At 57.6% G+C, this 140,756-nt stretch overlaps 2 protein-coding genes across 3 annotated transcripts in view; both read right to left on the reverse strand.

The window, feature by feature from the left end:
- Positions 1–7,353: 7,353 nt before the first annotated feature.
- On the reverse strand, positions 7,354–85,448 carry PRR35 (proline rich 35). 2 transcript variants are annotated; one of them, XM_075010871.1, is made up of 4 exons: positions 85,393–85,448; positions 43,955–44,004; positions 13,857–15,546; positions 7,354–11,209 (listed from the first exon to the last, which is right to left on the reverse strand). In XM_075010871.1, the coding sequence occupies exons 3-4, from the start codon at positions 15,473–15,475 to the stop codon at positions 10,288–10,290; spliced, it is 2,541 nt and encodes an 846-aa protein (XP_074866972.1). In that variant the 5' UTR covers positions 15,476–15,546; positions 43,955–44,004; positions 85,393–85,448; the 3' UTR covers positions 7,354–10,287. The 2 variants fall into 2 exon arrangements, with proteins under 2 accessions (XP_074866972.1, XP_074866971.1); XM_075010870.1 differs by lacking the exons at positions 43,955–44,004; positions 85,393–85,448 and adding an exon at positions 31,890–31,947.
- A 14,661-nt stretch (positions 85,449–100,109) lies between these two features.
- Positions 100,110–140,756, reverse strand: part of CAPN15 (calpain 15) — a 66,041-nt gene continuing 25,394 nt past the window's right edge. Inside the window, exons 3-13 of the mRNA XM_075010495.1 lie at positions 113,346–114,828; positions 109,604–109,812; positions 108,571–108,754; positions 106,040–106,263; positions 104,770–104,895; positions 103,830–103,982; positions 102,663–102,824; positions 102,033–102,262; positions 101,285–101,430; positions 100,653–100,831; positions 100,110–100,427 (exon numbers count right to left, since the gene is read on the reverse strand). Of these exons, the coding sequence (XP_074866596.1) occupies positions 100,250–100,427; positions 100,653–100,831; positions 101,285–101,430; positions 102,033–102,262; positions 102,663–102,824; positions 103,830–103,982; positions 104,770–104,895; positions 106,040–106,263; positions 108,571–108,754; positions 109,604–109,812; positions 113,346–114,828 (3,274 nt within the window). The 3' untranslated portion in view covers positions 100,110–100,249. The remainder of the gene's footprint in view (positions 100,428–100,652; positions 100,832–101,284; positions 101,431–102,032; positions 102,263–102,662; positions 102,825–103,829; positions 103,983–104,769; positions 104,896–106,039; positions 106,264–108,570; positions 108,755–109,603; positions 109,813–113,345; positions 114,829–140,756) is intronic.

The following is a 140,756-nucleotide window of genomic DNA, read 5'->3' on the forward strand; positions in this document are numbered from 1 at the left end:
ACCCCATGTGCAGGACTCTGCTCTTGTCCGTGTTGAATTTCATCACATTTCTTTTGGCCCAAGCCCCCAATTTGTCTCGGTCACTCTGGACCCTATCCCTACCCTCCAGTGTATCTACCTTACCCCCTATCTTAGTGTCATCTGCAAATCTGCTGAGGGTGCGATTCAACCCCTCATCCAGGTCATTAACAAAGATGTTGAACAATACTGGCCCCAGAACCGATCCTTGGGGCACTCCAGTTGAAACTGACCACCAACCAAACACTAAGCCATTGACCACTAACCAGTGGGCCTGTCTGTCAAGGCAGTTTTCTATCCATCTTACAGTCCAAGCCATACTTCCTTAATTTATGGGCAAGACGGTTGCGGGAGACTATATCAAAAGCTTTGCTAACGTCAAGGTATATCACATCCATAAACTTCCCACGTCCACAGAGCCAGTTACCTAATCAGATTGTTCAGGCACGACCTGCCCTTGGTGAATCCATGTTGATGTCTCTTGATCACTTTCCCCTCTTCCAAGTGCTCCAGAAGGGATTCCTTGAGACTCCCCTCCATGATTTTTCCAGGGACTGAGGTAGACACGATCTGTCGACAGAAGTTTTGGCAGAACATCTCTTCTAGTCTAGATGTAGCCTATGGGCCTGTGTTATTGGAGTTTAACCAAACACATGGCGTAGGGTTGCCACCTTCTGTAAATCAAACTCACTCATCAGAGTGTAGCTGTGATTGGAGCTACACAAATTTTTCAGCTGAACCTTTTTTTTTTAAAAATATGCCCTTTTGGAAACATTGAGATGTTTACAAACTCATGCCTGTTTCACTGAATTGCTTCAGTTGGGCAGGGTCGGGGGGAGGGAGAAAAGAAAGAAAAAAAACTCTGGAAAAGAATCAAAACCTTGGTTGGAACCAACTTTTTGTTTTAAAATTTCCTTTAATTTTTTTCCATAAGAATCTTTGGAAAATGGCTGAAATCTATGCCAGGTGTTTCCTTTGGCCCCAAACGATTTTGGGTTTGACTTAATAGCTGCTGAAAATTTTGAAAAATTTCATTTTCAGGTTGGCCCAAAATAATTTTTTTCTGTTTTGCATGATTATCAGAGAAATTAAAAAAAAATTGGTTCTTCACACAGCTCTGGTTGTGACATTGTGATATTGTGTTGTCATGTCACACTGCAGCTCACTCATGCGTGTATCACACTGTCATGGCAAGATGCCATCCTGCTGATGGGGGACACCCCAGTGTGAGTGGCTGTGGTCCAGCAAGCAGGGCAGAAGCAGGAACATTCTAACAGCAACCTAGAAAAGCTGAGCTGAATGGTAGGTACAACTCCAGATGGGATTGAGGGGAGGAGCCCACAATGCAGCCCAGGAGATGAAGTCATGGTGAACTGAGACCACAAAGGAAGAGGCCCTGGTCTGTCGTCATAGACTGCGCGATGGTGACTTGAGCCATATGTACCTCTGCTCTTTAGAATAGGGTTTCTCACCCCATGGGATGGGACCCAGGTTCTCTTTACGCTTTTCCATCTACGTGCAGAACACATCTTCATGGGCATAAGGCATGTGTGACTGGCCACCACCAGGGAAACACAAAACCTAGCTCTGCGAATCAGCTGGGTGGCATCTGACTCTCTCCTGAGTGGCTGCACACATGCGGAGCGTACAGGGGACACTGGAGAGAACCCAAAATGTGACCACCAGAATGTTTCAAAGGGTCGCAGGGCAGCTGCTGTCCCCTGGGGCTGGCTGGGCTCATTTCCCTGCTCCCAGCACCCCTCAGATCTGACCCTGCCATCATGGTGACAGCAGTTGGGGCAGGGAAGATCTGACACTATGGGGGTGGGGAGTGCTGGGCAGGACTCACACCCCACCCCGTCCCCCCATCAGGAGCAGGGCCCAACCAAAACCCCTCCAAAGCAGCCAGATTATTCACTAGGTCACAGCAAGCCATCGACATTTACAAATGGATCCTGCGTCTCCAAAGCTTGAGAGCCACTGCTCAGGGACACTGCAGCCTTCTGCATGTCACCAGCCCACCCACAGTCCATGCTCAGAACCCATCACCCCTACCTTGCCTTCTTCAGCAGAGTGTTCTGTTCCAGCCAGCAGGGGCTCGCCCCAGGGAAGAGTCAGAGCCCAGGTTTGAAAGAGCCTTGATTGGCTTTGGGCAGAGACAAGAACATGCAGGACAGCAAATGCATGGGACCGGGCACTGGGGAACACTCACTCCAGGAGCCTGTAAGTTTAGTCATGTCAGTAAGAAGTTCAAGGGAACAGATGCCCCTTGGCAGCTTTCAGATGGGAAGTCCTCTGTTGTGATAATGTGCCAGGCTGAGACATTGCCCTTGGCGGATTGTGTCTTCTCCCCAGTTCCTGACCTGGAGAGGCCATGCTGATGCTTTCGTTCCAAAGCGGAAGGCATTTCCAGGGTCACAAGAGGCTAAGGCACAGGGCTGAGAGGGAGGGGACATGCATTGTCTACCTGGTTCTGCCATAGATTTTTCAGGTTCAGGGCAGATCCTGCCTTCACCTGTTGGGAGGTGCAAGGGCGGGGCACAAGGAGCCTTTCCCTGATGGGCTCAGTCTGTGCTTCTATTCCTTTAACACTCCTGGAAAAGACCCACCCAGGAGCCTCCTTTCCCAACAGATGGTCCCTCCAAATCAGTCCCAAAGCTCCCAGCTGCCAGGTCTCCGGGAAACTGCCCCAGCCTGGCTCTCATCTGCCCGGTGCTGGTCCATCTTTCCCTGATGTGTGCTCTCGCCTGCCTCCATCTGCAACCTCACTCATCCCTTCACCAGTGCCCCCCCCCACTCCACTCCCGAGCCTTGGACAGCAGTTCCTATGTGACCCACCTCACTGCTGGCTCCTCAACTGCGAACAGGTCGTGCGAGGTGGGCAATGCAAGGCATGCAGAGCACCACCAACACCAAGTGCTCTAAAATCACGAGACGGGCTTGAAACGCGTGAGGTCGCTGAAACGATCCGTTCCGTTGGGGCTCCTTCCCTCAGCTGTTGGGCCTCTGAGCTCTTTTGAGCACACTCAGGCCACAGTTTCCAGCTTTTCTCCACACTCATGAGGGTTAGAAATGACTTAGTTGGACATGGAAGAGGAGGTTCTCATTGCTCACCTGCCTCCAGGAATTAGGGCTGTACGGCAAACCTGTATCTCACCAGGCCTATGATAAGATGCTGAGAGCTGGCAATGCTGTGCTGAATACCGTAGGAATGGGAGGTTTTTCCAGCAGAGGGCGGGTGGGGGGGGGGGGCAGGTGGGGCCCGGCATAACTCCACACTCCAGAGTCATCCTGTGTCGCTGGTCACCTCCTTGGCTTATGGCCAGAGTAGCGTCCCCAGCCAAACCAGGTCCTCAGCTCACAAAACAGCCAGTTTCAGCCTCATCCACATGACTGGTGCCAGCAATCAAAGAATGAAATCTCCATTGCTTTTCACCCCTCTGAGGTTTTTACTTTCCAACATTTCTGACTTGGACCACTTAGCATATGTTGACTTTTTCCGGTTTATGACTCTCGTCTATGTAAATGCGGGGGAATGTGTATTATAGGGCCTGCACCCCCTCCCCAGCCTGACCCATGGAAGATATGAGCTGTGTGATGGGGTGGACCAGGCCCCGATGCCCCATGCTAGAGGGTTTTGGCCTTGCATAGAGAAGCCATAGAGAAATCCTCCTAGCAGGCTAGTGTGGCTGCAGAGGAAGGTCCAGGACTGGCTATAAAAAGAGCTGAAGGAGCCGGCAACAGTCAGTGCCTCTGGAAGTCTCACCCTAAGGGGATCAGCTGGCTGGGGGAGTGGCTTCGCCAGGGACAGCTCTGTGTGGTCAGCTTAGTGAGCCTGACGGCCACCATGGGACTGTGAGATAAAGACCAGGCAGCTGTTGCCAGGCGCGGAAGCCCTGGGTGCAGGGGACCGCTCTTTTCCAGAGTGGGGACAGACTCAGAGACGTTATACAGAGGGCACGGAGATGGGTCCCTGGTAAACGTGCCCCCTGGAAGGGGTTCTGTGGGATCGCATACCAGGCGTGGGACTCGGCTGGCGAGCGGCGTTGCTGACGAGGCTTTTGTCTGATGACCAGAGAGTGCAGGCACATGCACTCAGCTGGGTGGGGAGGCTCACGAGAGGTGTGTGCTGCTGCGCTACAAGCTATTACAGCCCCGCATTACGTGGCCGTGGCTCTTCGGCTCAGGATCACACAGCTCCGAAGGTTTCTGGTTCAGTCCCTGGTGCGTCAGCCAGGATGGTGCCCGTCACATATGATAGGGCTGTAAGAACACCTGTTCCCTGCGGGCTGGCATCAGGAGGTCTTGTAACACTGCTACGTCTCTGTGGTTACCAGCCTCCTTAACAGCGCCAGCCCAGTGCTAGGGATGCAGCTTGTTGAAGGCCAGAGTGGTGGAGCGCACATTTTGATTTGTGGCCGGCCCTCAGGAAACAGAGGGGAATATGCTTGGATTTGCCAGCACAAAATATTGGTTCTTGAATTTCCTGCCTGGGTGGCTCATCTGCACGCAGAAGAGGTCTGGCAGCTGGTTTCTAGCTGCTGGATAGGACTGAAGGTGATTTCTTGGCTCAGCCTGATGGTGGCCCTTGAAATCTTGATTTCACAGCTCCCAGAGCAGGACAATTCCTCTCCAGGCAGCCGAGACGGCCACACTCCCCAACTGCCCGATTCAAATCCCAATGCCAGGCCCCTTCGCCAGACTCTGTACTGTTTCCTGGGCAAAAGGTGTCACCTGGTTGCCTGGGTTACAAAGGGCATGGGAACCATTGAATATGCGTGAGCCATCATCACACCCGGCACTCTCATCACCAACCGTGCACTGATGCTGTGCCTAGGGAAACCGAGGCGCGCACACATGGAGTTACTGCAGGAGAGTAGTAGACACATGCAATGTAACGTGGGACATACAATACCCGCAAGCCCTACTTTGTTACATATACCTAGGCTAAAAAAAAAGCATATCTGATCAGCAGGCTTATTAAGTTTGAATGAACCCTTCCAGGGCTTACCAGAAGCCAAGAAACGGAGTGTTAAAAGCAGCATCCTTAGTGAAGGAACAGGGTTTTGCCCTCCTTCAGCTGAAAAGCCATAAAATCTGTGAAGCACTGCCAAAGAGGCTCCCAGCATTGGGCAAAGCATTCGGGGACCTTGTCTCTGCCGTGACCCTGTGTTACCTCCAGCTCTTGGGATGGGTTCTCTAGGAGAGACTCATACACCTCTAGCACTAGAAGGGACCTCGAGAGGTCATCGCGTCCAGTCCCCTGCCCTCACAGCAGGACCCAGCACCGTCTGGATCACCCCTGTTAGATATTTATCCAGCCTGTTCTTAAATATCTCCAGTGATGGAGAGTCTACAACCACCCTCGGCAATTCATGCTGGTGCTTAACACACCCTGACAGTTAGGAACTTTTAGATAATGTCTAACCTAAACCTCCCTTGGACAGCAGGGAACTCTGTGACCGCTGTGGGCTTATGCTGAGGGGGAGGGGAGTGCAACTGGGCCTCCTTTGCTCTGCCCCGCCCTCAAGGATTGGGGATTCTCAGTGGCTCTGCTCGGCAGCCAGCGGTGTGGGAAAATGAAAAGGGAGGACCTGGGGCTTCACCCATCCGTGGCCAACCTAGATGCCTATCAGGCAGGCTGGCCATAAAGGAGGAGTAATGGCCAGCTATCAGATGCCTTTAGGTTGACCAAATAGCCGTGTAATACGGCCTGCAGTGGAGCGAGCCAGGCTTCCTGGGGGAGCGATCACAGTCGGGATAAGCCTTCCCAGCCGCTCAATTCCCATCCAATTATTTAAACACAAAGGTAAACGCTTTCACCTTTTGATCTGGGCCAGTGGCGGCCCTGTGCAGCCCACCTGCTCCTTCCCCTGGGTTTCCATTGCCTTGGAGCGATAGTATTATTCCCCGGTGCTTAGAGCAATGCCTGGGGTAGGCGGTAGGACCTCAAGGGATCTGTTCTGGATACTGCTATTGACTCAGCCCGTGACCTCGGGCTAGTTGCTTATAGTTGCAGGAGCAGAACACAGATCTCTTCCCTTTTCACGGGCTTATTTCCTCTGTGGCTCTGCTTGCACCTGGGAGCCAGCTCCCACTGCAGAGCCGTATGTGCCACTGGACTGACTTGTGCGCCCAGCACTGGGTGTGAGATTCCAAGTCGGGGAGCAGCTGAACACGTGTCCTGCTTTGGGACTGGTTCTCATGGCTATCCCTGATGAGCCCAGGTACAAGAGAGAGGAATTGCCCGGTGTCTCTTCAGATTGTTTGAGAGCTGGCTGGTGGCACTCACTGGATAGGTCTGCAGCAGCGTTCCCGGGAAGCTGAGCGCTGGGGCAGCCACCCAGGAGAGAGTCAGGGGCTGCCCAGCTGATTTGCACTCCACCTGCAGCATGTGTTTCTACGGGTGGTGCACATGGGCACCCATAACATTTATCCTGCTCTGGATGGAAAACATTTAGAGGGAACCCTGGTCTGCCCTGCAACTGGTGCAATTTCCAACTCGAGTAGACACACCTGCGTTAGCTTTGCTAGAGCCAGCACGGGAAAGGTAACAGCGTAGCCAGTAACTGAGAGAGAGCCCTGCTAGTCTATATACCAGCAAAACAAAAAAAGCACTCCAGTAGCACTTGAAAGACTAACAAAATAGTGTAGCCAGCATGGCCTTGAGCACCAGCTCATGCTAGCTACCTAAGTGCAGTCCTGCCCAACCCCCTGGGTGTGTCCTCGGGGAGGTTAACCTGTCCAGCCACCTGTGCCGCCGCAGCGATGCTGCTATGTTTATCCTGCTAGCTCTACGAAAGCTAGTTCGTGTATGTCTAGTCACACTGGAAGTTACGTCCACAGCTGCAGTGGGGACATTGCTGCTGTCTTTATGTTTAAGAAGCCCTCAGATGCCACTCAGAGCAGCTGTGTGTCCCTGGAGTGAGGCTGGGCCTCTCCTGTGAAACCCCCATGTCTGGGGGGCCCTTTCAGAACACTTCTGTTGGGCAAAGAGCAAAAGACCTCATAGGAGTTGGAGGAGGAGAGCTGGGTGGGCCTGGACTGGAGTGAGGGTGATTTCCCAAATCCCGCAGGTGGGCCAGTGCAGGACATCCCCAGGGGACGTTGGTCTCCTTTGGGTGCTTTGGAAAAAGGTTGTGGGGGCATTAAAAGCATCACCCTGGGGTGTTACTGGGGATTACCCACAAACACCGGCTGATGAGCAAGAGGGGAGTGCGAAGCACAGCACTGCTATTATAAAATCAGCCGCAGGAGCGGGATGGGACACGGCTGCATTTGCCGGAGCAGCCGGCTCCAGGGACGCTAAGAAAAGGACTGAGAAATTCCTTCTTTTGGAAGATAATTTTAATACTTTTACATTCTGAAAACCGTGAACAATAAATAACATGTGACTAGTCTCCACCCTCCACACCTGGTACCCGTGCCAGTCACTCCTCCAGCAGCACCTGTCATCGGCAGCAAGAAATACCCTACCCCGTACGGAGCGTTCCCTGCGGCGTGCCTGGCGGAAGCCAAAGCACGCCGTCCAACCCTGCCGAAGGGGAGCCCTGGGGTGGGGAGCTGGGGTACAAGGAGGGACCTATTTTCATACCGTATGTCAGCTACAGGAGAGAGGCCACCAAAGGCAGCGTGGTGTAGTGGTCTGAACACGAGCCGGGGATTCCGGAGTTCCGATCCCAGCTCTGCGGCTGACTTGGGGGGGGCCTGCTCCTGCCTCCCTTGAAATCAACGGGGGCAGATCCTCTGACAAAGAGCCCCATTTTGGAACCTAGAGAAGCTCCCAGCCCATCCCTTTCCTCTGACCGCTCTGTGCCCCACTCCTCACTGGGTCCCAGCCAGGAGCCCTACAAGTCCAGGAGTGCTGAAGTCGCCCAGGAGGCCGGGTCCAGCATGAGCCTGAGGAGGGAGTGATCTGGGGGTAGCCTGGCCCGTGGCGTGTGTCCAGCTGTCTCCCACTGCATCCGCAGGGCAGAAGACTGAGCGGCAAATGTGTCAAGACATTCCAGCATGCAAAAGTTGTGGTGTGGCACGGAAACCACCCAGTCTGTGTCGGAGCCGCGGCCTGACTCCTGTGTTGGCTGTGGGCTTTGCGCTGCTGTCATGAGTGGGGCGTGCTCCGGCATGACGTTAGCTCGAGCTGCGTCGCACGGTGGCCGGTTACCCACAGCCGGCTCAGCACGGTCGAGGACGGCTGGTCTGTAGCATCTGCCTCCGCTGGCCTCCAGCACGAGAGGGCTGCTGTGGGCTGGAGAGGTCGCCCTGTCCGGCTGTGGGTGGCGCCGTTGACTGACACCCACCAGGACAGGGGGCTTCCAACAAGCAGCATCTGACAACTCAGTAGCCCATGGGCGTCCCCGTGGGCTCGAAACATCCTTAGGGCCTGGCGTTCACCGGCATCCCCCCAAACAAGGTCCTGGTTCCCCCCCACACACCAGGTGTCACGGCCACCAGCCAGGCAGGACAGCGCAGTGGATGCTCTGCGTCCGCGTACTCTGTCAGTAGCAGCAACGCTTCCAGCTGACAGCCCACCCGGGTCCTTCTTCCCCCGGGCAGCAGTGCTCTCCCCACGCCCTGCCCCTTCGCCAAGCACCAGGCTCCTTCCTGGGAGGAGGTTCTCCCCTTTGACCTTTGTCCGCCATCTTCTGCCTCCCCTGTCAAAAGATCCAGGCAACAGCTAGACAGAGCAACAAGTTTCTGGTCCAAGCCTCTGTCGTGGGTGGGATGGCTGTACAGATGGGAGAGGTTGTGGACAGCCCCTGCCTTTGGAAATCGCTCCGTGGGCAGCGCTGGCTTCAGCGGGTGGCCACTGCTCTGCAGGAGGCCCCGAGACCTCAGCGAGGGTGTTTTTTTCTCTCCAGAGCCTGGGAGGCAGGGGGCAGATATCCCAGGGCCCCTGACCCAGAATGGATCTCCCTCTGGGGTGGTGAGCTGAGGGCCCATGTTGAGCCCATTCTCCCTTCACTACCACTGAGGAATGGGGAATGTCAGCCGTGGAGCTGGAAGTGGGAGGCTCTGGAAATGAGCGTTGCTGGACTCCTCACACCCAACTTGGAGGAGACCAGGGGTGAAGGTGAAGATCCAAAGCAGAGGGCCTCTTACCCACTACTGACAGTCCCAGGGGTTCTGCTGGCCTATTGGCCAGGCTGCTGGAGGCCCCCCCATCCACAGGAGCCTCTGACTGAAGCTGAGAGCGCCTCCCAGATGATCAGCTCAGGGCAGCAGGGGCCAGCCAGCCAGCTAGCTGGAGTCTCCAGGAGGCCTTGAGAGTCAAAGTCTCTTTCAAAGCATTCTGAGCAAAGGAGCCACCTCAGACAGCCCCCGGCCCTGCTCACATCACCAGAGGTCCCACCCCTCTTCTCATGGGGGTTCGTGTCCGTCACAGAGAGCGGGAACTTTTTTAATGAGCCAAATGAAGCTCGTGGGAGTGGCTGCTTCCCCAGGGAGATGGCATCAGTGTCCTTTGCAAGCCGAGCACTTGGGCAGCCACCCAGGAGACATTCGGGGCCACCCGGCCGACTCGCAGAGCGCCCACAGCCGGCTGCGTGTGTTTGGACGGGCGGTGCACAGCCACACGACTCTCGGTGCATATAATATTTGTTCCATACGTGGACGGCAGAAAGTAGAGGGAATTCTGGATGGCATGCAGGGGATCTGGGGCCTTGCCTGTGAAATTCCTTCATATCGGGGTCCAGAGCAGGGAGGAGTATTTATATGGGACAAGGGAAAGGGACCAAGCTGCTGGACAAGACCATCTCCCCACTGCTCACCAGATGCCTGAGCAGGAGTGTCCCGATAGCCCGGTGGAGCACCTTCCGCAGCGCGGAGGATGCCCCAGCGTGAGGGTCTGTCCTTCAGACCAGTCACAGCTGAACCCACGGCTGCTCTCGTATTTATTCTGTGGAGCAATCCAGCGTGAAGGGAGGTTAATCTGGGGGTCTGTTCCCCACAGCGACCCCCCAGCAGCTGTCTGTCCCTGGCCTGGGCTTTCTCAGAGGTGACGGTCACAGTTCATTGCCCTATCAGGCTCAGCAGAGCTCCTGGAAAGCAGGGAGGGAAGGAGGGAGGGGGCGGCAGGATGTGTGAAGCCCACAAGCCCTGGGAGGGCGATGAAGAGGGGACTGGTTTTTACACCTTATGGAACCTGTCACGGGCAGTTAGCGCAAAGCACTGAGTGGCCTCGCAGTCAGGCAGTGGCGAAGCTTTGTCTGGAGTGAGGGGCTGGGCTGGGGAGAAGAGGTTGTGATAGAGGCCTGGAGCCCAGCAAGATCACGGGTCCGGGCTGTGGAGACACACGGTGTCTGTCTCACTGGGCAGGCCACAGGACCGGGAGCGTTGCATGGCCCGGCAGCTCAGCGGCCTGTCCTCGGTCCCCGGGACCTGAGCGCCTTGGGCGGCGCTGGCTCGCCCATCTGTGCAGAGCAGCACGCTGGAGTCTGCTTCGCACTTGGTGGGGCGGCTGTAGTAGGGCTCTATGACGTGACGGAGCTCCAGGGGCATGCCGAGGGGCAGCAGCTCGGCTTTGATCACGGCGCCCAGGTGGGCCTCAGAGGATGACGCCAGGAGGTTCTCCGACCGGCTCATCTTGATTAGCAGGTCGATGGTTTTGTTCTCAGCCTCCAGAAGGCAGCTGGGGATCCCATCCCCATCCACAGCTTCGCCAGCGGCCCAGCACCTGCTGGTGGCCCCTTGGTCTTTGCACCGGAGTCTCTTGTCTCCTAGGCTGGCCTTGCAGGGTTCTTTCTTGGCCGGCTGGGCCTTCTCCAGGCCTCCTGGGGGCCGTTTCACTGAAAGGTCCAGAGGGCCTTCATGGGGCTTAGTGGCTTTCTCCAGTGCCTGGTGGATGTGGTAGAGCTCCCTTTGGATTTTGATCAGCTGTTCCCTCAGCTGCTTCTGCCCAGGGGTGTCTTCCTTTGCCAAGTCAGAGAGTTTCTTCTCCACCTCCTGGTACTCCTCCAGGGTTTTTGACAGGTCCCCAATCAGCATGGTTGTGGCCTCTGGGTCTGTTGTACTGGCGAAAGTACCACGTACTTTGTTCTGCTTACACAGAGGCTGATCAGAAGCAGTAATCAGAGGGGACAGAACATCAGAGCCACCGGTCTTCTCCGGGTCTTCAGGCCTGCTGGCATGAAATTCCATGTGCCAGTGCTCCAGGGAGTTGGGGGGCTGCGTGGGGGTGGCTCTCAAACCACTGGAGAGAAAGGGAAAGGAGACAAAACCAGAAATAATAATTGGACAAGGAAGCCCATTTAAATCAATTTAAGCCCATTGCTCTACCACTGACTAGCTGCTTGGCCTTGGGCTCATCATTTAGGCCAGCATTTCCAGAAGCGCCCGCTCATTCTGTGGGCCTCCGTCTTCTGGTGCCCAACCTGAGACACCTGGGGACCAATTTTGAGTGGTGCTGAGCACCCACAATTCACAACCCACAAGTGACACCAGTGGGAGTTTCAGGTGACATCGCTTTACTGAGAGCTCAAAATTTCCATTCCTGCTACCGGTGGGGCCTGTGGCCTCTCAGGCATCCAAAGGGGCAGCTCCAGCGATCAATTTCTGCAGCTGGGCGGCCAGACCATGGGATGACCCCTGACTCTGGGGCCAGCTAGAGGAAGGCATGTCCCATGTATACTAGGGTCAATATTAAAATGGCCCATCCTATGATGCAGACTTCTAGCCATTCCATGCCCCAGATGCAGATCGGCACAGGCCCTCTTCACGCTGGTGGACTTAGGAGAAGACTGAGCAGGGAATGGGGAGAAAGACAAGAGGGATGGAGAATAATCTATCCACAAGACAAGGAAAATAACCGACCCTCCACCCCCCCGCCCCCGGTGAATAGCCCGTCTGCAAGGCATGCCCCATGGGACAGGACAGGACAGGGGGCTTCTAACATTGACCGACTGGCAGTTCAGAAAACATTAGTGATTGCAGCCGTCTCGAGCAGGGGTGCCCCTCTGCCTCTCCTGTTCTCTTGGCCTGTGCTTGAGTTTCCTATAGGCTGGAATATTTTGGTCCACATCTGGTTGTTGGGTGTGGTGGTGCTTGTTGGTCTATGATAGGCAGGAGGACAGACTAGACAATCTGTTGTTCCCTTCTGGCCTCAAACTATAGTACTGCTCCCAGATGCCCTGGGAGACCATGACCTTGGCCACCTCACCAGGCCGGGTTGCCTGAATGGGCCCAGGAGATGCTCGCCAGGATTGAGCACTGCTTCTTGCAGGGCAAAGGGACAAAGGAAATGCGGCTCGTGCTCCTCACTTGCTCCTGATGGTTGTTTTCCTCAGAACACTTCCAAACGTGTCTGTCCACAATATATCTCTGGCCCCATTACCATCTACCTCACCGGCGCTCGATAGTTGGTGACTTCTCCTCACAACACCTGGGGAGGCAGTGCTATCATCCCCACAGGAGAGATGGGAAACTGGGGCTCAGACCTCTAAGGTATTTAGGCTCCTAACTTCCACCTAAGTAACTTTAAGGATCTAGGTCTCTGTGAGCTGGTCAAGGTCAAATTGGGCTGTCTTCCCCTCGGGAAGCCATTTGTAATGAAATGGTTACTGCCAGCAGGGTGCCGGAAGTGTGCGTGAGACCTAGCTGACGGATGTGCTTGTTATACAAGGTGAGGAGATTTGGGGTCTAAATCCCCTGAATTTGTGATAAGCTTAAAACACGTCCCTGGATTCATTGTTAGCTTGGCTTCACTGCCTGACCTGTTGTCAGACTCATGTCAGTGACCGGCTTGTGTAGGCCGTGTGCAGAGCTCCTTGTGAAGTGTGGTTGTAGGGAGAAAAATGGGAGGGGGTGTTTGGCTGGAGGGCACACACTGATACTTAGCACTGGTCTGTCGACCCCTTTCCAGGTTGCCAGATCGCATGATTCTATGGCGAGTTTTGAGGTAGTTCTGCTCCCTACCCTTCAGGCACCCAGCTCCTGCAGCCACATGGTTAGAGCAGGATTTCAGCACCCACTGGAAAAAGAAAGTAAGTTTCTGGTTCTCTGATACACAGTGGAAGATGGGACCCTTAAATGCCCCAAAAGCAGGAGGCAGCTGAAAAGAGCAGAGACTGACTCTTACGGATTCGCAGGAGTTTTACAGTCAGTCTTCTGACATCGCTGGGCCTGACTTTTGATTGCTTGGGGTCAGTAATGCTGCAGTGTACACACCCTAATCATTAGCTCCATGTTGCAGGTGGGGAAACCGAGGCACGTGGTGGCAACATGACTTGGTGGCAACATGACTTGGTGACCACACACCGAGGGCCTGGTTTTCTGCAGTGCAGCCACAGCCGCAGGTGGGTGTTCCGAGTGCTTGGCATTCTGGAAGACCAGGCCCTAGACCCATGTCAAACCAGGCAGTCTTAGACGTGTGCTCAGTTCAGCCAGCCCCCCGGTGCCTCTGTCCTGACAAGGCAAGCCCCCGGAGCCAAAGGCCGAAGCCTTCGCTAAGCGTTGACACAGGTACTCAGGCAAAGTCCACAGGAATTTGCCTGCAGTAGGACTGAATGAAGGCTGTGCGAGAGCCTGGCGATTCATCCCCTTAGGCTCTGAGGAGACAGGAAGAACAGCAGGCGTTGCTAATGTCCTAACCACAGCTGCAGGGTCCAGGGTCCAGCAGGGACAAAGGGCCCGTACAAGTCGCAGAAACCCACGGATGCTGCGGAGGGACCCCCCGTGGCAGGTGAGTTGCCTGCGTCCTGATGGAGAGCTGCTTTGTCCCTGTAGGACTGGGCTGGAAGCGGCAAGTGACTGCAAAAGGACAGAGGGGATAAGTGCTACCCTGCCTACACCTTCCTCAGTCGTTTAGGGACATCCGGCTAAGGAAACTGACAGCGTCCTACCTGGTTTGGTAGCTTAATTTCCCAGGCACCGGCGCTTCCGATGCCAGGGCCTCTGGTCCACTTCCGCTGAACTTCCTCTTCAAGGAGCTGACAGAGGAGGCGGCGTTCTCCACGCAGGGGTGCACTGGTAACTCTGCCTTCCTGATGCTGCTGGGGAGAAGGGCCCCGTCCTTTAGCCCCACCAGCTTCCAGTCGACGTCGGACGCTGGCTTTTGGTGGAGGCTGCTTACTCTCAAGGCCGAGTTGCTTTCCTGTTCCTGGGCCAGCCATTTTTCTTCTTCCCCCTGGAGCTGCGCTGCCTTCTGGCTGAGGTCAGGAGATGGCTCCCTCCTGAGCCCTTTCGCCCATGGAAGACTGGCCTTCAGCACCGGTACCTTCAGCAGCCCGGCCTTCGGTGGCTCGCTAGGGGTTTTGGCTTGGGTAGGAGTGGGCGCGGCTGATCCCGCTGGTGCCTGAGCCTCTGCCTTGCCCACCACCGCCTTGCTTTCTGCCGAGCTGAAGGCGTTTTCAAAGAGCAGGGGGTAATAGAAGCGGGGGAGGAAGGCCGACCGCTCTGGGCCCTGCAGGGGCTGGAAGTGGGCAGAGTGGGGGTGCATCAGCTGGGCGGTGGAGGCCAGGAAGGGCAGCTGGGCCAGGTGAGGATGTGGTGTGGTGCTGCTGGCCACGGTGGGGCTGAGGTAGGAGAAGAGGCTGGGGTTCAGTGGGTAGTTGATGCCCAGCAAGGAGAGGTTGAGGCCCTGTGCTTCGTGGTAGTCGCTGTAGGTGGGCGGGGGGTAGCAGGGGATGATGCTGCCCTCGGTACATGGGGAGGAGACTTCAGCGGTGCCCCTTCTTGGCCCATTGGCGACCAGCTTCCACTGCTCCATGAGGATCCCGCCGCTCCCCAGGCATTTTCTTGGCCCCTTGCAAGGCTTTGGCTTGGCGCTGAATTCCGGAGGCGCCATTTCCTGGCCCTTCACCGCGTGGTTCTTCAGGGAGAAAACATCCGTGATGATGAAATCAGGCTCAGCCTCTCTGCAGGGCTTGTCCCTCTTGCTCTTGAGCCCAACGAGCAGAGAGTCTGGCTCAGCCGGGTCACCAGGGCAGCCCATCTCCTTGGCTTTCTCCTTCTTCTCTCCTGCGTCCATCTCCCTCAGCAGCCCGGCCACGTCTTCATCCTCCTCCTGGAACTGGCTGGCTTCGGCGGCCGTCCCTTCCGCAGGCAGGGCTTCAGTAGCCGCCACCGCCGCCTTGTCGCCTTCGCCCTCCCCCTCCGCGGCCTGCTTGGGATTAGCCGTGCCGCCCACCGCGGCCGAGGAATCACAGGCCTCTTGCTCATCTCTTCTCCCGCGGAGCCGGGAAGCCTCGGTGGCATGCAGGAGGCGGAGCTCGGGGTGCAGCAGGTTCCCTTTCTTGTAGGGCCAGTCGGACTCGATGAGCAGAGAGAGTGAGTTCTTGCACAGGCTGTACTTCATGTGGTTATACAGGTGGGACTTCTCCATGCACGTGAAAGGGCACTGGAAGCACTTGTAGTTGTACGGCTTCCCCCATGGCCGCGGGATGTAGTGGGGCTTCTTAGGCTTGCGTTCCTTATGCTTGTAGACTGACGTCAGCTTGCAGCTCGCTTCGTCCTTCGACATGGCCGCGGGGGCAGCACCCTGTAGGGCTGGGCTCAGACACTAGCGGTCACGGCCTGGAACCGTTGCACGGCCTGAAAGAGCACAACACAGCAAAGGTCAGAGCCGCTTTATAGCCACGCTCTGTCCAAATGAGACGCTCTGCGCTGGAGGGCTTGGGGTTGGACTCAGTGCGTGGCAGGCCACGCCCGCGCCCAGCCTCTGAGGTGCACTGCAGCAGGGGGTGCGGTGGCGGACTCCAGTGTGACGCGGGGGGCATACCGCAAAACACACTGGCTCACGCTCACCTGGGGGGCAGCCCCATGCAAGTCAACGGAGACTGGGCTTGGCCGAGTCGCCTTCATGCTGCTTGCTCAGCATCGCAAGTAAACTCAACATGAGAACTATTTGGTTGAGCTTCATAGAGATCAGTAGCACTTTGCTCGTTGCTGTACCACAACACACACTGGTGCAACAACACAAGGGGACTTGGGAAGCTTCAGAGCGACAAAACACAGACACAAGCTCTGAGTGCTGGAAACCCTCGAAAGCTTGGTTCAAAAATGTAAAGCAATCTCAAGCAGCGCCAGCAAACAGCACATGTACCACCGGCCTCTACCGAAGCACAGCTCCACACGCGTTGTACCATAGGATCGGCCCTCTTAGATCAGGCCAATGGTGCATCTAGCCCAGGGTCCTGTCTCTGGCAGCGCCAGATGCGTCAGAGAAAAGGAACAGTCCAGTCCCAGCATCAGGGCACCAGGGGTTTAAGGACCACCAGGGCCTGGCGTTGCATTCCTGATCATTTTGACTAATAGCTATGTCTTCCATGACCTTATCTCGCTCTTTTTTTAAGCTTTTGGCCTCCACGACACCCCCGGGCAATGAGTTTCGCAGCCTGACTGTGCGCTGTGAGAGGTGCTTCCTTTTGTTTGGTTTAAACCTACGGCCTGGGTACCCCCCGCCCCAGCTCTTGGGTTCCACAAAGGGGCCTATAACTCTTCCCGAGTCACTCTCTCCACCCCTCTCTGATTTTGCACTCCTCTGTCAAGTCTGGGATTAGTGACCAGACCACCCGCACAATGCAGCTGGACATGGGCCAAAGCACTATGGACCGGGGGAAGTGTACAGGCCAGTTTGGAAAATGTGCTCCCTAAGGTCCAATTCCCTGCTTGCAATTGCACACTTGACCGACACCCCCGCGGGAAGTCACGGTCCTCTCTCCCCCCGGTCCTCGATTTTCTGCAGCTTTTTGGTGCAAACCCCAGTGGCTTTCCCTCTGGTTGGGCTATTGAGGTCAAGCACGCAGTGAGCCGCTTAGAGCTGCCCTGCCTTCCTCTGCAGCCAGATTCTCGGCCAGTGCCTTTGGCATCTGATCAGCTTGGAAGCTGGCAGAGAACAAGATATAAAAACAAACACACAGTTTTGTGAAAGTCCATCAGAACTTCGTATTCCCCCAGGGCTCTGCAAACTCCAGGGCCAGGGTGGACATTCCGTCCACCACCTCTGGTCTGCCCAGCCTCCCCATTGCTGGGGTTTTGTGCGGTATGCTCGGCCCCCATTCCCACCAGAAAATAGATCCCTTAGAGCAGCTCTGGGAAAAGTCTCTCTTTTCAAACATCAGCAGATCTACTAGTGTGGAGAAAGTGACTAAGGAGAAGTTATTTGCTTGTTCACATAACGTGAGAACTAGGGGTCACCAAATGAAATTAATAGGGACCAGGCTTTAAACTAACAAAGGAAACATTTCTCCATGCAGCGCTCAGGCAACCTGTGGAACTCCTCGCCAGAGGATGTTGCGAAGATCAGGACGTTAACAAGAAAGAGCGAGATAAATTCATGGAGGGTAGGTCCATCAATGGCTATTAGCCAGGGCGGATGATTTCCTGTTCTGTTCACTCCCTCTGGGGCACCTGGCACTGGCCGCTGTCAGCAGACAGGACACTGGGCTGGATGGACCTTTGGACTCACCCAGTCTGGCCGTTCTTATGTTCTTAGATTTACGTATCCTTGATACCTACTGGTCTGCCCAAGTACCTGCCCAGCAGTTAGGTAGCTGTCCGCACACACCCCTTGTGACCACTACACCCACTTCAGAGAGCGGGGACAAAGCCACAGAGAGGCAGAATGTGGTCTGCATTCGCCAAGAGCTGGATTAAAGGCACTACCTCATCTCATGGATACCAAACAGTCCTCAGCCTGGGGGCAGCATCCACGCCCTGCTGGCTCAGCCTGGCTGCCCAGTTGAAACCAGGGCCTAAATTTGCCAGGGTGACTGGAGATGTCGTTCCTTAAAGAGGGCTGCTTTTCAGAGGGCTTAGCTCCTGCAGCCCCCCACTTATGCAACCATAAGCGCCAGGAGGCAGGGTCTCCCTGTGTCTCATTGCCAGCCCGGGAGCCGTCCAGTCCCCTCTGCCTCCCCGCCAGGAGTCGATGCACTGTTTTGTCTTCGGTTAGAAAAAGAAAGGCCTGGCTGCCACCCTGGGGAAGGGCCTTTCTTCTGCAACGGGGAGACACGAAAACAAGGACTCCTCGTGAACGCTCCCGCTTAGCTCCTCGGGGCCCGATCCTGCCCTGGGATGCACACAGGGGAGGCTGCTCCTGACAGGAACGGGAGGTGCCCAGGCAGATCTGAAGGCAGATTTGACCCCCCCGGTTGTGCAGAGGGAGGCAGATCCCTCCCAGCAGGACCAGCTGCCTTCCTACCCGCAGCCACAGCCTGTGGGATCTGGCAGGCACTTGGAGTCTATTTGGCATGAACTCTGGGAGGCCTGTGCAGGCTGCCGCAATCAGCTCTGCCAATGGGAGCAAACTGCCCCTGGAGGAGGAGGAGGAGCCGGGATCTTGGAAGCAGCTTCTCCAGGTTGCCAGGGATGCGAGCAGCCGGAGCCATTAGGAGATGCAAGCTGCTCAGCGCCTGCCGGCTGGACGTTGAGAAGCCCTCCAGGGGGAATAGGAAAGGGTTTGCAGAAGGAAACCAGCCCCCTCCACAGCGGCCTTGTGCCTGCCCTGGCGAAGGGTAACAGAGAGGGAGCTGTGCTAGTCTATATACTAGCAAACCACAAAAGCGGTCCAGTAGCATTTAAAGACTAACAAAATAATTTATCAGGCGCTGAGCTTTTGTGGGACAGCCCCACCTCTTCAGACCACAGCCACACCAGAACAGACTGGACGTGTCTGCTCGGCATCTCCCTGCCCACGCCATAGCACACAGGTCAAGCTGTGGCACACAGGCCCTTCTGTTAAGGAGCTGCAAGCGGTGCGGGGAGCCCTGGCGGCCAGCTCTACAGCCAGTGCCGGGTGCGCGCCTGTGTCAGTGGACAATCAGCCCTTGCAGGGCCCCGGGAGGGGGACTCTGGCTTCGTCACCATGTATTGCTTTCCCCCAGTGCTGAGGACGTGGAAAGTTGGCTCGTTTTGACAAATCAGTAGCATTAACAATTGCTGCTCACCCACATAACACCTTTGCAGGGAAGTTTCAACACTGGTGTGTGCCCCATGCCGGGAAATACTGGGTCTGCTCCCAGCCCCTCCCACCCTGGATTGCCAGGCACTTAACGCCAGGGAGTACCACCGCTCCCATTCAACGTGGGGAAACCGAGCCTGCAGAGCGGCGGTAGCTTGTGCAAGGTGGTGCAGGGCATCAGTAGCAAAGACCGACAGAAGTCACTGAGCTGACAGGTGCCTTATCCCCCGTCACCCCCAGCCACGCTTCACCTGCAGCCTGTCCCTCCTCGTGCCCTGCTGGCTTCACGAGACCACACTGACTCCTTCTGGCACATGACTGTCATTTTCACGGCCACCAGCTGCGATGGCCCAGAGGACTGGGGCTCTGGGGGCGGGGATGAGCAATGGGAATTGATGGAGCCATAGCAGAGAAAGCCCCAGTTTCCACAGGGAAGGCGTACGCAATGACACAGCTGTCTGAAAAGCCAGGGGCTGTTCCTGAGACTCTGGGGTAAGTCAAAGGGGGCTCATGCTGCTGGCTTAGAAGCAGGAATGCTTGTGAAGCCCTTGGGTGCCTGAGACATAACACACCTCTGGGTGTGCTTGGAACCCTGAGGGACACAGCAACATTTGCAGGTGGCGGAAAACATACCAAGCACATTTTGCAGGACAGTTAATAGCATTAATGTGGAATATTAAAAACGTTAAATTATTTGGCTACAGACAAAGTCAAAATCACCCCTAGATTACTGAGAGAGAGGAGAGGTTTGCTTCCAGGAGTTTGCATGTGCAAAGCCCCAAGCATTTTCACAATGGCATTGAAGCAGTCAGCTAATTTTGGCATCAGATTGCACGTGCAAATGTCTGGTCCTTGCATGTCCGAAAAAACACAGAAAAAATTACATACACCCAAGCTGCATTGACGGCTCTAGGACTGTGGCTCTGAGATGATCTCAGGATTCTTGTGACTCCCTGAGTTGTACATAGTCAGCACATTGTCATTTGTTGACTATAAATTGCTACTTTATCAGTCATAGTTAGAAACCAAAGCCTGATGCTGCTCTGTTACAGCAATGTTAAGTACTGAGTCTCGCCTTGCGTATGTGAGAGAGAGAGAGATAGTCTCAGAGGAATGCCCCTGAAGAATGCTAGATTTATCTGCACACGCACTCCATATCGCTGGGATTTTCGAGCATCAGAGATTTTGGGCTCCCAATCCCTAAGGAACTTGAGCACTTAATTCCCGTACATTCCTTTGGAAATCTAGCCCTGCATGGACACAGCATGGGCCTGAGTCCCCTCCCCTTAGCCCAGTATTGTAGCTCCCCTGCTCGAAGACATTATTCCTGATTTACACAGATGTCATGGAGAGCGGACTCAAGCCCACGTGCTAACACAGGCAGGTCAAGTCATGTTTCCCCCACCAAAAAGCTTGAGTTCTGCTTTGTCCTCTTTCAGGGCAAGAAAAGCTGCCCTGAGCGCTGGTGGAGCGGAGAGCGGGGGGTGACAGCCCAGCCGGAACGCACAGAGCGTTCACAGGTCAGTTGCACAAACATTTGCTGTTTACACGCCAGAGGCAGCAGCAGAACTATTTGCTGGGAGACTGGAACGTGTTGTTCCATTTCTGCGCACTTGGTTCCTCCTCCCGTGCTGGCCGGCGAGTGCCCTTCTCCCCTCCATCCTGGGAGGGCCGCCTGCTGATGGGCGCAGCTCGCTGGTTTGACACGGGAGAGAGACAAGGGCTTTCAAGCTGCCCCTTTCCCCTTCTCAGAGCAGCAGGGAGAACAAAAGGCTGGAATACTGAGAAAAGAGACTGAGGGAGGAAGTGAGCAATGGAGCGTGTGAACAAGAGACGGAGGAAAATGCCCAGATGGAGAGATGAAGTCCACGGATCTGGATGTGCTGTGGATCAGGCCCATGGAGAACAGGGACAGGTGTTTGTGCTCCTGGTTTCCAAGCAGTTCTTGCACTAGCAGATCTTCTTGGTCTGCTGAATTTCTCTACCTGCCACAACACATTACTTCCACTGGGCTGCCAGGCAAGGCGTTATGGGGACGTGCCCGGGGGGCAGGAACACAGCAGGGACTATGCACCTGTGCCTGGGAATTGCAGTATCCCTGCACCCTCCACCAGGGGCAGCCTCCAGAAGTACTGGGAGTTGGGAGGAGAGAAGAGGGACATGGGCCAGGTCAGCAGGAGGAGGCACAACAGGAAGGGAGAGAGAGAGAGGGAATAGCACAGAATTCCTTGAGGGGTCACCAAGCACGTGGACAGGGGGATCCAGGGGACAGAGCATGCTTAGACTTCCAGAGAGCCTTTGACAAGGTCCCTCAGCAAAAGCTCGTAAGCAAAATAAGGGTTCCAGCCCGAGTCTACTGGCCAGGCCGGGCTGGGAGTCTCCCACTGCGAGACGTGATTAGAGAAGAGCGACTGGCTGGGGAGCACTCAACATTTTCCACAGGGGAGGGAACGTTGCCTCCTAGTTCGGGTGCAGGATTTCAGTTCAGATCTCCTGGATTTCCAGCCCTGCCAGCAACTCATTTTTTGCAACGGGAATAATTATTCTGTTACCTTATTACTGCAACATCCCAAATTGTTCCTGCCCAGCGCTGTGCTCGCCATATGTAACCCACACGCCTATGGGCGTGGGTTACTGGCCCACGGAGTGGCACCTTACAGAAAGAAAGAATGAGGCTGCTTTACAGTCTTACCCGAGAGCCAGCTGGCTTTTAGCTCAAACGATAGATTCCTTCACTAAGCTCTAGAGGTCCCAGGTCCGAGTCTGCCTGTTGGAGGCTACAAGTGGGCAGCCTCCATGTGTATTCTTCACACAACAGGCACCAGAGACAAATGCACGGACGTCTCCCCAAGCAGCCTGCAGTCTAAATTACTATCTAAATCAAAGGAGCAATAAAGCACGTCCCATGCTACAAGCTGCCGATTCCCCCCTGTGATGGAGGTTCTGCGGGCCAGCAGGGAAGGTGTGCCCTGTAATGACTCTGCCTCAGTTGCCCTCTGTTGCTTTTCCAGGTTACTCACCTTCCTTTGCATCTCAGCTTGACTGAGACAGAAACAGAAGAACAGGAAAAGAGAGCGCGAAGGGGGAGGTTTTTTCCCCAAGCTCTTAAAAATGCTGATCAATATGAACCATTTTCCCTGCGGTGTGTGTTTTCACCGCGGGGCCGATGTCGGCTATTAGCAAATGTTGTGTCCCTGCTGTTTTCGTAGCCGTGGGTGCACAATTCAAGCTTTTAAACGTTAATTGTGGACATGGCAAGGGTCATTTGCCATAAGAAAATGCCAATAGTTGTGAGTAAGAGAGGAAAACGTGGGATGGCGCGGCGGAACGGTTACCTAGTAAGATTTTGTCCCTGGTTCTGCATGCCCCAAAAGCACATTCCTGAGGAAACTGGGGTTTAAAATGGGTTTGTATGTTTAAGTGATCCCTGGAGAACCTCCAGCTGGGAATTCACATCTGTGTGATGCCAGCTGTTCTGGGACCCCAGAAACTTCGAACCAGTTTCCACCCGGCCTTACCCTTCACTCTCAGTTGGAATCTATGGGTTGCTGTGTCCTCTTCCCTCCAGCTGGTTCCCAAAGCTCATTGAAAAGATGCCTAGAATTCCCGCCCTGCCCCCCCAGTCTCCTTCACTGGGTCATCCCCCTTTTCTTTGAGTCACCGAATGGTCACACCATTCCTATTGCAATTTTTGTTCATTAGCTTATCTCTAGTGAGCTCTGTCCATGGATCCCAATGACCAAGGCATATCTCTAAGCCTCTCCACTTCTGTGCTGCCTTACAATTCCAGCTCTCCATGGCTGTGCACCGTGTTTCAAGCAGCCAAATCTGTGCTCAAGACAGTCAGACAATTACAGTCATCAAAAATATCCTCCACCCCGGAAGGTGTCACAGCCGGTGTCTGCCAGATGAAGCCCCATTCACCGTGGTGGACATTCAGTGGCATCTCTTTGCTTCCTCTGTACATCACTGGAAAGTCTTTGTCCTCATGAATCAGAGTCCAGCACTCACAGAATTCGAGCCTCGCCGGATAAAGCTGGAATCGTGCCCCTTTTGCAGACGGAATACATGGTCTTTGCCAGAAGCCGGAAGTGGGCAACAGGGGAGGGATCACTTGATGATTTGCAGTTCTGTTCATTCCCTCGGGGGCACCTGGCCTTGGCCCCTGTCAGAAAACAGGACACTGGGTTGGATGCACCTTTGAGTCTTATGTCTTCTTCAGTCTGCTCTACCTCCCATCTTCATGCAACCAGGTCCCAGCATGCCTTTGCTCAGGGAGCCGCTTGGAAAAACGGCAGTTTTTCCCTGTGGAAATTTTTGAAACACTTGAAACATTTTCAGGCAAAAAAAAAAAAAAAAAAAAATTTGGCCCAAACTCCAAAAATGGTTCATTTTGTGGGGTTTTTCATTTTCTGGCAAAAAATGAAAATGTTTTGAGGGCCACAGACATTTTCTGTGAATATTTGTTTTGTAAAAACCCTGTTTTTCTCTCAGAAGAAAGTTGAGACTGGAAGTTAAGGACCAGCCCTATATTTGCCTGAAGAGCACCCTGCCTAACTGGGACACTTCCCAAACACCTGCCTTGCCATGACTACTTGATCTTCTTCAAGCTCCATTGCCACCAATGGATGGTTCATGCTACCTAGAGGTGCTCCTACCTTCCAAAGCAGTTCATTCTCCTCACTGGGGCTGCTGTCCCACACACATGGTGACGGGGCCTGCGGCATCCAGAGTCATTTCCAAGACACATTTGTTTTTCTCGGCATCATTCATTAAGTCTTCTGTGTTCCACAATGACCCACGTGCTTGTTCCAGCGTCAGTTCAACAGCATGGATCTCTTCTAAATGCCTCAGTTTCCAACATCTGCCACCAACGTGTGAGTCATTTGTAACTGCCTGTGGTTCAGTTGGACTGTACATTCACGAGGGAGGGCTTTGTGTCTTGTTTCGGGAACTACAGCTCCAAGCACATTGTCACACAACAAACTGTAAATCACCCTGTCCAGCTCCCCTCTCACTCCTCCTGGGACCTACGTCAGCCTCTCTCAGCCTGCATGAGACACGAAACCAGTCTGTATTCTCACTGCCACTTAAAACCTCCTCTCCACGGCAGTGGCTAAGCAGGCGTGTTGCTTTGAACACTCACCCGGCCTTTACCCTGTCTGTCTTTCATGCAGCCGTAATGCTCTGGAGCATAAGATCCTACCTTTCTAGGTGGCACATTTAATGAGCTCACCAGGCACCTTATTACCTCCAGCTGTCTGATCCTGTTACTGCATTTGCTACCTCAGCCCTCAGGGGGTGGCACTTCCCATTACAGTGCAGCTACAGCTTCTTCCCAGATTACACTGACCACCCGGACAAGGTCACACTAAGAACACCTGGGTACGGCTGCTTCCTCACAGGGAGTTTGCTTCCCCATGCCCACCCTGCTCTTCAAGGGCGATGCAATTGCATGAGGCTGCAGGTGCCCCGCTGCTTGATTCAGGAGCTCTGTAGTACGCCAGGTTCTCAAGTGGAGGTGACAGGAAGGCGTGCAGCCGTGCGCGTGGCTCCCTGGCGAAGGGGTGCGCTCTCGGTGTGCTGGCAGCAGGCACGAGGAGCGAGGAGGCTGACAGCAGACAGTGCCCAATGCTGGCGCCCGAAGGCAGGTCTGGGAGAACATGGTAAGAATGAGCTCGGGAACCCCAGCAGTCTGAGCAGTAAGACACTGGCCTCTGCCGCACGGGCTGAAATCCGACCCCACATCAGGAGAACTTTAGAGCAGGGGTGAGCGAACAGTTTAGGCTGGGCCCCACTTTTCGCCCCTGCAATTAGCAGGGCCCTCCCCCGGCCCATCTAATGTAACCCAAACCGGTGGAAATTTTGCTTATGTTCATAAGGCAAAAAAAAAACAACAAAACCCAAAAAACCAAAAACCCTTTCAGTGCATGTAAGAAAATAAGTCTATAGAATTTAAAACCTTTGCTGATTGGCACGTGACTGCGAACACACAGACGAAGAAAGAGTCACCTACTTCAGCATTTTTAATGAGCCGGATGAGCCTGACGCCCCCATCATGCTACGCCCCCGTTAGGAAAGTTCACATCCCTCACCCCTGCTCTAGAGCTCTCGAAGGTCACCCTGGCTTCTCTGTTTCTCTCTTTTGCTCCGGTTGGGATGGTCCTGCCGGTCGACTGAGTGGCAGCCACACTAGACTCGAGATGTTGTAGGTGTAACTTCTCTTGAGATTCTCCCAGTTGTCTGGCCCTCTCCAGGTTCTCTCTCCTTGCTGGTTTCTGCCTTCTCAACACGTCCTGCTCACCCTGGTATTGGCTTAGCACCCTAAGTCGGAACCCGTCACGTACCCAGGAGTTGTAACCACCTGCTCAGGGGTAGGATCGCTCATACTGCAGGGTTCTTTAAGCGAAGGGAGAACAGGGCCAACGGCTGGAAGCCAAAGTCAGCAAAATTCAAATGGAAAATAGGGTACCATTTTGCTACGTGGAGGGTAATTAGCCATTGGAAGAGATTTCTGGGGCTGTGGTAAAGCTTCCTTCAGCTCAAGACTGGATGTTCTCCTGAAACTTAGGCTCTAGCTCATTCGGAAGCTATGGGGGCGGGAGATGGGGAGGAAATCACTGAGTGAGATTCTGGGACCTGTGTTATGCATATGGTCGGACTGGACAATCTTCTTCAAAGCGACTCCTGCACTTAGATTATCCTCTCGGGAAGAGTAACACCAGCCTGTGCCACGGGCAAGATGCAGGGTTTTGACGAATGAAGTTTTGGATCCCGCTTCTCAGCGCATGGGTCAGAGGGAGCCTGGAGCTTTCTGAAGGTGGGAGATTTCGGTGGAGGAGGACCCTGTTCAGGCTCACGTGCTTCTTTCGTGCCTCATTGTGTCCCACATTTCGATGGCAACTAACGATGTGAACTAGGGGCAGAAACTGAGGACTGGCTGGCACAGGGGTCGGAAATGAGCATTGAAGCCTTGCACTTCAGTTGCGACGTGACCCACTCCTTCGGTGACCTCACCAGCCTCCCGAGCGGGGCCAGGTGAAATGCCCTGGAGGTCTCAGATTGGCTTCTACGCTGCAGAATTCACTAACCCAGCAGGCAATAATATCCCCCTTTATTGGTCGTTTCAGCAGAGAAGGCAAGCTTGGGGCAGACCACAGAGGCTGAACTACCCTCACTTCATGGTTATTGTCTCTCCAGGCCACAGCAGAAGCATACTGGTGGAGTGATGTAGAAGGGAAGGTTGTCCTGCCGCTGCACAGGCCGGTGCTGTTGTGTGGACAGTGCGCTTGGTCTCCAGGAACGTGTCACCAGCAAGAAATTTCATTCCAATTATAATAAAACAAGTTAATCTGAAAAACAAAATGATCCTCAGGGTTGTTGGATTCACTCCTCACATCATAAGGCTCATGTGGGTGAATGTCCCTGTGCTATGTAGAGCGGGCCAAACCACAGACGCAGCTGGGAATATCCCCAGCAGCCGGAGCTGTTTAGAATCCAAATCTGGACCTAGAGTCCCATTTCAGCTTTGGTTCCTCTCTTTCTATTGAGCCCAATCCTCACGCAAATACCCCTGAAGGTTGAATTTTGTTCAAAACTGAGTTGGAGCCCAGTGGTTTGGGCTGTCTCTAGTACAGAGAACTTTTACAAAGAGTGTCTCTACATCTCCGTAGAGATTCTGGAGCTGGAAGTGAGGCAAGACTTCTACTATCCTAGGAGAATTCCTCTGACTCATATTTTCCCCTATGTTCCACCAGCCTCCTGGATACCACCTTGAGCCATCTCCCAGGCTCACCTCCATCACCAGCCAAGCAGGACTCTGGCAGGTCAGCTAGGGCAGTCAGCTGATGCACGTGAAGTGTCAGGATGCAAATAAAAATGAAGATATTTGTAATGGATCCTCAACCATCCGCACAGGTTTGGTCTGGCATCTTTCTCAGTACGGGCATGTTATTGGGGTGGAAGACCAATAATTTCTGAAGCACATTTCCCAAGTAATGGCGCTAAAGACACCAAACACATGGCCTCCAAAAGCTACAGTGATGCAGCGAGGTTGCCAACGGTGGATACAAACTGAGTCTTCACCCAGACCATCGTAAGGACCGAGCTACAGGCAGACCAGATGGTGCTCGTGCTGCCCACTTCCCTTGGAGATCTGTCATGATGATGATAATGACAGAGCAATCTCTGGGGAGTGACTAGGAGCTATGGAGATTCCCCCAAAATTTCTTCTGCGGGATGCTCCTTAGCTGGTGCTGAATATCTCCCCTGCCATATCAAGTCCATGCAGCTTGCCCTTTGTCCCATATTTCAGCAATGATCACACACAGGGTCATAGACTGCAATACTGTACATGTTTGTCCTTCAGTTCTGCCATGGTGGGATGCTGCCCCTTACAAGTCAACTCTGCCCGGAATTTGTCTTTGCAGTGTAGGTGGACACCTACCCCGGTTCTGAGTGTGCAGCTTCCACACTGGCTCTGACTGATTATTAACAAAATTCAAACTTAAATATATCATTCTGCTTATCAACTGGGCAGCACCCGAATCTCACCTGGGTGGCCTCCCAAGTGCTCAGCTTACAGGGCTCACTGGTGAGCAGCTGCTTTAGCCATGTGCTGCTGTTAGAAAATATGGCTTATTTTAGCTAACACTAGTCTAGATACTGTCAATAGGATGCTATAATAAGAATCTGTAGCACTGGGATTATAGCACTATAGGGATATTATCAGGATAAAAACCTTGCCCTTCTAACAGAGGCGCTTCCTCACCTGTGCTGTTGGTGAGACAGAAGAGTCTTCAAAAATAAACTGAATTCTGCACATCGAGTGGCCAGCTCCGCAGCTGGGGTAAACCCCTTGACTGTGGAGGAGCCGTGCCAGCTGCGAATCTGAGCCTAATGCCCCCCTCACCATTTGCACAGTTTGTTTCTTTGTTTGCATTCCATTCCAAGTGGCCAAATGATCCCTCCGGTCAGTTTCACTTGTGTTGCTGGCTGGTTTCCTTTTCTGGTACCCAGGCCCTGGCTGAAGGCTGTGGTGTTTGGGTGGCAGCCAGTTAAAGGGATCTAAGCAAACAAGGGTTTCCACTGAAACTGTTTTTGAACTAACAATGACACCATTTCTACTAGCGTAGGTTTCGTTATGCTTAAAAACCCCAAGAAACTTAAATTTGGACATGTAAACTGCACAATTACATGCAGTCCTTTGACACAGAAATAATAGCGTTTTGCTCTGCTGCCATTAGTTGTTCACTGGAACGTTGTGCTTTTAAGGGACACAACCAACTTGAGATTTCTTTGCATTCATTTTTTGAACTGAGTAAATTTCATGACCTGCTTCTAGTCCCAAATTCTGTGGCTTTCCAATCACATTTTCCTATTTTTTTTTTAAATTCTTTTCTGTTTCTGTTTAAAAGCCACACAAACAGGAGGGGAAACCAAGTAACAGAAGGAAAGGTTGAAACTGACTAGACACAACCAGCACAAACAGAGAGAAAAATGTTTACTTCTCCTCTCTGGAGGACTGGGATCATGCAAACTAGCTGTGACAACAGTAGGTGAGATATTTTCAGACAGAAGTGTAATTTTTTTCCAGTGGACAGGAGCTTTGCTTCGTATCAGCTAGATTTAGGTTTGGAAGAATTAGATTTTTATCAGTAAATGTCAGTAAACATTGATTTCACTGCACACGCACGCACAAGGCAATGAAAAAGTATTTCCATTGATCCTAATCAAAATTTACAGACAGACAAAGTAAGAAACTGCTTTGAGACCTAATTAGAGTTGGATTAAAGGATATTTATTTTGTATATTTGGTAGGTGACACCGGCAATTTGTGTTTTAACATTTCTAATATATTAGCTTTTTGAATCTCAATGTCTGTTGTCATTGAATAATTACTCTCTGACCCCTGCACCTCATTTCCTGTAAAATTGGGTGAAAAGTATTGAGATATTAATGCTTAAAACCCACAATTTGTGCAACTCTGGAAATTTAAATGTTATAAAATATGAAAAAAGCTTAAAATAAACATTGATATTATTCCTGAAATTGTTTTAAAAAAGTGAATTCTCACAAATCTAGCTACAGTTAGGAAAGGCAAAGCTAAGAGATAGGATGGAATTTGCAGAGTAGCTACCTGCTCTGTGTACTTGACTGCAAAATTCTAGCATTGCTAAAAGCAGTTTCTTCCCAGACAGGCTCCTTGCAAATAGTAATTTGTCTTGTGCAGGAAAATTTTTCCCAGTTCCCAGGCTGCCTGTAGTTCCGTCACCCAGAATCCTGGCTGATGGAACCACCTTTAATTTGTTTTTTAATCACATCACGGCAATTGCTTTAGTTGACCATGGCTATGTATTTTGTTTATTATATTTTGAGTTTCTTCTCATGGCACGGAAAGAGACAACTGTCGGTCAGTTTATGAACAATCACTATAGTTAATGACAATATTATTATTGACTGAGCGCCGTCACCACGTAGGACACAGAGACCAGAGGAAAGGACTTTAGCCAGAGGCTGAGTCTGAATTGCAGAACAGGCAAGGAACATGAGGAGGCATTGCTTAGCCGTTAAATAACCCAGGGAGGGCTGTAATGGTCAAATAATGACCGGGTAGAATAATAAAGGCCCGAGGCAACCCCAATGGGCCTTTACACTCTAGAATGCCATTAGCTAATGCATAAAGACGGATAGAAAGTTCACTAACCCATTAGATGCCTCATGGGCGGACAACCACATTGGAAATGACTGCGATTTCGTTCACGAGGGTCCTGGAGAATGTGCGCACATCCAGTCAATTTCTGGTTCTGAACATGCAAACCATCTGTGGTGCTGGAGGGGTTAATGCCATGGTGAGCTATTTTTAATCATCACCGAGAGGGGAGGGGGACTTCCTTGGGTTTGCCACCCAGGAATATTGCCTTTGAACTGCTCCGTGGAGGAAGGTTCAGCACTGAAGATGCAACAGTTCTTTGCTGTGCCAATTAAAACACCAGATTGCTCCCCAAAAGACTTTTTCCTCAGTCAGGGGAGTTCAGTAAGGACAAATGCAAAGTACTCCACTTAGGGAGGAACAATCAGTTTTACACAAAATGGGAAGTGACTCCCTAGGGAACAGGATCCAGGGGCTATGGTGGACCACCAGGTGAGTAGAAGTCCACAGAGTGATGCTGTTGCAAAAAAAGCAAACATGATTCTGGGATGTATTAATAGGAGTGTTGTGAACAAGACACAAGAAATAATTCTTCACTCTACTCTGCTCTGAGTAGGCCTCAGTTGGAGGATTTTGTCCAGTTCCAGGCACCATATTTTAGGAGAGATGTGAACAAATTGGAGAGGGTCCAGAGAAGAGCAACTAAAATGATTAAAGGTCTAGAAAATGCGACTTATGAGAGAAAATTGAAACATTTGGGTTTGTTTAGTTTGGAAAAGAGAAGGCTGAGAGGGGGCACGATAGCAGCTTTCAAACACCTAAAAGGATGTTACAAGGAAGAGGGAAAATTATTCTCCTTAGCCTCTGAGGACAGGACAAGAAGCAGTGGGCTCATATTGCAACAAGGGAGGTTTAGGTTGGACATTAGGAAAAAGTTCCTGGCTGTCAGTGTGGTGAAACACGGGAATAAATTGCCTGGGGAGGCTGTAGAATCTCCATCGCTGGAGATATTTAAGAACAGGTTGGGTACCTATCGAACCGGGATGATCTAGATGGTGCTCGGTTCTGCCATGAGTGCAGGGGGCTGGTCTCAATGACCTCCCAAGGTTCCTTCCAGTTCTAGTGTTCTAGGAGTCCATGAGATTCCAGGGGCCACAGGAAGTGGTTAGAAATGGCTTGGAGAGGAGGACCACTGCATTGCCCCACCTGGGACTGACCAAATTAAGCCCTGAGAGGTCCTGGAACAGAATCTTTAACCTGGAAACAGCCAAAAGCTGAAATAAGGCTCTGGACAAATTTTCCAGCCAGCGATGGGCGCAAGGGCAGCAGAATACTGCGAGCACCCCCACAGCAAATCATTTTAATGCCGATGGCTACATAGAACCAGTGGGTTTGCTGGGGCGCCAAGACCACTTTACCCGCACCCACAGCCCTAGGCCCTCTCTGAAAGGTTGATCTCTGCCATGTACTTCTTGGAAATCTGCCGGCCTCCCTCTCCTCTTCTTGTTCTCATCTCCAGCGAGTATTTCAAGGACCAGTAACAAGGAGCAGCACTTGTTGGGCGCATCACATTATCCACCCAGGACAGCATCTTCCCTCAAAGCTCTAACACCCCAGTTTGCTTTGTTGCTCGCACGTTTCCCCGCGCGGAAGGACTGAAGAACTCGAGGTTTGATTGTCTCTTCTTTCCAGTCCCCCCGTTTCTCCTCCAGCTTCCCGGGGTCCTTTCCTCTTCCCCCTCACGCAGCGTCCTGTCGCCAGCTGGGCGGGCGCCCCCGACCGTCTCTCCGGGCCCTGCAGCTGAAGCTGGCGCAGGCAGACCTCGGACGGGGGGCGAGGAGGCGGAGGGGGCCTGGCCGTATCCTGGCGGAGACGCACCGACAAGCAGCGACACGAATCCAGGCGCAGCAGCCCCCCGAAAACGAAACGTGGAACAAACTTCCCCGCGACGCCCCGCCGGAGCAGAGCGGCCACTGGGCAGCGGGCCGGGCCGCGGCGGGCGCATCGGAGCGGCGGGCGCGGACCCCTGAGCGCCCAGTGCCCGCGGTCACGGCGGGACGCTCCGGGGGCGCTGCAGATGGGCCGCGCGGGTGCCCGGGGAGAGCGGCTGGGGGCGCAGCTCCGGCCGGGGGAGACCCGCTCTGCGCGGCCGCCCGCAGCTCCTCCCAGCGGGGCGAGGCGCGTCCCTCTGCCCCCCGCGGGTCGGAGCGCGCTCGGCCGGCGCCAGGAGCCCGAGCCCGGCGCCTGCCCTCGGGGGAGCCCCGCACCCCGCGGCCCCCGCGCAAACTCCCCCCCCACCGCCGGCCCCGCGGGGTGACTTACGGGCGGGTTCGCCGCTGCCCGGGAGGAGGCGCAGGGAGCCCAGCCGGGCCGGGCGCGGCTCGCTGCAAACGCACCGAACCGGGACCGGCCCCCCCGCCGCCTCTGTCCCGGGGGCGGCAGAAGCCCGAGCGCAGCGCCCCGGGTCCCCGTGCAGCGGGCGGGCAGACGCCACGCTCCCTCGTGAGCCATTAACTCGGCCCCGGGGCAGGGCCCCGCTGGGCGCCCTGCCCCGGAGCCTCCCCCGCCGGCTACAGGCAGGGAGAGCCCCGGGGTGCGCACGCCCTGGCCCCCCGGTTCACCCTGACTGCTCCAAGACCGGGCCAGCCTGGGCCCTAGTCCCAGAGCCTCCGCCCCAGCCAGGGGCGAGCGGGCCGGGTCGGAAAAGGGGTGAAAGAGCTCACTGAAAACCACACCGGCGAGATGTGCCTGTTCATTTCACACTTCTTACCTTTCCAAAGGGCCCGCTCCGGGGAGCCCTGGAAATTGCACCTGTGAGTGTGAGACTGAGAGTGAGAGAGTGAGAAACTGTGAGAGTGAGACAGAGAGTGAGGCTGTGGGAGTGAGACTGAGTGTGAGTGAGTGAGAGACTGAGAGAGTGAGGCTGAGTGAGAGTGAGAGACTGAGTCTGTGGGAGTGAGACTGAGTGTGAGAGAGTGTGAGACTGTGGGAGTGAGACTGAGTGTGAGACAGAGACTGAGTGTGAGAGAGTGAGAGACTGGGAGTGAGGCTGTGGGAGTGAGACTGAGTGTGAGAGAGTGAGAGACTGTGAGTGTGAGACAGTGTGAGAGAGACTGAGTGTGAGAGAGTGAGAGACTGTGAGTGTGAGACTGAGTGTGAGACTGTGGGAGTGAGACAGAGTGTGAGAGAGTGAGAGACTGTGAGTGTGAGACAGAGAGTGAGGCTGTGCCCCCAGATTTTATCCAATCGGCCCCGACATCACTCAAACCTGCTCTCTGCAAAACGGGGCAAGAGCCTGGCACCCCCTGCCTGTGGCCATTCCTTTGGGGTGCAAGTACTTTCTTTTTTGTCACCTGTGAAATTAGAAATATGAAGTGTGAACCTGCTTATTAATCTAGGTCGTCTACTGAAAGCCATTAGTGGTACTGAAGGAACTTAATAGCAGCCCCCTGCTTAAAACAAGGATCGGTGAGTCGTCTTGCTTTTCCTCTAAGCCTAAGCCACGTTTGGCCCTATGTGACCATGCTACCTGCTGCTGGAATCGACCCTGCAGTTGGTATTTGGCCTGAGAAGAATTTTACCTGAAATAAGGCGTTAGGGTGAGAAATCAGGACTTGTAACAATTTCTCCTAGTGTTAGGCTCAGCTTGGGTGTTTTGCTTTAATCTATCTTAATAGCTCACTTTGATCTGGCTGTCATCGCTTTCAACCACTTAAATCCTACTTTTTATACTGAATAAAATCACTCGTTTATTACCAAACCGAGTGTAAATCATTGTTACCTGGAAGGGAACAGCAGCTGTGCGTGTAGGTCTCTCTCACTGACAAGGAGAGCAAACTTGATGAGCTTTCGCAGCGTAAAATGTCACAGAAAGTGAGATAGATCGATTAGGATTTTGGTCCCATTGGGGCTGTGCGTCTCCATGCTGGCAGGCAGGTCCCTCTCACTTGAGCCCTCCTGGGGATGAGCCCCTAATCTATACTGGGCTGAACCAAAAGCCCAACTTCATATGCTTTCAAACAGTGCATCTGCATTGGGCCCATCTCCGTTTCCCACCATCCCTTCACCCCTCGTAACTCAGTATCCTGCGGCTGGAGGCAAGGTCTCCGCCCAGGGAGCTGTGATAGGAGTGATATTTTCCCCTGGCATTGCAAATTGATTCTCCTAATCTTATATCCTGTTGGTCCGACCCAAGGAAGGGCCATATCTCCCTGATGAATGAGATAATAGAATCATAGAATCCTAGGGCTGGAAGGGACCCCAGGAGGTCATGGAGTCCAGCCCCCTGCTTCAAGCAGGATCAACCCCAACTAAATCATCCCAGCCAGGGGTTTGTCCAGCTGGGACTTTAAAACCTCTAGGGATGGAGAATCCACCACCTCTCTAGGCAATGCATCCCAGTGCTTCACCACCCGCCTGGGGAAAGAGTTTTTCCTAATACCCAACCTACACCTCCCTCACTGCAGCTTGAGGCTGTTGCTCCTTGGGCTGCCAGGATGGCAATAATCACTCAGGGCTACACCTATCTGTGCTACTTATATGGCTCCCAATGCCTAAGGTATCTGAGCACCTTGCAATCTGAGCTCACCCCCCGGCTGGTGGGGGTGGACTGTTATCCCCCATTGAACAGCTGGAGAACTGAGGCATGGTCCATTGATATCAGTGGAAGTCAGGCACCACTGAGGTGCTGGCCATAAGGAAACAAAAGCCTGTAAAGCAGCAGGGAGCTGACTCCAGCTCTCCAAAGTCCCAGGTTAAAGACCTGCCCATCCTCTCACACAGTCCTACTTATTACATTCTCCACTAGACACTATACGAGCGGTACAGCTGAAGGTTTGACTGCACCTGCCTGCGTGCGGCACCTCCAGGATATTTTCATGGTTGCCGGTCTGTTTCCTCCCAGGGTGGTGGGGGCGGGGGGTATTTTTCTCAAAGCTGTGCTGAGGATGTAGGATGAGAACTCAGAGCTCCTTCCAGGACTCAGAAGCCAGCCACGCCCCCCCAGTCGGTTGGCATTTGGAGAGCCACCTGTGCTGGCTTGGCCACTCCAGCTGGGAAAGAGAAGGTCAGAAGAGGTTGGCTTCCCTTGGTGCAGGGGGCAGTTCGGGATGTAGCTAGGTTTGCAGGGGACGGGGCACTTCAGGGGACAGGGAAGGAGAAAGCCTGACAGCACCCGAAGACAAAGCAAGCTGCGGTGTCACAGAAGGGAGGAAGAAAGGCGATGAAGAAGGTCTGGGATGCTAGCAGCACTCGCCTGTGTGGAGTTTACAGCCATTGGCCCCATCACACACCACCGATGACAAGGTGAGGTGGGGCTGGTACCCAGGGCTTTCTACATCAACCCCCCTTTGTCAGCTTTGCCCAGAGATCACTGGGCTTCGCCAGGCCCTGGCGCTGAATCTTTGGGGTTAACTCTTTCGGTGACTCGCCCCCACCTCCTTGAAGCCTCTGGGCTGCTCTCATGGATGTCCAGCTGCTGGTAGGCGCACCAGGCAGTTCCAGCAGGTGGGACTAGTCAGGACACATTGACGCCAAGATTGTCACCTGGGCAGGGGGAGCAGAGGTGCCTGCTGGGCAGATCTCCCCCCTTTGAGTCCTCGAGCCGATAGAGCAGTGCAGAGGGGCTGCCGTGGTCTGAAAAGTCACCCCAATAACTTTGATCTCCTGCTGTCCTCTGCCCCAGGGAAGGCAGCAACTGGAGTTGTTCTGCACTGCTGATCCTTCAGTTCAGGCAGCATGGCCCCCTGCAGAACGGAGCAGCACTCTCAGCTGCCACAAGGCTTTCTCCTTCCCCGGAAGGGGCCCCGGTTCTTCGGCTATCAACACAGCAAAGAAAGGAGCATGCTTTCCCTTGCAATGATGCCGCACGTCCCCAGCCATCCAAGGCTCCCTGGTTGTCACACTTGTGCCCCCGATAGCTCCCCGGAAACACGTGCGCGTCCTGCTCCATACAGCGCCAACTCCTGCCATCTGAGCGACGCAATAGGGACTAGACACAGAAGGGAGCATGGCCGATTCCAGACAACGGGCAGGGGTATAGGTGCCCCATGGTCTGATGATTTACCATATGGTACGGCACACCTGCTCATGGGTAGCCCAGCCCATGGAATGCCCCGGCTGACCAGGGGCTAAAGAACGCAGGTGTCCCAGAAGTAGCCGCATTTTTTAAAGCAGACAGGCCTCACCCCGGTCTTATGTTTGGAAAACAAAGGATGCCTGCCTACGCCTAATGCCAAGCAAAAAGCAGAGCTCCAGGGACAGCGACTAGGACCCGCTCGTGAGCTGGTCTGCTTCCATCCAGCAGAAGGCAGCTCATTGCCCTGGAGGGAGTCACTACCCAGGAGACCTGCATGCACATAGGGGTATGCCACAGAGGAATGGTGACCACATTGTTTTCCTAACACACGTGCTTTGCAAGGCCCTGGATTTGCTTCTTGTGCAAATGTCTTGGGCTTAGGGCCTCTGGAGGAAGCTGTCCCTGGCTTGGCAGAGGTAAATAGTTTGATCAAAGAAGGTTTCTCCCCTCTGTTCCCTGTAAAAGCCCTGCAGCCAGCAAGGAGAGACTTTGCTTGGGCCAGGCGCTGCACCGGGCCTCTGGGGACCTCCCTAGAAAAGAGCTGCCTGAACCGCTCAGGCAGGGTGGCCAGCCTGCATGTGTGAAAAGTCAGGATGGGGAGGTGGGTGACAGGCTCCCAGCTCAGGAGAAGCCGTGAATATCAGGACCGTCCCCACAGAAAGAATGGGGATCTCCAATCACCTTGTACCTCAGGCAGGAGATGCTGGGGCTGCAGTTTAGTAGGAAGTGAGCGTTTTTCAAGCCAAGGTATGAAGGGGTTGCTCCAGCAGGTCAGCCCACAGCCCTGCCTCATCCCCCCAGCTGGGTCCCAGCATTGCAGACCAACTCCTGGTAGGATTGTTGCAATGATGGGCACAAAGGACTGGGCCCAGCAAGGCTGCAGTGAATGAGAATAGCCTCTAGTGCTCAGATTTACGCCAGCAGGGCCAAGCCCCCTCTGTGGTCTGATAGTGGGAGCACTCAGGGGTCCCAGCCATGGGCGGGGCCCCATTGTGCTAGGGGGCTGCATGAACAAGGGTTTAATGGTAAACAACACCCTTGGCGTAGCGATGGTGTTTATTGCATCTGCCTTCTTCCCCCCGGTCCCAGGGCCAGTCTCGGCTCCTTCACCCTACCACGCCAGCGTCAATTACGTTATCCGCCATTTGGCAGCTGCCCGGGCTGCAGGAACTGAGCAAGCCGCAAGCCCGTTTCAAGGGGTGCCAGGTTAATTCTTAACTCATCACCGTTTGCCCAATACATTAGGTGGGTGGCGCAGGGCTGGGGGGAGGGGAATCTTTGCCCTGTGCTCCCAGGGGAAGTTGTCCTTTGATAAGATGATAACAGAACCGGCTGGGCACATTTCCACAGGTAACTGGAAAGTTTTGTCTCCTACTGCCTGGAAGGTCAGGGCGTCCTGCTCTCAGTGCTGTTTCGGTGCGCTGCCCTTTGTGTTTCCATGGGAGAGATGTTCCCTTTGAAGGCCCCTTAAGGAGCATTCCTCCATGTGCCCTCTGAACTTCCCCGGTGCTGTGGCTTAGGGGAGGGGCTGGTGTTGCCAGTGTTTAAGAGGAAGCCGAGTGTGTTTCACAAAGGATTGGCCCCTAGCAAATCACACCATCTCCTCAGCTTGCCCCAGTGTGGCAGACAAGCTCACAGCATTGTCGCAGCGCTCTCTGCGGCATGACACAAAGGAGGGGGCCCAGCTCCTCAAAGGTGTTTAGTCAGAACTGCTCAGCTACACAGGACAAGCCCCAGGACTGGTGATGTGGTCTCCTGCACCAGTGAGTTCCACAGGTAGGTGTCCCTATTGTTACGTACTGCTCTTCTACTTACATCAAGTCCACCACCCACCCTCCAGTACCACGGAGGGACTGATCCTTTCTCACTGCATTGCCCCAAAGTGTAGCACCATCCCACACAAGGGCCAAACTAGGCCAGTGCCTTCTTGTGTCTGCCAGACAGTGGGTCAGATGAATCCAATTTGTCCCCTCTGTGGTAGAGAAGACACCAAAACCCAGTGAACGTGTTGGGAGCAGGATTTGGGCTCCTGCTCTTTGCTAAGCCAGATGGAGATTGTTCAGCTACTCTAACCAGGGGTCAGTCTCAGCAGGACTGAGCCACCAACTTTCCCTTCCTAAAGTGCAGTACTTTTCTTTCCTCACATGAGCAATGGCAAGTCCTGGGGCACCTTATAGGCTACCAGATTTTTTGGAGCATAAGCGTTCGTGGGCAGAGACCTATTTTGTCAAACGACGGGCATCTGATGAAGTGAGTCTGCCCATGAAAGCTTATGCTCCAGAAAAAAATCTATTGGTCTTTATGGTGCCTCTCATTATTTTTGTGGATACAGACTAACAGGGCTATCACTCTGATACTTTTCCTCATATGGTCACCCACCTAAATTGTGAACTGGACTGATGCTGCTTAACTTACAAGATCAGCTGTGTAGCCCAAAGACACAGGCCATGGCACCCCCCCAATGCTACTTTTAAACCACAGAACTAAATCTGATTGGTCCAGCTCTGGGTTTATTCCTCGCTCAAGCTCCACTCCATTGGCTCACACGGAAGATATTTTGCTATAGGGCCTGGTCTGATTTACAAACTATTCTGCAGCTTTAGGCCAATCAGAAAAGGCTTAAGGAAGACTACAAGTTGGCTTACTCTTTCTTCATGTAGCAAAGAAATGCCCAGCTTTGAATCTATAGATTGGCCCTTTAACTAAAACAAGCTCCTGGGACCAGAGAAACAAAGGAGGCTTTGGTTGGGTTTTGTTTTGTTTTTGCAGACAGACAGCCTTTGCCCAGGAGGGCTTGGCATGAAAAATGCATGTGGGGATCCAGGCAATGGTAGGATGCTAGAAAGAGGCGATCGATCAAGTATCTGTGAAAGCCACACAGCTGTGCCTCTTTGCTTGCCGGCTCCAAGCCCGGGCTTCTGCTGTTATTGGTGCGTGTGTTTAGAGGGGAGGTGGGAGAGACTTTTTTTTTGTTGTTCCATGCAGTCCTGCTGCTGCTCAGTTTGATTAAGAAAGTTGCTGGGTAGCAGGAACTTTTCACCCAGGCAAACTCCACGGAGGAGAGCTGCCTGAATGAAAGGCGACCCCAGAGCTTTGCAGTTTTTGCCCCATTACCCTGTGCCATTTGTCTTTGCTAATTCTTCCACATGGGCTTTCGGTTTCATTCGGGAAGCTTCAGCCGTCACTTCCCTGCCACAGGTGTGGTCGTAAATGAGGTCAAGCTTTTCACAAGTGATTTGGGCCAACCTTAATTTTGGGGAGCTCACCTGGAGATGGACGTGAGCTCAGCCCTGCTGGCAGATAGCAGGCCCTGGCGTGTGTCCCGTCAGGTACCCGGAAATCAATAACTGACTGTGAAAACCTTGGCCCCAGATTTTAGAATGATATAATGACAATCAGGTCCAAAGTCCTTGTGGTGGGGTTGAATTCTGTGTAAACCCCACCATTTCTGTGGTAGACCACAGGCAGCCATGAGAGATAAGTGAGGCTTCCGGGACTCTTGGGAGGCAGGGACAGTCAGCTGTGGGGCATTTAAGAACGTAAGAACAGCCACACTGGGTCAGACCAAAGGTCCATCCAGCCCAGTATCCTGTCTGCCGACAGTGGCCAGTACCAGGTGCCCCAGAGGAGGTGAACCGAAGACAATGATCAAGCGATTTGTCTCCTGCCGTCTGTCTCCAGCCTTCGACTAAGGCTAGGGGCACCATACTTTACCCTTGGCTAATACCCATTTATGGACCTAACCTCCAAAAATTTATCAAGCTCTATTTTATTTATTTCTATTTATATCAGAATTCAAGTGTCTTGGTCATGGTACAGTCAGTGGCCAGACTCCCACGAAAATAATACAAAAAACAACAGCAATGCTCATGCTTGGGGTCCCTTCAGAGGCATCTGGTGGTCCAGCTTTGGTTCCCAGTCTCCCTAGTAGCTATTCCATGTGGGAAGCATTTGGTGATAGGTTCTGGAGGCGTCTGCTAAAATCAGCAGCAAACACTTTGGCATCTAAGTGACCATCTTTAAGCAACATCCCACTCCAGCAATCAGTCACTTCCCCGCAGCTTCACTGACTGAGGGGAATGGTGCAGGGGCAGGGAGCCGTGCCCAGCAGGGGGCCAAGGGGAATGGTGGAAGAGCAGGAAAGCCCCGTGGGGGATGCTGAGGGAAATGATATGGGAGCCGGAAGCCCCGCTTGGCGGGAGGACCTGAGGTGCCTGGGTGGAACGGGCATGTCCTAGCTCTCGGGCTGAGTCTCCGCCACCTTGAGCCCTGCGTGGCAGAACAGGTAGTGCCACAAGGCGCCCCAGGGAGGCAGACACTGGCACTGCTGCCAGTCGCCTCCCCCCGCACCCATTTGCAGGGTTGTTAGTGGGGTCGCATCTTCTGCTCTTGCTGTGCAGTGACGGGACCAGCCCTCACCAGCAGTTAGAGCCACCACAGCTTCCAGGGTTAATGGCTAGCGTATAACCCAGGCAGCTGTGGGAGCCAGCAGGGAACTTCGTTTCCATCAGGCAGCTGAAGCCCAAGGCACAGGTCTGTGCCGCTCCTGCCCAAGGGCTCTCCTTGGAGCTAGGTGGGGTGGGTCAGGCCCTGCTCTGAGGTGTCGCTGTTGGTGCACGGCATGCTCCTACTCACACCCGTACGGTCCTGGAGGGCTGACCCACAGGGGTGGGGGAATTCGCTGTGGGGATCCGTAACAGGACCAATATCTCAGGGATGTGAGGCTGTAGCTCATCTGTGTTTGGAGGACGAGCAAGGTCCTCCATCCGACTGCAGCAGAGAGGAAGCTGGACGGGGAAGGAGGAGGCAGAGTTGCAAAGCAGCTCGGGGAAGGGAAAGGTCTTACGAAAGAGAAGGCTGAGTCAAGCCAGTGCTACCCACAGCTGGGGTGAAAGCTCTCCTGGGCTTTGTCACCTCTCCTTGTCTTCACTGAGATCCTGCCAAGCCCCGCTCAGCGCCTGGCTGGGGCTTTCAAATCCCAAAGGCTCCCTGGAGCTGCAAGCTCAGCTGGGGTCCCAAGAGCAGCCTGCGATTCCAGCTTCACAGAGGGAGTGAGCATGGGGCAATGGCGAGAGCCTCCTGCCAGCTCTGCTGAGCCTCAGTGATGGGCTGCAGAAGCAAGCGCAAGCAGGGAAGCAATAACGGGGTGGTGGTCTTAGGCGTAGGCCAGGCTAGGTGGCCTGGGGGAACGCAGCCAGTGCAGTGAGGAGCTTCCTGCACCTGCACCTGCACAGCTCCACAGTTAAACAAGGCAGAATTTGCCTGGTTCCCGCTGACCTGCTTCCAGCTAATGGGCTGTATGGGGGAACTGAACAAAGCAAGCCCTGGCGAGCACTAGCAGACTGCTGAATGGGGAAGTGAGGTGGTGCCTTCTCACTGGAGCCCTTAGAAACTGGGCCAAACAAGCACAGTATGGAATGAGCCAGCCCTGCTCCCTGGGCAGAGCAAGTGATCTGTTAGAAGCTGGAGGTGGAAGAGCCTTGTGATCTGACATGCCCAGGAAGGCCCCACCACTGACACAGCCATGGTGGTGGGAGGGAAGGGGTGGAGGGGTCTGTGATCACATATTGTCTGGACAATTTCAGGGAATCTCTGAAAGGAGTCACTGCTGGGGAAATGGAGAGAACAAGGGTTTGCAGACATGCACGGAGTTTTAACGGCATCACCCCTTTCATTCTACTTAATGGGGAAACACTCAAAGAGCATTTAACTCCATAAAAAACCCTCTCCATGAAAATCCCCCACTCCGCCCCGCCCCACGGTCCAATTTTAAGGTTACCAGGCTGCTCTGAGCGAAAGCCAAGTCTCCAGGTTAATGCAGCATCTTCTCAGTCCCAGTGGGGACAGCCATTTACATGCAGCACAGCTGGCCCTGATGGTGAAAACTTGACCCCTCTGAAGTCAAGTTGCAAAACTTCTCCTGATTTCAAGGGAGCCAGGATTTCACCAGCTATGTTCCACCTATGCTTATTCTTGAGTGACTCAGTGAGGTTCTCTCCTTGTTCCGCCTAATGACCCACAGCCAAAGGTGCTCAGTTTCCAGGTCAAAGGATTTTTTCCCCCTCTACTGCAGTCCTGAAAGCTCTGCCTGGGACCTGTCCACATTTTCTCACCCCTTGCGAATTTCTGCCAAGTGAGCTGCAAGCTGTGGGCACATTCGCAAAATGCTCTGTACCTCCTGGGGTCAGGGCAGGTGGGGGTCGGGGGGAAATCCTTGCCCTGATGGCCTGGGAGGTGGGTAACACCAAGAGAGGAAACTGATCTCATTTCCCCCACCTTTGTGCTAATGATTGATATTGGTAACATTGAGCAATTCAGGGAATTAGACTTCCAGTACAAATATGCATGAAATCCCTTGCCCACAATGGCATTACACCCGGGCTGAGTTTCCTGCAGTGCACAGGAGATTTCATAGCAGGAAGTTTCACGGTAAAAAAGCTCAACTCCTCATAGTGTGCAGCTACAGACAGAGCCCTCCGATTCCAAAGAGCCTGCCATCCAGCCCTGAGACGCTGTCTTTGCAGGCCAGTGTCTTGGGCACAGTATATTTGGGGGCGTTGTGTGGCTCCCCTTCAAATCCCATTCCACACACCCCCCCACCCACACAAAACTAGGATTGCACCATGGGGTCATAACTCTATTATGGCTGTGAAAATACATGGGCAGATCATCTGGAATTCAGTGACACACACAGACGCAGGCATGTGTCAAAATTCTCTGCCCCATCAAGATCACTGTCCTATTCATAACAACATGTATAATTATCATTGCCTATGTAAAGGACAGCTTTGGTACTTTCCCAAAGACTAGCAGCATACCGTGTAGGCGGTTCTACTAGCCCTAACGTGGTACTGAACAGACAGGTTAGTACTCAAAGGGCAGTCAGATAGCAATGACAGCAGAGTTACTGCACCAAATAACCTACTGATCTCCACGCCGTTCCCAGCAATTCCATCTCTGCTGCAGTGGGGTATGATGCCTCCCATTCCCTTGATGTTTTTACAGCTTATTACTTTGTTTCATTAACGATTTAGGGGTAGATCCAGATATCCTTACTCAGAGTAGCAGTTACTGCACCGCTGCTCCCATTGACTTGACGGTAGCTGTCCTGGTAGGAAAGCACTGGTCCTCATGAGAGAGGAAATTAAAATTTGCCCCCATTATAAATACTAACAATACTTCGCATATTAGATTCCAAAGTGCTTTACAAAGCTGCAAAAATAGCATTACCCTCGTTGCATAAGCAGGGGAGCTGAGGCACAGAAAAGCAGTGACTTACCTAAGATCCTGTTTATGAAAATTAATTATTAGCCCTCTAAACACCATCTCCCCCCGCCACACACACAATGGATAGAGTTACATTTACAGTAGGACCTCTCCTGTGACCAGAGAGGTCAGATGTGATTTCCCCCGGGGCTTCTTTTTCTGGTGTAACAGTTCTGTGCCCATAATCGGTTAATTTCATTAGTGACTTTACGGCTCTCTCCAGTTATGGGCGCTTTCTCCATGTTTCCAATAGCATCCGTCCCCCCACACCATCACTGCTGTCCATTTCCCCATAACATCCTCCAGCACAGTCGGATGCAGATTCAAAACACTGCATGCTTTCCACCCAGTAGGTAGGCGACACAACAGACAGCTGTCTTCAATTACCTGGGCAAATGAGCAAACCCTGACAGTGTGGGCGGTCTGCCCTCCGCTTTGAATAGACGTGTTGTAACAGAAAGACCACAGTGAGTTTGGTACACAAGCCCCTACACAAACACGTGCACACGACAGACACTTCAGCACAGAATGTTCTTAGCAGCCAGTGATGAAAATTCCAATATATGCAAAAGACACTCAGCCGGTTCACCAGGTTGGGACCCTTGTGGAACCTTCTGAACAGCACTGGATTCGCTCATGTGCGGGAAACACTTTTGAAGCTGTTGGGTAACTAGCTAAGGCGTACCAAGCCCCAGCCTCCCAGGGCAGGTGTCACTCGGAGCAGTAAAAGGGGTAACGGCGTGTGCAAAACCACTGGTGGTAAAACAAACAGCCCAAGATTGCATGATGTGCTCAGCTACTTAGGGTACGTTTTTAATAGAAAAACTTCCCTTTATCTTGCACTACCCTGCTGCACAGCCACACAACCCACAGGCAGATCACACACCTTATAGATGATGACCAAAACTGCAAATTTCTGCAGAAACCCTGAGCTGCCAGCAATACACATCCCACTAACTGCCCTTCTCCAGAAGTTAGCCTGACTCCAGCTTTCTGCTCCCATCCAGATAGAATTCCTTGTTAAGCAAAAGGGTGAGTGACTTACCTTAACGCAGCAGGACTTTCTCTCTCTGGTTGCTCTGCCTGATGTTCTCTCTGTGAAAGTGGGAAGGGTTTTAGATTGTGCAGTAGGTATATATTGTCTGCAAGTCTGGCCTAAGGGCGTCCATCACCCGGCCTTGCTTTGCTCCTGCCCCTATATGGAAGCTATCGTCACATGCTTTGCAGCTCCCAGCTATCCGTATGGCAAAATGTGAAAGAAGGAGGGGAGAGGGGAAAAAAAAAAAAAGCTGGTGGGGGTGGGGGGGTTGAATCTTCATAATCATGAAAGAGGTCGGGAAAATTTCTCAACAAAAAACCACCAGATAGAAATCCCTGCCTGACCCAAACTTCTGTTTTTCTTTTGCATCTGTGGCTCCTGGCAGCCTCTTTCATGCTCCAGTCAAGGGCCAGAAAGATGTAAAGAGATGTTTGCCTTGATCTGATTTCTCTGGGCTCTGTCTCACTGGGAGCTGAGGTGGGGCACGGCAGGTGGAGGGTTAATGGCCACTCTTTTCAAGTACAAAAAATCAACCCCCTCTTTGGTTTGCACACTCACCATCTTCCCACACAGCTGCTTTTGTGCTTCAGGGACCACACGTTTCATGTCTTTGCAAGCTAATCTACCCTCTCCCCCAAAGCCACGAGCCCTTTACTTCAACTAGGGAAACTGAGGCAGGACACGGGGAGACAACTGGGGCAACCAAGAGAGGTGGACTTAAAGCCCAGGCACCCTACGAACACAGATTGTCTGCTTGTTCCACCAGACTCCGTTACCTTAGGGCTGAGCCAGCCAATCTGGATGAAACAGACCAATCAGAATCTGAGCCCCAAACCTGGGGCGACACTTTTTACTGGTTCCCAGATGGTCGGATCACTCCCTCCCTCCTGTTATTTTTCATTTTCTCCGCTGCTTCATCCCTTCAGGAGCTGCGGGGGGGGGGGGGGTGGCTGAAAAACGTTGCTCCTCTCCTGGAACAGAGCAGGCTAGGGCATGAAGCACTAGCCTGTCATACAGGAGACCTGGCTCCATTACTGTCTTTACCATTGACTGGCTGGGTGACCTCATGTAAGTCACACTCCTACCACATGCCTCGGTTTCCTCCCATGTGAAATGGGGGGTAAGGACACTGCCCTTCTTTGCCAAGCCCTCCCAGATCTATGGGCTTTAAAAAGCCAACTATTATTGCTGTTTTCTAGTCTTTAGCCACAAAATTGCCCTTTGGTAGCTGGCTCTGCAGCAGTCCTGCTGCGGCAGAGGAAATACAGCTTACCTCTTTACAAAGGCAGAGGAGCTCGGTTTAGCTACAGAGCTGCAAGTCAGAAGAGAGATGGTGCTTCTAGGGTAACAACCAGGTCAGACAAGAACTTTCAAAGTCCATGCTCTTAAAGTTTGAGTGTGTTCTGCCAACCAGCCCTCCAAGCTCACCCTGGGACCTGAGAGTCAAGCTGGGCTTTTGCCATCTGACAGATCAGTGCCAATTGTGAAGGACCCAGGGGGACCCAAGCAGGCCCTCACTGACACCTGGGAACCCCATCCCTGCCAGGTGCTGCCAATAGCAACTCTGTGCAGCTGCAGCGAGTTCGCTAAGGTGCTGCTGATTGGAACCAGTCGCCAGCTGCGCTGATGATGCTTGAGCTGCAGCAGACTTCAGCTCCCTGGCGCACAGCTGGGCTGCAGGGAGAAAAAAGCAGTTCTGAGTGTCAGCTGAGCACCCTGAACATTCAAAGCCCACTGAAATAGTGGGGCCTTGGGCTTCCCAGGGCCATGGATCAAGCCCAGATGAAGAGATCTGATGAGTGAGGAGAATTTCTAGGCCACTTCTTGTGTCAAATTGCACGCTGCCGGTGACCCAGGCGGATCTGCTCTCCGTGGGGCGCAGAGATTCTAAGGCAGGGCTTCCCAAACTTTTTGGCCTCCTGCCCCCTTTTGATTTCTGAGAAACCCTCACGCCGCACCCCTCCTTCACCATCATCCAACCCCCCTTGGACAAAAAAATCTCAATCAGTAATTTGAAATAAACACAAACTTGATATAAAAATGTTATTGAAAATTAAACACAAGCACAAATGATTTTTCTTGGCCCCTTGTGGTTGCCTGGTGCAGCCCCACCTGGCCAGCTGCCTGAGCCCCATGCCAGCCTCCAGAGCTGCCCACACCAGCTGCAAACCTGCCTGACATCTGTGCTGCCGGACTCACCCACCCAAGCCCCATGCTGCTGGGGCCAGCCATCCACCTGCCTGCCGGCTGCCCAAGCCCCACGTTGCCAAGCCAGCCACCCACCCGTCATCCCAAGCCGCCTGAGCCGCAAGAGTCTTGCAAGCTAGTCGGCCACTCGAGCCCTGCGAGCTGCCCACCTGAGCCCCTCTGCTGCCCTTTCACAAAGCCAGGCACCCTCAGCCCCCATCTAACCCCATCCTCCTCCTCCCCCACAACCCACACTCACTCTCATTTGCAGAAGGCAGCCGGCTAAACACGGGCCTTTGCCGGCTGCCTGCTTTTTACAGCAGCTACATGGGGTCACCCATGAAAAATGGCGGGGGGGGGCGGGTGAGAGCTGGAAGCAAAGGCTGGATCTTTCTTTGGGTGGGGGGGATGATCGGGGAGGCTGGGTCGCCTCGTGCCCCCCCCTGGAATTTCTTCACGCCCCCCCAGTTTGGGAAACCATGCTCTAAGGTCAGAAGGGACCACCATGCCCATCTGTCCGACTGCCTGCACATCACAGGCCACAAGACTCTCACTCAGCCGACACCCTCGCAGACCGAGACCCTCTGGAACCCACAAATTATCATTTAGAGACCTAAAGTTAGAGAAAATCCCCTATTTATTCTAGATGAAACCTGCCAGTAACCTATGGCCCATGCTGCAGAGGGGTCTCTGCCAATCTTTGCAATCAGAGTATGGCCAATTTCCACAATTCTTGCCCTTTTTTCTTATCAGAAGGGTAACTGTGTTAGTCTGTATCTTCAAAAACAGCACTAAGTCCTGTGGCACCTTCTTGACTCACAGATATTTTGGAGCATAAGCTTACAAGCTTATGCTCTGAAACATCTGCTAGTCTGTTAGGTGCCACAGGACTTCTTGTTGTCTTTTTTCTTGGTGCTCTTGAGGATGTGGGAGCTGGTGGAAATTGCAGCTCTCAACATTTTTTTGAAAATGTTGGCGAAAACTTGGAAACACGATGCAAGCACACCCCAGAGACTCAAAAGCCGGAGGGCAAAGAGGAAGTTCCCAGCCTTTATATTTAAGCCAAACTCCTACTTTTGGAGGGCTTGACTCATGACGGTTGAGGACTGGTAACAACATCATTGGCTAGAGAGGAGGTCAGCCAGGATCCCCTCCCTGGGCTCTCTGACAGATACTCCTGTCTCACAGTTTGGGTCCCAGCTAAAGTTACTTCTGTTTTAATAGTTCAGGTTCAGGCTACATGAAACCTCCATCTACTAATCAGGTTATAAGCAGGGTGCCAGAATGGGGCTGGGGGCCCAAGTTGCTGGCCAATTCCATAGCCTTGCTTGCAAGTGTAGGGATTGATACTCCCAGGGCCACCTCCTGCTGCTGTCAATTTCTGGTCATGGTGGACATGCTCTAGGGCCTGGAATAGGGCAAGATCTTTGAAACACAGAGCCCTTTCAAACGATCTAGGGCTGAGCTGGGCATGGGGCAGGGGGTTGGTAGCTGCCAGAGTCATTGCCTGCCCCAAAAGCTTCCAAATCACAGGCCCTGGCTCTCATGGGAGACTTCAATCATCCGGACATTTGTTGGGAGACCAGTGCAGCAGCACAGAGACAATCCAGGAAGTTTTTGGAGAATGTTGGGGATAACTTCTTGGTACAAGTGCTGAAGGAACCGACCAGGGGCCATGCGCAACTTGACCTGCTGCTCACAAACTGGAACGAACTAGTAGGAGAGATAGGAGTGGGAGGAAACCTGAGCTGCAGCGACCACGAGAGCGTAGATTTCAGGATTCGGACAAAAGGAAGAAGGGTGAGCAGTAACATACAGACTCTTGATTTCAAAAGAGCAGACTTTGACTCCCTGAGAGAACTGATGAGCAGGATGCCTTGGGAAACGAAGATGAAGGGGAAAAGAGTTCTAGAGAACTGGCAGTATTTTAAAGAAGGCTTACTGAAGGCACAGGAACAAAACATCCTGCTGCATAGTGAGAAATACAAACATGGTAGGCAACCAGCTTGGCTCAACAGGGAAATCCTTAGGCAGCTTAAATTCAAAAAGGATGCATACAAGAAATGGAAATGTGGACAGTTGACTAAGGAGGAGTATAAACATACGGCTGGAGAATGCCGGGCAGTAATCAGGAAAGCGAAAGCACAATTGGAAATGCAGCTGGCAAGGGATGTGAAGAGTAACAAGAAGGGTTTCTACAGGCATGTGAACAATAAACGGGTTATCAGAGAAGGAGTGGGGCCATTACTGGATGAGGGAGGTAACCTAGTGACAGATGATGCAGGAAAAGCTGAAGTACTCAATGCTTCTTTTGCCTCAGTCTTCACGGACAAAGTCAACTTCCCCATGACGGTCCTAGACGATGCAGTGTGGGAAGGTGGAGGGCAGCCACCTGTGGGGAAGGAACAAGTTCTGAGCTATCTAGAAAAACTAGATGTGCACAAGTCCGTGGGTCTGGATTTAATGCACCCCAGGGTACTGAGGGAATTGGCAGAGGTCATTGCTGAACCTTTGGCCATTATCTTTGAAGACTCTTGGAGACTGGGGGAGATACTGGATGACTGGCAAAAGGCAAATGTAGTGCCCATCTTTAAAAAAGGAAAGTAGGACAATCCAGGGAACTATAAACCAGTCAGCCTTACCTCAATCCCTGGGGAAAACAAGGGAGCGAATCCTCAAGGAATCCATTTTGGAGCACTTGGAAGTGGGGAAAGTGATCAAAAGTAGCTAACAGGGATTCACCAGGGGCAAGTCCTGCCTCACCAATCTGATTAGCTTCTATGACAAAGTAACAGGCTCTGTGGACGTGGGGAAGTCAGTGGATGTGATATACCTTGACTTCAGCAAAGCTTTTGATACGGTCTCCCACAACATTCTTGTCCATAAGTTAAGGAGATATGGATTGGAGCCTTGGACTATCAAATGGATAGAAAGCTGGCTTGACAGTCAGGCCCAACAGGTAGTGGTCAGTGGTTCAATATCTGGATGGCAGTCAGTGCCACAAGGCTCGGTTCTGGGGCTGGTGTTATTCAACGTCTTTATTAATGACCTGGACGAGGGACTGGATTGCACCCTGATTCTAGTCTTAGCTCTGCCACTGACCTGCTACGTAACCATGAGCAAGTTGCTTGTCTCCCTGTGTGAATCCTTTCTTCCCGCCCTTGCTCTGGGCTACTTACACTGTGAGTTGTTCAGAGCAGGGGCTAGCTCTGACCTCCTTTCTGTAGAATACCAAGCACAATGGGCCCCCGGCCTCCTTTGGAGCATCTGCTGTAATACAAACAAGAATTTCAGGTGGGAACATGACTCCACAGCCCACATTTTGCCTTTTTATCCCTCGTGTGCTCAGAGCCAGAAAGCAGCTGCTTCTGCTTGACCTGACTCCACTGCCGCCTTTGCTCGCACGCATTAGTCACGGCCTCAGAAGGCAGTGGGCAAAGAGATTGGCTGAGGGGCTGGGATCCTTAACGATGCTGTGAGCTGTGGCTGGAGCTAGCAGAAGTGCAGAGGCTCCTGCAAGCCTGGCCGGCAGCAGTGGTTTGAAATAGGACCTAGTTAAAAAAAAATCATCCGGCAAGTGCGTCGTTTCGAGATGGGCTGGGAAACGGATTCTGCGTCCAGCCAAACTGTCAGCATTTGCCTTTCATTTGGTCCCAAATCCAGACAGACGAGATGCCAACATTTTGAATCCTTTCACAGAATTCCAAAAAGCAGTCTGCTGGGGGGAGTGGGGTGGGGGGGGGAGGCCAAACCTTTCGTTCCAATCGGTTCAAAGTGCTTCCTGGGGGTGCCGATCTTTTCCTTTTTTCTAGTAGGCCGCTTGGAAACGTAGCAGCATTTCGAAACAGCACCCTGGGCTCTGACAATATTGCAATGGGATTTCCCCCCCTTTTCACAATGCTCCCCCAATTCTTTGGTCCAAATGGAACACCGCCGAATCGATTCCGCGGCCCATCAAGTTGGCATTTTCCAGCCACAAGGCGTTTTCCGCTGAACTCCGTGGCCAGTTTGTGGATAACCTGAACGACATTAGCCTTTCCCATCCCCGTTCCTGATCGGCAGGGCACCAACTTGGGGCCTGACTTTAACCAGGGCAGTGATCCCATTGAGCCCAGCAGGTTCCCTCATGCTTAGAGTTAAGCTAGTTCTTGAGTCTTACTGAGTCGCAGCCCTAGTTAGTCACTACATGGGCTTAGGCAGGTTCTCTCTCACGTGTCCCGAGCATTGGCTGCCCACATGTAACACACACAGGTGCTGAGAGAGCCTGCCCCAGGTGGTGGAGCCAGGCCTGAGAGAACCTGATGCCTGGCTCGGCAGGACCAGGCTGGTTAGTGTGAGCAGAGGAGAGCTGAGGCAGTCGGGAGAGAGTCTGCAGTTGCCCTGTGGGGACGGAGAGTTCGTGCGGTGGGAGCAGGCACTCAGGAGAGGCCTGGACCAGCCACCAGCTGCACGGCAGGCTCTGGTGGGAAACTCTGTGAGGGGACATTGGACTTGGACATTGGTTTCAATTTATACGTCAGGTTTCGCTGCAGATTCCAGAGGCAAGCCCTGACTCCTGGCCCTGAGGAAAGGGCAGGGCGAGAGAGGCTGAGGGGAAGAAGGCCCAAGACAGCCTGGGGAGGAAGGAGCCAGGCAGGCAGGGGCAAAGAGGGGGACCGAGTAGACATTGGGTGCTGGTGGCAGGGGCTCTGGGCTGGACCCCAGCCTAGATGGAGGGGTCTGGCTTCCACTACCAGCCACTAGAATGGTGGTGTGAGACCAGAGAAGCCCGCACACTCTGATATAAGGGGCAAGGATGGTGGACAGCCCTGAGGCAAAGCTGTGAGGATCGGGGGCCTAGAGCTGGGGCAGAGGAGCAGCTCTGATCTCCCCTGTAGAGAGCTACCGAGGAGCTAGGGGTCATTCTGACGTCAGAGCCAGGAGCTGGCAGCCTCGCTCAGCACGCCCTCAACCCAAGGATGTAATGGCCAGGACTTCCTCCTGGGCATCTACACATAAGTACAGTCAGGTGTCCGTCCTGGGGGCCTGGCCCTGCGGCTGGGCTCATATAAGTAGGGGTTTGTGCTCAGCTGCTGGGTTTGCCCCATGGTGCCATACAGGGGCTGCAGCCCGTGGGCTGGGTCTGTTGGCCACCTTTGATTAGCATCCCAGAACAGCAGCAGAGCTGTGTGTGTGTGTGCGCGCGTGTGTGCGCGTGTGTGTGCGCGTGCATGCGCGCGCTGTGCTGCATTGATAGGTGACTTACAGGGATAAAGTACCACCATCCAGGCTCTGTCCATGCATACGGGATTTGCCCATGGTGCTTTGTGCCCAGGGCTGTCCCACATCTTCTCAGACCTATGATTGCTTTTCGCGTGGTGCGTGATGTCCCGTTCTGCTCAGCTCACCACTGTGGTGCTACACTGAGGTGTCCTGGAGCCGACAGACCTCCTCACTGCAGCACCCAGGCAGATTGGAGGGCTCCAGTATGGCGTGTTTTCCCAGGGTCTCTCATCACCGTCTCGGCCAGATGGGGCAAAGGCAGTCCCGGGAAGGGATATGGGCCTGGAGCTGTTGGAAAGCAGCTCATGCGGAGGCTTCATGGGGGGTTGTCATCAGCTGCGAATCAGCACAGCTGGTTCCTCCCCAAAAGCTGTTACATGTGGCTACGCCTGGACACCTGAGTGGACAGAGCTCTCAGTGTGGACTACTCTGGATCTGCGCCTACAGAGCCTCTCTGCACACTTGTCGTCCAGGACATTTTGCCGCATGTCTGGATGCTGACTGCTCTTAAGAAAGCTTGTTGAGCCCTTACTGTCCAGAAGCTTTCATCTCCAGCCCTGGGAAAGCCCTGTCTCCAACCCTTCCAGAAACGGGTTCCATCAAACCGTGGTCCAAAGAACGCCAGTGTTCTGCTTGTCTGTTCTTTCAACTCCTGCCGCTTTGCATGTCTCATTGCTGAGCTCAGAGGACTCAGTGTGGGATTATTCCCCTCTCCTCTCCCCTGTTGCAGCAACTGCTCAGTGTCACCACATTGGAGACATAAAGCGCCCATTAGGTTGTCATGGCCTGGGACACCTGGAAGGAAAATCAGTGTGTGCTAATTTGCCACAAAATCTGTGCTGCATTCATGCCTGCGGAGGAGGCGCTCGCGACTGCTGAAGGAGGAGGCGCTATACACCTCCACGTGCATTCCCAGGGCCTCGCTTTCAGTGCAGGCTACCTGAAGGACAAGCTCAGCCCAGGAGCCATTACCAAGACTGGAGAACCTCAGGTCTGGCTGGAATAGTGAAGCCCTTATAACCCAACAACCGACTGGCTTTGCTTCTGCTCCATGTCCCCATCTATAACCTTGTGCTCTGGGCAAAGAAGGTCAAGCGGGAGCGGGAATATCTTCCCTTCCAGCAGGGAATACTAAGAAAGATTCATTGCAGCAGCGCCTTGGTAACGGTCCGTGATTCTAACGCCTTTTACTTCGGGAAGACCTGCTTCTTCCGCGGCCTATGCAAATCTCTCTGGGCAACCTGGAGGTTTGGTGTGTCCACTTTTTGAAGGAAGCTTCCTCATCCACGAGGCAGGAGCTAGGTGCTCTGCATGGACCTGGGGGGATTGTGTCCTCCTGGCAGCAGCTAAAGCCAGTCTCTGCTGCTGGTGTCACCCTCAGCAGGGCATTGTCAAAGGCCTTGGGTCTTATCAGCCGAAGGCCCAGGCTGCAGCCTTCCCAGTGGCCTGGTTTCATGCACGTGGCTGGGATCTGGAATGTCTAAAGATCTCCTCAAGGGGAGAAGCCCAGAGTGCTGCCTCCCCAGAGGGACTTGGCGTTCACATCCGAGCTGCAAGAGCGTTGGGCAGATAGACCTCTGTGGCTGGGAGGTGGTCCCTCTTCCTGGGGGCGCGTCTGGGGCTTAGTGACGTGGAGAAAAGCCCGTGTTCCAGAATGGGCGTGAAGGAACTCGGGGGAACGTTTCTGTGGAGATGGTGCCCTCCTTTTGCAGCTCACAGAGCATGTAGGGCGCCGAGAGGGCAAAGGTCTCTGGAGGCTAGCAGCACGGACTCCATGCTCTTTCCGAGAGGGAACTCCAGACGGACAGCACGGAGGCAGCTGGCTGGCATCCGGAGAGAACAGCCTGAGACCCGGAGCCCAAACAGCAGCTCCCCGGTGACCTTTCCCCAGTGTAACTCTCCTCTGCTCCCTCCCTATTCCAGCTGCAGCAGCCAGCAGCCGGGCTGGGACCTGCTACGCCGGTGGCAGTGAGAAGCTACCCCAGGCCCGTGCATGTGTCTGTGTGCGCGCGCACACCCGAGTGCAGCTTTCTTCCAGCCTGCGGGCTGCTTCAGGGGCGGGGAAGCAAACTGGTGTGTTTGCCAGCTCCTCCCGAGGTCCGCAGAGAGGTGTCTGCAGGGCTCGTCTCGAGGAATGTCAGAGTGCATGTGCTGCATGAGACGGCCCTTCAGAACTCATCAGCCCCGCTGTCACGCAGCCCGTCGCAAATCGGGAGTGACAGCTGTCTTCGTGAGCACCATCCATCTGTGGCAAATGTGTCAGCTAGCTGAACACTCCCGAGGAAACCGCTACGAGTCAGGGAAGCGGGGGGGGGGGGGGCGGTGCGGCGGGCGGCAGCAACAGGAGGCGAGGATGGACCACAGCTGACCTGCTGGGACCACACGTCTCCAATCACCTGGCTCTTGGTGGCCAAGCCACCAGAGATGCTCATTAAATAATAATCCTGACAGTCGCTGTCCAAGGCCCCCGCAGCTTGTCAGAAACATGAATCGACCCTTCTGCCTTCCCGTGGGAGCTGGGTGGTGGTATTATTCTCACCACACTCCTTTCACAGCTGAGGAAACACGGTGAAGTGACCTGCCCAGGGTCAGAGAATCAGTAAGTGGCACAGCTGAGAAGAGAGCACAGGGGGCGCCCAGACAGCCCATGTCCCCATGTCACCATATTTCCTCACCTCCTCTCCGTGGCTCGGATGGGCCCAGGAGGGCAGAACGACCTCCTTTGCTCTTCTCTCTCCATGTGTCTATTCTCCTTCATCTCTGACCTCCTTCCCCTGCCCTGACTCCCAGTTCTCACCCATGCAGTGCTGGTGGACAGCGTTATTTTTACCCCCAGAGAAGGGAAATATGAGCTATCCCTTCGGTGCCCCAACCAGAAGGGCCAACCCTTTGGGCTGGGAGGAAGTTTGGTCTCCAGGACCCATTCAGTCTTTGGCTCCTTTGAAGTGCTCACAAGACAACAATTAAGTCTAGCTGCAGTGGGTTTGTGATGTGGATGTTTGAGAGCTCCTTGAGAACTCGCCTAAGACCCACCAACGCAAGTTAACAGTGGTCAAAAGCAATCCTCCACTAGGGCTGTCTCTGGCTGCTATCACCTAAGGACAAACTTGAATCAAAGACTTGGAAGTAGAAGCTCCATTTCCCCTTATCTAAGCAGTCCTCCAAAGCTGGCAAGCGAACTGTGAAGGATCACCAACGTTCTCTCTACTCCCTCCTCCAGAGACACACACCTCCTCACTAGACCAGCCACAGGGAATGCTAAACAATCTTAATTCTTTCTCTGGCCTTCTAGCTCGCCCTTTTCCAAACCTGCACGTCAACAGTGCCACAGATCTATGTACCGGAGATAGCAGAGGACAAGCATCTGCTTCATTTGTGGTGTAGGTGCATGGATGGAACGTGGCAAGCGGTTGCTGAACGGCGAGTGTGAGATACTCTGGGAAATTGATGTAACCTTAGCCCAAGCCACAGACTCCAGAAGAGCCAGTGAGCTGCGATTTCACACTCAGCATGGACTGAACAGCAAACGCACGTGTCGCTTTCAAAAGGAGACACTACAAATGGAGGAACACAGATAACAATCAAAATAGAAATCAAAGTGATTCTGGCCGGGTAAACATTTCTGTGCACAACAGTGGCCAAGAACGCAAACCTTAGGTCACATATGCCATTAAAATAGACAGACATGAGATTTTTCCCCAAAGGTACATCACGCAGTTCAAACCAAAAGCGTCTACATGATGTACGATGACTAGAGAGCAAACTGTTTCAGATTAACAAGGTAAATATTAGTGGCATAGCTGTAGCCTTTAAACTGGATACTGGTGCACAATGCAATGTTGTCCTGGGATAATATTTAATCGCTTAACTACATTTTTGGCATCACTCAATCAGTAACTCCCTGAAAAATAACCGCAGTTGCGCTGGCTATTACAGGAGTAAAAGCATTCCAGACTGTAGCTAGCAGATATATGTTGCCAATGCCATAAAATCACACAGAGACAAAAACACTGTCAGGATATTAGGAGACTTCTGCCATGTCCGCCTGGATGGCCTGGAAGGGGAATGCCACATTAGAGCAGATAAATCCTGAAGTCCCACACTTAATCCACAAAGAAAATTACATTTGTACATGCGTCCTATCAGAGAGAGAGCAAAACCTGAAGCTGAGGATGGGTAGGGGGAAAGGGGTTACTGAAAAGAGCAAAACAATTTGCAAGCAGGGTTCATACCCCGAAGTACAGTTATATACTGAGTCACGTGATTTAAATACGTTGTATCAGAAGCAAAAAATGTTCCCTGTATAAAACAGAAGATACATATTTTAGCAGATAAAGTTATATGAATCTGGCTGTAAGCTAGCAACATTTTATGCACCATTGAAATGCCTGGTCTGATTTTCCTGTTTGTGACTTGCCTACACCCACTTAGAAGAAATTCGAATGGCCTCACAAAGTGTGAGTCCAGGGAGACACACCCTATAAAACCAAGTAAATGCCATTTGGAATTGCCTCTGCTCCGGAGGGATTTCCAAGGCCAATTCTACAAATCTTCAAGGGATTGGCAACACAACCCAATATTTAAAAAGTTCCCAAACTGATCTAGTATAAATTTGTCTGACCAGGACAATGGCTGAGCCAAGGGATCTTTATTGTTGAACCAGGTGAAATAATATTCATACCTGAAATGCCCATTCCGCTGTACAAAGTAGAGCTGTGGGAGGATAAAACATTTGGCAAAATTCACTTCAAATCACCTGCCTGAAAGGGATTGCTGGGACACGCTATGGCCTGGCCTTGAGAAGAGCAACCCACATGGTGACTGGCACGCCTCCGCCTGCTGATGAGCAGTTTAAAATATTGTATGGGGCTGTCATTTCGAATAAGGCCACTTTACACCGTTCCAGTAATGTAAAGGGGCCAGAAAAAGGACTTGCATGCCTCTTTACGCTGTGCGTGAGCATTTGGCCCATGCTGATTTAATTGAGCCCATTGCGTGGTCAGGAGATACATCTGAAATTGGAGCTTGGAGTCTCTGGTCGGCTAGAGTCACACGTGATGCAAAGTGACCTTAAACAGGCCAGAGAAACCTCCTCCATGGGCCAGGGCTGGATGGACACGGCCAGTGAACGGCCCCAGGGCTGTACGTAAAAGAGCAGTTAAGTGTGACCCATTCTCTGGCCAAGAGAATAGCCGCCTGAGGAAGGATTCTGGAGTAATCAGCAGAGGGGCACTGGGCTTCAAGAGACCTGGGTCCTCTTTCCAGTTCTTCCCCTGGCTGGTGCATGACCTTGGGCAAGCCACGCCTCTTTGTGCCTCGGCTTGCCCCGCGGTAGAACGGGGACCGTAGCACTACTCAGTCACATCACGCAGGGTAGCTGCGGCAGTAACGCACAGCCGTCCACGCCATCAGTTGCTTTCTCACTCTCTTCTGTCACACGGCGAGGTCACGAATCCTGCTGCACCTTGGAAGTGAGGTGGGTCTCTTAGCTCAGGCTTCCAAGAACCACCAGGCGCGTGTCCTACCACTGCTCCGGATGGCCCACGGCCCTCCCCGCCGGGAGCGTGGCATTCAAGCTGCTGTGCAAAGGGGCATCACGGCCCCACTGAGGAGAGGCGTGTGACGACCTGGCAGGTGTTTATTTTTGTTCCCTTGCTCTTTTCACAGGCCCGAGGTCTGGCCAGGGAAGATGAGTGGGAAGATATTCCCGGCACCGAGGCAGCCCCAGCCAGCGCATGCCAGACGCACCGAAAAGGAAGCTGGAAGAGGCGGGCAGGCAAAGCCAGCTCACAGGCTGAGGATCATGCTGCAGAGTACCCCTGTGCTTCCTGAGCTAGATGTCCCTGCCAAAGCCCCCCAGGGCCATGAAAACCCTCTTTACCCCAGGCAGCCCCCTGGGACTGGAGCAGAGGGCTGATTTCCCTGCTGCAGTTTGGCCCCGGAGGCAGCAGCTCCAGGGAGAGGAGCCACCTCACCGCTTTGCCCACACAGGGCTCTGCGTGGGGACCCGACCGACGGGCAGGTGGAAAGCCCTGGCTGCTCGATCTTTGAATTCCTGACCTCAGCAGCTGCCTGCCTCCTCCGAGACGCAGCAAGCTCGGCACAGACCCAGCACCAGGCCTTAAGTGGATGGACCCTGCACGTTCAATGGATTGGTGCCTGCTGATTTCAGGGGAACGGTGAGGCAAAGCTTCTCCTCTGGCCAGGTGCTGGAATGGCAGCTGTGTATTTAACCTTCCCCTTACCTGGCGCCAGCCTTAGGCACGGCTGCTAAAGGAGGGACAGACAGGCCAGAGGCAAGGCCAGGCATAGAGGGCGTTTCACAGATAACTGCAAGCCTTGCTACTCGATTCCACCAGTAGCTGTCCCATCCCTCCCCTGCCTGCGCCAACACCCTGTCTGCTAGGGCAAGAGCAGTGGAGAAAACCTGCCCTGACAACCACCGAAAGGAAACCGGCTCCAAGGGGGAAAGCCAGTCGGTGGAGAGCTCAAAGCACTTTACAGGAGCCAGGCAGCAGCTTTCGCCCTCTGTCATGTCACAGACTGGGGAAACAGAGGGACAACGTGATCCCAGCTCTCCAGGCCGCTGCCTGGTCCTGTGGCTCACACCCACCACTGCACAAGGCCAGGGCTGGAACCAGCAAACCTCCAGGGGGGAAAAGCCGATGTCACTATGGCTTGAGTTGGTGAGCCAGGCTGCTCAGTGGGAGCTGGAAAGATTCCTCCTCCGTAGACCGGGTGCAGCGGGAGAGGGGTGACAGCCAGTGGGTGACAGGGCACAGGTAGGGCAGCCTGGAGGAAGGAGGCTTCAGCTGTGCCTGAAGGTGAAGAGCTTTGCCCCTTAGTCTCAGGCTGATTGGCCCTGCCAGCCCCTCCGCTTGCTGCCAGAGCTGCGAACGCTCTGGTGTGTTGCAGCCTTGTCGTCTCCCTGCAGCTGTCCATCTAGAGCAGGTCTCGAGTCGAGGCCATCCGCACCCACCCAGCGCCGCCGGGCCCGTATTTCTGCCAGGACATGCTCTCCATGACAGTGCATTGAATGCTGGCTTCCCTGCATCCGAGCTGGCAAACACCCCAGCAGACTCCCCAGGTGGGTCTTTTGCAGCCTGTTAAAATGAGAATATAAAACCCATGGAGATACACATCTCAGAGCTGGAAGGGACCTGGGGAGGTCATTAAGCCCAGTTCCCTGGGTAGGACCAAGCACCATCTCTTTTCTTTTTAAAATCTATTTGCCCCAGAGACCTAAATGGCCCCCTCCAGGAGTGAGTGCATGACCCTGGGTTTAGCAGGCCAGTGCTCAAACCACTGAGCTATCCCTTGGCCTGGCTGGCTTATTATCCACTGACCTGATCACCCACAGCACCCCAAGCGCTCCTGGGGCTTCTGGGTGCCCCCTCCGGGGCGGTCTTGTCCTTATCCAGAGATCCCCGTGTGGCAAGTGCAGGCCACAAAACACATCCAGGTCTGATCTGAACTGTTTTGCTCCATGTGGCATTTAAAGACCCTGAGTCAATGCGTCTCGCTAGGCTCCATTCCTGGGCAACCCTCCCCCCGAGCCATGGCCCCGTGTGGCTCTGGTGTCAGAGGCCAGCCGAGCTGAGTGATGCCGGGGCACCTGCTCTGAGCCTGGGCATCACCTTGCTGCCCGTCTCACTCACAGGGAACCCTGGGCACCACTGGGTCTTAATGCCCACACACCTGCCTGGTCCTATCCCTGGCCGATGGCCCGGCGCCCAGTCTAGGGCTGTTCCCTTCCAGCCCCTCCAGCCACTGGAGCACTGTGCTTCCGCGCTACTCCGAGGGGTTCTTCCGGCTACTAGGGGACCTGCATGGGCTGGTGCGATCAGCTCGGCCCTGAGGCTGCCTGGCGGAGAAGGAAGGACTTGGGACGGAGCATGGGCGGAGGAGGAGAAGCAGATGGCAGGAGAAGGGTGGGAGGGAAGAGCAGAAGACGGAGGGAGAGAGTGGGGCTAAAGGAGAGTCTCTTCTCCTCCTCTTCCCTGAGGGGCAGCTGGAGGCAGAGCCGAGGCAGGAAACGGAGGCACCGGTTTGGCTGCAGCGGCTGGAAGAGAGCAGGGAGCGAAGCAGCAGGAACGCAGGGGGGCTCTCAGGACACTGTCCTCACCCTCCATGCGGGGAGAGGCCACGGGGGAGGTCAGCGTCAGCTGGGCGTGAGGTGCAGGCCGGCCGTGCACCCGGAGGGCCATGCGGATTTAACTGCTCTGAGGCTGACCTCTTGCTTTCCCTCCAACGCGGACGCAAAGCTGGCTGCGGCGCCCCAGCACAGGCTGCCCGAGGCCTGTCTCATCCGCCCCGGGCCCTGGCACAGCTTGAGGCCGCGCGCCTGGACGCCGTTGCTGGGGGCCTGAGGGGCTGTCCCCTGGGCACGCTGCCGCTCTGCAGATCGCAGGCGGCCAGGACGCGGGGGTGCAAAATGGCCATTTGCGGCTGCCTGTCACTTGGCTGGCAACTGGCTCCTCCCAGAGAGGAGCTGCCACCTCTGCAGCGTGAGCTTCCCCAGGGCCCTGCTCCTGTCACCCGCCTCGAGCTCTCTTGAGCCCACAGGGGCTCACTGGTGCCCCACAGACAGAGGCTGGTCCTGGGGCTGAGCACTGGCTGCGGGGGTCACATGGATGCGTGTGGGACATGGGGGGCACTGAAGAATGTCCTGTGCCTGCCTGGCTCCTACCAGATGGCCCCCCAGCGCTGCAGCTCTCGGCCCCCTTGCTCTGCTTGGCACCACACCATGCCCCATACCCCTAGATCCCATCAGTCCACCTGGCCCTGTCCCAGCCGCTCCCCACCCCGTCTCACTCTCCCCAGCTGCTCTGCGCCCCCAGATCAGTCCTGCCCGTGGATCACTCCATGCCACAGCATTCGTTTCTCATCCACCCCTCTTCCGGCTCCTCCCCGGGGCCGGGAGCTGGAGGTTCTCCTGCCGCTGCTCATCGGACCCCAGGAAGGCACAGATGGGTTTATGGTTGCTGGTTTATGACCAGGTCACTGCTGTAGCTGCTGCTGCTTCTGGTGACTGCAGGACCAGCTGGGAGGAGGTGGCCCATGAAGGTGAGGGAGGCTGACCGGGACCAGTGCAGGGCAGCAGCAGCCCCCGTGGGCTGTTCAGTACAACGCGGAGAGGACCAGCTGGCCTGCTACAGCTGCCCGGGTCTCTGTTCTTGGTGATGAGCACTTGGAGGAGCCACAGGCCTGCCGGCGAAGTCCTGTCCCTTTGCTGGGTAGCAGAGCACGTCCCTACAGCAGGAGAGTGGGCCCAGAAACCGTCTTAATCCGTTCATGGCTCATTCCGGTTTGACGGCCACCTTGTTGGCCAACACACGAGGGCCCTCCAGAACATGTGAACCCGAACAACTGTGACAAAGCGTGCCAGTGCAAGTGTGTGTGCCGGGCGCTCGCTCCGGTCCCAGAACTGTCAGGCCACATCCCCAACCAGCGTACATGGGTCTCAGCCGCCAATGACGTCCCTGAAACTGAGCATCGGGCCAGACGCAGACACCCTCTTTTAGGGACTCTTTCCTAAGGAAGCCAGATCAGTTTGCCTGGCCTGTGGTGCTCCCTTCTGACGTCGATCTCACCTCCGTAGGTGCTGGGCAGTTGGACCTGCCACCGATCCTGCCCCATTGCTGCCTCTGCTCAGAGGCAGCCCAGATCAGCATCAAAACCAGTGCAGGGGGCAGGACTGATCAGTACAGCGTTGGAAGAGCCAGGCCTTGACCAGCCAGGAGGGCACAGCTGTGCGGGGAAGCAGGAACAGAGAAGCGTGGGCTCTGCCTGCGAGAACTGAGGTGGCCCGATGGGTTTGCAGGGAAGAAGAGTGAAAGCTAGGACAGCGGAGAGCTCTGCCAGCCGCCAAGGAGGGGTCGCGGCAGGGAGTTAGCCGAGAAACCACCTGGGTTGTGTGTACAGACCAGGCCAATGTTGTTATTATTTTACAGGTTCCACCTCCCTAGTCTGGACTCTTGTGACCTGAGCAGTGCTGGACCAGGGAAGGTCATTTCCCCTTCTGGCCTCCAGCCCCACACCCAGGCTCCCTTCCCAGCTTCCAGCCCCAGGCACGTGCTGGCAGTGGCCCTTGTTCCTGGCCCTAGCTGCAGGCTGCCAGCTCCCTGCCCCTGCAGCAGGCTGGTGCTCTCCAGCCCCATCTGCAGCTCCTCAGCCCCAGCCCCAGAATGACACTGCTGTCCCCTCGTCACTGGCTTAGGTGCAGCAGCCGGGCTGGGCTCAGATTCCCAGTCCCCACTTTTAACATCACAGCTGTTGCCAGCCCAGAGAGTCACAGCTCCTGGGAGCCTGTAACAGAATGCTAAACTGCACTGTGCTGCTCATTCTCCGGCTGGCATCGGGTGTAAAATGCTGTATTTAAACATCCCTCACCATTACCTGGCAGAGCATTAAAGGAGATGATGCTGAGCACAAGTGGCATGTACAAGCAAGCTCACTAGCCAGGCTGCAGCTGGTCCAGAGGTAAGCGATGCGGTGTCAGGAATAATCTAAAAACTGGAAGGAAACAGCAAAAAGGGTTGCACAGCAATGGTGTGAAGTTCGCAGGGTCTCACCCGCACGCGTCCCTCCAGCGGCCCAGAGAACTCAGCCTTTGACAAAGCTGCGCAGCTCCTTAATGCTCTGACTTAACCGCAGACAGTCACACCGGTATCAATGACAAGTTTCCAGCCAACGTTCCCTCTAATCTTTTCCTTCCTTGTGCCGATTTTTCCATCCTTGTGCCGAGTACATTTTTCTCTGTGTACTGAGGCATGTGCCAATGTGCACCACCAGTAGAAACAAACAACCTAGCTGTGAATCTCTCTTGAGTGGATGCACGAGGACACAGTTTACAGGGAATGCTGATTCCAGCTGTGTTAGATGCTTACTTTATACCACAATGAAATGTGGCTTACAAAGTGCAGGTTTTCACCAGAGAATTCAAGAATGAGGAGAAAATGTTGAATTTTTTATAAGAGCTCTGCATACATTGGCTAAAAATTGCGATTGTGGGAATGCAAACCACGAGAATATCAGCAGTCAGCTGGTTTAGGGGTTAATAAAACCCTTTCACATCAGCTACAACTGAAGAGAGATTTAAACCTAACCGCAGCTGTACTGATACCGAGGCAGTCAGAATTAAACAACAGAACAAAACGGAGGAGCAACTTGAAACACCCATAAGTAAAGCTTAGAAGCTATAAACAGACACCTGAGTGTTAAGGGCCGTTATCATCCTGAGACGAGGAGGGAGAACTTCTGGGGTAAGCGGGAAGAATTCTAGCATAGCTGCGCAAGGTGTGGATAACGTCACATCCCAAGACACGTTACATGGCCAGCCACAGGTGCACGGTGTAATAAGTGTTTGTAATATGGATGTTTTCCTGCCATTCGCCACGCCAAAGCAGTCAGGGAGTTCACTTACATTACAGACAGGCAAGCATCGTTATCTCTTGGATGACAGGGAGACTGCCCAGAGAGTGAAAGTGAACATTCACAGCAAGACTACTGACTTTACGACTGACTCTGGAGCTGACCTCACAGTCATCTCAGAAGGGACTTACAATCCACTTGAATCCCTGATAGAGGTGAAGTCACCTGTGACATCTCAGGCTAGTCCTGGAGGCAATTGATTCCCCACAGAAACAGCTTACAAAGATGCAAGCTATGCATTTAGAGGGCATGGGGATCAAAGACCAGCAGCTTTCTCAGGCCACAGCGTGGCAGCCCGAATAGGTCTAGGGAGACAGACGAAGAACTCAACAGAGGATTTGATGTTACTGGATTTCTGCAAGGTGGTCTAGTACGAATCCATTTTGGACCATATTGAATCATCCAGTGTATAAACACCTCAACCAGAGCGATGCTGAAAGAGACCAGCAGCACATACGTGGAAATTCAGAGAACACCATTATCTGATCATTGTGCTTTATTTTTCCAGCGCATAGAAATAATGTACTTGAAAGACACAACACGTTGCAGCGTAATCAAGAAACCGAAGAGCACTTTTTTCACAAAACTTATTTTCACAGTTCACGGCAGCAGAACGTAAGCCTTTCTGGGCAAAATATTACTTTGACCCTACTTCCTGGCCGCCCATATTTCCTGCAAATGAATGGCGAGGCAGGAAGAGCCATTCCTTGCTTTGCTGAGTTCTAGAGCAGCAACGTCAATAACCCAGCACAGCTGCTGATGGGAAGACAACTCAAAACCGCCATTCTGGATTTGGAAAAGAACCTGCCTCTAGTGTGACAGCAGCCAAATCAGCTTAAAAAGGCCATCAGAACTTACAACATTTACAACAGGGACCATGCAAAGAACTGCGGGGTCTAGGACCTGGAAACCATGGTCACGTGCGCATGGAGGGAGGAAAAGCTCCAGCCAATGTAAAGACTGGGGATCCAGAGCCCACGAGAGCGCTACTCGCTGTGGAGAGTTCTGCAGAAACCATTCCTCAGACAGAACAGTGAGTGGAACAAAGGCTGTGGACGGCAGTTGCAGAACGAGACGAGGAAGACTCCAGTCAGTGATGCCCAAGTGGGCGCCCATTCAGGTCACGCAGCTAGAAAAGTGGCACAATTCACACACCACCGACTGACACCTGCTGCATGTCAAAGACAGCACGTTAGCGCACTGACTGCGCATGGGCACGATGTAGAACGCGAGGGGACGGATCTAATGGAAGGCTGAACCATGCCAGAGGTTCAGTCCCCACGTGCAAAACCCCTGTTTCCACGACCTTTCGCCAACCCCTGCAGAGCATTCCAGGATCTCACGATGAAGGCTCTGAGTTCCTCACAGGGATCACGGACATCCCAGATTCCATGGCTTTCCGGGACCTCTGGGACTTGGGAAGTGGTTGGCATGGCTGGCCCGGTGGCCACTTGAGCAGCTCAGGCAGTCTCAGGCCACGGTGTGCCACTGCCAGCCCTCCCAGCAGGTGCGGGAGTGTGGGCTCTGGGGGTGATTTAAAGGGCCTGGGGCTGTGACCACAGCCATTGCTGCTGTGACATGGTGGCAGCTGCTCCCTTGGCCCCTTCAGCAGGCCCACTAGGCTGCAGCTTCCTTCTGGGCTCCGGACAAGCTCAGCTGCTCAGGAGAACGCAGGAACCATTTGGCCCCGCCTCTTCCTCTGGGCCCAGATATTTACCAATTCCCAGCCTCAGTGCAGAGCTGGGGCGTCCGGGCTGCTGCCTCCCCTAACGGGGGCCCTGCTCAGAGCCCAGGGTCTCGGCTCATCACTCCTCCACACCTCCGCCCCGTGCCGGGCAGCTGGCGGCACATCAGCAGCTTGGCGCTGGCTGGAGCTAGCTCGGCAGCCCCGTCTGCGTTGTTAGCGTGACTCGAAGTGACACGGAACAGCTGGTTGTTGGAAAGCAATCTCCTGCGGGTGGGAGGCGAGGGAGGGCTGAGCCGCTCTGTGGATAATTGCATCCGGATGGGCTAGACTCTTTGCTCACAGTCAAACCTAGGGGTGGTGAGAAAAAGAGCAGGGCTGTCAGGCCCCATTAGCTGGCCCGGCGCTGACAACGCTTCTTCGCCACCAGTGGGAGAGGCAGAGGGAAGCCCGGCTGGACCGGAGCTGGGCAGAGGGCGTGCGGCCTGGCGAGGGGGGACGCACTGCCAGGAGGAGTGAGAAGCCACAGTGTGGCCACATGGCCCTGGGCCTGGCCACTGCACAGCAGCTGTCGCCTGGGGAGCCAGGGAGAGAGTGCGCGAGAGGTGTGGTAAGGGCTGGGGTAGGAGATCACTCCTGGGTGGCGTGCCAGCCTGAGGCACCAGGCCTGACCGAGAGCGGTGGTGAGGCCGTTGCCACAGAAACACAGGGATGGGTCTTCCCGAGGTGCCAGATGCCCCAGCAGGGCGCCCTGTGACGCCCAGGCCAGGCGGGCCCCCCGGGCACAGGCCCGGCCCTTGCTGTTGCCTGGCGAAGTTTGCCTAGACGGCAGGGGAGCCGTGGGCCGGCTGGAGCAGTGGTGGGCTGCACGGGCCCCCTGCTCTCCTCGGCGTGACTTCCCTGCCGGCCAGCAGGGAAAAGAAAACGGAAGATAACAAAACTCCCAGACGTGGCCAGGGCTGTGAAATTCCAACCCCTGGGCAAAGACGTTCCCAAAATCAGCTGCAAAGGGCGGCTGGGGAGGCTCCTGGAGCAGCCAGTGGGCTGGCTGGTGAGGGCCCCTCCTGCTCTGCCTCCTCCGGGGGAAGGGCTTCCACGCAGGCACGGCCGTTCGCTCACACACCAGTCAGGAGCCAGGACCACGACGCCGGGAGCCAAAGCCCCTCAGCCGTGGGGAGGAGCAAGCCCAGCTCCATGGGGGTGGGAAGGGCCTCATGAGTCTCATTCACCACCTGACCACCTGCCATGTGGTGAGAGGACCCAGCCCACAGACCCTTTCTCTTCCAGGCCATCTCAGGCCAGCCTGGGCGCTGTCCCTCAGACCCAGCTCCCGAGCAGCCTGCTCCAGCAGTCACTGCCACCTGGCACCATGGCACAGCCTGCACCAGCAGCCACCGGCACCCGGCACCACGGCACAGCCTGCACCAGCAGCCACCGTCACCCCGCACCACGGCACAGCCTGCGCCAGCAGCCACCATCACCCCGCACCACGGCACAGCCTGCGCCAGCAGCCACCGGCACCCGGCACCACGGCACAGCCTGCACCAGCAGCCACCGTCACCCGGCACCACGGCACAGCCTGCGCCAGCAGCCACCGCCTCCCAGCACCACGGCACAGCCTGCGCCAGCAGCCACCATCACCTGGCACCACGGCAAAGCCTGCGCCAGCAGCCACCATCACCAGGCACCACGGCACAGCCTGCACCAGCAGCCACCGTCACCCGGCACCATGGCACAGCCTGCGCCAACAGCCACCGGCAGCCGGCACCACGGCACAGCCTGCGCCAGCAGCCACCATCACCCAGCACCACGGCACAGCCTGCGCCAGCAGCCACCATCACGAGGCACCATGGCACAGCCTGCACCAGCAGCCACCGGCACCCGGCACCACGGCACAGCCTGCACCAGCAGCCACCATCACCTGGCACCACGGCACAGCCTGAGCCAGCAGCCACCGTCACCAGGCACCACGGCACAGCCTGCGCCAGCAGTCACGGACACCCAGCACCACAGCACAGCCTGCGCCAGCAGCCACCATCACCTGGCACCAAGGCACAGCCTGCACCAGCAGCCACCGTCACCCGGCACCACAGCACAGCCTGCACCAGCAGCCACCATGACCCAGCACCAAGGCACAGCCTGCACCAGCAGCCACCATCACCCGGCACTACAGCACAGCCTGCACCAGCAGCCACCATCACCCGGCACCACAGCACAGCCTGCACCAGCAGCCACCGTCACCCAGCACCAAGGCACAGCCTGCACCAGCAGCCACCATCACCCAGCACCACGGCACAGCCTGCACCAGCAGCCACCATCACCCGGCACCACAGCACAGCCTGCACCAGCAGCCACCGTCACCCAGCACCAAGGCACAGCCTGCACCAGCAGCCACCATCACCCGGCACTACAGCACAGCCTGCGCCAGCAGCCACCGTCACCCAGCACCACAGCACAGCCTACACCAGCAGCCACCATCACCCGGCACCACAGCACAGCCTGCACCAGCAGCCACCGTCACCCAGCACCAAGGCACAGCCTGCACCAGCAGCCACCGTCACCCAGCACCACGGCACAGCCTGCACCAGCAGCCACCGTCACCCAGCACCAAGGCACAGCCTGCGCCAGCAGTCCACCTGAAACCACAGCAAAGCATGTGCCAGGCAAAACTTCCAACAGGCCACCCTCTGAGCACCTGCTAATTCCTTTGGTCTGGATCTGGGAGTGCTGACTCTGCCCTTACCAAGGCCTGACCCCGAAGGAGGCTTTTCCTGCCCAAGAGCTGAGCAAACCCTCAGGGCTGCATCCCGCTGGAGCTGAGTAGTCCATGGCGAGGCCAGTGGAGCAACTGGGGAGCCAGGCACTGCTCAGTGTGTGTGTTCCCAGGCGTGCTGCCCTTGCCGTGCACACTTCGCACTATGGCCTGGAGCCTGAGCCAGCCTCAGAAAAGTGGCCCACCATGGACAGGAGTGGACTGTCGGTAAACTGAGGCAGTGCTAGCCCCTCGGTGAAGCTCAGTTAGCTCCCGCTGTGGGGCTCCCCATTGAATAGAATCATAGAATCCCAGGGCTGGAGGGACCTCAGGAGCCCCCTGCCTACAGCAGGATCAATCCCCAACTAAATCATCCCAGCCAGGACTTTGTCAAGCTGGGACTTAAAACCTCTAGGGATGGAGCTTCCACCCCCTCTCTTGGTAACGCCTTCCAGTGCTTCACCACCCTCCTGGGGAAAAAGCTTTTCCTAAAATCCAACCTACTCCTCCTTCTCTGTAACTTCAGACCATTGCTCCTTGTTCTGCCATCTGCCACCACTGAGAACAGCCCCTCTCCGTCCTCCTTAGCACCCCCCTTCAGGAAGCTGAAGGCTGCTATCAAATCAACCCTCCCTCTTCTCCTCTGCCAACTAGGTAAGCCCGGATCCCTCAGCCTCTCCTCATAGGTCATGTGCTCCGGACACCTAACCATTTTCGTTGCCCTCTGCTGGACCCATTCCAGAGCAGCCACACCCTTCCTACACTAGGGAGCCCAGAAGTGGGCGCAATACTCCAGATGGGGCTTCACCAGTGCCAAGTAGAGGGGAATAACAACTTCTCTAGAACTGCTGGAAATGCTCCTCCTAATGCACCCCAATATGCCGTTAGCCTTCTTGGCTACAAGGGCGCACTGTTAGCCCATATCCAGCCTCTCATTCACTGTAATCCCCAGGTGTTTTTCTGCTGCACTGCTGCTTAGCCGGTCAGCCCCCAGCCTGTAACAACGCTTGGGATTCTTCCGTCCCAAGTGCAGGACTCTGCACTTCTCCTTGGTGAACCACATCAGATTTCTTTTGGCCCAATCCTCCAATTTATCTAGGTCACGCTGGACCCTGTCCCAACCCGCCAAGGTATCTACCTGTCCCCCTAGCTTAGGGTCATCTGCAAATTTGCTGAGGGCGCGATCTGTCCCCTCATCCAGGTGATTAATACAGATGTTGAACAGTGCTGGCTCTAGAACCGTTCCTTGGGGCACTCCACTTGACGCTGACCATTAACCAGACACTATTCCTGATGTTACCTTGGCAAATCTGGTAGCTGACCTATATAACTTTGTTCTCACCCACATTTATTTCCAATATGGGGACAACTTACACCTCCAGTTCATTAATACAGATGTTGTACACTATCGGCCCCAGACCCGACCCTTGGGGCACTCCTCTTGAAAGTGACTGCCAAGCAGACACTGAGCCATTGATCGCGAAACGTTGGACCCAACCAGCTTTCTATCCACCTTACAGTCCATGCATCCAAACCAGACTTCCTTAACTTATGGGCAAGAATATTGTGGGAGACTATCAAAAGCTTTACTAAAGTCAAGCTATATCACTTCCATTGGCTTCCCCACGTCCACAGAGCCAGTTACCTGGTCATAGAAGCTAATCAGATTGGTCAGGAAGAACTTGCCCCTGGTGAATCCATGTTGGCTACTCTTGATCACTTTCCCCTCTTCCAAGTGCTCCAAAGTGGATTCCTTGAGGATTCCCTCCATGATTTTCCCAGGGACTGAGCTAAGGCTGACCAGTCTATCGTTCCCTAGATTGTCCTCCTTCCCTTTTTTAAAGATGGGCCCTGCATTTGCCTTTTTCCAGTCATCCAGAATCTCTCCCGATCTCCAAGAGTCTTCAAAGATAATGGCCAAAGGCTTGGCAATGACATCTGCCAATTCCCTCAGTACCCTCGGGTGCATTAAATCCAGACCCATGGATTTGTGTGCCTGTAGCTTTTCTAAATAGCCCTTAACCTGCTCTTTCCCCACCAAGGGCTGCCCGGCTCCTTCCCATACCGCATCAGCCCCACAGTAACATGGTGACTTCCAGAGCCAACCCGTGCCATCAGCCATCTTCCGGGTGCCTTGCCCACCAGCGTGTGTGTCTGTGGAAGAGAGGCCAGCAGCCCCGAGCCGACAGGAGTGGTGCGAGAAGCAGCTGAATACAGCGGCCTAGAGAAAGCGCTTGCAGCGTGGCCCTGCAAAAAGGTAGGAGCTTGTGGGCTGTGCTGAGGGAACAGGGCCTTATACGCGCTTTGTGAAGAAACAGGATTGAACCAAATGCCGGCTGCCACCGCTTGCATCTCCTCCTCACTAGACAAGCCTGCCAGGCTCCAGGTTTCTGGCCAATTGCTTGGGTGGAAAGGGGCTTGCTCTGCCCCCTTTGCCAGGCTTGGCTATTTAGCGTGCCAGATCTTGGGGTGCGTACGGCCTCTCCACTGTTGGCACAGTGCCCAGTGAAGGGTGGCCCCGTTCTAGGCACTAGGTAATAAACAATAACATCCCTAGAACAGCTCCCTCCCAAAAATGAGCCTCCACCACCTTCTGCAGACATGCCGCCAACCTTCGCTCTCCACTCCTAGCAGCGCATCATGCCCACAGCAGGGAGCTCTCCCCTGGCCCCGCCAGCCCTAAGCCACTCCAGTGAGTAATGACTTTCAGCCGCGAGACAGGCTGAATTTAAACTCCTGCCTTCACTGCCCAGAGCTCTGTGGGCCATTCCCAGACCTGTAGCCATCAAGACTCCCACGGGCAGCATGAAATTAGTAAACTGTTATTTGTGTGTTTCCCTAGAACATCGCCCATGGGGCGTTTTTGTGCTGTCATATATTGTCAATGCTAAGCGTTGGACACTTGCAAAATTGTGCTAAGTAAGAGCCTGGGAGGAGGCAAAGGAGCAGTAACCTGGTTACTGATGGGCCTCAAACTCCAGACAAGGCTTCCAGTGTCACAGCTAGAGATGTGCAACTTTATTCATACGCAGTGCCACATTTACCCTTCTTTTCTGCTCACCATCACTGCTTCTTCCCCCTCCAGACGCTGGCTGAAATTAAATGCTTTTTAATTTTTTTGGTACTCTGTCTTGATTGCAAAGAGTGCCTGGAATGACTCGCTCCTGGAGAGGCTGGGGTTGTGGTGGTGTAACTGATTAAATAAGTTGTGTGGACGGTATTGTTTACCTCGTCTGTTGGATGAGTGGGCAGTTACCGATCATGTTTACTATGGTAATTCTTGGGGACCAACCTACACAGGCCCTGTTGTGCTAGGTGCTGTACAGCCTAAATAGAGTAGTCATATAAAGGACAAGCTTGGCCAGCGGTGATATTCGTAGGCGGGAGATTTGCATTTGGTTTCCCGGGGTGTCTGATGTGTGCGAGGGCTGGTTAGCTCAGCGGTGCCATGGCTGGGCTGTTTGATGGCCAGGGCAGCGGGTTAGACCCTAAGAGTACAGTCAGCTGCGCCAGCCAACTCTGCGCGGCTCACGGAAGTTGCTGGCATGTCCCTCTGGCTCCTAAATGCAGGGGCAGCCAAGAAGGCTCCACATGCTGTCCTACCCTGCACCCCGGCTCGGCAGCTCCCATTGGCCAGGAACTGTGACCAATGGGAGCTGCATGGGCAGTGCCTGTGGAAGCAAGGGGAGCACGTGGAGACCCCCTGGTTTCTTCTGCACCTAGGAGCCAGAGGGACACACTGGCCTTCTCCTGGGCGCTGCCTGAAGTAAGTGCCGTGTAACCTCCCCACTCCTACGCCCCAGCCCAGTGCCCATCTCCTGCTCACACCCCAACATCCTGCCTCAGTCCAGGGCCCCCTCCCACACTGAACCCCTCAGCCCTAGACCGCACCACCCTCTGGCCTCCCAAACCCCTCATCCCCAGCCCCAGAGCGGAGCCCTACCAGCCCCTCTGGAGCCCTGACACCCCCCAGCCCAACTCCACACCCCAGCCAAGTGAAAATGAGCTAATAAGGGATGGTGGGAAGCGGATATGCAGGGGCGGGGCCTAGGAGAAGGGGTGGGGCCTAGGAAAAGGGGCGGGGCCTAGGAGAAGGGGCGGGGCAGCGGTGTTCACATTCCTGCTGTCGGAAAGTCAGCGATGCATACTCCGATAGCTGTGCACTCGCCTGCCCGCACCCGGCTCCCGTCCTTCCCCTCCCGGAGCCAAAGGAAACGGACGCAGCTTCGAAAGAATCAGCCGACAGAAAGGCCAGGCGAGCTGCAGCCTCTCGGGGCCTGTCCTGGCCCCCGCCACTCTTGGGAGATCTGGGAGCCTGCCGTGGCCTTGCCCTGGCTGCTGAGCACGGAGCAGCCCCCGAGGAAGAGGTGCACAGCTCCTTGCCGGCCCAGGACACAGCCTCTGGCGGCCCCAGCCCTCCCTCGGGATGGCCCAGAGGTGCACTGCGCTGCGGGGAGGGGGGTTGCTCTGCTTCACTGCTCCCATCTCGCCCAGGCTCAGCTGAGCTCTTGGAGCCACTGGGCCTGGCTGCTGTTATTGCTGGTTTCTGCAGCCTTCTCGTTCTCTCCCCGAGCGGTTTGGAGGCCCCGTCATTACCCAGGGTCCCCAGCCGCCTGTCAGGGGCCTACAGGCCTCAGCGTCGCCTCGGGCTCACTGGTAACAACCAAGCCAGGCAGCTTGCTCCAGCTTCCACCGCTGTAATTAGCAAGCGCAGGGCGAGGGCCGTGTGCCCCACTGGCTGCGAGCCGGCCACGGCGTCCAGACGCGCTCCCAATTAGCCAACCGCTCAGCTCCCGGCTGCGGTGAGCAGCCCTCACCCGGCCAGCAAAATGCAGGGCCGGAGCCAAGTGTCCTGCCAGGTCCCCCAGCCCTTCTCCGCAGGGCTGTTTAGTGTGACCCCCCTGGCCTCCCTGCACTCGCTCCTCGCTGGCAGTAGCGTCAGGCTGGGTGTGCCTCAGGGCCGTGTTCAAGTGCTCGCTCCTTGCAGGGCCGTTTGGTTTCACTCTGGTTTTTACACGGGGGGTGCTGTGGAACCTGCACGCTGACTGGGTGCTGCCAGCGAGAGAGCAAGTCTCCTCTGCTGAGCGCTGCTCGGCTTTTAGCTCAAGCTGTAGCGGCTCCTGCGTGAAGCGCCACAGGCCGGGGGTTCGAGTCTGCTGTCAGTCACGCTTGGCTACGGCGTATTCCCCTGGTGTCCTCCACAGAAACAGGCGCCTTCCCCTCACTCGCCCAGCCGCCAGGCAGGAGCTTTCCACAGCTCAGCCTGCTGGAAACTGTACAGCCACATGAAGCTTTCCCCACCCACAGCAGCCTGGGACCTGCATCCGTCCCCATCTCCACTGACTGGCTGGGAGGTGATGGCTTCACACCATCAGCAGCAGGAAACCCTTCAGCCCTGCGCAATCCCTCGCTCACACTTGCCCCCCTTCTCTGCAGGAAGCAGCCACATCCCGGGAGCTCCCAAGGTTGGGGTTTAAAGGGTCTGGCACAAAATCACCTCTGGAAAGCAGCTCCCCGTCCCAACTGTCCCCAGCCCCTGCAGCTGCCTCCCACCCCGGCTCCCCATTGCGGAGCCAGGAGAGGCCAGTCCCGGGCCCTGGTTTGAGGAGGCAGTCTGCCATTTGTCCAGCTGAGCGCCCAAAAGACTTCCTGCAAAGCAGCCGCCATTAGCATCTGGCTGATCCTGCCGCAGCCCAGCCGCTGCCAGGCTGTCACTTCCATTAGCACTGGGCCCTGAGCCGTCACAGAGGATGGAGGCTGGGGGAGGGCATGCGGTGGGGCCGTGTGACCGAGACATCCCACCGCTGGCAGTGACCTCGCAGGTCAGCCAGCACTTGCAGAGGACTCCCGCCTTCACCCTGGCCAGGCGGGCAAGTGGGTCCCCTCGCTGGGCGGTGGGCACTGACTGGCCGCGTTTGGGAGGCGTATGGGGTGGCTGTCACATTGCATCAGCGTCTGCCCGGCGCGGTGACTCGGTTAAGTCCTTAGCCGCAGAACCCGTTTAAGGAGTCGGTGATTCACTCTGCCGGCCGGGCAGGTCATTGCCGTGAAACCAGCGTCGGAAGCAGGAGCCGCGGGATGTAAAGGAGAAAGCCAGAGACCCACCTGGCATCCCCCCAGCGCCCCCATGGCCACAGGACTTTAAGGCTGACCGACCGGGGTGGGGGCCCTGGGGGACAGAGGGCCTGGCTGGTGAGCTGGGGACTCTGCCATTGGAGGAGCCCTTAGGTCACAGCCCTGCAGCACTGATTTTTTGGTGTTTTTGCCCTGGTGACAGGTAGCTGGACAGCCTGGCAAGGCCCCCTCCCACCGCTTGCTCCTTGTGTCCCTGGTATCCGGCCACGTGGCTTTGCACCCTGGGAGCTGGGGGGAGGCGCATAGGGCTTATTTCTCCAAGGGGCTCTGTGCCAAAGCCCTGATGAGCGGGGCATCACTTGGGGTGAGCGCCCCTTCCTCTGCCTGGTTTGGGGGTGAGCTCTGTGTCAGCCCTGCTTGTCCCCATGTCTGGCCCACGCACTGCCTCTGGGCCCAGGCACTCATTGGGTCTCTGCTGAACCGCTGCAGTCAGTGACAGCAGCCAGGGCCGGTCCGCCAGCAGTGTCAGAGGGGAGCTCACCAGCCCACCAGCACCACCTGGAGAGCACAGCTCCTTGCACACGCTATCAGCTGGGCAGCGTGTGGCCGCAGCTAGCCTTGGCCCCTGCCCCTAAGGTACTGTGGTGCATCTGGCTTCCTGGGACTAATTCAATGGCATCTTCTCCCCCTCCAGCCGACCTCCTGGACGAGGGTGTCCATTGGGTCCCCCATGCTCACCTGCTCATGTCCCATCTACGCATCTGGCTTTGGCGAATTGCTGGGGGGGGATCAGGCCCTTGGTGGGCAGCCCCTGCCCCCAAAGACCACACTGCCAGGCAGTCCTACGGAGCTGCAGCTGACACCCCTTGGCAACAGCGACATCTGGGCGTGTCAGTCAGCCCTGCCTGCCCTGCGCTATTGTTCCCCTCTCCCCCATTTCAGAATTGCATCCCCATCCTGACTGATGTAATAACATGAGTCCCAAACCCCGTGGCCCAGGCCAGGCAGAAGTCAGGGAGGGAACACAAATGTGCTCACCTGAATTTGCATGTAAGCAGCAGGGAGAGTCTTCAAGCAGGGAGGGAACACAAATGGAAGTTCAAACAGGTAGATAAAACCTAGCAGGGAACATCCTTCCACACGGACTCCTTGTCTCCTGGGGCTGTCAAGAGGGAATGTGGCACTATACAAAGGGAAGGACAAACGCACACACCCGGCTCTCTCCCTGCCCACCTCATTCTGCACACCTGAGAAAACACAAGGGCCCAGCCACTGGAATCCAGGGGAGAGGGCCTGACCCACAGCGTTTGGTCTGTGATCTGCTGGGACATGTGGGGAGAAGGGTCGTTGTGCAACTAAGAGTGTTTCTTAAGCAGCTACCAGGAGTTTTATCTTCATTTTTCTTGTGACCGTTTCTGACTTTAATGCCTCGTAGACTCTGAATGAGACCATCCCGTCACGTAGCCTGACTCCCGCCCCCAGAGCTTCACCCACCCACCGGGATCCTAGACCCCCAACCTCCGGCGCAGATACCAAAGGCTTTGAACCACAATTTCAAGTTGCAAAGCCTCTCCCCGTTGCACTAGCTTACACCTGCAAGTGGCGCATGGCCCTTGCGCTGCAGAGGGAGGTGAAACCCCCAGCCAGGTCTCTGCCAGGCTGAGCCAGGAGAACATTCCCTCCTCCTCTCAGACACGGTGACCCACTCGACCAGGGTGGGCAGGCTGGCCTCAGGTTGCCAGAGTTAGCCCCTGAGCTAAGCCACAGGCCATGGATTTCGTCCCGTCTGGCGGCTGCCCTTTGCCGGGAAGCAGCGGCTGAGCAGCCGGCAGCAGCAGAGGGGCAGCCTGACCAGTCGGCAGGGTGGGGCGCAGCAATTACCCCGCCACAGCCAGAGGAAGGCAGCATATGGTGAGGGGAGGGAAAAGAACTTGTCCCTTTCTGCCCCCCCGGCCCAGCCGTTCCACCCCTGTCACAGTCGGTTTCTGCTGCCTGACTGGCAGGGCCAGGGGCGCCTCTGTGTCACGTCATCCCTGCGCTGCGGCCAGCCGCTCCCCATGGGCCCCAGGCACAGCGCGCGGGTAGCATTCTGTGCCAGCTGCAGTGCTGGGCCCCACGCGCTCTGCCCCCTGCGGCAACCCTCTCCCACTGCCCTGCCCCCCACACGCACTGCCCCACTGCGGCACCCTCTCCCACTGCCCCACTGTGGCACCCTCTCCTACTGCCCTGCCCCACACACACACTGCCCCACTGCGGCAACCCTCTCCCACTGCCCTGCCCCACACACGCACTGCCCCACTGCGGCACCCTCTCCTACTGCCCCACTGCGGCAACCCTCTCCCACTGCCCTGCCCCACACACGCACTGCCCCACTGCGGCACCCTCTCCCACTGCCCCACTGCGGCAACCCTCTCCCACTGCCCTGCCCCACACACGCACTGCCCCACTGCGGCACCCTCTCCTACTGCCCCACTGCGGCACCCTCTCCCACTGCCCCACTGCGGCAACCCTCTCCCACTGCCCTGCCCCACACACGCACTGCCCCACTGCGGCAACCCTCTCCCACTGCCCCACTGCGGCACCCTCTCCCACTGCCCCACTGCGGCAACCCTCTCCCACTGCCCTGCCCCACACACGCACTGCCCCACTGCGGCAACCCTCTCCCACTGCCCCACTGTGGCAACCCTCTCCCACTGCCCTGCCCCACACACGCACTGCCCCACTGCGGCAACCCTCTCCCACTGCCCTGCCCCACACACGCACTGCCCCACTGCGGCACCCTCTCCCACTGCCCTGCCCCACACACGCACTGCCCCACTGCGGCACCCTCTCCTACTGCCCCACTGTGGCAACCCTCTCCCACTGCCCTGCCCCCCACACGCACTGCCCCACTGCGGCAACCCTCTCCCACTGCCCTGCCCCACACACGCACTGCCCCACTGCGGCACCCTCTCCTACTGCCCCACTGTGGCAACCCTCTCCCACTGCCCTGCCCCCCACACGCACTGCCCCACTGCGGCAACCCTCTCCCACTGCCCTGCCCCACACACGCACTGCCCCACTGCGGCACCCTCTCCTACTGCCCCACTGCGGCAACCCTCTCCTACTGCCCTGCCCCACACACGCACTGCCCCACTGCGGCACCCTCTCCCACTGCCCCACTGTGGCAACCCTCTCCCACTGCCCTGCCCCACACACGCACTGCCCCACTGCGGCACCCTCTCCCACTGCCCCACTGTGGCAACCCTCTCCCACTGCCCTGCCCCACACACGCACTGCCCCACTGCGGCAACCCTCTCCCACTGCCCTGCCCCACACACACACTGCCCCACTGCGGCACCCTCTCCTACTGCCCCACTGCGGCAACCCTCTCCCACTGCCCTGCCCCACACACGCACTGCCCCACTGCGGCAACCCTCTCCCACTGCCCTGCCCCACACACACACTGCCCCACTGCGGCACCCTCTCCTACTGCCCCACTGCGGCAACCCTCTCCCACTGCCCTGCCCCCCACACGCACTGCCCCACTGCGGCACCCTCTCCCACTGCCCTGCCCCACACACGCACTACCCCACTGCGGCACCCTCTCCTACTGCCCCACTGTGGCAACCCTCTCCCACTGCCCTGCCCCACACACGCACTGCCCCACTGCGGCAACCCTCTCCCACTGCCCTGCCCCACACACGCACTGCCCCACTGCGGCAACCCTCTCCCACTGCCCTGCCCCATACACGCACTGCCCCACTGCGGCACCCTCTCCTACTGCCCCACTGTGGCAACCCTCTCCCACTGCCCTGCCCCACACACGCACTGCCCCACTGCGGCAACCCTCTCCCACTGCCCTGCCCCACACACGCACTGCCCCACTGCGGCACCCTCTCCTACTGCCCCACTGTGGCAACCCTCTCCCACTGCCCTGCCCCACACACGCACTGCCCCACTGCGGCAACCCTCTCCCACTGCCCTGCCCCACACATGCTCTGCCCCCTGCGGCAACCCTCTCCCACTGTCCTGCCCCACACACGCACTGCCCCACTGCGGCCACCCTCTCCCACTGCCCCACCCCCGCAACGCACTGCCCCACTGTGGCAACCCTCTCCCACTGCCCTGCCCCACACACGCTCTGCCCCCTGCGGTAACCCTCTCCCACTGCCCTGCCCCACACATGCTCTGCCCCCTGCGGCAACCCTCTCCCACTGCCCTGCCCCACACACACACTGCCCCACTGCGGCACCCTCTCCCACTGCCCTGCCCCACACACGCACTGCCCCACTGCGGCAACCCTCTCCCACTGCCCTGCCCCACACGCTCTGACCCCTGCGGCAACCCTCTTCCACTGCCCTGCCCCACACACGCACTGCCCCCTGCGGCAACCCTCTCCCACTGCCCTGCCCCACACACTCTGACCCCTGCGGCAACCCTCTTCCACTGCCCTGCCCCACACACGCACTGCCCCCTGCGGCAACCCTCTCCCACTGCCCTGCCCCACACGCTCTGCCCCCTGCGGCAACCCTCTCCCACTGCCCTACCCCCCCAACGCACTGCCCCACTGTGGCAACCCTCTCCCACTGCCCTGCCCCACACACACTCTGCCCCCTGCGGCAACCCTCTCCGACTGCCCTGCCCCACACATGCTCTGTCCCCTGCGGCAACCCTCTCCCACTGCCCTGCCCCACACACGCACTGCCCCACTGCAGCCACCCTCTCCCACTGCCCTGCCCCCCACACGCACTGCCCCACTGCGGCACCCTCTCCTACTGCCCCACTGCGGCAACCCTCTCCCACTGCCCTGCCCCCCACACGCACTGCCCCACTGCGGCAACCCTCTCCCACTGCCCTGCCCCACACACGCACGGCCCCACTGCGGCACCCTCTCCTACTGCCCCACTGCTGCAACCCTCTCCCACTGCCCTGCCCCCCACACGCACTGCCCCACTGCGGCAACCCTCTCCCACTGCCCTGCCCCACACACGCACTGCCCCACTGCGGCACCCTCTCCTACTGCCCCACTGCGGCAACCCTCTCCCACTGCCCTGCCCCACACATGCTCTGCCCCCTGCGGCAACCCTCTCCCACTGCCCTGCCCCACACACGCACTGCCCCACTGCGGCCACCCTCTCCCACTGCCCTACCCCCCCAACGCACTGCCCCACTGTGGCAACCCTCTCCCACTGCCCTGCCCCACACACGCACTGCCCCCTGCGGTAACCCTCTCCCACTGCCCTGCCCCACACACGCACTGCCCCACTGCGGCACCCTCTCCTACTGTCCCACTGCGGCAACCCTCTCCCACTGCCCTGCCCCACACATGCTCTGCCCCCTGCGGCAACCCTCTCCCACTGTCCTGCCCCACACACGCACTGCCCCACTGCGGCCACCCTCTCCCACTGCCCCACCCCCGCAACGCACTGCCCCACTGTGGCAACCCTCTCCCACTGCCCTGCCCCACACACGCTCTGCCCCCTGCGGTAACCCTCTCCCACTGCCCTGCCCCACACATGCTCTGCCCCCTGCGGCAACCCTCTCCCACTGCCCTGCCCCACACACACACTGCCCCACTGCGGCACCCTCTCCCACTGCCCTGCCCCACACACGCACTGCCCCACTGCGGCAACCCTCTCCCACTGCCCTGCCCCACACACTCTGACCCCTGCGGCAACCCTCTTCCACTGCCCTGCCCCACACACGCACTGCCCCCTGCGGCAACCCTCTCCCACTGCCCTGCCCCACACGCTCTGCCCCCTGCGGCAACCCTCTCCCACTGCCCTACCCCCCCAACGCACTGCCCCACTGTGGCAACCCTCTCCCACTGCCCTGCCCCACACACGCTCTGCCCCCTGCGGCAACCCTCTCCGACTGCCCTGCCCCACACATGCTCTGTCCCCTGCGGCAACCCTCTCCCACTGCCCTGCCCCACACACGCACTGCCCCACTGCAGCCACCCTCTCCCACTGCCCTGCCCCCCACACGCACTGCCCCACTGCGGCACCCTCTCCTACTGCCCCACTGCGGCAACCCTCTCCCACTGCCCTGCCCCACACACGCACTGCCCCACTGCAGCAACCCTCTCCCACTGCCCTGCCCCACACATGCACTGCCCCACTGCAGCCACCCTCTCCCACTGCCCTACCCGCCCAACGCACTGCCCCACTGTGGCAACCCTCTCCCACTGCCCTGCCCCACACACGCTCTGCCCCCTGCGGCAACCCTCTCCCACTGCCCTGCCCCACACACGCACTGCCCCACTGCGGCACCCTCTCCTACTGCCCCACTGCGGCAACCCTCTCCCACTGCCCTGCCCCACACACGCACTGCCCCACTGCGGCAACCCTCTCCCACTGCCCTGCCCCACACGCTCTGACCCCTGCGGCAACCCTCTCCCACTGCCCTGCCCCACACATGCACTGCCCCACTGCGGCAACCCTCTCCCACTGCCCTAACCCACACACGCACTGCCCCACTGCGGCAACCCTCTCCCACTGCCCTGCCCCACACACACACACTGCCCCACTGCGGCAACCCTCTCCCACTGCCCTGCCCCACACACATGCAGTGCCCCACTGCAGCAACCCTCTCCCCACACACTGCCCCACTGCGGCAACCCTCTCCCCCTGCCCTGCCCCACTACTTCCCTATCCCACTACAGCCCCATCCCACCCCACTGCATTGCATGCCCCACACCTCTGCATCTGGGAGAACAAGGCGCTGCCAGACACGCTGCCCCCTGCGGCCCTGTGAGGCTGAGAACCTGGCACGCGGCCTGGTGCTGCTGCGGACACCCCCTGGCACAGCTGCCATGCACTGTGGCTGAGCGCCCACCACGGCCCTGCACTGCACCTGGCTGGGGACCAATCTCTCCGGAGCCCTCTGGCGTCTCGCGCGCCCCTCGCCTGCGCCGCAGACCCCCCCATGCCAACAGGGGCTGGGGGTGGCAACATGCCCCGCCTACAGTGTGGGCCATAACTACCCCCCGACACCCCAGCCCCCCATCCAGCCCATCCCTGTGTGCCGTGCTCATCCCCCACGCCTAGCACCCCATCCGCCCCACCCCTCTGTACAGTATCCATCCCCCACTCCATTTACAGATAGGGAAACTGAGGCACAGGGCAGTGACCAGCCCAACATCCCCCAGCAAAGCAGAGGCAGCCCTGGGGCTTACCCAGCTCCCATGAGTCTGGGTTCAGCACCGGAGCCATCAGGCGGAAGGGCTGGGAGAGCTCAGTGTGCCACAGCCCTTCCCAGGAAAATCGTGGTGGCCGGCTGGCTGGCCGGTGCACCTGTGCCTCTATGGTGAGGGTGAGGCCCCACCTGGTTCATACAGCTCCTCTCGGGGCTTCTGGGTTCAACTGGGCACCGGCCACCTTGTCCCCCTGGCCAGGTAAGCATTGGGCACCTGGGTTCAGATGAGCGTGTGCAGGACACAGGATGCACCGACACGTGAGCAGACTGTCCCAGAGGCAGCAGACGGCCACAGCAGGGGGTGGGATGTGCACAGGGAAGGCGTTCGTGTGCAGGGTGTGAGCCCCAGGTGTGCACCCCCTGGCTGTGCCATGCGGGGGGCCCCTGCCCTGCCATGCTCACTGGCCAGGGTCACCTTCGGAACACGGCTCCGAACCAAAGCTCGGTGGGGCCCTCGACGCCACCCCTATGGGAGCGCAGCAAAAGGAGAACCCCACTGGAAAGAATATCTGCAACCCTCCCCGGCTCTTCCCCAGCCATTTCGCAGGGCCTCGGCTGTTGATTTCGCGCCTCCATGTGCCTGAGCGCTGGCCCTCGGACGGGCCAAGCAGCGCCAGAGCGAGCTGGCACAGAGCAGGCCTCGGGACCCTGCCCGTTGGTGTCACTGTGTGCGGGGGGAGGCGAGATAAATCAGACAAGGTGACAAGCTCAGGTCTGCACGTGGTGCCAACGTGAATACGGGAATGCGTTATCCCCTCCCAGAGCACAAGAGCTGGGCCCCAAAGACCCGGATGGGCAGCAGGTGTAAAACACGCAACAGGACACACCGCAGCCGACCGGCAGCACTCCTGGCCCAAGGCTAGAACTAGGCTCAGAAAAAGACCTGGGTCAGCTCCTGGAGGACGGGTCCATCAAGGGCTCTGAGCCAAGATGGGCAGGGATGCACCAGTGTCCCCTTAACCTCTTCCATCCCCAGGCAGAATAAACTTTGTTCTGTGCACCCAGGCATGTGTGCCACCGGCAGAAACCCAGGTTGGAGGCTGTGGGTGCTGCGGGCGCTTTGTTAATCAGCTGGGTGGCCCCTGGCTCTCTCCTGGGCAGCCACCCACCTGCTCAGCTTCCGGGACCTGCTGGTTGCAACCCTCGGCTCTGGGTGCCCCTCGATTCTGTTTGCCTGCTCTGCTCATGCCCTCTGCAGCAGCTGGCAATCGCCCCTGGCGGTAGACAGGCCGCTGGGCTGCCCCCGGGGGGGCCGTTCTGCTGGCCCGCAGCTGGCTGGCAGTGGGCCTGCTCTCAGAAAGCTCACTGGCGTCTGGAGAGGGGAGAGCACCGGGGAAACGGCTCCCTCCCTTGGTGCCCGGGTCCTGTGTGTCTTGCCTGGGGAGGATTTCTGGCTGGCTCACAGCTACCTGCATTGGGCAGCAGCTGCTCCCTGCGCACCTCTCAGCCAACTTTCAAGTCGCCAGGCGTGGCAACAGGCCAGGCAGCTGCTCGCCCCAGGTGCGCTGTGACGCGTGCGTAGCCGGCGGCCCGGCCACGGCAGGGTCAGCGTCAGGGACCTCAGACTCAGGGGTCGCAGCAGAACAAGGCAGGCTTGCAGACTGGTGGCAAGTGTGCTCCCGGTGCTGAGGGCCTCTGTGTGGGGACCCACGAGAGCCCCGGCGGCTGGGGGGGAATTGCAGGTCGAAGCCAACGCGCGAAGCCCACGACTACAGGGATCACAGCAAACACAGTGACAACAGCAGTCTCAATGGCTGGGCATGGTCCAAACACCCGTGACTTTGGCCTGCGGCTGCCGGGCAAGGTGCAGGGCATAGCTGGGGAGGAAGGACTGGGCTGGCAGGAGCGGGCGGGCAGAACGTGGGTTGGCACTAGCAGATCCCCACGGCAGTGAAGAAGCAGGAACCGCGTGCTCAGGTTACATGCACTGGCCGCACCTGGGACCTGCAGGATGAGCTCATACCGGAGGGATCTGTGGGATTCGAGGCAACATCAGCAGGCTTGGGCAGTGCGGAAATTGGATGCCTCCTCAGAGTTATCACCTGCCCAGAGCCCAGTGCCGCCACGCCCCAGCATCCTGTGGTGGAGGACACCAGTCAGGAGGGCACTTTTCTGCAGAAGCAGCTGCAGGGATCATGTACGGGGGTGTGTTATCAGTCAGGCCAGGGCACCCCCAAGATCCAGTGGCTGGAACTGAAAGCGTTCAGAAAGCGGCTGCCTCGCATGAGAAGTAACAACTGATGGATGCAGCCAGCCCGGGGGAAGAGGGACGTTCTCCATCGCCTGGAGCTTTCAAACCAAAGAGCGGGTTCTAAGACTGGGGCTGATGCGCTGGCTGAAATGCTCAGGCTTGTGTGATGCAATGCAGACTCGATGGTCCTAGTGGGCCCTTCTGGCTGTTAGAAACCGGTAATAGAGTCACAGAGCTAATCACAACTCCGCCACTGGCCCACTGTGTGTCCATTGTTAAGTCACTTAATCCATCCTTGTGCCGTACACCTGCCTCTCTGCCCCTTGCCCACCTGTACGCAGCACAGAAAGCTACTTCACGGCCACTGTGTAAAAGCTGGATTCTGCCTTTTACAAGGGCCTTTGGAATCGCCACCCAGGGATTTATAGAAGGAAGCTCTGGGGGGGTGGGGGTGGGATGCACCTTTCCAACCAACAGAGATTGCAGCATGTCCTGGCCTCAAAGTGTTCAGATGCAGCTTCCTAATTGTCCCAGCGGTATCTCGCCAGCCCCCTCCCCTCCTGTCCCTACGCCCCTGGTGCTAACCTGAGGGTCCCCGACTGCTAAGCCCCGATTACTGACCTGCTATTTGCCTGTCAAGAGTTTGCTCCGCAGACCAAACACCCCCTGTCAGATTAGCGAGTCAGAAGACGTAAGAGAGACCACCGCTGCTAATTTGTACATTAACTGGTTCTGACAGAAATATTTCACAAGTGAAAAAACAGAAAATGTGCCTCAAGAAAACGGCCAGCCTCCAGCCCAGCAAACTTCTGCTTAACTGGTTAGTGCGGAGGGGGGCGGGGGAAAGACACAGAAGAACCCAGGAGCCTGGCAGGCACCAGTCAAGGTGGGCAAAGCCTGAAGCCCGGCTCCCTCTGCCCCCCAGCTCTGGGGCAATAGAGAGTGGGCCACATGCCCAGCTGTGCCAGCAGGTCGGGCCAGGGTTCCCTGTATGCTGAGCACTGGGGCGGCTGCCCAGCAGAGAGTCAAATGCCGCCCGGCAAGCGTGTGTTTCTACCGGTGGTGCACAGCCGCACTTACCTGGGTACAGGCAGCAAAATTTATTCCACGCTTGGATGGAAGGAAATGAGAGAACCCTGGTTCTGGGCCACGTGCGGGAACTCAGGCTGGTTCTAGCCATGGTGAGAAGTTTGGGGCGGGGGCTCAGAGCCCAGCCGGAAGTCCCAGCAGGTTGGGGCGCGGTGGCAGCAGCTCAGGCTCTAGGTTTGCAAATGTTGCCAGCGGCCTAGTGTAGGGGGATGCAGGCAAAGGGGTAGATTCAGCCGCGATGCATGAGGGGGGTGTTCCTGCCAGGTCTCATGCAGCCGCCGGGGCCATTGAGGGTAAGGGGGTGGGTGTGACAGGGGAAATAGAGTCACACTGTTTGAGGGGAGAAACCTTTAAATTGTGCCCCTCCCTCTGCCAGCACGGACCAATCAACTGTGGGTTAATTTAGATTGAGAGGGCGTCACTCAGCGACATACACCCAGCCCCCCAGGGTTCCCAACGCACCCCCCATGCGCTGCCTGGCCCCAGGCCCAGAGGCGCTCAGATGGCAGCGAGGAGGGGAGCCAGGCGCCCCAGGACAGGCGGGCTCAGTGGTGGGATGAACCTGAGCCGCAGGGGAGGACACAGCCGAGGCTGTGCCCTGGACTAGAGGCCGTGCGAATGCAGAGAGTCCCAATGAGAGTCTAACACGTCACTTTGTCCAGGGCACTGGAGGCCCAACCCTGGGGCCTCCAGCACCACGGGCCCTGGGAAATCGCCTTCCCAATGGCGTCAGCTCCACCCGCCCGGCCTCCCTCGGGCCCCTGCCGCATCAGCCCCTTTGGCACAACAGCCTCTGACCTGCCCGCTGCCAAGTCTAACACGAATTCCCGCACACTCCCCCCCCAGCCAGCCCAGCGGCAGCCCACCGCGTCGCCCAGCCTGGTGCCACCTCGCGCGCCCAGGCGCACGTCTGACCATCTGCGTCCCCTGGAGTCCAGCTCTGCTGCCGGCTCTTCCTCGAGCCCAGCGCTCAGGGCCCCAGACGGCACTAGGGGAACACACGCCCAATTGGCAGGGAAGATCTCCAGCATGGCCCTCAGCAGGCTGACTGGCCGCTGAGCACTTGGCTATGGGTCTTACTTCTGTGGGGGCCCTGTGTTCTCCTAGCACCTTTAGTCCCCGGCTGATGTTCACCATTCTGCTGTGCTACCAAACCCAGACACCTGAGCACCTGGGCCTGGGGTTGGGGGGGTTCAGCTCCCCCTCGCCCCGCCAGACTCACGACCCTCAAGGTACCAGCCACTCTACCAGCCAGCCATTCAGTTGCAGTTCTGTGCAAGCCATTTCCTTCAGCCCCGGGAAATCAGGCTCTGCTGCCTCGAGCAGGAGGAGGATTTACTCCCCGGTGCTAGGCGCTGTACATACCCCCGGGGTAGGGGCAGTGTCTGTCAGGCCTGGACCACAGTGGGCTAGAGGACCAGAGGGGAACCAGGCACAGAGGGTGGCAGGGACGCGCCCCACGTCTGAGAACAGGACCCGGACTTCCCGAGTGTATCACCCACTAGGCCACGCTGCCTCTCACGGGGGGCAGCCCCAGCGGGGCGGGGACCAGCCGAGCACTGCCGGGGCGGGGCTGACCTGTGGTAACAGACCTGCGGTTGGCGCTGCCACCTCGCGCACGCCCGGGCCTGGAGAACGCGGCGTGGAGCGCTCGCAGCGCGGACTGCTCGGAGCACGCGTGGGCGGTGCGAGAGCCACCCAGCGGGGGTGGGGCTACCGATGGCCCCGCCCCTCCGCCCTCAGGCCCCGCCCCTCGCCAGCAGCAGCGGGGCCCCGCGTGTGACTGTCGTGTCTCGTCGCCTGCGGAGCGGGCGGTGCGGACAGGCTCGGGCCGGGCCGGGGACCCGCAGGGGGCGCACGCAGCTGCCGGCCGGCCCGGAGGGAAGCGGGGGAGCCGGCGGCGCTCCCCGGCACAGCCCAGCGAGGCCCGGCGGGACGGGTGGGGGCGGTCAGGCGCAGCGGCAGGTCTCTCCCAGCGCCCATCAGAGGCTGCGGCTCCCTGGCCCTGGGGCTCTGCAGGACGCCGCCCCGGAGCGTTAGCAGGGCCGGGCCGGGCCGTCCGCCTCGGCGGCGCTGGGAAACGCTGGCTCAGGGCCAAGGGCAAAGCCGCCCGAGCCAGGGCTGTCCCCGGTGCAGGAGGCCGGACACAGGGCACCCGGGCAGGAGGCTCGGCCGGGACCCCGGGGCGAAGCACCACACGGCCCAGGCCACTTCCTCGGGCGGGCGCGTCTCGGGGCGCTCCCCCCACCCTCGGGGGGAAGCGATGTGTCCCCGCTACCGGCCCCGGCTCTGCCTCCCCCGGCCCGAACGCAGCGGGCGGTGCCCTGGGCCTGGGCAGGTCCACGCAGCCCAGAGCCTGCGGGGCCCCCGTCCCCGGCCGCTCTCCCGAGGCGCCGGGCCGGGCCGGGCGGCCCCTCTCCCGCGGCTGAGCCGCGTGGGCAGGCGCCGCTCCCCCAGCGCGGGGCTCTGCTCTGGCCGCGGCCCCGGGCGGGGGAGGCGGAGCGCGCCGGCTGCGGCCTGATCGGTTGTGGCAGCTTCCCCGCAGCCCGGAGCCAGCCCGGAGCGAGCGCTGAGGACGCCCTTAATTGCTTCCCGCCCGTGACAGCCTGGGCTGAGCAGCTGCCGGGGGGCCGCCGGGCCCCTCTCCCGCCTGGCAGCCGCTTCCAGCCCCACGCTGGCGGCTTCCGGTGGCCCTGACCGCGGGGACGGGGCCCGCCGCCCCCTGCATGAGCTCCCCGGGGCGGCAACAACCCCCGAGTTCCACTGCACGGCCCAAACCTCGACCCAGCCGCCTGGCCCGGGAGGGAGTAGGGGTGGGCGGTCCTTAGCCCCATTTTACAGCAGGGAAGACCAAGGCACAGGGCAATGGCACAATTTGCCCATAAGGATGAGCCGGGGCTCAGCCAGGCCCGACTGGGACCTCGCCACGGCTGCTGGGCCCTGGGCGCCTGCCAGCCCAGCAGGCCAATTCAGTAAACTGGGCTGGGCCCCCAGGCCGGCCAGGACCCATGGCATGGCAGGGGTTACGGGCAGTTCAGACCCCAGAGCATGTCAAGCAGGCCAAGGTGATGACAGACCCAGTGGCACTATTCAGTCGGAAGGGCTAAGAGGATGGCCTAGTGGTCAGAGGCACCAGATGGGGGCCAGGGCACCAGCCAGCCCAGGGCAACAGTATGAGGCCGGGCAGTGGGGGTCAGGCTGCAACTTTGCCAGTGCTCATAGGCAAGCCACTGCCCTTCTCCGTGCCTCAGTTTCCCCTGGGGCAGAAAGAGGCTGGCAGGCGAGGTGGGCTACTTAGGTGCAAGGTGCTGCAGCATTGTTCCTGAATAGCCGCTGGCTGTGGGCCAGGAGACGGGCTCCCTGCACCCCAGCTAAAAGCCTGTGCCTCGTCCCTAGGCCAGCCTCTGCCCATCTCTCTCAGCAGGGTGGGGCGCTGCCCCAGGTTCTCCGGCTGGCTGTGGGTATCAGGTAGCCCGGCCTGGGCCGAGCCGGGCCCTGCTGCCTTCCCCTGCCAGGGCAGTGTGGGCTGGGGGCGACAGGGGACCCTAGGGCTGTGCTGGGGCATCACCCCCCCCACTGGGGCAGTGCTCGAGGTTCAGCGAGGCCAGGCCTGGCCAGGCCCAGAGCCTGTGCGACCCCTTCCCACAGCTGCGGCTGGCGGGGGCCAGAGGGATGCGGGGGGGGGCGGGGCGGGGCGGGGGCACTGGCACAGCTGCTGGTGCCCAGCATGCAGGGCAGGTTTGCCCCTGCCAGGGACTCACCAGCAAATGAGCCTGTCCTGTGCTGAAAGCTGCCGGGGCACAGCCCCTGAGAACAGCCCTGCAGCGCACAGGCTATGGGTGGCGGGGCCAGGGGATCCTGGGGCAGCTCGGTCTGGTTCTCCTTCTTCCCCCCACCAGGCATTGGCTGTGCTGGGGATGTGTGGGCACCATCCTGGGGACAGACAGGTAGGCCCAGGGCAGGGCCTTGCCAAGCCCCCGTCACCCTGCCCAGCCAGCACCCCCCACAGCCTCACCTGCCCGTCGTGTCACACAGGGCACCGCAGGTGGCAGCCCCGGGGAGCAGTAGGGGCTGGCACAGGGGCTCCATGCTGGGGCTGGGGCAGGGCAGGCGCTGAGGCCACTTGCAAACTGTCTGGAGCCAGGCACTGCCCCCACCGCCCCCCCCGGCTCAGCGGCGCACTCTGCGAGAAATGCACAAGATGCGCTGGCTGCCCTGGGGGAGCCATGAAACATTCACTAGCCCTCCCATTACCCCCAGCCGCATGCCAGCAAGCAGCGCAGGGCAAGGCCCTGCTCCGGGCCATGGCTCCGAGCTCTCCCGAACGGAGCAAACCAGCCCCCACCAGCTGGGCCAGGAGACAGCAGAGCTCCCAGCAGATGAGGCAGTGGTGCTAACGCCTGGCAGGCAGACAGAGCCTGTTCGGCTCTGCGGTTGGGGCTCGGGTGGGGAGAGTGGCTGGCTTGGGGGGCTGGCAGCCTGGGCAAGTGGTGCCTTATTTTATGGTGCTCACCTCCCTTCATGCACGGCCCTCAGCCAGGCTCCCCCCCAACCCCCAGCTTCCACCCCTCTCCGCGGCCACCACACTTCCTCTTGTGCTCCCAGACCACTGTGGGCAGCAGCTGGGCTGTCCTGGGCTTGCTAGTCTTCAAGGGAGGCCTCCTCCGCTGTCCTGCCCCAGGGCTCTAACACCCGCCTCGGCGAGGACAGGAGGCCTGTTTGTCTGGTGTTTGGCCAGGCTGTTCAACTTGTTCATCAATGATCTAGAAAATGAGGTAAGCAGTGAGGTGGCAAAGTTTGCAGATGACACCAAGTTGTTCAGGACAGTCAAAAGCAAAAGGGATTGTGAAGAACTACAAAAAGATCTCAGCAAACTGAGTGATTGGGCAGCAAAGTGGCAAATGAAATTTAATGTGGGTAAGTGTAAGGTAATGCATGTTGGAAAAAATAACCCAAATTACACGTACTACATGATGGGGTCAAATTTAGCTACGACAGATCAGGAAAGGGATCTTGGAGTTATAGTGGATAGTTCTCTGAAGACATCCACGCAGTGTGCAGCGGCAGTTAGTAAGGCAAATAGGATGTTAGGAATTATTAAAAAAGGGATCGATAATAAGACAAAAGATATCATACTTCCCCTATATAAAACTATGGTACGCCCACATCTCGAGTACTGCGTGCAGATGTGGTCTCCTCACCTCAAAAAAGATATATTGGCATTAGAAAAGGTTCAGAAAAGGGCGACTAAGATGATTAGGGGCTTGGAAAGGGTCCCATATGGGGAGAGGCTAGAGAGACTGGGACTTTTCAGTTTGGAAAAGAGGCGATTGAGGGGCGATATGATAGAGGTATATAAAATCATGAATGGTGTGGAGAAAGTGAATATAGAAAAATTATTTACCTTTTCCCATAATACAAGAACTAGGGGACACCAAATGAAATTGATGGGTAGTAGGTTCAAAACTAATAAAAGGAAATTTTTCTTCACACAGCGCACAGTCAACCTGTGGAACTCCTTGCCCGAGGAGGCTGTGAAGGCCAGGACTCTATTAGGGTTTAAAAAAGAGCTTGATAAATTTTTGCAGGTCAGGTCCATAAATGGCTATTAGCCAGGGATAAAGTATGGTGCCCTAGCCTTCATAACAAGGGCAGGAGATGGATGGCAGGAGATAAATCACTTGTCTTCTGTTCTCCTCTCTGGGGCACCTGGCATTGGCCACCGTCGGCAGATGGGATGCTGGGCTTGACGGACCTTTGGTCTGACCCAGTATGGCCATTCTTATGTTCTTATGTTCTTTATGTTCAGGCTGGCCCATGGGGCACCTGGCAACTCCCAGAAATCACTTCAAAGGCCATTCCTCATGGCAGTTTCGTCCCGGATCCACCTGCCTCTGCCCGAAGGCTGTCACCCTCAGACTCACCAACACCACTTCCCCGGAGGCCTCCAGCTGCTAACTCCAGCGGGCACCCTTGGGGCCAGAACTGAGCTCCACCCATAGCTTGAGCCACTCTGGCGGCAGGAGTAGGCTCTTATCCTCCCTGCAGAACAGCCACAAGAGAGGGAGGCACCAGACCTGGCCAGACCGGTGCACTAGAGCTTGTTTGCTGGGCCGTTGGTTAATGCCAGTCCCAGCTGATCGCTCCCCAGCCTGTGTCACTGGTACTGACAGCTGCTCGGGTAATGCACAGCCCTGAGTTGCACACCAGGATCCTGGACGGTGGTGGATGCTCAATTTAAATTGTATAAGGAGGAAGTGCCAACAGCGGGGGCGGCTGAGAGCCCTGGTGCCAGCACACTGCTTCTAACTAAGTGTTGCCATCACACAAATACTGACCAAGATACATGGCAAAACCCAGCTGCCACTGGGCCTGGCAGGTATGGCCAGGGACCCTCTTGGGCAAGTAGGTGGCACGAGCTGTTTTTACCACACAAAACAGAGCTCCAGCAACAGCTGCACTTTTCTCCTGGCCAGCACGTCGTTTTCCAGAGGCCCCACCAAAGCACTTCCGCGACCCCCCAACCCGTCAGCTGCACGTGCTTCTGAGGATCCCTCTCGCTGTCTTGGTTTGAGACACGCTTCTGTTGCAAAAGGGCCTTTCGTTTTATTTCTGGAAATTCAAAAGCCTCTAGAAATGGTCACTGCAGAGCTGGGCCCTGCTGCATTGCCACAGGGAACCGTTTCGTGGCACCCCCCCCCAAGGGCGTCGTCATTGGCTCAAGTCACCAAAGGGTTCATTTGCCATCTGACTCGAGGCTGATTTTCTTCTGCCTTCCTGCCCATGAACACCAGGCCTGGGTTACTTGGTCACAGCTTGGCTTGCCAGCAGCAGCGGACTCGGGCTCGGCCCATTGCTCTGGTTGGGGATGGGCCAGTTAATGGTGACAGACCCTCCAAGGCGCTCAGAGTTTGGTCTGTGAGCTGCTCCTGACAGGAGCGTGGCTGGCAGGTGGTTAAGGCTCAGAGACCATCCAAGGGCCCAAAGGGAGGGTGGGTGGGGTCCCCTGTAGTGCTGGTGGCACCACTGGGTGACAAATCTGGGTCCCTTCCTTCAGGACAAGTGGAATTTCCACAGATCTGCTGGGCTGGCCAGGCCAAAAAACGACCCCAGATAGAACCTGGGCCTCAGCTAGTGCCACTGCATGGCCACGGCGGTGCTCTCGAGAGGGCAGGGCCAGCCCGCCCCAAGCCTGCGGCACGGTCAGGAGCAGACGCTGCTGCAGCTGTAGGGGAGGCCAGCGCTTGGCTGGACGCCCTGTTGCAGTCCACTGCCACGGCGCCTGCCGCTCTCCGGCCACCAGTCGCCAGGACAGCAGCCCGGAGCGAAGGTGCTGCCCTCGCTTTAAAGGCAGGTTCAGTCACCAACTACTAATCGATCGAGCAGCCAAATGCTCATTGAGAGGCAATTCCTGGGACCCCTGCCTCAGGGTTGGGCCCCACAGCTCACCCAGTGCCCCTCAGTCCTGACCCACACCCCCCCTTGTCCAGCCATGCGGGACCCCCAGAACAAACTGGGACAAAAGCTGCCTGGGCCATGCCTACAGCCGCAGATTACCACAGCCTCCCATCAAAAGCCAAGCTCAGGAACTGCCTCCGGGGCCATGGCTGGGGACCCTGCCACTGGCTGGCTGGCTCCAGTACCCCACTGCCCCACCCCTTTGACTCCCCCCATCTCTAGCGGGACAGCTGGGTCAGGCTGCTCCCGTCACAGTGCTGTGAGCTGTTCCATAGGCTCTGGAATCGAGCAGCCCTCATCAGGACCCGCCTCCATCGCTTGGATTGGCCCAGAAACTCCCTGTGCCAACCAGCCCGCTCTCCATGCGTCAGACCTGAGCTCCTGATCGCCCGGCTTCCTGCCCTCGTCCTCTGGCTCCCGCCAACAGACCCTCCCCTCCCTCAAGCTTTCCTCGGGGCTCAGCTGGCTTCTTGGCTGGATAGTCTCGGGCTCCGCCAGCAGCCCTGGTTGCTGCTAGCACCCGCAGGCGCTGCTCCCAGGTAGCCTGGTGAGCCTAGCATCAGGGCAGGATGACCCTGTGCAATCTAGCTCTGGGCCCCACAAGGAAGCGAACCCCAACGGGAACTCGCCCAGACGTTCGGCTTGGAAAGCGCGTCACTTGCTGGGCCCTCGCCCTGTGGTGTAAGGGAGCCGCCGTGCAGCGGGGCCCCTGTGGTGATAGGCCCAGCAGCTCAGTGCTCAGAGGCGGCCCTGGGGGGAGAGGGCACGTCCTGGGTGCGGGGGAGAGGGCCCCGATTCAGGAGCCCCTGGAAGGCTCAGGCCAGGCCAGCAGCCAGCACAACTGGTAACAACCACCAGCCTCTTCATGGGGACGGACCCCACAGTCACCCACACAGCTACCGCTGGCTGCAGCCCCCACACATGCTCCAATAACTGGGGCGGTGGTTGGACTGCCTTCCCCGACTGCTCCACAGCAGTCAGGGCAGAGGGACCCTGCCTGGAGCCAGTCACCGCAGGAACAGGTCCACGGGCAGCAGCCTCAGGACAAGATCCCCCTTTCCGCTCAGGCTGCCTGACCTGGCCTGTCTCCTCTCCCCACTGAGAGCCAGGGCCGAGGCCAGGCCTAACCCGGGGAGCAGTGGGCAGAGCAACTTGAACCTTGGGGTGGGCGGCTGCAGAGTGCCCCCAATGCAGCAGTGAGGGGCCGTGTCCAACCACTGAGGCAGCAGCCAACAGGTCCCCCCCACGGCCCAGCCAGCAGGGTCAGGCAGCTGGCGGGATGGGCGGCAGCATAGGGTTTGCAGCTGAGGGGAGTGAAGTGTTGAAATACCAACACTCCCTCTCCGCACTCTCCCTTCCCAGCCAAAGCAGCTCCAAAGCGAGGGAGGAAGGCAGGGAGAGGATGAGACGCCAAATTACCTCTCCATCTGGCGGCTGGGCTGAGGCTGATGGCTTGTGACAAGGCCTCCGTGCAGCAAAGCTGTTTTGCCCAGAAAATCTATTACAAGTTGCTCTAAGAAAGGCAGAAATTCTCTCCTGCTGTCTCGCTGCACTGGTCTCTCAAGGTGCCCACCCCAGGCAAGAGGGAAACTTGGGGGCTGGCGCGTGCGGCCTGCTGCTGCCAGCGAGGTGGAAAGCTCGGCGGCCGGGCCTTGGGCTGCCCCCCTTCCTCCCCATGGCTCTGGGGGGTCCAGGCTATCTGGGGTGGGGGGGCCAGGCCCAGCCATCTGCCACCAAGAGCGCATGGTGCTGTAACCTGCGGGGTAGGGGAGTGGGAGTCAGCCACTTAGGGGTTGTAAATGAGAACTCTGCAGTGCAAAACAGAGAGGCAATGCAAATCCATGGGCTGTTCCAGGGCGGAGACCCCCCCTCCGCCCACCGCCCCAGCATTGCTGCTGCAAAGCCCACACCAACCAGTTAACAAAGGGCCCTTCGAGCCAGCACCCACAGGCCCCATGGCTGGAAGTTGGAACTAGCGTGCACGTGCTTTGCAGAGAGGATAATTAGCGTGCACGTATTTCACACGGGGGATAATTCACCACTGGAACAGTTTGCTACGGGTCGTGGTGGAGTTTCCAGCACTAGCCATTTTTAAAGCCACATGGGACATTTGATCGGCCCTGGGCAGTGTTTCCTGGAAGCTGAGCACTGGGCAGCCACCAAAGAGAGATCCAGATGCCACCCCACGGCCCACTAGCAGAGCACCAACAGCTGGCAGCGTGTTTCCATGGGTGGTGCTCATCCGCATGTGTCGGTGCACAGAACAAAATTTATTCCACCATGGATGTTAAAAACGAGAGGGCACATTGGCCCTGGATAGAGCTTTGGGGCGGTCTCTGGCCTGTGCCATGCAGGGGCTGGGCCTCTGTGGCTGCAGCCTTGGAATCTATGAACTTGGAGAACTGGAGGTAGAGTCACCCAACCCTTCTGCTGGGGGGGGAGGGACTAACAAACTTTCCCAACAGCTGGGCCCCTGGTTTTTCCAATTCGACCTGACGCCGCCTCGCAAACCCTCCTTCAACGGAGCACAAGAGCGTTGGCCAAAAACCCCAAAAGCAAATGGGTCCTCTGAGCCCAGTTGCACGGAGCTACTTTAAGGGGCAGTTCGCAGAAACCTTTCACGTTGGCTCGACCTGCAATGACAAATTTTCTTCTGCGTTTTTCAGAACGGCCAGTGAACGGGGCAGTCAGGTGCTCGCCTGAGGTCGGATGCGCCCCACTGCTAGAAACCCAGGCTGCCGGCGCTCTACTAAGCAGCTGGGCAGCCCCCACCTCTCTCCTGGGCTGCCAGCCAAGCGCTCAGCTTCCGGGACACGCTATTCAGAATCCAGCCCAGCCTGCCTATCTACAGCTGAGCCCCACCTGGGAGGCTGGGGCCCTCTGTGCAGGGTGTGGTTGTGGGGGCTGGGCAGAGCCAGGGGGTGGGATACAACTAAGGCTTGGGAGGTGCTCAGCTGCCCCCCCAAGGGGCCCAGACTGACCCCCGCAAGGCCAGGTAGGAAACGGGCACTCAGTGGGAGAGGGCGGTGGCAGCATTTCCCCCAGCCCAGCCCGTCTCCCTGCGCAGAGAAAGCTTGGCAGTGGCACCAACAGTTGAACAGCAGGAAGCAGCCAGGAGAGTCCCACAGGCCACTGGTGGCTGCTCCCTTCACCCCCCGGCCCAGAGCAGGTTCTCCACAGCCACCCCACCCAACAGGCAGGGCAGTAGGGAGAGACAGTGTGGGGGGGCTGCCAGCCCCTGGGGCACACAGCAAATGGCACACCCTGCGCCAGCCGGCAAAGGAAAGCCCTGGGCTCAGGCAGACCAGGCTGCTGGCTCAACAGCGCCACTCCAGGCAGCCCACTGGGAACCAGGCCTCAGCTTCGGCTGACTGATTTCTGCGGCTCTGCTGCCCCTTGCTGGCTGAGTTCTGTGCCCACATTCGTTCGTATTTCCCCTGTCCTGAGCCGCGGCCCCAAAGCAGCCACGAAAGTAATGCTCTCCTATCAGCATGGGAGAGAGCGCTCGCAAGGACCCGCGCCAGCCAGGAAGAGGCCACATGAGTTTGCAGCAGCAGGGGCATTTTGGATTTACAGCAACTTGGTTCTGTCCATCCTCTCTGTCTCTCTCTCTCTCTCTCTCTGTCACATACCCCCACGTCACCAAGGTTTGTGCTTTTCTCACAAGTGTCACAATAAGGGATCTTTTCTTCTCAAAGCCCCAGCTCCCGGATTCAAGTGAAAGGCAAACCTCTGCCATCACTTAAAAACCACATCCAGCTTAGAAACAGGCCACAGACACCCACAAAATGGTCAGTAACCAGAATACAAAGAAAACGAGCCTCCACTTTTAACTCTTGTGCTTTCAGAGGCCTGACGGGTGACTCGTGAACAACTGGGCACATCTCACACAAACCATTTTATAAACACTCATTATGCAGATGCCTGGGTCCAGCATCGGATGCCCTGGGAGCAGACGGCACCGCTGGGTTACACCAGTGATGATGGCGGCTGGTTGAACAGAAGCTGCGAGAACCTAGGGAGCGTTGATGTCCTCTTGAGGACGCCTGGGAAATGCCGGCAGAACAGCTGCCTGGCAGAGCAGACTGGATGAGGAGCAAGTACTGAGTCGCTGTTGAACGGGTTGACCAGTGGCAGTCCCTGTAATCTGTGCAAGTGGGCAGCTTCTCAGGAGGGATTGAAATGCTGCCCAGTTCATCAGCAGCATGCCCACATAACGCGTGCCTCGGTGCACACAAACATTTATTCTGCACATGGCTGGCAACGCTTGGGAACATCGGCGACCTTCGCTCGCGTGGGCCCACGAGATCAACCCTGAAGCTGATGCTAGTCACTGCTTTTGTTACGACACCAAACAACGGCACAGAGTGGTTGCTTACAAACGGTGCGGCTGTCACTCAGCTGCAAGGGAGGGCGCCAGCTCCTTGGCGGCAGGATTAGACCGAAAAAAAATGAGCGCAATGAACGGGAGACTTACACTGATGCATAATTCAAAAAAGACAAATGCAACATAACCACCCCAAATCAAACACACCGCTCCAAACTGGACGGGGCCTAACCAGCTAAGAGGTATGCTTCCGGCTGCGGCTGCTCTGCTGATCAGCTGGGCAGCACCTGAATTTTTTCTGGGGCACCTGCCCTTGTGCTTGGAGTCCAGGGACCCTACCGGTGCGACCCCAGTTTGAGTGCAGCGCCCAGAACAGGGCACACCATGTTAGGGATGCTGTGGTGCACTGGGAAGAGACAGGAGGGGTGGAAACCCAGCTCTGCGCGGAACAGTTGGCTAACTGGGACATGCTTCGTGTTGGGAAACGCCAACGGAGCGAACACCTGAGACCAGGCTTCACGCACATGCAGGACTTCTCCAACGAGGCCAGCGATTGGGCCAGCTCCGGGCCCGCTCCAGGCAGGATGGGCTTCATTTACTCCACAGAGATTTAGGAAAGAACCTTCTAACTCTAAGGAGAGTTATGCGCTGGAACAGGCCTGCCAGGGAGGCTGGGGGAGCCCCATCCTGGGAGGGTAAAAGACCAGGCTGGCCAGGGACAGCCTAACTGCCTTGGTCCTGCTCAGCACAGGGGCCTGGACCTGAGGACTTCTGTAGCCCGACATTTGTGTCAGCGCAGCCAGTTCATGTCTCCCTGGGCACAAGCCTGACCATCGGTGCATTAGCCCGCCCTTGGCTGCTCTGTGCTCCCAGAACCCACCCCGTGAGCCCTCCCCATGGCCTCTGCTGTGCACCCGGCCATGGGGTGCTGGAATGATGTGTACAGCAGGGATGGGATGCTGACAGCCATGAAGTCGAGCCATGAGCCCCGGCTATAACGGAAACCCCATCCAGCCATGGGGTGCAGCGGCTCCCCCAGGTCCGGCACCTGTGCCCACCCCTACAGCACCCTACCCCCGGCCGCCAGCATCTCTGCTCTCGGTACCAGGCTCTTGACCCAGCCCACCCCCCGGGGCTCGGAAACGTGCCGCCAAAGCAGCGTTAACGCCCACCCGCTGCACAGGCTGGATCGCGGCAGGGACCACTTCCCTGCTACGGCGTCTGCCGCCAGGGGCCTGTTCAGGAGTTCTCGAGGGCTAAGGAACCAGAGCGGCGCAGTGGATGCTCCTCTGTGATCCCTGGGCCTGTTCTGGAACAGCAGCCACAGGCCCGGCAAAGCGCTGGTGTTTTACTGCTTTGCGCAGCTCCAAGCTCGGCCCCTTTTTCGGAGTGCCGACGGGGCGCAGCGCAGGCACAGCACTGCAGAGCGCCTACGTCCTGCCGCCTCTCTAGGCTCCACGGCGCCGTCGTTCCCTGTCTATGCACCGGGAGGGCGAGGCACAGGGCACCAGGCAGGCCTTTGCCCAGTCACGCGGAGAGCTGGGAACAGAACGCGGGCCAGGGGGCGGCGAGCCGAAGCCCACAATTTACAGACTTGGGAAACCGGGGGATGAAGAACCAGAAAAAAAATCGGTGACTTGCAGGAACTGTCGGAACAGCTCAGACCAAAGGGCCATCTACACCAGCACCCAGTCTCAGCACCAGCTGCCGGAGAGGGAGAGAGGAGAAACCCTGCAGTGGCAGTCATGGGATGAGCGCCTCTCAGGGAATGTTCCCTCCTGACCCCATCAGGCAGAGGTTGACCTGTGCCCTGAAGCATGAGCATTCACTGTTCCTCCCCAGACGCTTGTTAGTTGTTTAGTGTTTAACAGCTCTAGACACGTGTGTTATCCCCAGATGTGTCCGGCCCCTCTCGAGTTTCCTTAGGTTCTTGGCCTCTGTGCCATCTTGCAGCAACAAGTTCCACAGGCTAACCGCAGACAGCGTGGAGCCGTCTCTCTTAGTTGCGAGCCTATTCCCTTGCAGCGTCGTCGTTCTCAGCGTGGGCTTGTCAGCGCACAACTGAAAATGATCTACGCGTATAATAAACCAGGCGCTTAATTAAAAAACAAAACTTTATTTGGTCCATTAGAACCTGAGTTTGAAAACCACCCATGGAGAATTCGTATCATACAGGGATTACAGAGCTGATTTACAATTGATAAAATAGTCTGTTTCCTTGGAGCTGGACCGTATTTACAGGATTAAAAATATTCACAGCTCAGAAAGAGAAGACAGAGAGAGAAAGGAAAAGGAGGGAAGGAGAGAACAGAACAGACAGTTCAACAAATAAAAACTAGACAACAGAGCTTGGCTCAGCTGCTCCCTGCTATGGGGGACCAGCAGCGCACGTGAAGGGGATTCGGCCCCTGTCCGGGGAGCGGAGTACAGAGAGTGCTGTCCCATTCTCCCAGCCGGCAGGGGAACCCTCAAACCCAGGGTCAAAACGAGCAGCGGAATAAAACCTTGGCACTGCCAACCCCCTCGGGCACCAGCAGACGCCCACCTGCCTCCAGGCTGGTCTCCACTGAGTAGCTCGGCTCTCCCAGGGAGATCCCTGCACAGGCCTCACCCTAGCACAAGTCTCAGCCCAGGTGTGCACCCTGGCTGCCGAGGAACCCAGCTCCAGGGCCTCCGAAAGCCATCAGGGTAAGAAGGGCAGAAGATGAACCGGGTGGCTACCGGGGCTGAGCAGTGGCTGCTTTAAACGAGCACCCTCCCACCCCACACAAGACACGCAACATTTCCTAGGAGCCGTTGGGGGAAGATTAGTGCAAAGCTTAAAACCAGAGTTAAAACCGCCCTGGGGTTTCAGGTCCCCGAGCCTACCACATGCAGAGGCTCCCCCGGCTGGGTGACTCAGGCTCTGCCCAATGCTGAGGGGGACTGGCTAGCTCAGAATCCCACATGCAGACACTGTGGGCCGTGAGCTGGGGTCTCCGGCCAGCACCCAGCAGTGCCAGGGATGCACCGCTACTCCAGAGACGCTGCGCATGTGACCCTCGGCCGCTGCTCCCTCTGCCCTGCAGAGCCCGTGCGGCGCCCAGTCAGAACCCGCCTGCCCCACCAGCCGCTCTGGGGCCTCTGCTGGGCGGGAGAGCTGGGGGCAGGGATTGTCTGCTGGGATTTCATTGGCCGCTCGAAGCAAAGGTTATTTAAAAAAAATAAAAGTCAGTGCATGGCAATATTTCCAGCCCCGGGGAAGGGGCATGAGGCTGCTCTGCCCCCCACCCTGTGTCCGAGCCCTGGGGCTGGCTGGAAACCCTGTACCCGCTACCCTGTACCCACCCCTATGCCCACCCCACACGGACCGTCCCGGACAAGCCCAGCCCAGCTCCACTGGCCTCCCGGGGGCAGAGCAGGCCAGCAGTGGGCCTGGCAGGTGTAGTCAGGCCTCTGGTCTGGTTGGCCTCCCCGCATGCCTGGGCCAGCTGGGGGGTGGGACCGGGGCAGAGAGGTGCGCCAGGCAAGGCTGGGCTGTCAGAGCTGGGGATAGGCTCATGGCTGCTCTCCTACCCGGCTCCCCACGGCCAGAACTGCATAGTACAGATGGGAGGGGTTTTGGGGGGGGCCAAACCACCGAGGGCCCCACATGCCCCTGGCTCAATGTGGCACAGACAGGGGCCGGCTCACTCCATTCTGGTGAAAGACGCTACGCAGAACAGTCGCAGCTGCTTTCCCAAAGACCCGCCCCCCCCCGCCGGGAAAAGCTCCCCCCACTCCACTCACAGGAGTGGGCGGCCGCCCCTTGCCTGGCCGCAGTGCTGACAAGCGCCCCCCTGCAGCCCGCAGGACAAGACACAGCCAGTTCCAGGAGCATCCGAGGGCACCAGGCTGTACCCAGAGTGGGCCAGCGGCTGTTCCCAGCTCTGCGCCCAGCCCGGCCTTCCTCTCCCTGATCTCCGCTGGCGCGAGCGTGCTGCTGGCAGCAGAGCTGTGGCCAATGCAAGCAGCGACCCCCTTCCTGCCTGCCTGCCCACGTGGCCCCGCCAGCTGGGCCGGCCCCAGGCCCCTCCATTCCGCCAGGATCTTGGTTTCACGCTGGCTCGCAAGTCCTTTTTTGCTGGCAAACGGGTGACAGGAGACAAGGCAAGACAGGGCTGGATGCTGGCTCCCCTAGGCCACGACCAGCCTGCTGCAGCCCTGCAGCCCTCTGCTGAGCAGTGTCCGGCGGGGACCCCAGAGCAGGGCCGTGGCACCGGGCGGGCGGCGGGAGGGCACATGGACAGACGTCAGTCAGAGGTATATTGTTTTCTGCAGCATCAGGAGCCTGACTCTAGCCGAGGGAGCAGTCCTGAGTGGCCGTAGATTTGGAAGGAGTCTGTCCCCCAGCCCCTCACCCTGCCCTCCTCCTGGTGACTGGAGGCACTGCTCCAGACCAAGCTCGTGCGCTGGAGGGGCAGGACCCTGAGGCTGGCTCCCCGTAAAGTGCGGGCGCTGGCAGAGGCGGGGAGGGGAAGCCCAGCCCCGAGGGGCAGGAGGAAAGGCGCTTGGTGGCTGCAGCGGTGCTGCCCCCAGGCTCAGCACCGCTGGGGCGGGAAGCAGCCCCAAGCTGCCGGGGCCAGGGCCTTGGTTAAAGCGAGAAGGCAGAAGCAGGAGAGGGGCGGGGAGGGCCTGGCTGTTTGTCATAGGGGCCGGGGCCCGTGCAGCCCCGCCACCTCGGGGGTGAGCGGCGGGTTGTGGGTCCCTTTCGTCGACATCCAGTCGTTGAGGAAGGCCTGGGCGGCTTTGCGGTGCGCCAGGCGGTGGGTGATGGAGAACCCGGCGTTGCCCTCCAGCTGGGAGAGGATCACCAGCACCTGCCTGCAGGGGGAGAGGGGTCAGGGGGGCTGGTTTCCGGGCCCCTGGAGCAGCTGCTGGAGGGGACACACGCGGGCCTGTGCAGGGTGCCCCAGGGGGCTGGCAGCTGGGCTCCGGGCCAGGCCGTGCCCCATGCGGGAGGGGTGTGCGCCCAGGGCAGTCTGTCAGTCTGGGCCAGCGGTGCAGCCCCCCATTCCCGAGGCGCCCAGCGGGGTCCGGCCCCCTCACCTGTGCAGCGGCGGCACACTGTCCTGGGTCTTGAGGCTGCCCCGCGTGGACACCACGTTGAAGCTGTCGGTGCAGTCGCACTGGACGTGCAGGTAGGACTTGGGGTGCCGGTTCTCCACCACCACGATGAGCCCCGCCCAGCCGTGCGTCAGGTAGTAGCAGGTCATCCCCTCGCGGCCCTGCCGGGGCAGCCAGCGGGCTCAGACGGGTGGCCCCTCCCAGCCCCAGCGCCAGCACCGCCCGCACAACGGCGACCCAGCCTGGTGGAGCCCGGAGCCGCACCGGCACCCGGGGTGGGAGGGATGGGCCTGCGGGTGCAGGGATGCCCGCAGTTCCCATCCCCCGCCCTCGCTGCTCCCCTTCACGCCCCCTTACCCTCCTAGCAGGCTGCCTGGCAGGGCGACCCGGCCCCCGGGAGGCAGGGCACAGGACTGAGACCCTCTCCCCTGCCCACCAGAAGGGGAGACTCCCACCAGAGCAGCCCTGGGGGCGAGCAAGGGCGCACATGCCCTGCTAACTCCACCCCCATTAGCATGAGTCCAGCTGCAGCACAGAGGTGCCCGTCAGCAGGGCACATGGCAAGCGGGCAGAGCGCCCCGGGGCCCGCAGCTGGCTGGCTGGCACACACGCACCTCATGCCGCTCGCCCTTGTTCTCAGTCAGCAGGATGATGGCGTCGGCCAGTGTGGTGGGCTGTGCGTCCATCTGCTCCACCATCACCAGGCGGGAGCTGTAGATGGCCAGGATGTAGCTGGAGCTGTCGCCAGGGGGGCTGGAGGCTGGGGAGGCAGCGAGTGGCTCAGGGAGGGGTGTGCCAGCCCCCGGCCCCTGCCACGCTGCCTGCGTCTTCCCCCAGGGCCGCCTCCTCCGTCAGATGCCCGATCCCCTCCCGCTGCTTGGGACAGGACCTTCCCCATCGCCTCGCTGCACTTCCCAGCCCCCGGGGCATGGCTCTTACCCCCTCCAGGGGGACTGAGGTCTGGGGGCTGTGACTGGCCCAAGGCAGACAGAGCCTGGAGCAGGGTTCCCCAGGGCAGGAATTCCTCTGCCAGTTTGCTGAGATCGGAGGCTACTCACCCCCCAGCTGCTGGCTCTGGGGGCAGCCAGAGGGCCAGTCTGGTTGGGCTACTAGCTCTGGGCACTCGGCCTGGCCGAGGGAGCTCAGTGCCCGCTGGAGCCGGCTGCAGGACGCCCCCTGCGTCTCATGAAATGCAGCTGAGGTGCCGCGCTGGAGAGAGGATGGCCTGGTCTCTTGCCAAGCCGCCTTCCTTCTCTGACGCACACCCAGCCCCGTGCCTGCCGGGCGGCAAGCTCCAGGCGACCGGAGAAGCGGGGAGAGCGCCCCGGCTCCAGCGCGCTGTGCTGGGAGGCGGGGGCTCACCCTGTCCGCAGGCCGTGCCCGGCAGCGGGGTGCTCCAGTGGTTGAAGGCGCAGCACACCACGGCGTACTCGCCCGGCTCCAGCATCACGTCGCAATTCACAAACTTCTTCACCGCCCGCTTGCTGTGGGCCACCAGCCGGCCCAGGCTCAGCTTGTTCCCGCTGCTGAAGGTGGCCCGGAACACCATGATGCACAGGTCCAGCAGATGGCTGTCCACCGCGTCGGAGCGCCTGCCGGGGGGCAGGGGAGCGATCAGGCCCGCGCCAGCCAGGCCCCTGCCCACGCGGCTGGGGCAGCTCATACCAGGGGACACGGCTTTGCGGCCACTGTGGGCAGGAGCGCGTCACACGGCTGTGCAACGCTCGGCCAGGGCATCCTCAGGCAGTGCTCCCCGCCACCCCCCGGGCTTGCACACAGGCCGATCCCAGCCGCGGCACCCAAAGAGGTCTGAACGTGAGTGGCAGGGCAGGATCGCTGCCCTGTGCGTAGCAGGAAAGCTGAGGCCTGGAGCCGGGTCGCCGCAGGCGGAGGGGCAGATGCCAGGCTCCCAGGACTGTCTCTCCTGCACGAGACCCAACCCAGTGCTGCCGGGCGCATGCCCGCGTGCCAGCCCGGGGCTCCCTGCCTCACCTGCTGCCCTCCTGGAAGAGGGCGAACTCCAGCGCGGCACGCTCCAGCACCGTCAGCGAGGTCACCGTCACGGGGCCGCTGGCCTTGCTGGGGAAGGTGCCCTGCACCCGAACCTCGTGCCAGTCCGAGTGCAGTTTGCAGATATCCACCGAGTCGAAGTACCTGCCAGGAGAGAGGCCGAAAGCGGCATCAGCCGCGGGCAAAGGCGGGCACGGCCGGGTAGGACGTGCGAACTCGCGCCACCCCAGGGCCGTGGGGAGCGGATCCAGCCCTACCCCCGGGTTGCCCGCTCCAGCCTGGCTGACGCACCACATGTGGGGGCACCTGAAGCTCCTTCTGGCTCCAGGCAGCGTTCCTGCTCCATTTCCCATTGTGCCTCCCTCCGCCTCGCCGGCCTGCCCCTTTCGCCCGAGGGGGTCAGTGGACAGCAAGATCCACAGAGTGGAGAGGGGCCAGACCCACCCAGCCACACGCACCATGGCTGCCGGGGGCCGGGGCCAGGAGTGGGTGGGGAAGCCGCGGGGCCGGGCCCAGGTGAAACGGCTCTTCCCCAACTCGCGCAGCCCCTGCGCCTCGCCCACCGACCGGCCCTGGCAGCTGACCACTGCTAGGTGGCGCCAACACACCACGCTCAGCCAGGGCCGGGGACGTGGGCACAGCCGGCGGGCAGAACCCCGCCAGCCCTGCAGCCCGGGCCCCCCTGCGCACGCACCGCTGGTCTGGGCCCGCGGCTGGCGACATGCAGGGACTGCCAGGCCCGACCCTGTGTCATGTACCAGACCCCCGGGGATCACGGGTGAGGGGGCCCTGCCACCCCACTCCTGGGCTCCTCCACAGCTCAGCTGCCAGGACCCCCAGGGCAGCCCCGGCGTGGCCAGAGGGGCTGCCAGACCCCTGCCCCAGCACACTGATTGCCGAGTCCGAGCACAGCCTGGGTCTGGCCCCCACTGGGGTAGCCACACGCCTGCCCCTTGGCACCAGGCTGCCGTGGAGCCCGGGAACCTCTCTGCAGGCCGGGGGTTAGCCTGGCTGTCCCCCACACCAGAGCCCAGGACACCGCAGGAGCCAGCCCTCCGAGAGCTTCTCCAGTGCTGCGTTCTGCCCTCGCGCCCCCTGGGGAGCACCGGGCTGCCCCACACCCCTCAGGAAGCCTGGACTCAGCCCTACCTGATGAAGTCACCATACTCCATCCAGAAGACGCCCTCGCTGCTCCCATGGGGCATCAGATCGTGACGCAAGTGGGCCGGCCAGTGGGGCCACTCGTCGGACCAGCTGCCGTTCCAGGAGAAGCGGCCCCAGGGGTTCCGGAGCCGCAGGAGCCTGTCGGGGCAGAGAGAGGGCCCCAGGAATCACAGCCATGCCAGGGGCGAGGGCACGGCCACCTCCACCCACGAGGCAGCCAGCCTCTCCCGCCGGGAGCCAGCCCAAGGCGCAGCGCCTCACGCCGGGTACCGACCCAGGCCCAGCGCTGCACAAGCTGCTGGCCTCGCTCCGCCAGGGCGCCGAGATCCCGACCTGCTCCCCAGCTCCAGCACAGCCCCTCCAGCCTGTGCCTGCTGCCAGCCAGCTACCGGCCACTCGCACGGCCCCCGGAGCTGCAGAGTGGTGTCGGGTAGGCTGCACACGGGCAAGATCCCAGCGGAGCCAGCCGGGAGAGCAGGGCTCCTGCAGGGCACCTCCTCCCCACTCCGACACCCCCAGCCCTGCCTGCTCATACCAGACTGAGGGGGCCCGTCAGCACTGGGCCAGTCATCCAGCCAGATCCAGGGCCGCCCGCCCACCCACCACGCAGCGGGCAAGGCCGCCACACGGGCTCCAGGGGACGGCCTTCCCCACAGCTGACGCCGGTCTGTGCGCCACCCGCGGAGAGAGCAAGTGATTGCACAAAGGGACTTGGCCTGTGCTTGTTATTGGGGCACCTGACCCCAACTGCCCCGCCCAGACCTGCTCGCTGTCCCCTGGGATCCCAGCTCAGCCCCACGCTGACCCCTCCAACCGCGCTGGAGCCCAGCTCCGTCTCAGCCCCAACGCTCCCCGCTAGGCAACTGGCTAACCCCACCCACTGCCCCGTGCGACACGAGCGCCTCGTGCCCTGACCCCGGCTCACCTGCAGCCCTGCACGTCCCGCACGTCCAGGATGGAGTAGGCGTGCCGCGGGCGCAGGCCCATGCTCTCGTAGGCGGCATCGTCCACCTTCATGTTCCCTCCGCCGCAGGAGGCGCCCATCAGGAACCTGCAGCGGACAGGGAGGAGAACCGAGGGGATGGGCACGGCTGGGAGGCCGGGGGCCAGCCTGACACACAAGGGCTCTCGAACCCGCCACCTACGGCTGCTAGCGCCAGACACTCATGCTGCGATCCCCTGCAGCGCCCGGCCCCGGCCCTCCGCAGCAGCGCGCCCCCAGCCGGGGTGATCTCCTCATGCCTCTGCTGGGCAGAATTTAACCCTCCCGCCCCGGTGAAACCCACAGCATGTCGAGCGGCCAGCTCCGCTCAGCCTGAGGAGATGCGCAGGACAAGGCAACTCGGCCGGCAGCAGAGCCGGGGGAGCCCAGCCTAGCTGCCCCCGAGTGGACGATCGCCCCCCTCGCAGCTCCAGCTCGCGGGGTCACACACCACACTGATCCCGAGAGCCAGCCCCTTCGCCCTGAAGCCGCCAGGTCCCCACTGCCAGTGCCTGTGCCTAGGGCTGCCCCTGCCAGGCGCACAGTGGAGTGGGACAGCTGCAGCCAGCCCCTGCTGAGACCACTGCTGCCTGCAAGCTTCGCGTGCAGCCCTCTGCTGCTGCCGCAGGGGCACCGTGCCGTTCCACCGGGGGCAGCTGAACTCTGGGCCGCGTAGCCAGCCCGGCTCCACGCTCCGCCGCCCGAGAGAGGCCTCGCTGTTGCCCACTATGGACACTACCTGCCACCCCTTCTGCCCACGTCACCCAGCGCCCTTTGCTGCTGACCCAAAGGAACCCTGCCTGCTCCCAGCCGCCCAGCTGGGGTTTCTCCTCACTGCAGCCAGCGCTCTGCACAGCTGGGGGCGTGAGAACATACAAGATCAGGAAACAAAACTCTGGCAAAGCCAAGCCATCAGGGGACTCCTCAGGCGAGGGACCGGCCTGGGGAGAGCCCCGGGGAGGGAGTTCTGCAGGCAGGCTGGATTTTCTGCACTGACACCACCCAGGAGGAAGTTGCTTCCCAGAACTCTGCCCACGGCCCCACTGCCACAATTTCAGACAGCTGCCAAGTGCAGCAGACAGGCAGGCAGCCCTGGGCTGGCCCTCTAGCCTCTCTTCTCGGCTCTCTATGGACAAGAGCTACCACTCTAGCCTCTCTTGTACAACTCTATGCTCCTGCCAGCTGACCGTGAACCCCTCCCGCCTCGTCTTACCCAGCCTCCTTAGAACTCAGCATTTTGGCCCAGATGAGGTCAGTGTCAATGGGCTCCTCGCGAGGGTTAGTGGAGCTGACCTGCAGCATCAGGCTCTCGCAGGGGGCGCCGGTTAGCGTAGCCAGGCCTTCGATGGCGCGGCCCGCCTGGAGGGCAAAGTACGAACCGTGCAGCTTGGCCAGAGCCTTCTCAATGAGGGCTACCCACAGCTGCTTCCTCTGGGCCTGGAGAGGGGAGAGAAGCCGGGGTTACAACCTCACAGAGCGTGCAGGACCAGCTACATGGATTCACACATGCTCTCCTGCCGGGCTCTGTGTGCAAAAGGCCCCCTCCTCGGTCTCCTTGGCCCTGACCTGCACAGATCACATGGAGGCGGTCACAGGGTGAGTTCAAGAGGTGTATCGTATCCGAGCAGCAGCGTGTGCCCAGGCGTCACTGCCCCCAACACGCTGGAGTGGACCCACACAGCTGTGAAGACTCCACCAAGAGCCAGGTGCAGAGAGACACAGGTGGCCAGGTTTTCCAACCCAGGCAAGCAGCCCCGTTTCCCTGGGCACCCGCATTAAGGGATGTTTGCTAAGAAAAGGGGATTTCAAAGGAGGCCTGAATGCTTCAGTACACACTCGCCTCCTGCGCCCCAAAGCCAGCCTGTGGATTAGGTGGGCTACAGCCTGCTTACAGATGGAACCAACTGCATTTCGCACACCGCAGAGACGAGACTGCTTCAAGGACAGACGGACGGATGACAGCTCGGAGGTGTCTGAGACACAACAGCCAACTTCTCTCCCCCGCAGCGTGGGGAGAAGTAATCAGACAAAGGCTGCTTGGCAGGAGCAACGGCCCCTTAAATTGCTCTGTTGTGGTACTGGGCCGTGGCACAGTTATGACGATGATAGATGATGAATGCAAAGATTGGGCAAATGCAACCAGAGCTGTGCAGAGGCTCCACCAGCCCCACGGCGCAGGCTGCGAGAGTGACGGCGCAGCCTCTAGCGTGGGGAGTCTATGCCTGGGGCTCCCGGATGCTACCACAATAGAGAGAATAAACGATCTCCTGGCCTGCCCTTCGTCAGATGGAACTCCCAGCAGCTCCCCACCCCAGGAGCTCACAGCCCACGGAGGTAAAACCAGAGGAGGAGGAGACGACAGCCAAGTGACGGAGGTGGCATCTGGCATGTCTCTTGCTGGGGCTAGATGTTGAGTTGCACATTTTGAAAAGCAACAGAAACCACCACCTACGTGCAACGCGGCTGAGCTGCCGCTGTGCTGCAGGAGCCGTGGGAAAGGGCTTGGCAATCTGCCCACGGCACAGCCGGCGCTTGGCCGCACACAGCAGCGCTTGGCATGGAAAGGTGACCTTCCAGGAGGGCTCTCCAGGAGCTCCAGAGGAAGCCTGAAGGTGTTTGTGTGTTTGTACAAGTCCCTTCTCCCCACCGCCCAAGCTCTCCCCTCTGCTGGAGGCCTACGCAAGCGAGCCCTGAGCCAGTGCTCGTGCAGACTTGGCTCCCCAGGGTTATCGCTCACAACTCAAAACCCCACGGAAAGAGGGACACACCCCCGCCGATTCCAAGCCAGAGAAATTCAGCCTGAGGCCAGACCTGCACGCAAAGCCCCAGAAGCCTCAGGGAACGCCCAACTCGATATTTTGGAGGTAAAACCAATAATCACACATCCAACACTTGTCCGGCTTCCTCTGGGGCTGTGCACCGAGCTGTTTTCTCCCTTCTGCGCTGCTCCGAAGCATCGCTGTGTGCGTGGGAGTTGGAGCATATGCCTGCAGAAACCCAGCCCACGGTTGTTGTGGTTTGGAAATGAACATTGAGGCTCTGCAGAAAGTTGCCAGCCTAGCAGAGACCCGCACCGGGCCCTGATTTACTCCGGTCTCTAACCCGGGGCTTCCGGTCTCTGCGAAAGGGCTCATCTCATCCCCTTCGGGTGAACGAGCCCAGCAAGCAGCCCCTGGGCCCATCAGGCCAGCCAGGCAGAACAGGCAGGGACGGATGCCCCGAGGGAGCCAAGACTGTTTTAATCAGACACCATGGGAGCGGATGCCAGCTGAGCATGCCCAGAAGCCATCTGACAGCTCCTTGGTGTGCTCCTGTCTAAGGCTGCCCTCAAACCAAGCAAAGGCTGACCCTGGCCGTCCGTCCTGGGAACGGGACCCTGCCTTGCTTCACACCAGCCTGCTGCTCCCAGCCCAGGCGTAAGGGACAGAGCAGTCTGTAAGCGCAGGTGACGGGAGGAGAACTCAGGCAGCCACGTGCAGGAGAGCCCTGGGGGCTGCCACGGACAGCTTGGCAGCCTGATGCAGGTGCCACCTGCGAGCTGGGTAACACAGGGAGATGCCCAGCTGCAGGACCGTGACTGCTGCCCGTTACGCACGCCCCGGCCGACTGCGCGGTGCATGGGGCTGCCAGCACCTCACCATTTCCACCCACACCTCCCGCCGCCTCGGCCTCCTGTCCCACCACAGGCCTGTCAGAGCTCCCGCCCAGCGCCCGTTGGCTGCCCAGGCAGGAGGGGGCACTCACCTGAGAGAAGAGGAGGTAGCCGCACTCGTCACAGGGCAGCATGTCGTCCACCAGCACCGTGGTCCAGGTGCCGTCTTTGCACAGCCGCACCTGGTAGGCTCCCTCTGGGCACATGGTCCGTGTGATCATCACCCTCTCCACCAGCTCCGGCCGCTCCGCCAGCACCGCCAGGGCACTCAGAAACCTGGGCAGAGAGCAGAGCAGACCAGATCTGTGCTGGGGGACCAGGCGCTGGCACGCCACAGCACTGCCTGGAAAGAGGATCCGTCGCTGGGTCATAGGGCCCAAGGGGCAGAAAACTTTCCCTGGCGGGGATTCCTGCACCTGCTGAGCAGCAGAGCCTGGGGAGTGGGCTAAATGTGCCCGCAGATCCCACCAGCCTTGCTGGGCTCCTGGACTGGAAAGGTCCCTCCAGCTGGAGTCCCGCGTGACTCCCTAGCCCTGGTTGCCTGTCATCAGGCTGAGGCAGGCAAGGTGCCAGCCCAGCCCCGGAGCTCTGCCAGGCTCTGCCCCTGCACTGGGAGCTAAGTGGCCCTCCTGCCCAGTGGATCAGCCCTTTCCGTGCCTTCTTCCTCCAGGGAGGACAGCAGAACAGGGGCCAGGCTGCCCCTGGAAAACTCTGCCTTACGCTCCCCGTGGGCTGCAGAGAGGACCAGAGAGGAGCCGGCTTTCCCAGCTATCCAGCCACTCTCTGCCGAGTCAGGGGACGTGCAGAGGGGTCACAGAACAGGCCACCTGCTCATCAGCAACCAAACCTGGTGCTCCAGACTTTGGGCCAATGGCTAGCTACAGAGCACCAGATTCCACATCTGCTACTGCCACTGTAGGCCAGGACGCCGGGCAGGAAGGACCCCGGCTCTGACCAAGTCAGCTCACAGCCATGTGCTTTCAGCCACTGCAGAGGAGCTAGAGCCTCGGGAGTGCTGGGGACCGAGTGAGGGGCAGACGGAAGGGACGGGGCTCCGCAGGGGATGAGGGCAGGCAGCGGGGGCAAACAGAGGGCTTGCGTGGTAGGAGCAGTCTCAGCCCTTACCAGCAGTTGCCCAGGAGTCCCTGCAGAATGTCCGAGGGCCGGGGCGTCCGGAACACCGACCACTGGACCGACCAGTCCTTGGAGATGCTGCAGTTGATTTCGTGGGGCCGCAGCCATAGTTTGACTCGCTGCTGCACGCTGTCGCCTTCAGGGAACCCCACTGCCTTGGGCCCGGGGTGAAAACTGTCGTCCACGAAGTTGACCTTGTTCTGCAAACACAAGCACGGTGTAAGGGAGGAGCGAGTCTGCACAGACCACCCCCTCCGGGCACCTGCAGTGTGGGGACTCCACAACTGCCTACCCCACCCACGCCCATGGCTGCAGGAGAGACCCGGGGCAGCCCCCCACTTGCCAGACTCCCTGAGAGTCAGTAGCAGGAGAGGGGTGGACTCCCCTGCCCTCATGCACCCAGTCCTCCTGGCAAGTGAGGCTGGGAGCTTCCAGAGGCAGGGTCTGTCCCTCGCCCAGCACCTAGCGCAACGGGGCCTCGAGAAGTCAGGGACAGCAGCAACCCCCCAGCCAAGTCTCTGCCCTGAGCACCTTCGCCGGCTGCTCCCTTGTGGTGTCTGAGTCATGGAAGCTGCGGGCTGCTCATGAGCACCCAGCTGAGGGCAGTGAGGCCCCGGGGGGTGGGGAACCACTGACAAGGTTAAACAGTCAGAGGGCTGCTGCTCTGGCCTGGGACCATCCAATTCTCTTCCCATCATAGGTCCTGATGGCTTTCCCCATGCTGCACGCTGCCCCAAGGGCGAAAGCAGCCTGGGTGGAGCACCATGAGACCCTCCACACCAAACCAGCGCCCCAGAGGAGCAGGGCTCCTGGCGCCCCAGGAACTGGCAGACACTGTGCAGGACGGGCTATGGTAAAGGATGTGTGCGTAGGAGATAGAGGAAGAAGCATCTGCGGATGGGTGACATGAAGCTCTGCTCTGGGGGACCCTGTGGACAGCTGGAGAACTGTCGGTGTCTCGGCTGTCAGACCCCACAGGGGCGGACCCTGCCGGAGGCAAGGTGATGTTTACACCCAGTGTGCACCACTGGGCCGACACAAACCAAGAGCTTCTCAAATTAGAGCTAAATCAAACTGTTACAATGGAAAACAAAGGAGATTGCAAGAAGGTTCTCTAGCCACGAGGCTAGCGCCTATTCCAGTCGGACGTCGCTGCAGGGGTGGGACGGGAGTCGCCCATTTCCTTAATTAGTGCTCCTAATTGTTCCCAGCCTTCCAGGTTTTGCAGAGGTTTTTCTCTATGAACAAGTTTCACACCCACGACATTCATCTGCAAGGGACAAGAGACGTCCCAGGGCCTCCTTGGCCTTCCCTGCGCAGAGCTCGCCAGCCACACTGAGGTGACGGTGATGAGCAAAGAGCCCAGGCTACATTTCCAACCAGCCAACAGTTTCTGGCATACTGCACGGGCACAGCTGTTGGTTATCTGTACTGCTATTGGGCCTGGGTCCCCCGGCGGAGACCAGCACCCCATGATGCTCGGCCCCGGACAGTAGTAGTATATGAAATACAGTAGCACCCAGCAGCTTTCATTATGAACCAGGACCCCCCTGTGCTGGGTGCTGCACATAGCTATTAGGTATATTACAGTACCCTCTAGGCGCTCCAGTCTCAGAGCAGGACCCCAAGGTGCTAGGCTCTGTATGTTGGCTATTAGGCATATTACAGTAGCCCCTATGGATCAGGGCCTCACTGTGTACAGTGCTGTGCATCAGCCATTAGGTGCATTACAGTAGCCCTAGGAGAGCCAACCTTAGCCAATCCCACAACGCCAGGGGCCGGACAAACAGGGTAAGAGGCTGGTGCCCGCAGGAGCTGGGGAGCTGACAAAGGCGAGAGCAGGAGTCCCTCTGCCCCCAGGCCTGGCACGGTCCGAGCCACGCAACGCCAGAGAGCGCAGTCTGGGGACACCTGCCTGGACTGAGGTCAGTGGCGAAATGCTCAGGGAGCTGAGTGGGGCTGGATTTCACCCTGGGGTTTGCAGGAGTGTCTCTGGAGGGACGCAAACCTCCCATTGGACTTACTGGGAGCCGCACAACTGCAGAGCCCGGGGAAATCACCAGCCCTGCTCGGAAGGGCCTGGTTACTGTCAGCCTCTGGGTGTTACACCTGGAGAGCACAGTGCCAACCCCACTGCAGGGCACCTCTCCTCGCCCTCGGCCTAGCCACAGCCCCTCAGCGGGACCCTTACCCAGTGCACGAAACCCAGCCTGCTGGGCAGCCTGCATGTCAGATTCCTGGTCCCTTCCCAGCGTTCGGTCTGACGCGGGGCCCGGTGACATTCCCTGGACTCGGCTCTGGCTCCTGAAGACAACAGGGCCCCTCTCTCAGCGGTGCACATGGCCCCATTCAGGCTCGCTTTACTTTTACTGGTGCCGTGTAATTAGAGCATCTGTGGGATGAGCAGTCAATGGCTGCCACGCACGACCTTCCCTCAGGCTGCTCAAAGCCCCAGAAGACCCACACCCTGCTCACAATTACACAGCACAGCACCCCCAGGGCCCTGCTCAGGAGAAGCGCTCACTGATCCCCGGCCCTCAGCAATGGCGCTGGAGCTCGGCCCCGGGCAGCGCAAGCCAAATCCGCCCGATGTTCCCCAATGCTTCGCCTGCGGCAGGTGCACATCAATACCCTGACCCCACGCCGGTGCCCTGGGCACCGGACCACAAGCTATAGATACCACTGAGGCTGGCACGGCTACTGGCTGTCAGGTGTGGGGGAGCCTCTTTCACCACCCCCTCCTTCCTGCTTGCCAAGGCCCCCAGTCAGCCACCTCTCTGGAAGCGGGACCTGATCTGTACGAGCACCGAACAGTGGCAGTGGCTTTGGCCCAGCCACTCGAGCAGCTGCTAAGAGTCGGTCACTCGAGCACAGCTGGCACGCCTGCGTCAGCCCACGCTGGGAACTGCGCCCCAGCTGCTGCATCTACACCTCTGTAAAACGCGGAGGGGCCGGAGGGGAAGGCGTGAGCTCCGCTACAGGGCAGATTCTCAGGGAGTGAAAACGGTCACAGCTTCTTGGACTTGGACGGCACTCTGACGACTTGCATCAGACAACTGCCTGCCCCAGCGTGTGCTCTCTCAGCGCCAGGTGTTACCCACCCCAGCGTGTGCTCTCTCAGCGCCAGGTGTTACCCACCCCAGCGTGTGCTCTCTTAGCGCCAGGTGTTACCCACCCCAGCGTGTGCTCTCTCAGTGCCAGGTGTTACCCACCCCAGCGTGTGCTCTCTCAGTGCCAGGTGTTACCATCAGGAGGACACAGGATCAGGGGACCCAGGCAGCATATGGCAGAGAGAGGAACGCAGAGGGGAAACAAGGGCAGGCAAGGAGAGGTGGGAGAACCTTCTGTCTCTTGCTTGTGTATTTTGACAAAAAGTTCCCTAGGGCAAAACCATTTCTGCTCCATTTGTCCAGCACCTAGCACCACACGGCCCTAGCCTGCAGCTGGGTCTGCTTGGCAGTGCCCGACAACAACCAACAATGCTCCTTTCTAACGTCGGTCGGTTTCAGAGCGAACGGGTGTGCCGCAGAGCTGGGCAGCGTGCACGCCTCAGGATGACTGACTGGGGCTCTCTGCGGACTCCGGCGGCCAGCCCTGCAGCGGGTCGCTTTGGAAAAAGAGTCTCTCTGCAACATGAGGCTGACGGGCTGGTCAGCTCTGACCCCCACACAGGCGACAGGGGTGCCCGGAGGAGCACAGGCAGGTTGCACCCGGGTGCCCGGCGAGCACTCACCTCCCGGCAGAAGCTCACAATGTTTTCCCACAGGGCCGTGGCCTCCCCCTCGTCCGTCTGGCGCCGCTTCTCGGCGTCCATGCTCTCCCGCCTCTTGAGCGGCTTGGCCCCCTTGCGCTGGCTCACGTACTGCTGGGGGGTGTGGCAGGCCGCACAGTGCTTGGCTTTCAGTTCGTTGAGCAGGGTGCACGCGGGGCAGGCCCACTGGGTGGGGCTGTCCTGGGCAAAGGGGGGCTGGGCGGGGAAGAAGCGGGCCCCTTTGCGGGCCAAGGGGGCCTTGCTGGCACAGGAGGCGCAGCCCCCTTTGTCGGAGCCGCAGTCGGCGCACTTGGGGGCCGGCTCGCCCTGCGCCCCGTGCTCCTGGAAGCCGTGCAGCTTGGAGCAGCCGCAGGCCTGGCACTTCTGCGCCACGGTGGGGTTCTTCAGGGTGCACTTGGCGCAGGCCCAGGTGGTGAAGTCGGGGCTGGAGGGGCTGCAGGGGGTGAAGCGCACCGAGTCCCCCGCCAGGTCGATGGCGTCACTGCCCCGCAGGGCGCCGCAGGCCTCGCACTGGCTCGCCCCTGCCGAGTTGAGCAGGGCGCAGGCGCCGCAGTGCCAGTGGGACGGGCTGACCTCCATCTCCTCCTCCAGCACACTCAGCCGCTTGGTGGACAGCAGCTCCTGGAAGCGGCTGGGCGGGGGCACCCGGGCCTGGCCCTGCGGAGACCCCTTCTGCCCGGGCGAGGGCTGCGAGGCCTCAGGCACCAGCGGCTGCAGCTGGGGGGGCACCTCCCTGCGGCTCCTAGGCACAGGGTTGTTCTGAAGGCCGGGGGAAAAGGAGCTGAAGGTTGGCATCTTCGGCACGTCCTGCTCCGTGCTCCCCACCCCCTGGCTGGCAACAGCATCACCGTCCGAGGCTTCAATGGCACCTCCGGGCTGGGGGGCCGCCGGGGCCACCTGGAAGCCAGCTGGGGCAATGACTTCGGGGACCACCAGCGCCTCCGGGGGGATCTTGGGCAGAGAGAGCTTGCGTGGCCCCCCGCAGGCGGAGCAGGAGTTGGCCACGGGGGTGTTGTGCAGGGTGCAGCGCTGGCAGGCCCAGCCATCCTCCGGCCTCGCCTCCTCGGGACTCTTCCCCCCGGGCCCTTCGCAGCTGCTCTCCAGCTTGCGGGCCTCCTCGGCAATGGCCCCCTTGGGCTCCACCAGCACCGCCGGCTTGGGCAGGGCGCCATTGATGACGGGCAGCGGGGAGCTGCCCGGCCCCGGCTCCGGCGTGAAGCCGCACACCTCGCAGGCCTCTTTGCCCAGGAAGTTCCTGAAGGTGCAGCGGGCGCAGGGCCATTTCTGCTCCTCCACGCTGAGCCGCAGGATGTGGTTGAGGTCGGGCTTCTGGCGGGGGGCCTCGCAGATGGAGCACTGCCGCTGGCCCACCGGGTTCAGGAAGGTGCAGCGGGTGCAGGGCCACTCCCGCACGGCCGCCATAGAACCAGGAGAGTGGGTGTGACTGCAAGAGAGGAGAGAAGAGCCTGTTACCGACCGCCGGGGCAGGCGCCACATCCCATGCAACGGCGCCTCAAAGCGGCTGCCCTCAGGCGCGCTCCGGCTCGCTCGGCACTGGCCAGGGAGAGCCAGAAAGGCACTCGCAGGCGGGACCTGGCGCGCCGCACTCGGCCTCCCGCGGTCCGGCGTCTCTCTGGCACCACCGAACCGTGCGGGGAGCAACACGAGGCAACGATCTGCGGCTGCGCGGTCTTGTCCCCCCACCGGCCCCCACCCTGTGCCAAGCTTTCAGCAAGTGATCCCCCGACTCCCCGGCCCCCCAGCCGCTCACGCGGAGATTTCTCGTATCAGCAGAACCGCCACCTGCAGACAACGCAGCACAGGCTCCGTCTCCCTCTGACCTCTGCCGCCCAGAGCGGGGCTTCAGCTAGAGCCGCAGCAGAACACGCAGGCCCATCTCTGCCTGCACAGGCTGGGAAGGGTGTTAATACCACCCCTCCAAGCAGCTTTTCTTAAGCCCCTTGCTGCGCCTTACCCTTGATTAGTTTAAACAGCACCTGTGTCCAGTCACCTCCCAGACGCGGAGGTGAACATTACTCAGTGATGAGACAGGGCATGGGGAACACAAGACCCCGAGTAAGACGTATATGCAGGGAGAAGACAGATGCTAGTTTTAAAAACAAAACAAAACCGGTTTTAAAAGAAACAAAAAAGTTCTTGCCAGGGTAATTAACAACAGCCCAGCTTATTGCAATGTGACCACGGTTACAAAGCGGGCGGGTATTTCACCCTTCAGGGTGGGCATTGGCTTTGTTCCCACCTCGCAGCTGGGGCACTAGCTCATTTCACTGACGCTCCCAGACTCTGCTAGCAGCAGGCACAAACTGCTGCCAGGGAAGGTTTAAATCCTGAGGGAGCGGAAAACAAGCGCCGCCCACGTTCCATTGGAGAAGAGAACAGCGGCGGAAAGGAGCCACAGGAGACTGTCAGCCCTTCCGGAGCAGAAGCGTTTGGGAAAAGGCTGAGCCCCTGCCAAGCTGGCTCTGCCTCAGCCGGCCGCGCGGCAGCGAAGCTTTCTGACTGGCGGACGAGCAGCGCTTTTTGCCGGGTCGACACGCAGTCTCTCCTAGCAGGGAGGCGGGTCAGCTACATCCCCCAGCAGAGTAACACTGTCCCTTCCAGCTGGTAGCACACACCATGGGCCAGGAGGTACATGTGCCCAGCTGGGGCACCTTGTGCCCTTTGCCCCAGGGCAGGAGCGAAGATTGGCCTGAACCTCCTGTGCGAGGGATTCAAAAGGTTAGAAAAATTATAAATCCAAATGGGGAAGACCCGTGAAAAGGCAGAGGAAAATGCAACTGTGCGTCAAGCGGACGGGACCCTGGACAGAGGGCAGGGGCTGCAGACCTGCCTGCTGGACGGGCAGGAAGAGACAGTACCGGGAGACGCTCAGGAAGGAGTGGGCAAGAGCGGCCTGAGAAAGACACAGCAGCAGCAAACAAGCTCTGGGTCAGGGAACCACTGCAGAGACCAGGCGGCCAAGCAGGGTATGGGTGAGGCCTGACCTGAGCTGGGGACCCCTGCCAAGTTAGAGGAGCCCTTAGGAACAAGGGGAGAACCGTGTGATCTGCCATGTGAAGAGTGCTGGCCGTGCTCCCCCCACCCCACCCAGAAGTGCCCCTGCAGACAGGGTGAAGGAGGTTCGATACGGTCCCCACCACCTCAGTGCCAGCCCAGAGCACGTGCACCCACTGGGACAGAATTATTCCCCCTACAGCTGCTCGAGGGTTGCCAGAGTCAGGGCCTCACACTACAGAAAATTCCTCCAAAGATCTAACGCCCTTAAACCCATCATCTCCCTTCCCTCTAGCGGAAAAATCAATTGTTCCTGTTAACAAGGTGCAAACTCGGAATTCTCTAAACACGCACTGTCCAGCCGAATCCTCCCGCTTGGCAACGCACGAGAAGCACTCGGCTTCTCTCCCGAAGCTATTGGCCTGATTTCTCTCAAGCCACAAATCACTTCTCCTCTCTCCCTGTGCAGCCCTTCTGCACACACTGGTGTTCCCGACCTCAGACACCAGCTGTGGTGCGGGGGGGGTGGGCCTCAATGTGGGGCTGAGTCACAAACCCTCGGGCCGGTAGGCCCAACCGAGTGTCTCTTCTCTTGATGCCTCATCACCGTACAAGCAGGGATGCAGAGCTCAGGTAACCAGCCAAGCTGCCTGGCAGAGCAGTCTCTGCGCCCAAGAATGGCAAGAGAAGTTACTCACCTGTAGTAACGATGGTTCTTCGAGATGTGTCCCCGTGGGTGCTCCACAATAGGTGTCGGGCTCGCCCGGCGCCGCAGATCAGAATTCTTCTAGCAGTTTCTATTGGATCGCGCAAGCGCCGATGCGCGCCGCTCCCTTGCGCGCCCCCGGCCACGTGAGCGATCCGGTCCCCACCAGGTCCTTGACCATCTGCCTTGGATGCTCCTGAAAAACACCAGACAGAGATCCGAAGCGGGGAGGATGGGCGGGTGGTGGAGCACCCACGGGGACACATCTCGAAGAACCACCGTTACTACAGTGAGTAACTTCTCTTTCTTCTTCAAGTGTCCCCGTGGGTGCTCCACAATAGGTGACTACCCAGCAGTAACCCAAGTAAGGAGGTGGGTAATCGGGTTATGTGCAGCTTACCCCGGAGAGGACTGCTGTCGACAGACGGGTATCCTCTTCGAATACCCGATGCAGGGCATAATGCTTGGCGAAGGTGTCATAGGATGACCAGGTCGCCGCTCTACAGATGTCTTTTAACGCGATGCCCTTGAAGAAGGCTGTTGACACCACCACCGCCCTGGTGGAGTGAGCCCTGGGCGGGGCCAGCAAAGGGGTCTTTCGAAGCTCGTAGCACATTTTTATACAGGACACAATGTGCTTTCAAATTCTCTGTGGAGAGAGGCCTTCCCCTTTTGACCTGGGAGCGAGAGAGACTAGAAGCCTGTCCGTTTTCCGGAAGGACTTAGTTCTGTCTATGTAAAAGGCCAACGCCCTTCTCACGTCTAGGAGATGTAGGCGTGCCTCTTTGCTGGAGCTGTGAGGCATCGGGTAAAACAAGGGTAAGACTATTGGTTCGTTAAGATGGAACTCCGAAGAAACTTTTGGAACGAAGGCTGGGTGTAACTGTAAGGTTACCGCCTCCTTTGAGAATACTGTGCAGGGCGGCGTTGCCATCACTGCTGCGAGATCACCCACCCTGCGGTCTGACGTAATCGCAAGGAGGAAGGTTGTTTTCATCATAAGGAGTTGGAGGGGTACCGTGGCTAATGGTTCGAAGGGTGGTCCCGATAGCGTGCTGAGCACCAAGTCCAAACTCCACGACGGCGGAAGCAGTTTTCGAGGGGGGTACAGGTTTACCAGCCCCTTCAAGAACCTTGTGACGATAGGGGGAGCGAATACAATGGGCCCTTCCTCCGTATGCCGAAAAGCTTATATAGCAGCGAGGTGGACCTTCAGCGAGGATAGAGAAAGCCCGTCTCGTTTGAGGTCCAATAGGTATTCTAGTATTACAGTTATAGGAGCGTCAAGGGGAGCCAACTGTTTGGTGGAACACCAGGCTGTAAATCGAGTCCATTTCTGCTCACAAGTCCTCCTGGTGGAGGTCCTTCGGCTACACTCCAGGACTTGTTATACTCCCTCTGTACACGTGCTCTCTAAGGCGCTGAGCCATAGATTAACTATGCTTGCAGACGCAGTCCCTGACGGTGCGGGTGCACTATGGACCCCTGAGCCTGCGTGAGTAAGTCCGGCGCCACCGGTAGAGGAAGCGGTGGGCGGTCCAACATGCGTAGAAGCAAGGGAAACCATTGTTGCTGGTCCCAAGTCGGGACTATGAGTATCATGCGAGCTCTCCCCCTTCTGGCTTTCTGCAGAACCTTGTGGATAAGCGTTGTGGGGGGAAACGCGTAGAGTAGAGGGCCCTTCCATGAAATCATGAACGCGTCCCCCAGGGACCCCCGCCCTATTCCTGCTCTGGAGCAGTACTGGGGACACTTCTTGTTGTACTGGGTGGCAAACAAATCGACTTGGGGAAACCCCCATGTACGAAATACGCGCCGTAGCAGGTCGGAGCGGATCTGCCATTCGTGCGTCAGTACGAAGCGCCTGCTCAGCTGATCTGCCTTCACGTTGTGGGCGCCCGGCAAGTACGAGGCTTTCAATGTTATGTTGTTGGCGATGCAGCAGTTCCACAATCGGTCTGCTTCCACACATAACGCACGGGATCGTGCCCCTCCTTGTTGATTGATGTAGAACATAGTGAAGGTATTGTCGGTATTGATCCCGACTACTTTGCCGTGCAGGTATTCTCAAAAATGTCTGCACGCGTTGAACGCTGCTCTGAGCTCCAGTATGTTTATATGTAGTGTCTGTTCCGCAGGGGACCATAGCCCTTGCGTCACCTTGCTGCCAATGTGCGCTCCCCATCCTATGTGGGAGGCGTCGGTAGTAAGAAAAATAGAAATTTGTGGTTGGTGGAAAGGCACCCCCACTAGCAGATTCTTGGGATTTTCCCATCACGCTCGGGATCTGCGCACCTCCGTCGTGGGCAACACTACCCTGTGGACAGTGTGGGATGCCGGTTTGTAAACACTCGCCAGCCAATGCTGCAGGCTTCGCATGTGTAACCTGGCATTCTGTACCACAAACGTTGCTGCCGCCATGTGCCCCAACAGTTGCAGACACATTAGGACCAGCACCGTGGGGCTGTACGTCATGACTTCCACCAGGGAGTTGATGACGCGGAAGCGGGCGTCGGGCAGGTATACTCTTGCTGTGATAGAGTTTATGCGTGCCCCTATGAACTCTATAACTTGCGTGGGTTCAGTCTTTGACTTTGCGAGGTTGATAACTAGGCCCAGCGAAGTAAACGTGTTCGCGGTGACGCGCATCTTGCGTAGGACCTCTGCCTTTGAGGCCCCTTTCAGTAGGCAGTCATCCAGATATGGAAAAATAAACACTCCCTGTCTGTGCAGGTAGGCTGACACCACTGCCAGGGTTTTGGTAAAGACTCTGGGTGCCGAGGATAGGCCAAACGGAAGAACCCTGTACTGGAAATGTTCCCTGCCGACCATGAAGCGGAGGAAGCGTCTGTGTGCTGGGTGGATTGTTATATGAAAGTAAGCGTCTTGTAAGTTGAGGGCTGCAAACCAGTCTCCATCATCCAGTGCCGTAAGTATGGAGGCAACTGTGATCATCTGGAAGCGCTGCTTGCGCAAGTAACGGTTGAGGCCCCGAAGATCCAAAATCGGCCTCCAGCCTCCTGTTTTCTTCTCTGCTAGGAAGTAGCGTGAATAAAAACCTTTCCCTTGGAATTGTTCCGGCACTCTTTCCACCGCCCCTGTAAACGTGAGGTGATGCACCTCCTGCTTCAGCCTCGCCTCGTGGGCAGCGTCCCTGAGATGAGGCCGGGTGGGAGGTTTCGTTGGTGGAAGTGACTGGAAGGGGATCGTGTAACCCGTGGCTATAATTTCTAGCACCCATTTGTCTGTGGTGATCTTTTGCCATTGGGAGTGGAACGGTTTGAGGCGATGATGGAACATGAGATGAGAGTGGCATTGAGCGATGGTATTGATAGTGCAGCCCCCAACATACCTGTCAAACTTGCTGTCTCTGGGCCTGTCCCGAGGGTGTACGGCTTTGTTGAGAACGTCGCCTGGGAGTCCTGTATTGCTGCTGCTGTTGATGGCGCCCTTGGTCGTAGCCTCACTGATATTGAGTGCACTGTGCTTGGTAAGTATAGCGTCTTTGCTGAGGATAAAAATTTCTTTTTCTTGTATGGGGGAGTATAAATACCCAAGGTCCTAAATGTGGCCCTCGAGTCTTTGCTGGAGTGGAGGACCGAGTCAGTTGAGTCCGCAAACAGCTTTTGCTTATCAAAGGGAAGATCCACGATCTTCGCCTGTAGGTCTCTGGGGATACCAGACGTCTGGAGCCAGGATTCCCTACGCATTACCACTGCTGCGGCTGTTGAACGTGCCACTGTGTCCGCCACATCCAGGGCAATCTGGACTCCTGTCCGCGACTCCGCATAGCCCTCTTGGACAATCGCCTTTAACACTGGCTTCTTGTCCTCTGGGAGTGAATCCAGAGTAATTGTCAAAGTTATGGTTTGATAGATGTGTCGCGTAATTTGCCACTCTCAATAATAGGGTAGAGGAGGAATAGACCTTCCTGCCAAACAGCTCTAGCTTCTTAGCATCTTTATCCGACCCCCCCGATTTGTACCGAGACGTCTTCGACCTCTGCTGGGACGATTCGACCACCAAAGAATTGCGTTGCGGGTGACTAAAGAGGAACTCCATGCCCTTGGCTGGGACGAAGTACTTCTTATCCGCTCTCTTGTTCGTAGGCAGAATAGAGGCCGGAGTCCACCATATGTTAGTTGCTGACTCCATAATGGCTTTGTCCAGCGGGATAGCGATTTTAGATGAAGCCGGGGGTCTCAAATTTTTCAGGAGTTTATGGTGCTTCTCCTGCACCTCTGCTATTTGAATGTCCTGTGTGAAAGCTATTCGAACAGCTCCTGGAATTGTTTAAGGTCATCCGGAGGGGAGACATCCCCGGGGGCCATGGCCTCATCTGGGGAGAATGAGGAACCACCGCTGGGGTAAACCTCCCCCAAATCCTCTGGCTCCCGAGTTCGGTGATATACCTGCTCCCTGGAGGACTGTGAAGGGAAGTCTCGGGATTCTGGACCTAGTTCCCCCTGGGACAACTGTGTTCCCGTCCCAGAGCGAGAGTGTACACGGGAGTATTCATGAGTAGTAGGAGAGGACCTGCCCCTGGATCTAGACCTGCGGCGTCTGCGTTCAGCATGATGAGGACGACCATAGCAGCATGGGCAAGGGCCCGGTGATGGAGACCTGGACCACGATCGGGGAGTGTACCCATGATGTCTGGGAGAGCGGGACCTCCGCGACGACATAGATAGTGGTGAAGCTGGTTTGTGATAATACTCAAGGGGATCCATGCCCAAAAATGGTGAAGGTGGCTCGAGCCACGGCGAAATTGGTTGGAGGAATGGAGAGGGAGGCCCGAGATAAGCCGGTGGAGTTACAGCCCAGCGGTGCGGCGTGTGTATCTCGGGGGGCGGGGGTGGGCCGGGTGTAAGGGCAGCACGGCCCTGCCTGGAGATGGACTAAGGTGCCGAGTTTTTGCTTTTGCCTTGTCCCTCCCCTGTGGGGTGGGCACCGCCCCCTCCCGTACCAGGGATCTCGGCCCCGTTGTTGGCGCCGCGCTCGGCACAGTCAGCAGCGGTGCCGCGCGGGTAGCTTCCTCCGGCGCCGATAGGCTCCGTGCCGGGTGCCCCTGCGTCGTCGGCGCCGCGGAAGCCGGTGCCGCATGCGTCAGTGCTGGCGCTCGCGGCGCCTTCCATGCCGGCTGTTGTGTAACCGGAGGCTCGGCCTCTGCCACGTGCGCTGCTGCGCTGCCGCTTTCATGAGCTCGCGGCTGGGGGCTCTGCGTTCCGCTCATCCTGCCCGCTGGGCCCGCCGGCAATGATCGAGCCGGGGAGAGTTTCCTCCTCTTCTGCACAGAGGGGGTCAAAGAGGCTGCCTCCCTTTTATGTGACCCAGAGGGCCCTTCTGTGTGAGGCTTCTCCGGCGGTTCCGGCTGGAGAGCCTTATCAAACAAGAGCATTTTGAGCCTCATCGCTCTGTCTTTCCTGGCCCTGGCTGTAAGCTCAGCACAGTGGGAACACTTCTGGGTAACGTGCGACTCTCCCAGGCAGCGAATGCATTCACTATGCCCATCGGAGGCCGGCATAGCCTCGTGGCATGACTCACACTTCTTAAACCCCGAAGAAGCCATTGCCGCGAGTCTTTACTGTGAATAGGGTACTTAGCCACTGATCAGCGCTTTCTAACCCAAAATAACATTCACGGCCTTCAGGGCAGCGGATGGCTTAACAGCCTTCTTGCCCGCCCCTCTCTCCTTCGTTCCTCTTCTCTCTGCTGTCTAATATTCTTTTTTTTTTTTTTTTTTTTTTAAAAATAGTGACAAAAATGAACTACACGTAAAAAACAACTCTCTTATCCGTCTCTGGCTTTAGCCGGAGCGGATTCCGTCTGCAGCTGATGGCGGTTGAGAAGGAAGGAACTGGCAGGGACCGGATCGCGCACGTGGCCGGGGGTGCGCGGGGGAGCGGCGCACGCCTGTGCATGCGCAATCCAGGAGAAACTGCTGGAAGAATGCCGATCTGCAGCACCGGACGAGCCCGACACCTATTGTGGAGCACCCACGGGGACCACAAGAAGAAGAAACTAGGTTCTCGGTGGGGAGTCAAGTGCAGGCCAGGCTCTGGCCAGCCACCGAGAGCCAGGAATTCACATTGCCTGTAACCTCCTCGCGGAGCGTTAACCCTCCTGCCTTCCAGGGCCTCACCCACTGCTAGCACGTGGCAAAGCCCGCGAGCGTGGCGAGTGTTTTACACCCTGCCGGCCACGAGCACAGCCCCTGACGAGAAAACACGGTTTTCTAAGCAAGCCAGGTTGCACACGGGGACCCTCATCACACCCCAGAAAATCACAGCAGGCAGGAAAAGTCAGCCCCCTGCCCCGACGGCGTGGGCTGCTGGCCACCCTCCCCTGGCAGACCAGGCCCTGGAAGACCAGGCCCGCCCACCTTGGGAAGAGCTACCCACAGGTGAGGGAGCTCTTCCTTTTCCTGCCCACGCGGCTCCCCTCCTCACCGGTGCCCTCCGCTGCCGGGGGGACTTGCCGTGCAGCCAGTCTACAGCTGTTCATAGTGGAGCTGGGCAGGGGGAGCCCATCTCCCGCGGGGAGCCGGTGGCGTGGATCAGCAGCCAGCAGTGCCCTCCCGCTGCTCCAGGCAGGCCCACTGTGATGTCACAAGGGTTGCTCACACCTGGGGGACTCGCCCAGCTGCAGCCAGGGGAGCTCCCCTAGCACAGGCTGCATTTCCAGCTGCCCTTGGCTTCACCCCACCACTGCGCTGGGCTTGGGGATCTGCCGGGGGGTGGGGGGGGGGAGGCAGCAGGCTTTCTAGCGGGAGCTAAGTGGGCAAGGTCCTACTGAGAACGTCTTCAACTCAGCATCGCCCCCAGAGCCACCCGCACGCCCCAGAAAGCGCTCCGGGCCTCGAAGCTCCCACTTCCCCTGAAGCAGCTTGTGCAAGGGACTCACAGCATAAATCCGCCTGGCGCTGCAGAAACACACACAGATTTCTTCACAAGGCAACGGGCACCAAAGCCCATGCCTGGAGACCACACTTCTGGGGTTCGGTTCCTCGCTCTGCTACTGACTCCCCTGCCCGACCCCGGGCAAGTCACCGCACTTGCACATGCCTTGGTTTCCCCATACAAAACAGGGATAGTAATTTACCTGCCCCTCAGGTGCAGAAACACAGACCCACTGAGGCACCACGTGAAAAGCCCTTGGAGCCAGAGTGCCTTGCACTTGCCTCACTCCTCCTCATCCCCGCGACTGTAGCTGTTTGTAACCCCTGGGCTGCCAGCTTTAACTCAAGCCTGCCCCGGTCTTCAGCAGCCAGAGCCAAAAGCTGTGCTGCGGCAAGTCTGAGCAAGAAAAACACGCCCATTTTGTGAAAGCACACGGTCTCCGTGCACGTGGCTGCAGCGTGAACCGCTGCAGACTCAGGCTACTCCTCGGGTCCCTTCGGCCAGCAGAAGAGGGGAGACAAAGGTCCGCCCTCTTGTTGTTGAAATGAAAGAGGACTCCACTGGGAGTCCCTCCAGCGTTCTGCGTGGCCTCTCGTGTTCCAGCCCCTCACAGAGCCGGGACTCTCTCATTTCCCCCATAAAACCATCAAAGCAGGCTCTGAATTTCGAAGGTCTGCCTGACGAGAAAAACTGGGATGTGCATCGTTAACCTTTAATTGGTCTTAATATCTCGGGACACTGAAGCAATTATCTTCCAGGAGGAAACCGGTTTGGCTCGCAGTGAACTGTACACTTACAGACCCGTTGAGACACTGTAATCTTCAAAGGTTCATTCACAGTAAAAAGGCTCCACCTGGGGGGGGGGGAGGGGGGCAAATGGTACAATCCTGAGGGGAATACAAGGAAGGAAGACAGGCCAGGAATAATTTCGAGGGGGTGTGCAACATCAGCAGTCCTTCCTCGGCCTTAGGCTCTGGAGCCTTTCATGTTACAATATTTTTAAAAAATTCACATAGACCAATAATATTCCATTGAGACAATGCACAAACCAAGCCTTGCTCCTGGGGTCTGAAAGGGGCTTCTGCAGCCAGAGCCACGGACTAACAGCTTTTCACTGGGGCTGAGCTAACATGGTTGCGCACGTTCACTTTCGGACTCCGCACGCTTGATTTCTCAACCTCAGTGCTGCATTAACACTAGGTTTTTTGCATGTAATTTCCCTAAAGCTTTGTGTGGATGGTGCAGGAGGGGGACAAGGAGAAAGCACCATTAAGACTGGTTCGCGTTCAAAGGTTGCACCCAGTTAACTCAGCTTGGCCGAAACAGAAACCCTAATAAAATAATTTGTTAGGCAATGAGCTTTTGTGGGACAGACCCACTTCTTCAGATCAGCTCATCACCTAATAAATTATTTTGTTAGTCTTTAAAGTGCTACTCAACAGCTTTTTTGTTTTGATAGAATACAGGCCATCTCTCGGTCACTGTTCATCTTGGTCACAAACTGATGTGGTCAAATTGTGCACGGCAGGGGGCTGAATTTTCTTTAATGGGTTCAACAGCCCCTTATCTACAGAGTTTTCATAAGTCAGGTACTAACCCAGCAAGCCATTTAGGAGTCTGCCCACCAGCAGATTACAGCCACCACTTCCAATTCTTATCTGGGGCTTTTCATCCAGAGATCTCCAAGCACCTTACAAAGGGAGCAATATCATCACCTCTACCCATCAGGTGGGGAAACTGAGGCTCAAGGAAGTGAAGTGACTTGCTGAAGGTCACCCCTGCAGAGCCAGGATTCAGATCTCATTCAATTGCACTAGTTTCTACACCAATTTAGTTCAATCAGCGCAACTTTGGGGCACAGACAAGGCCTAAATCTCTCTCAGGAGGCCCTAGCTCTGCAAAAGCACTGGAGGGGGGACTCTTAAGCACACATTTCTGGCCACTTCAAAATCAACCAGAAGCAGTGTACTAAAACGTGAACAAATTTCCACTGTTCTGATGTTGCAGTTCCAAGCATCCTTATGTGCGGCGAGAACCAACGAGACTCAAGGACAAACCGTACCTGCAAGAATCGAGCCCACCATGCAGGCTCCAGAACACACCTGATATTTCTACCTTTGGCTTCTGTTGCCCTTGTGATGGAAGGGAAAATATTCCAGTCCCCACACTGGGGCAGGGGGAGTCATTTTGCTTGTTTACAACATTGGAGAAAGTTGGTTCAGCTGGTCATGTTTGCTTTTTATTTCACTAAAATCTAAATCGTTGGCCTGAGAAGCAGCATGAAAATTTCAGCCCAAAATGGAAAAACTGTCAGATAAATTTACAAGCAACTGCAAATGGGGAAGATGGCAAGGGAGGGCAGAATTCCCTTGCTAGATCCTGTGGTGAGTGGTGCTGCAGAAATATCATGAGATAAAATAGGGAAGACAGCTCCCAGGGTGGAAAACGAAGTTCTGAGCCCTAACGATGAGTGCCACTGGCAGCGTGTGTGTTGGAATGAAAAGGAGGTGCCTGAGGCTCGATGGGATTCCCTACTGGGTAGTATGACAACACCGGATCAGTTTAAAACCTTGATGCTGCATTGCCAGTTTAGGGCTGCTGCAGAAGCTACCACGGGCTTTTTGCACTCATTGCTTTACGGGGCAGGGTTGACTCGGGAGGTGGGGGAAACGAAATAAATGGCACCCGGTTCCATTGTCCGCACCCACACAAACTGCTTTGTTGGCGCGTGGGGCGGGAGGCTCCATAACAGGAGGCAGCCTCGCCCCAAAGGACGTCAGAGGGGGTCTCTTTCCTTTGTGCAGCCTGCAGGACCAAGCGTGTTCCGGGGCGTTTTACACATGGGACTATATGTTCAAGTGCACACTTGTAGAATATTAAACCACCGCCCTCGGCTTCTTGCCAGCGAGAGGCCGCCACAAAAACCTCCACAGCTCTGCCACAGTGGGGCCAAGGACAGGCCCAAAGCACACCCCTGTCCATGATGGAGCAGGACAGGATTCGACTCGAGCCTGGAACACAGCTCACCAGCACCTGCTGTTCGGGGTCCAGCAGGGATCTCCGGCTGGAGCGTACTATGGGCTGCCCGGGCACCTCTGGAACGCCACAGCTCAGCACACTGTTGATGACAGGTCGGCCAAATCACCTTTGAAGGATACGACTAATACAGCAGCCAGGGAATCCGTCGACACGCTCTCCCTCCTGTTGCCTCGCCAGGTCGGCAGGTGGAGGGGGACTCAGCACAAAGGGGTCTGCAGCTTGGCAGCCACACAGCAAGGAAGGCTGTGCTAAAAGGCGGCCAGCAGGCACACCACAGATTAAGGCTCAGGCCCTGTTCCTGGGCTCTCCTGGCTGGCGGGTGTCAGGAGCAGTGCAGATCGGGCACATGCAGTGCCCAGAGAGTGAAACGCACCTCTCAGCAGCTGGGCCGTGGAAATGCAGGAGCTCATAGGGGCTGAAATCGCAGAGCACCAGAACTGGAAAGAACCTCGAGAGGTCTCTGAGTCCAGTTCCCTGCCCGCTCAGCGGGACCAATCGCCATCTAGATCATCCCCAATGCGTGTTTGTCTAACCGGCTCTGAAATCTCTCCAGCGATGGAGATTCCACAACCGCTCCAGGCAATTTATTCCCCTGGTTAAAGGCTGGTCTGCACACCAGAACAGTGGGGAGAGTCCCCCAGGCTCCAGAAAGGGTTTGGAAACCCCAGGGCCAAGCTACAGGAACAACTAGAAGGGATGTCAAAGGGCTTTCCCCCCAGTTCCCTGCTCTGTCATCCTCAGGCATCCCATGCTGCACCAGGCTTAGCTGGTGGCAGCACTGCAGCCAGATGCGGACGACATCTGGCCCTCACTCTGCAGCCTCGGACACCACTCTGTCTCGTGGTGGTGTCTGGTCTCACACCCTGAGCTGTCAGGTTCCTCTTCTCCTAGAGTCCAGTCTCTTCCCCGCACTCCAGAGTCCTGTCTGCTCCCCACCGAGGCAGTGATCAGCTAACGTCTGGCTGACCCTTCTCGGCAGCCTTCCTCTCGTCCATCTTCATCCCCAGGGCCTGCCATGTCCTCTCCCTTGCCCCCTCCTTTCATCCCTGCCAGTTCTCCTCACCGTGACACTGGCTGCCCAGCCACCCTTGCTCAGCACCGATCCTGCCGCTATCACGTTCTCTCCCTCTGCACCACCCGCTCAGTGTCTTTCCAGGCTTTTCATCAGACAGACAACAGCCATGTCTTCCCCACCCTCCTCCACACCGCCAGCTCCAACACTACTTTCCATCCCAACCAGCTAATCTAGGATCCTCTAGGATACAGCCAGGAGTATCCTTCTCATCCCCTGGATGGAGGTAACCGCGGCAACCAGCATGCCAGGAAAGCAGGGCTCTGGTCCTAGTTGCGTAGTGGAGGGGAGGTAGCCCTGCCAGGCACCAGGAAAGTTTGTGTGGAGAGGGAGCATGTGCCTCCAAGTACCAGCTACAGCGAACGACGTAACGAGATGTACTGGAAACCAGCAGACATCAAAAGCAGCAGGGACTATGTTAAGGTCATCGTCTCAGAGCAGGGAGGTTTCTTAATTACACTAATTGACTCTACATCTTGGCTCTTTAAATTAAAAACAGGAAAAAAAGTCTCTCACCTTGCAAGAGGGCACCCAACTCTGGAACAGCACCGCAGAGCCTGGTGCGTGACCCGGAGAGGAGATAAAAGGAGCTCCTTTCAGAGTAGCACCACCAACAGCGTCAAGGAACTGCTCGGGGGCACCAGAAAGCAGCACTCTCACCAGCCGAGGTTTCAGCTCTGCTGTCTGAGCCCTTCTTTCCTGTCAGGACAGGCCCACCAGGAACACCCCAGCAGCTCCAATTTATCGCTGAGCTGCATGGGAAGTCAGCACAGCAAGGAGAGGTGTGCTTCTCACGCCAGCCAAAGATACAGAGCCTCCCCCGGCACAGGCTGGTGGAGCTGCGGGGAGAGGGGACGCCCAACTCTTTCCTGTACTTTCTCCTCCATTGTCCATCTTAACCTTCTACCTTAGAGAGTCACTGAGCTGCCTCTTCTCCAGGTCCACACTTGCCCCCTCTCCAGCTAGCCTGGATGTGGCACCTAACATCTACCAGCCCTCTACATGACCTTGCAGCCCCAGCCAACAGAAGCAGCCTAAATCAGTGGCTTACAGCAGTCGTGCATACCAGTCCCAGCTCAGCCATCTGCCACGGCACAAGGCTGGGTTTTGCTGCACGCAATCACGCCAGAGCCTTTCCCTCTGTGGCTTCAATGCAGCAGCACTAACCAGATTCACCTTTTGTCCTCACACCGCCCTGTGCCACCTGAGCCCAGCCCATGCATGCCCAGTGGGGGCCGGAGAGGCGACAGGCTGGTGCGCTGGCCTGTCACTCCTAGAATCACAAGGTCAATGCTGTGGGCCTGAGGGACTCACTGTAATGGGGTTCAGGGGTCCCCAAGCGCTACACCCTCTCCACAGGCAGACCGAGTGACTCTCACTCAGCAGACAGAATGGGAAGTTTATTAGGTGACAGAGGCACAGCACAGCCAGCAGAGACAGTTGTTCCAACCCACCCTGGAGAGAGGAGCTCAAGGGGTGTCCCAGCTGGGGTGTAGCTTCCCCCTCCACACAGGCTGGCTGCCTTCCAGCTCCCTCTCCCCCACCACCAACTGCTGCCTCCGATTCAAACCCCAGCTCCGCTCCTCCCTGCTCTTTGTTCAGGTCAGAGGTGTCACCTGCCAGCTAAGGTTACAGCCCCAGGGGTCATCCTGAGCTGCTCTGCCTGTCACATACACACACATCCAGCCTGACTCTCTCTCACACACACGCCCACTCCATCTCACTCTCCTGATTGAAGCTTGTGCAGTGAGGGTGCAGGCACCTTCCCCAGTTAGAAGGGATGGTTTCACACTAACAAAAGGACACTTTTCTCCTTGCAGCACCCAGTCAGCCTGTGGAACTCCTGGCTAGAGGCGGCGGCTGTGAAGACCAGGACTTTAACAGGGTTCAAAAGAGAGCTAGATAAATGCACGGAGGGTAAGCCCACCTACGGCTAGGAGCCGGGGTGAGTAGGAATGGTGTCCCTAGCGCTGTGTGTCAGGCTGGAAATGGAGCGGGATCACTCAGTGACCACCTGTTCGTCCCATAGGGGCAACACGCATCGGCCACTGTTGAAAGACAGGATACTGGGCTAGACGAACCATTGGCTGTCCAGATGTGCTCAGAGGACTTGGGCCGGGACGGGAGAGTGAAGAAATGGGAGAGGCCTGGGTGAGAACACAGCGGGAGGTGGGCGTGGGGTCACGTGGGGTGACAGTTTTGCATCCCAGGTAGAGGTTAGGATTTTGCAGAAGCCACTTGAAGGGGCTTTGTGATCTGGGTCCCTTTTCCGGCAGCCTGGTCAGGAAGAAGATGAGGATGCTGAAGGCCTGGTGGCGTCATGCTGGATTCAAGGCTTCCAGGACAACGTGGGGGTGGAAGTCCTGATGGTAAAAGTTCAGAGCAGCAGTTGTGGGCAGACAGCTGCTGCTGCTGGTGCGCTGGTGAAAGTCTCTTCTTGCTAAGAATCCTGAAAGGGAAGGGGGGTGGAACAGCCTTTCCCCTCATTAGTTTAGACCTCATTTCTGCCATTTGGTTTGCACTAGTTCAGTCGGTCTCCCCTCTGCACCTTTTCCCGCCAGCAGTTATTGTTCTAGGTTATTGTGACCCAATGTTAATGCCACTCGCCTTCCAGAGTCGGGCCCCTGCAACCCACACAACTAGGCATGGGTCACTGGCCCATGGAGCAGCACCCAGATCACTTACAGAGCGAGAGTCTCCTCGGCAGCCATCGCTGAGAGGCAGCCAGCTTTTAGCTCAAGCTGTAGAGGCTCCTACATAAGCTCCAGAGGTCCCAGGTTCGAGGCTGCCTGGGGATGGTTACACTCGCAATTCAGGTAAATTTGTAAGCCCAAATATGGTAACAGAGACAGGCTATGTGTGTGTAATTACAGCTTTTAGTTTGTTTTCTAGTGTATTGTGATAGAAGGGCCATGGAGGGCTGGAAGCAAAGCCGGCCTTAGCTGCTTCTTGAAGTGAATTATTTCCCTCCCTCCTGGGGAGGGGGTGGGGAGAATTGGAGTTTTCAGACCCGCAGCAGCAGCTGCAGGGCCCCTTCGCCGGCCATGGTGGAGGCCCAGGCTGGTGTGGGATGCAGCATGGCAAGAGCAGACAATTGTGCACTTTGCTACACTTCCCTGCTAGACCTAACACATCCTGGGAGGGGCTTGAGGAAGGGCCAGGGGAGAGCTCGGAGGCTCATGGGTTCAAACCCTGCTGCCCCTCAGAGATCAGGCAGTCCCACAAACTTGCTCTTCAGAACAAAGCAAGGCTACTGCTTCCTTGGACCAGTTGCCAGGTCAGGCAGACCCAGGGACACCAAACTCCCCTGTGCAGCAGGCTACACCACCTTTCTCTGCACAGCTCTTTCCTGGGAGCTGATGGAGGAGACCAGGCTTTCATTCTTTGTCCACACCCCAGTTCCTAGTTTCATTATGCACAGTCTAAGAACACTCTTCCTGTGAGCCCTGCACTGCAATTGGCATTCCCAGGGAGCGGGTGGGTGGGTGTGTCCCTACGCCCCTGCTCGCCGTATGTGATGTTAGAAATATGAAGGGTAAATCTGCTTTTAATTCTAAAAGTGCTAACAAGGACCTTTAGAGATACTTCAGGTACCGAATGGCTCAGAACTCAAACTAATGGCCTGTGAATGGTCCTGTTTGTCCCATAAGCCCAAACTGTGGTTGGTCCTTGAAGGAGAGGTGACATGCTACTTGGTACTAGAACCCATCTGGCATTTTTCCATGGGCCTGAACGGGGCCTGATCCAGGGCTCAATTGGCCAGCACAGGCAAACCTAGCCATTCCAAGCCCCAGTTTACTATGACTACAAATCCCAGCATGCGGTGCACCATCTCACTACAAGCGGCCAGGCCTGATTGTGCTCTCTCCTGCCAAACTTGACTCTCAGTCTGCACCAGTGAGGCCCCTTTAGGGGAACCAAAGGCCACCTTAAGCGACAGACACACCCAGACCTCAGCATCTTGAGGCAGCCAGAGGATCTCCTCACGGCCCCCCAGACTGATGGGGACACCACACATGGCTCAGCAGATTGGCACGTGTCAGACAAGCACAGAGCAGCCACAGTGCCATGCTGCAAGCCGGAGAGAAGCCCAGCACATTTCCCTCTCTGCCCCAGCGCCACGTGCCACTAACAGCTGGTGATCTAGAAGGGAAAGGCTTTCCCTGGAGACTGAGGAGCTGTGGCGGCCAGCTGCTCTACTGACCCACACTGTGTGCAGGGCGCTTTCGAGCAGTGCGCTCCACGAGCGAAGCCAGCAACCACACTGAGACACCTCTTCCAGCGAGCCCTCACATAACCAGCACAAAGGGTTTCCATCCTGCCCATGAGCAGCCACTGGCCGGCAGGTCCACAGGCTCCTTCTGATACACTTCCAGAGGGATCCAAACAAAATCCGAAGTTGGCCCGCTCCTGGAGCGCAGGCGGAAGCCGCGGTGATGGAAGTGGAAAGGACCGAGAGCAAAAAAGCGAGGTGAACCCATCCCCTTTCGCTGGGGAACCCCAAAGGGTGCACTGGCTCCAGGAGGAAGGAGGCTTGGCCGTTACTGCGAGACGTTAGCATCTGGGACTCTGCTCCTAGTGCTGCCATTGACATCTTTGTGCAAGTCACTTAAAAAGTGGCCTTTAGAAAGGAAAGAACCCAGCTTTGTGCTTCTTACTGATGGAGAAAGGAGGCCCAGGAGAAAGTCCAAACAACCTGTGCAGGGCTGCGGTTGGTATGCTTTCAATTAGACACACAGGTCTTGCCTCGTCTCCTGGCAGATGACAAATTTTGAGCCAGAATGCTTCATATTTAAGAGTTTGACAGCCCACAAGCCACTGCTCCTTCACTTAGGGGAACATTCGCTGCAAACATCCTACAGAGCTGCAAGACAGGAGCCAGCAGGGCATGCCCAGCATGGTGCTGTGATGGGAACAGCGTGACTGTTAAAACTCCTGCTCACGCGCACCGCTTTCCGATTGCTGCACCCGTCCTAAACAAATAAAGGGAGTGCAAAGCTCCTTCGCAGGTTACCTGGAAGCTCAATTTCCTCCTCCCCAGAATGACGCACTCCTACCACCCAAGGCAGCCATGAGGAAGTGGCATTAGCCTTTGTGCAGTGTGCTAAGCTCCTGAGATGGAAGGTGCCAAAGAGACACAGAACATTGCAAGCACAGGCTGAGGTGCCTGCGTGCTGCTGTTTTGGTCAGCCCCCCTCCCAGCTTCATGAGGGTGGTACTGCCCCGGCGGGGGGGGGGGGGGGCTTCGTACACTGATGGGTGGTGGTAGGACAGAGGGTGTCATAGGGGCCTACAGGGCCCGTGTCCAAGGAAACACCTCACCATGGGGGCGATTAGACAGAACGTGGGCCCAGCTCTCCTCTAACTTATGTGAGCATAACACCCTACCCAGCGGAGAAGCTCCCGATCTAACACCAACCTCCCTAAGCCTGGATCTTTCTTCCCCCTGCTGTAAGAGTCCGCAGTCCCCTCCAGATACACAGGATCGTGCGCACTGAGGACAGCACCTCACAGGCATCTTGTTAAAGGGAGAAGGGGCTGCACAGCACTCATGTGACCAGGCTCCACACCCCTGGAGGGGAGACCTAGAGGAAGCTGCTGGGATCATGAGACAGATGCAGGGGTGTCTGTTCTGCTTGGAAGCAGGCCCAGATGGAGTGCTTGGCCACAGTCTCGGTTCCCAGCAGCAGGTCTCCCGCGCCAAGTGGGGAGAGATTTACCGGTGGTTGCCTACCCGGATTGCTGCCCAGCTGGTATTTATGACGCAATTTGCAGCACTGCTAAATAAGTCAGCAAAGAAAAAGGGGTGTGGGGGGGGTGACTGGGTCAGTAGCTGCAGCAAAGCTCCAGAGCTGTCTGCTCTCATCACTCACATCTCCATTCACGGCCTCACGCGGCACTTCCAGCTGCTTGGCTCCAGCCACCAGGGCCTGAGATGCTAATACCTGGCTGCACTTCACCTGGAAACGCAGGCAGGGCAGCAGGAGCAGGAAGCCTCCTTGCTTTCCAAGGTCAGGCTCACTAGGAGCAGACAGGCACGGGGAACGCAAGCTAACGACTGGGGCCCAGGCCTAGATTTCGACAATGCTTCCCACGCTCCATGCACCAGGAGAGGGGCAACTCTGCCAACATCTCTCCATGAGCTAAGGACAGCTTCCTCCCTAGCCGGTCCCAGAGGTGAGCTAAATTACCACCGGTGGTCAGCCCCCTCCACTGGGACAGAATCTGACTGCCCGACTTTCCATCACAAAGCCATCCTCTCCCTCCCCTGCATTCCCTAGGAGCAGCCGGGCAAGGGGCCCACTAACAACCTTACAGGCGAGCGAAGACCCCGACAGAGAAATGTACTGGAGCCCCCAGGCAGCCCCAGGGAAGGCAGGAGAAGTTAAGCACACGCGTAGGCCTCCATTCAGCAGAGTTTTGAGGACACATCCTATAAGGTGCTACGTAACTCAGTGTCTCCAGGGTGGAAGTCAGCCAGCGTCAAGGGTGCTGGGCAGATCCCAGGCAACACTCACTGCATGCTGCAGAATTCAACACAGTCATGTTCCCACGGAAACAGCAAAACCACCACTGGACTTCCATGGCGGCCGCATCCCTTCCCCCTCAGTGCAATGCTGAGTGCTCTGGGGCAGCGGGTCTAACAGCACCACACCAAAGGGAGTGCAGAGCCAGAGTAATGACCCTTCCTAGCAGGTAGCCGGCTCACCAGGATGCAACATTTTAGCTCCCACAAGTGCCAGGTGACTGTGAGGGATCACAGGCAGTCGGGACTGTGGTTTCACGTCTCCTCAGACCCAGCACACTAAGCCCTCGTGACATCCCGCTAAACTGGCTCGGGACTGAGCCAAGGGAACCTCTGAGCATGCAAGTCCCAACCCCTGGGGTACTTCCGTGCAGCATGCTACCCAACCACAGAGCAGGCAAGTCCACTTAGCCTGGCTGGTCAGACAGGACGGCAGCAGCGGGTAGGTCTGCAGACAGCTGCTCATTGGGTCTGGATCGGTTCACGTACAAGGTCATTTACTAATCATCTCTGGTTACCTCCGATATCGGCAACAAGAAGCCCAAGGGACAAACACGTCTATCCAGATTGGCCTCGTCCTTCGCTAATCTGCCAACATTCCTTCCCCTCGCCTCACGCCCGTCTTCTGGGGGTGCTCAAGCTGCCACCCACGGGCTGTGGCGCTGCTTCTCCTCAGAGCCGACAAAGCAAGACTGGGCCCAGCGCAGGGATATGAGCTATTGCTTTGGGCTGGCGGTGCTGACTAGCAAGTTGCAAAGCAGAGATGGAGATTCATCACAACTCTACCTGCTCCACAGAGCTCCGGGCACTGGATCATGTGTCTTGAGGGCCTGCCCCACACAGCCCTTCTCTCTGAGCTTCCCACTCCACTGAAGAGGGCAGCCGAGCGCACCATCAAATGCAGCCCCTCTTGCTGCTGGCTGCAGCACTTGTGATGTCCGGGATGCTGAGCTGTGGGATTCCATCAGTGAGCCAGCAAGCCCCAGCAGAAGCCATGGGGTAGAAGTGTACCCGATAGGCTGGGAAACCCTGGACTTGCTTGGTGCCTGCCCACACAGAGAACATTCTGCCCGGGAATCTGGGCAGTCCCATTTCTCGGCGGCTCACCAGTGAAACAGGGGCCCTGCGGGCTTCTCGGGTACGGCACAGTGAACTGAGGAGCTCCCACTGAACTGGAAAGGGCAGCAGGGCCAGAGGCCAGCACAGCTGTTCACAGCAGCCAGACACCGCACATATCCCGACTCCCCACTTCTCCCTCTTGCACTTCAGCACCCAGGTGCCCACTGCAAAGAAGGCCACTGCAGACCCCCAGGCATCCACCCCAGAGACAATCTCCACGTGCCGCAGCCAGGCCTCAGGCCCTCACTGCTGCCACACTTCAGTCAGACAGCAAGAAGCAATGAAGCACCTACGAGTTACACTGGGTCCTGGAAGCCACTGGATTCAGACATCTCACTGCTGTCTCCTACAGAGTAAAACGGCTCAGACGAGCAGCTGAACAGCTGGGCTCCAGAGGCCGGTCCCCGTCGCCCCATAACCAAGTAACCCCCCTTCGCCAGGTGCACAGACGCAGCGTACCAGGAACAGCTTGATTCTAGGCAATCCCTCAGCGCACACCACCTGCGCCCCCATCTGCGGCTCCCCTCCCTCTCTCCTTGCTGACAGCCAGCCACAGGCAGCTGTGTCGGTAGCTGGGCAGTGTACTGGCCTGCCGGCCATCCCTGCCTTTCCCACTCTCCACCCTCCCGCACCACCAGTCCGGGGCTCCGCCGTCCCGCGCCACTCCCCACGCACACAGCTGCTAAAGAAATCCAGGCGCTGTTGCTCTGGGAATTTTTTAAGAACACAGTTCAGTGGCAAAGGGCTTATGAAGCAGGTTAAATTTTGCAGCCTGTTTAAATGGAAATCTCCAGTCCATCCTGCCAAGGTCTTCCGCCTCCGGGGCAATCTTGGCACAGGCTGGCATGGACACGTTGCACAGGGAGGGCGGGCGGGCTAAGCAGCCCTGCTGCCAGCGCATGGGTCACAACAGGAGAGAGAGAGAGAGAGTCAGCATTCTGCCCGCAAGCGCCTTAACGCCACCCATGACAGATGGGGCTTATGACCACTCAGTCACCTCACTACGGACAGCACACTCCCAGATGGCCTATTAAACACACAGAGCAAGCTGGGAGAGAGACACTGTCTTCACTGCCTGCGGCTGGCTCCAGCACCCACGCTGACACCCAACAGAGTAGGAAGCATATACATGACTGCAGCGAACCACAGCAAGGTGACCGTGTTTGTTCATTAGGAGACGCTGTGCTGTTCATGTGCCATGGCACCGGGCGCTGGGGACGCTGCTGATAACCGGTCTGATGCCAGAGGATAGAATCCTAGGGCTCGATCTAATTGTTTTTGTTCAGCACCCCACAGAACTAGCATTGTGTGCTTCTAAATCTGGTCCTCTTTGCAGACGCATGCTACAGCCACCAGGCAACACAGCTGGGAAGGGCTCTTCACTCAGCTTCCTTGCATGGCAGCGGCAGCCCACCGACCGCAACGAGCAGCTACGGCCCAATGAGACTTGCAACCCCAGCCAAGGCTGCGTGCAGATACGGTGACCCTCTGCAAGAGGCTGGAGCAAGCACAGAATTGCGTGAGCACAAGTTCTTGGTCCCCTGAAAGCAGTCCGCATGGAGACACCACCTCCCCCTCCAGCTCAGGGGGAAGAAGCTGAGGCTGCCTTTGACCTGCATGGCTATTTGGAAGCATGCCCGTCACGAGTGCCCACGGAGCATTGTAACTCAGGCTGGGCCGAGCAAAGCTTAGCTCACCCCTGCCGCTAAGGGGGCTGCCATCCCTAGGCTAGGAGATTCCTGAAGGCACCCAAACCAGTCTCTGGACCCTCTCCTAGGAGGCACAGCAGGCAGTTCAAGTGGCGCGGGGACTCACCAGCTGCCAGAGCCGCCCTCAGGTGCAGGAGGCCGTTTCTGTGACAACCAGCCCACAGCTCTGGCAGAGATCGTGAGGACAGGAGCAGGGGCCTGTTTCTTTTCACAGCAAAATGCTAACCTGCTGCTGTAAAGCAGAACCCCCACGGCCCTTGCAGCCAGGGAGAGTCAGCCCGAGATCTGCACGCCCATGCACCTGGCGGGGGAGTACCAGCACAATGGGCGCAGCGAGAACAGGCTGGGGCTATCCTGCTACACCACTGGTGACCGCCTGGCTGTGCTTTCTCTGCTGCAGTACAGCCCAGCTCTGTGCCGTCTCAGCCCAGGCAGAGGCTCTCAGTACTCGCTTTCAAAATTCCACCTAGGGGCACAGATGGCTGGGGAGCATCTCAGGAGGAGATGTGACAAAGCCCCTCCTGTGCCCTGCGAAGAGGCTACAGAGCCATTCACTTCTAGGTCCTGGTTTGGGAGCCAGCCAAGGTTGGTAGGGCCCCAACCCCCTGCACCATCTGAGGGCTATTCGGTGACCTCAGTCCAGGCCCCCAGGAACAGGCACCCTCTCGCAGAATTCACCCAGCCTGCATGGGAGAGACGCACCGACTCCTCTGTTGTCCCAGACTTACTGGAAGGGCAGCACGAGCTTGTCCTGGGGCTGCTGCCACTACCGCTGATCGGCTCAGTCTTCAGAGCTATCATGCCACCAGCGCTAAGGAGCATGGGCAGGGATTCGGCAGCCCTGCCCCTTCCATGTCTCATCTGACCTCTTCACTGCTCCATCCTCCAATAGGGGGCTGTACTGGGACCAGTTCTAGTCAACATTCATAAATGGTCTGGAGAAGCACTGCGTGCAGATGTGGTCTCATCTAAAAAACAAACCATCTTGGCATTGGAAAAAGTTCAGAAAAGGACACCAAAAATGATGAGGGGTTTGGAGCAGCTGCCTTCTGAGGGAAGATTAATAAGACTGGGACTTTTCAGCCTGGAAAAGATGGGAAGTGATAAGGGCTATAAAGTCATGGCAGGTGTGGGGAAAGTGAATGAAGATGAGTTATTTACTCTCTCACAACACAAGAGCTAGGGGTCACCAAATGACATGAACAGGCAGTAGGTTTAACACAAAGGAGGACGTTTTTCTTCACACAAGAGTCACCTACTCCTCACCGGAGGATGCTGCGCAGTCCGAGACTAACAGGGTTTTAAAAAGAGCCAGCTCAGTGCACGGAGGTTAGGCCCATCCATGGCTCTTGGCCTGGCTGGGTTGGAATGGTGGCCCCTAGCCTCTGTTTGTCAGAGGCTGTGAATGGGTAACAAGGGCGGGATCGCCTGGTGATTACCTCTCTCTGGGGCGCCCGGCACTGGCTCCCTTCACAAGGCAGGATATGGAGTTCGGTGGACTTTGGTCTGACCCAGTCTGGCTGTTCTTGTGCTCTTATCACCAGCACTAAGGTGCACCCGCTCACATGGGCTCCACAACCCTGCCCCTCCCCACGCACATGTCCTCCACACTCTTCGCAGCTCCACAGCACGGGGCTCAAAGCGGCCCCAATTTTTAAAGCTTGGCAGACCAGTGCCCATGTGCAACAGAAAGGCTGGGGGCAGCTCAGGAGCGTCTGGGGGCCCCTCTCTGGCCATCACCGGCTGCTCCTGTGTGTCCCTGGCCGGCACATTCAGAGACACCTGGCAGATTTACAACCCAGCATCCCCCATCACCCGGTATCCCTGCAGCAATCCTACTTCACCCAGGCCCAGCTGAAGTTCCCCACCAGGAGGATCCCCACCCCAGAGCTAAGCCAGACATGCCCAGCTCTTGCTGCTGGTGCTCCCAGCACTGGCCCTACATCGGGGTCCCAGGACTGGGACAGCTCAGAAGGAAGCAGAGAAGAGAGGGAGAGGGGGGAAGCCGGGCCCCAGCTCTGGCCTGCGCAGGAAGAGGGTCCCGTCCCGTCCCGTCCCATCCCATCCCGTAGGTCTAAGCGCTGTTCAGCGTATAACTGAGGCAAGGGAGCTGTCAGAAAGAGCTCCGCAGTAGGCAGTCATGGCCTCTCAGAGGGAGGCAGTCAGCTCTGAGCGGGGCCAGACTGAAGAGGCGGCTGGAGAGACTGAAGGGTCTCTCTTCCCCTACAAAAACACAGCCGAGTGCCACATTTGCCATATCAACTTACTTACATAACACATGGAGACTCTGCCCCAAACCGGCGATCGTGTTTCACCTACCTAAACAGCGACACAGCCTAAGGTCTGAGCAAACAGGCTGGAAGCCCATAAAACCGACACAGGCTCTGCCACCGTCTCCTTTTTGTGGCTTTGGGAGAGGGGTTTTCCCTCTCGGCTGCAAATGCGCAGTGCGAATAGCGTCCTTTCGAGGTAAAGCCACGTGCATCTGTAAAGTTCCACAGACGGACCGGCCCCCAAGCCTCCGCCTGCGTCGAGAATGACAAACCACTCTGCCAAACTCCCCACAGCAGCCCCCAGTAACGCTGCGTATGGAGGAGGTGGGCTGGGACACTGGGTGGAACTAGGGATTTGGCTGCCTTCCCCCAGTCAATAGGCAGACCACCACCGAGATCAATGATGAGCCAACAGCACTGTGTGCAAATTAAGAGAGCGGACGAGTTTACAGCCGTCCTTCACTGATTGTTAGAAGTCCCAGCGCTGCGCAGCAAGGACATCAGCACACAGCCTGCACAACCTCGCCCAGCAGAGCTGGCCACCCAGGCTGCTGCCGTTTTGGTGACGGCCTTGCTGGACTGGAGAGGGCCCTGAAACAGCTTATGGCTGTATGGGGCAGCACTGCTCAGGCAGCTGCGGGCAGGAGCAGAGAACAGCTGAGCCAGCTCCCCACCAAGCAGACAGCCTGGCCACCGGCCATCAGAAGGGGTGGACAAAGCACGCCTGTATTTTAATCCTGGCTTGGGCAGACCTAGTCTGCAGACAAGTGACTTCCCACCCACCTCCCACTCCTTTGCCTCAGCCTTGCCATCTATAAAATGGGGTGAACACCACCTCCCTGGCAAGGGTGGTCCAATGACAGATGTCTTTTGAGATAAAAATTCACCAGAAGTTGTGCTGCCTCCACTCCCTAGCAACACTGACATCCATAAAAGCCTTTTTAAAGAGTATTTCACGCTGCAGCAGAGTTCTGAGACTTTCTAGAGAGCTGGAACATCTAGAGCAGGGGTCAG

Source organism: Carettochelys insculpta, chromosome 16, assembly GCF_033958435.1.
Source record: "Carettochelys insculpta isolate YL-2023 chromosome 16, ASM3395843v1, whole genome shotgun sequence".
In the NCBI taxonomy this organism is placed as follows: Eukaryota; Metazoa; Chordata; order Testudines; family Carettochelyidae; genus Carettochelys; species Carettochelys insculpta.

Coding starts and splice junctions, on each gene's coding strand:
- PRR35 (XM_075010871.1), bottom strand. CDS start 15,475: ATGTCGAAGGACGAAGCGAGCTGCAAGCTGACGTCAGTCTACAAGCAT. Junction 11,210..13,856: donor AAATTAAGCTACCAAACCAG/GTAGGACGCTGT, acceptor CTTTCTCTCCAG/TGGTTTGAGAGCCACCCCCA.